At 47.6% G+C, this 142873-nt stretch overlaps 3 protein-coding genes, 1 long non-coding RNA gene and 1 other non-coding gene across 8 annotated transcripts in view; 2 read left to right on the top strand and 3 right to left on the bottom strand.

Moving 5' to 3' along the window:
• Nucleotides 1-1425: 1425 nt before the first annotated feature.
• Nucleotides 1426-31848, bottom strand: SLC26A9 (solute carrier family 26 member 9). 2 transcript variants are annotated; one of them, XM_063709047.1, is made up of 21 exons: nucleotides 31757-31848; nucleotides 24098-24240; nucleotides 21344-21483; nucleotides 21101-21211; nucleotides 20258-20433; nucleotides 18274-18438; nucleotides 17578-17730; nucleotides 17201-17283; nucleotides 16276-16423; nucleotides 15866-15979; nucleotides 15584-15661; nucleotides 14909-15004; nucleotides 12758-12864; nucleotides 11919-11988; nucleotides 11710-11802; nucleotides 11458-11571; nucleotides 9942-10223; nucleotides 8552-8606; nucleotides 7227-7372; nucleotides 5668-5739; nucleotides 1426-3780 (listed from the first exon to the last, which is right to left on the bottom strand). In XM_063709047.1, the coding sequence occupies exons 2-21, from the start codon at nucleotides 24220-24222 to the stop codon at nucleotides 3733-3735; spliced, it is 2376 nt and encodes a 791-aa protein (XP_063565117.1). In that variant the 5' UTR covers nucleotides 24223-24240; nucleotides 31757-31848; the 3' UTR covers nucleotides 1426-3732. The 2 variants fall into 2 exon arrangements, with proteins under 2 accessions (XP_063565117.1, XP_063565113.1); XM_063709043.1 differs by lacking the exon at nucleotides 31757-31848 and having other exon boundaries at nucleotides 1427-3559; nucleotides 3737-3780; nucleotides 24098-24222.
• A 7007-nt stretch (nucleotides 31849-38855) lies between these two features.
• Nucleotides 38856-64535, top strand: LOC129528584 (uncharacterized). The gene is made up of 3 exons (XR_008673868.2): nucleotides 38856-39095; nucleotides 59312-59409; nucleotides 63879-64535. It is a non-coding gene; the product is annotated as an uncharacterized lncRNA (long non-coding RNA).
• A 65-nt stretch (nucleotides 64536-64600) lies between these two features.
• On the bottom strand, nucleotides 64601-91429 carry RAB7B (RAB7B, member RAS oncogene family). Its single transcript, XM_031003856.3, has 6 exons — nucleotides 91202-91429; nucleotides 82017-82085; nucleotides 81354-81480; nucleotides 80415-80630; nucleotides 73557-73682; nucleotides 64601-66786 (listed from the first exon to the last, which is right to left on the bottom strand). The coding sequence occupies exons 2-6, from the start codon at nucleotides 82067-82069 to the stop codon at nucleotides 66709-66711; spliced, it is 600 nt and encodes a 199-aa protein (XP_030859716.1). The 5' UTR covers nucleotides 82070-82085; nucleotides 91202-91429; the 3' UTR covers nucleotides 64601-66708.
• A 6129-nt stretch (nucleotides 91430-97558) lies between these two features.
• CTSE (cathepsin E) lies at nucleotides 97559-112131 on the bottom strand. 2 transcript variants are annotated; one of them, XM_004028273.5, is made up of 9 exons: nucleotides 112009-112131; nucleotides 111175-111331; nucleotides 110424-110541; nucleotides 109323-109441; nucleotides 104224-104423; nucleotides 102068-102190; nucleotides 100805-100946; nucleotides 100605-100703; nucleotides 97559-98644 (listed from the first exon to the last, which is right to left on the bottom strand). In XM_004028273.5, exons 1-9 carry the CDS (start codon nucleotides 112074-112076, stop codon nucleotides 98480-98482), a joined length of 1191 nt encoding a protein of 396 aa, XP_004028322.3. In that variant the 5' UTR covers nucleotides 112077-112131; the 3' UTR covers nucleotides 97559-98479. The 2 variants fall into 2 exon arrangements, with proteins under 2 accessions (XP_004028322.3, XP_004028323.3); XM_004028274.5 differs by lacking the exon at nucleotides 100805-100946 and having other exon boundaries at nucleotides 97600-98644.
• A 28899-nt stretch (nucleotides 112132-141030) lies between these two features.
• The window catches only part of LOC101154259 (regulator of hemoglobinization and erythroid cell expansion), a 10462-nt gene continuing 8619 nt past the window's right edge, over nucleotides 141031-142873 (top strand). For both annotated transcript variants that reach the window (XR_010134916.1, XR_010134915.1), the window contains exon 1: nucleotides 141031-141687. This is a non-coding gene — a transcript (regulator of hemoglobinization and erythroid cell expansion). The remainder of the gene's footprint in view (nucleotides 141688-142873) is intronic.

Below are 142873 nucleotides of genomic sequence, written 5' to 3'. Positions count from 1 at the left end.
GGTGGTCTTATCTGCCAGCCCCTCCCAGGAGCCATGCCATACCTCTTCCTTCCTGCAGGTGCATCACTGATGCCCTGGCATGGGTCACCTTGGGAACTGCTCTGCACGCATATCCGTGCATCCTACATTTGTTGAAGAGTTAATACCCATAGGGCCATCCTTGATCAATGGACTATGGGTGTGATGGTTAAATGTTTCTCTAGGACAGTTTGCAGATGCTTCTCACAGGGCTCCTGGGAAGGACTGGCGGGGTAGAGCCCCACTTGCCTTTCACAGTGGCTCTTTCTTGTGTTGGCTTTCTCTGCCTCCCTGTTTTCACTCTTGCCCATCACTCCTCTCCCTGAAATCATTGCCTGAATAGCCCATGCAGACTTTTGTCTCAGGTTCTGCATCCAGGGGGAATCAGGCTAAGATAGCATCATTAGAAAAAAAGTCTAAAACTCCTATGAGAGGGATGCTAATTGCTCATTTACCCAAATCCCACAGCTCAGCTGAATAGCAGGTAAAGCAAGATTAGTTTATCTTAAATAAATATCATTTTGGGACTCATTGACTTCTCTGCCTCTGCAGCGTATCCTCTTCCTTCAACTGTTTCTCCTTCTTCTAGTTCTCCCCATTTTTTTTTTTTTAAGAGATGGGGTCGCACTATGGGTTGGCCAGACTGGTGTTGAACTCCTGGCTTCAAGCAATCCTTTAAATCTCCAGAGTTTTGGGATTACAGGTGTGAGCCACTGTGCCTGGCCCTGTGTATCTCCATACCATTGACCATTCATCTCCCTTCCCTCTTTGTTTTGTCTAATCTCTGGTCCTTCATCTCTTTCCACTTCATCCTCTTTCTGTCTCCTTTATGCCTTTGCTTTTTGTTTTTCATGATTCCTCTTATCTTCTTCCCTTTCTGATTGCTGGTAAACACAGTTGACAGTCAACCTAGCTTGTATGACACTTGAATCCCATGGCTTTGCTCTCCTTGCGTTGTCTCACAAACAGGGGAGCGAAAGGTGGGATTAGATTGTGTGCTGCCCCACACTAAGGATTATGAAGGGTTTGCTAAGTAACGATGGGATTGGCCCTTAATAGGCATCCCATGAATGTGAAAGAATTAGTGAGTGAAAGGTATGCAGAGGGATGATGGGGCTTTGACATCCCCTATAGCCACAAAAATCCAGAGTTGGCTCTGGATACTGGTCCTGGGTGTGTGGACCCCTCAGCCCAATCTTCTCTCCCCAGTTTCTGTTCTTTAGCTGGATCGTGGAAGTTTATGCATTCCCAGGATGGAAGATCGAACCTGGAGAGGAGCTGGGAGACCTACAGAGAAATCTGAGTCCTCGTTGCTTCCCCCGCCCGGGATAATGCAAAGCAAGGCCAGGTCTCTGTGGAGGTGACTTGTTTTGCTTTTCTATAAAACCACCCAAACGTGTGCATTTGTTCACAATTCAAATCCAGTTTATTACCAAAATGAACAAAAGGAGAATGAGGCTTAAATTAAATAAATTATGCAAATATCTCAAGAGATAAGGTTCCCAGTCCTCCCTGGGAATTATATTATCACAGGTCAGTATCACTAAGAACATTCAAAAGCATTGAAATTCTGCATTATTTCACTACTTTGCCTCCATCTTTCCTGCTTCAACCAGGTCCAGAAGAGTGTTCTTTTCCAAATATTCCAGCAGAGATGTTTTCTTCAATGTCTTCCCTCTGCCTCATGTGTTTCCAATCTTACCTCCACAGTGGGCTCTGCAACCCTCAGATATGTTGCAGATCTCTCCCTGAGCCTCAACTCCAGGTCACTGGGTCAACAATCTCCTTCAGTTCTGAGGCTGGTCTGGGGGTTAATGATTACTTGGGGGTTAAGGATCACTTCATCAAGTCCTCAGGGGATCTAGATACTTGGTTCAAAGGGGACTCTGACTTGGAATGTCCTGAGGCTCTGTGACCTTCTCCCACCTCCTGGGCCTGAGCTGGACTTGGAAGGAGGTGGAGTAGGGGAGAGTGAGTTGTCATTGGCTAAGGCTCTTGTCCTCCTGGAATTTGGCACTTCGGGTGCTGGGCACGGTGAATCCCAGATAACATTGTCCTTCGCCTTCCAAGTTTTGAGTTCCATTGGCAGCCAGATGGCATAATGAATTCACAGAAAAGCAATGCTCCTGGGCCAAGAATGTGTTGGCTCTTGGCCAGCACCCCCTCCTTTAACTCTAAGAAGACTTGTTAGCTGACCAGCTCACTCAACACACAGACACACAATGCAGGTCTGGCTGAAGTTAGAAATGGGGATGTTTTCCTAGGCTGGGCCAGCCCAACCTGTTAGGGAAGGGGTTGTTAAGCTGAAGAAGCTTGAGAAAAGCAGTGATGAGAGGCCAGAAGATTTTCTGTGCATTTCCACTGAAATTTTACAAAACACTTACACGTGGAACCTATTTATTTTCAAGTCAACAGTGGGGTTCCTCTCAATACCTCCTTGTACATATGGGGAACTTAACCCCTATTTTCATCTTCATAGGAGAAGATGGCCTCAGGTCCTAAGGGTGTTAAAGAATCTTCCTGTGGAGGAAGACCCAATCTGGATCAGCCCCTTTCCACATCTGCATGCAGTTAGGGGATGCAGCGGATCCCTGGAGGACTTCCGCCTTTGCCTGCAGAAGGACCCCACTGTGTCTCTGGGCCACAAGCTGATAAGGAAGAGTTAACATGATTGGCTCTTTGCCAAGTAAAGAAGGATAAGGCAGATTTACCAAAGGTAGGCATTTCCCTGATGGGCCCTGGGGTCAAGGGGGACTGTCTGGGCCCAGGTCCCTTCCGTTTTCCCTGTGTTGGTACTAGCACCCTCTTCCCCTCTGAGTCTCTGGGTGCAAAGAGGAATTCCCAAAAGTTTTGTGCAGAATAACTGGTATCTATTACTAGGATGCCAGATGATTCTGCCAGCTACCCATCCCCCTCTTTGGGGTTTCTAGCCAGCCTCCAGGGGAAGGGAGCAGCCTCTGAGGGCAGTGATGTTTCAGGAGGCTGAGGCAGAACCTTAGTGGGCTGTCCCCGGGGAGGTAGCTCTGGTGGTCTCGACGGTCCTGGCCACTGTCCAGGCTAGAGTCTGATGTGCTTGCTGACAGCAGTGGTGGTTTGGGCAGCCTTGGGGATGATGGGGGGGGGGGCGCATAGTTACCAAGGCCTAGACTCCTGGGTGTGGAGAGCACATGGTCCCTGGGTGCAGAGCTGCCAGAGACAGAGTTGAGGCAGCTGGGGAAGGCAAGCCAGAGTCCTAACCAAGTTTATCCCTGTGTCCCGTGACAGCCTGACACCATCTGACACCTAGCCGTGTGGGCTCTGGGACACTTTTTGAAGCTTGTACAGCAGGCCAGCACAGTTGTACTTGTCCTTCTGTTTTTGGCTCACTCGTAAAAGCTGGAAGTCAAGGTGTCCTTCAGCTGCCAAGGACAGGGCAGAGGTGGGTGGGGTGGAGTGAGCAGGAGGCTTGTCCATTGCGGCCAGGGCCTGACGGGTGACGAGTGGGCTCACCAGACTCTCACTCCTGTAAGGGTAGCACCCCCCTGCTGCTGAGAGGCTCTCTCTGGAGATGCGGGGAGGGAAGGAGGGGAGGAGAGAGGGGGAGAGGAGAGAGGAACCTAAGCTCTGGGGGATGCACTTTCCTCTGCCCGACACCCCCTGTGACCCCAGGCTCATCCTTTATGGAAGTCCCAAGTGCCAGGCACTCTGTAGGCAGCATGAGGACTGGCTGAGCCCTCACAGGGCGGTCAGGGTCTCTGCGTGAAACATGCTCCCGAACATCTCCTGCAGGAACCACAGGAAAGAAGTGCGAGGGGAAGAGAGAGGTTAGACCAGTTGGGGTCACAGTGGCTGCAACCAAGAGGTGACCCTAGGAACCCCTGGGCAGAATGAGGCACCATGTGTGCCTGTGTGTGTGTGTGTGCGTGTGTGCGAGAGTGTGTGTGAACAGGGGAGAGGCAGGGTCAGCCTAGAAGGTGAATCAGTCCAGGGTGGCAGGAGCAGGTGCTGAAATCTACATGTGAATCACCTCCTGTGTGCTGTGTGACCTTCCACGTGTCCCTCGCCCCCTAATAGCTTCACTTTCCTCATTGGGTAAAATGAGTGTTGGCAGTAGACAAGCTCTGAAGTCCTTTCTCACGTTGATAAGCTATTTTGGTCCTATCCAGGCTTTTTGGAATGTGCTGGAGATTCCAAGAGGGCACAGAAATCAGTCTGCCAAATCTTTGTGGCTCCAGCTCTATTTTCTAATCTGTCCCACCTGCCATCAGCACTGTGAGAGACGGATTCAGAGCACCATGGAGCTCAATGTCAAAAAGAATGGGAAGAGGCACAAAGAGAGACACTACTTCTCATAGACCCAAAGCCAGATTTCTCCAAACCTAGTCATCTGGTTTCTTTTAATTCAGGGCATTGGTGGGGTGGTGTTAATCCAGGGGCCCTATGGGGATGGTGATCCCTCATATCCACATACCTTTTAGGTTTTGTTTTGTTTGTTTGTTTTTGAGACGGTCTAGCTCTGTCACCCAAGCTGGAGTGCAGTGGCACGATCTCGGCTCACTGCAACCTCTGCCTCCCAGGTTCAAGTGACTCTCATGCCTCAGACTTCTGAGTAGCTGGGACTACAGGCATGCACCACTATGCCTGGCTAATTTTTGTGCTTTTAGTAGAGACGGGGTTTTGCCATGTTGGCCAGGCTGGTCTCAAACTCCTGACCTCAGGTGATCCGCCCACCTCAGCCTCCCAAAGTGCTGGGATTACAGGTGTGAACCATTGCACCCAGCCACATATCTTTTAGTTCTTAAGGCTTGTCCACATGCAATAATAATTCATTTGTAGACCCAGAATCCATCTATTCTACCATAACGTAAGTTTCTAAAAGGCAGAGGCCTTTGTTTTGCTCACTGCTATGTGCCCATCCTGAACTGCATCAGGCAAACAGTAGGTACGCCATAAATACCTGCTGAATTAATGAAAGAACAAGTGACTGCCCTGCCAATCTTGTGTGGTGGATGGCACAGGTATTATCTATGTTTCCTCTAATTTCACAGACGATAAAAACTAGGGCCCAGGGTGTATGTGGCTTGCTCAGGGTCACGTGGGTGATGTGTTGGAGAATAAGAATAGATACTAGTTCTCTAGGACTTGGTCCAGTGACTCACCCTCTCCCCACGATGCCTTTCAGGGAGTGAGAAGAATGAAAACAAAGGCCAGGCATCGTGGCTTATGCCTGTAATCCAGGCACTTAGGAGACCGAGGCAGGCAGATTGCTTGAGATCGGAAGTTAGAGATCAGCCCAGCCAACATGGTGAAAAGCTGTCTCTACTAAAAATACAAAAATTAGCTGGGCGCAGGCCTGAAGTCCCAGCTACTTGGGAGGCTGAGGCAGGAGAACCGCTGGAACCCGGGAGGCAGAGGTTGCAGTGAGCCGAGATCATGCCACTGCATTCCAGTCTGGGTGATAGAGTGAGACTTTGTCTTAAATAAAAAGAAAAAAAGAAAAGAAAAGAAAAAGAAAAAGAAACAAAGATGACCACAAATCTTTGTGGCCTTGAATGTGACTGCTCTGGGCTGGAGGTGAGACAGCTGAGTGAACGCCTTGTATTTGACAGCGACCCCATCCTTCCCCTCCTCGCCCTGCTCCCACCCTCACAGCCCGTTCCCTCAGCTCACCTGCTCTAAGTCCCAGTAGCTGCGGATGTCCTCCTCTGAGTCGTACAAGGAGAGCTCAGCATCCCCTGGAGCCTGGAAGGGAGGAAGCCAGTGCAGAATGAGCTTCAGTGACTGAACAGCAAAGTTGTTGCATGGTGGCAGGAAAAGGGACAGGTGGCCGGCTCTGGTTGGATGCTGCTTCCTGACACATGACTTATCCTCTTGCCCCTTCCCTTACCTGCCTCACAAAAACAGCACGGCTGTGGTCTTCCCCCTTATACCAGACAGGTGTGTATCGCGATCCTCCCTCCTTTGTGGGCCGTTAGAGGCAGGGAAGGTTTTACTCAGCTTAGAAAAACTATTGGCTAGCTGCCTGACCTTGGGGAATTCCTGTCCTCCTGGGAATCTATTTTCTAATCTGTTAAAGTCTGATAACCAGCCTCACTTTGCCTGCTTTGTCCCTCACAATGCTGTTGAAAAGGTGTGTGTTTATGTGTGTGATTTGTATCTGTGAATGTAGTCTATAATATGTAAGTATATATTATATAAAATATAAATTATTTATAAGTCTATGACTAATCAAGTGTACATACCAACTAGAGTAGCTGAACATGATTAGGGCACTAACAACTAATGCAGCTCCCTCCAGAATCTCCCTCTTTGCTCTGTGGACAAATTCACGAAGTAGGAAAGCCCGTTGTTTCCCCAGGGTTTCCCTCTAGGCATGGAAGGCAGGAGCCAGCGCCCTGTGTGTTCCTGGGCAGTCTTTCAGCACTTAGAACAGATGGTTTCACCTTCATCAGTCTCTTAAGGCAAAGAGCAAATCATTGCTCTAGGGCCAGAAAAGCCTTTCTTATGACCCACAGAGGGCAGGGGAGGTTTTTACCCAGGGCTGTGGCACAACCAGAGTCTTGGGAGGCCAAGGGCAGGAGCTGAGCTGGGAGGGGACCCTGAGGGCTAGAGATGACTGGGGATCTGGGCAGGGACCCCAAGGGGGTAGGCTTTTTCTGACTCCCCAGTCTTCTGGAGTTTTAGATAGTGTTATTTGTATCCCATTTGTATGTCACTTACTGAGCTAGTAAATTAAATGTCAAAAAGCTGAGACAAAACTCAGACCCAATCTCTTTATCCCTCACCAGCCTGAAATCTCTAAGCTCCCGTAAGTTAAAATGGGTAGGCTTACTCCCCTCCCCTCCCTTCCCGAAAGCCCCCTTTAGAAAGAGATGAGGAGGAGGCAGGGAACGATGCCAGCAGAGTGGGCCTGCTCTACTATGCTTTGGGTGTTTGTGCAACCAGAAAACTTACATTGATAAAAAATTTTTACAATACACAAAGTGCTTTCAAGTGACACAAAAGATGTAATTATCATTAACCCTAAAACAAAATAAAAGAAAAACGCAGAGAGGTAGGTAATGTTAGTTGATGGTGCTCATTCTATAGATAAGGAAACAGATTCAGAAAACTGAAATGGCAGACTTGATATTGGAACTTAAACCTTCTCCTGTGTTCTTTCTAATGCCTCTTGGTCCTGCTATTTCAGTGCCTTGGAGCCTAGGATTCCCCAGGTGCAAGGACCTTACCCCTTGGAAGTTGCGTCCTGGGGTCACGTCTCTAGCATTTGCCTGGGCAAAGAGGACTGCGTCATGTATGCTGGGAAAGACGTGCTTGCATTCTAGACTCCCATCCTCAAAGACGCCTCCATGGCTAATGTCATTGTACACCTGGGCTAGAAGAAGAAAAGATCACCTTCAGAAAGATAACAGCCATTGTGGATTGGAGCTGGGGGTGGGGAAGATGGTGAGACCAGAGCAGGGATGGGAGAGGCCTGAGGTCCCAGCTCTTGCTGTATCTGAGGGCCATGGCATTGGCAGTGCAATATCAGTTCTGGACGGCAGAGGGCAACATGAACTTGAGGATGCTGAAGTTTCAACCCAGGGCAGAAGGAAGCAGTTTGATTTAGGGAGTCAGTACTTTGCGGTGATTCGAGTGGAAAAGCCTAAGCCATCCTTGAAGAGGCCGCTGCCAGTTCTATCCCCCAAGGACCCATCCTTCCTCTTGTTTTCCCAGACCTTTCCAGCAACTTCCAATGTGTGGCAGAACTATTACTCTTAATCCTAGCGATGGTTTCCTGAGGGGGTGTCCAGTGAGGTTGGGGAGAATCCACTGCTTCTAACTCCAGAACATATCATAGCAGGTCATTGCCACTGCAGATTCTCTCCCCGAACGTGGCCATGCGGAGCTTGGGAACTGCAGCCCTGCTGGAGGGGGTCTGACCCAGTGCAGGGAGCTGGGTGTGTGTGTATGTGCCCCTTCACATTCTCCTGTGTGTCTGTGTGCACTTGCTCCCACATCTCTGCACTTTGCATACATGCTAGTGATGTAAATGTCTGCTGTCCTGTGGCCACGTCCTTGAGGCTGTGTATATGCACCCTTTGGAGGCTGTATGCCTACAAAACTGCATATTTATACGTTCCCTGGGGAATTAGGGTACTGTGTGCTCTATGCCTATATAGATTCACAGAGTTTCTGATTGGGAGAGGATCCCCAAATCCATCTAGTCAACCCTCTCGTTTTACATAGGTAGAAATAGATCCCTTGAGAGATAAAGTGACTCGGCCAAGGATACATGGCAAATTAGTTATGGGGTAGATTAGAATCCTAGCTGTCCTTGTGTAACTCCATGACCTCCTCACCCCCACTCTGTCACTAAGGCCCCTAGGATGTTTATGCAATCTGACCAGTCTCTTTGGACTTGTACCTGAAGCTTTTATGAGCAGGCAGCAGCTAGGGGGGGATAGCTGGGCGCTCTCATTTCCAACCTCCTCACTATTCAGACCCCACCAGCCTGTTCCTACCCCACACTCCTTGCCAGCCTTTCAGTCCCTAAATGTCCTCTTTCTCTTACCATGGATGTTCACCAAGAAGACCTTCACGCCGATCTTCCCATAGGTGGAGCTCAGCTAGAAGTGTTGTTGGGGTAGGGAGGTAAAAGGAAAGGAATGTTCTGAGTGGGTCTCAAAAGTGATTCACAAAACGTACTTCAGAGGGGAAGCCAAACAAATAAGCAACCCTGAGAGCCCAGCAGCCAAAGATAAAAATAGCAGCAAAGCACACCACTTCTCCCTGGAGTGTTGGCTGACGGCTTCTCTGGGAAGTGGGGCGGAAATGGACTTTTGCCAACGTGGCGGGCACTTAAAGTCACCATGGCCCCTTCTTGTGGGGCTAGATCTTTTCTTTTTTTTTCTTTTGAGATGGAGTTTCACTCTGTTGCCCAGGCTGGAGTGCAGTGGCGCGATCTCGGCTCACTGCAACCTCTGCCTCCTGGGTTCAAGCAATTCTCTGCCTCAGCCTACCGAGTAGCTGGGACTACAGGGGCCCGTCACCACACCTGGCTAGTTTTTGTATTTTTAGTAGAGGCGGGGTTTCACCATGTTGGCCAGGCTGGTCTTGAACTCCTGACCTTGTGATCCACCTGCCTTGGCCTCCCAAAGTGCTGGGATTACAGGAGTGAGCCACCATGACCGGCCGATCTTTTTTTTCAGTAGCTTAGATTCCCAGACTCCTTTGTGGCTTCAGACAGAAGCTGCAGGGGAGGATGGAGGCTCAGGGAGTCTAGAGCTTCAGCCAAGGCTGGCCTGGACTCCAGATCCTGGCTAAGGAAGTCAGCTGAGGCCCAAGGCTGGGTATGGGGCCTGCCCTGCGCCTGGTCGATGGTGAAGTCAGTCCGAACACTCTCTGTGCCCATTGTTCCCCTGGCTTGCCTCTATCTGAGCCAGCTCTGAGGTTTGCTGACTCCCGCCATTGGCGGTGGCTGCTGGAAAGTTATCAGATGGATACATTCATTCAAGGTGTCCCGTGGGCTCTCTGTTTGGCCTGATGGTGTGGGGCACTGGTGTTATTTCTTCTCCTGTCCTAGGGTGGCTGGTGAATGAGGGACAAGGGCAGCAGATCATGAACCAGGAGCCAAACTGGACCCTCCTCAGAGACCCTGGGTGGGTTCCTGGTGGCTGAGAGGGACTTGGGATGGCCACTGCTGGGGGTGTTGGGAGCACAGGGGCCTGAAACTCTGGTAGACTTCTCCCGCCACTCATTGTCACGGGCCGTCTGGGCCTGCTCTGTGCAGAATGTCTCAACCTGGTGGCGTCTGGGGAAAGGAGGGATTCCTAGGAGCCGTTAGCCTCCCTGGTGAGCTTCCTCCCTCAGCTTCCTGAAATGAGGGCTCCCAGGAAAGGGAATGTGGAGAGCAGAGCGGAGGGGGTGGAGTGGGTGGTGCTTGCTGTCCCCGAGGGCCTCACCTTGGCCAGGGCCTTGATGCCCATCAAGTCCACGAAGCTGACTCCACTCATGTCCAGGATGAGGGTGTGGAAGGTGACGAAGGGCGGGACGCTGGCCAGCGTGTCACTGGGCTTGTCGGGGGCCTCAGCAGAGGCCGGTGGCTCACTCTGGGCAGCTGAGGGGCTGTCAGGGCTGAAGGTGATATAGGACACGCTGGTGCCGTTAGCCGGGGTCTGGTTGTTGTTGGGGTCAGTGGGGGGCGCATTCTCAAAGTCCTGCTGCAGCTCCTGCAGGGAGACAGTCTGGAGGGGTGGGGACAGTGGGCAGAGTCAGGGACCACCAGACTGAGCCAGACCTTGCTGTGACTGAAGCAGGGGCATGGAGGGTGTAGGTGTAGGGGAATAATTCGCCTCGGTGATGGTGAACACAGACCCTGAAAGCTCCACCAGAGAGGCCTCTCCCAAAGCCCTTTCTTAGGCAGGGCCTGCAAACTTGGTCTCCTACAACCCAGACAAAGTCAGAGGACCCAGCCAAGAGAGGCACTGAAGCCTCAAGCCCACTCTGTCTGGGAAAAAGCCCCTCCGGGGACACTGAGCTCCTTTATTTCTTGAGACAGAGTCTCCCTCTGTTGCCTAGGCTGGAGTGCAGTGGCACTATCTCGGCTCACTGCAACCTCTGCCTCCCGGGTTCGAGTGATTCTCGTGCCTCAGCCTCCTGAGTAGCTGGGATTACAGGTGCCCACGACCACGCCTGGCTAATTTTTGTGTATTTTTAGTAGAGACAGGGTTTCGCCACGTTGGGCAGGCTGGTCTCGAACTCCTGAACTCATGAGAGTGATTCTCCCATCTCAGCCTCCCAAAGTGCTGGGATTACAAGGATTACTCCCGTGGCCATCCCAGCCTTGCTAGCCCTGGGCTGCCTGGGTTCCCCAGGAAATTCACTGCTGTTCCCCCTCTGGGTTGTTCAAAAGTCCATGGGCCATGTCCTATCTTAGCCAGAAAATGGAGAAGGGCCTTGGGGGTTCAGTGGCTTCCCTGGGAGATGGTAGCACCTCATCCAAGAAGAAAAATGCCCAGGCTGGGCGCAGTGGCTCAGGCTTGTAATCCCAGCACTTTGGGAGGCTAAGGTAGGTGGATTACCTGAGGTCAGGAGTTTGACACCAGCCTGGCCAACATGGTGAAACCCAATCTCTACTAAAAATACAAAAATTAGCTGGGCGTGGTGGCACCTGTAATCTCAGCTACTTGGGAGGCTAAGGCAGGAGAATCGCTTGAACCCCAGAGGTGGAGGTTGCAGTGAGCCAAGATCATGCCATTGCACTCAAGCCTGGGTGACAAGAGCAAAATTCCATCTCTAAAAAGAAAAAGAAAAAAAAGAAGAAAAATGCCCAGCGGCCACCAGGCAGTGTTCCCAGAGACTTTCTGTCTTTGCCTGTCAGGGTGGGAAGCAGGGCCCCCAGGGTACCATGAGTAACAGGGGGCAGTATCAGAATGGGCAGGAGAGCAGGGCACGGGGCTGCTTCTGGCCTCCATTCACCTTGGTTTTCATGAATAGAGACCTCCTCTGTTGTGTGGGCCTCATTCTCAGCTTCTCCTGCTTCTTGAGGTATTTTTGCTTGGCTAGTAATACTTTCTGGGGGTCCATGCCTGTCTGTAGGGAGAGAGCCAACAGCAATCTTGACCTCCACCCTCTATGGGAGTGGCCTATTCTCAGCTCCCACCGCCCTCTGCTTCCATCTTCTGGCCACTCTCTGTCCAGAGCCTTTGGTTGCCAGGGACTGAGCCTTACCTTGGCAATGACCTTTTGCCTGAAGATCTCTGAGTTGGCAAAGTAGAGAGGGGAGCAGTAAGTGATGATTTTAATCCCCTGGATATCCTGGGCCTGTGACAGGGAGACTGAGCTCAAGTTGCAGAAATGTCTTTATTGGCTTTAAAAAACAACCTCTTCTTGGGGTGGTGCAGAGCAAAAGAAGGAGGTCATAAGCTTGAATTACCTACCCTGTTATAGGTCTTGGGATTCACATAAATGTCAGTGTCCATGACCTGGGCCAGTGCATAGCCATTTCGACTGGATGAAGCAGGAAGAGAAAAACATAAGAGAATGCTAATGGCACATGGGCCTGGAAGGGTGCCCCTGCTGGGGCGGGGGCAGAGCCAAGGTAGGATGGGGTCCTGTCCTCACCCCCAGACTTGCTGTGTCTGTCTTTTTGCACTGGAGACACATGTCTGGTGGCCTGTGGCCTCCTATAACTATGAGGATGACAGGCAGGTCCTTGACATAGCTCCCAGACCACGGGGCAGGGGAGAGAAGTGGTGGGAGAAGTGGTGGGAGTCGCCCTGAAGTCGTCATTTCCTTGTTCTGAGTTCTCAAGAAGAGAAGATAGGATTCCCCCAACATTCAGCATACTCCCTGCCTTGGCCAAGACCCCTTCTCTGTGATACTCCCAGTGTGTAGAACACAGCTTCTGTTTTCCACCCTGGCACTCTCCTGGGGTGGGGTCCCATTTGGTTTGGGGTTCTGGCAATGTCTTTGGAAGGATGTTGAATCTCACCACCTCCCCTTGCCCTCCTTTCTCTGCCACTGCCCTCTCCCCAGCCGTCCCCAGCAAGACTATGCTGGCTTTCTCTGGGGTTTTCAAGATATGGAAAGTCAAACAGCCCAGACTGTGCCCACAGTCCTGGCTGGGTTGGGCTCTCTTTGGGCCTGGCAGCACCTCCAGTGCCAGGCCCAGAGGTGGAAGGTGCAGTGGACTAAGCCAGGCCGTGGCATGGAAGCCCTTTGCGGGCTGGCCCAGGGACCCGACTGTGGGCCTAGGAGGGTGGAAGCTATCACTTACAACTGAGTCTGGAAGACCACGACCAGGACGGAGAAGGCGACACCCACTGCCACACCATAGGGCAGGCTGAGGAAGAAGGAGGAGAGGAAGCTCACTACCCAGATGCACTGTGAAAAGAGAGATGTCAAAAGCAGACCTGGGGAAAAAACAACCTCTTTCAGGAAGTCTTCCTGGATTAGCCAAGGCCATTCTCTGTTAGTACAACCTCAGAGCCTCTCTTCTCTTTTTTTTTAAATAGCATTTTTGCAATATTTTATGTATTTGTGCTTTGGTTACACTTTCCTCTTTCCCTTAGATTGACTGTGGTTGCCTGATCTTGTCTGTGTTTTTAATAGAAGCCCCAGCACACAGGGAGGTGGCATCTATAAGAGCATGCATCTTGGGTCAGATCTGCTTGGGTTCAAAATGTGTTTGTTTGTTTGTTTTTGGAGTCACAGGGTCTTGCTGTGTTGCTCAGGCTGTAGTGCAGTGGCAAGATCAGCTCACTGGAGCCTCAAACTCTTGAACCCAAGTTGTGCTCCCGCCTTACCTTCCTGAATAGTTAGGACTATAGGCATGTGCCACCACACCCAGCTAACTTTTTATTTTTCTAGAGATGGCTCTCGCTAAGCTGCCCAAGCTGACCTTGAACTCCTGACCTCAAGCGATCCTCCTGCCTCAGCCCCCTAAAGTGCTAGATCACAGGTGTGAGTCACTGCACCCAGCCCAAAATTTTGTTCTTTAATGGCTATGTGAAACAAAAGGAGAATAATAATGCCTACCTTATGAAAGGATTCAAAAGTTAAGGAATGTGACGGTCCTAGCCTAGAGATGGATGCTCAGTAGGTGATCAATAAATGTGAGTTCCCTCTCTCTGTCTCACAGCGAGCTGCTTGGGCCCTGACAGGAGCTCAGCAGTGCTTTCTGATCGGCTGGGGGCCTGGTTTTGTGTGTGGGTAGGGGGCAACATTGGGTGAAGTTTTGATAGTTGCCCCCTATAGATTTTAAGACCTGGAAATTCCTCTAAAGGAAATAAATCTGCCTAGATTCCTGTAGAGAATTGCTGTGAAGATCAAATGGAAACAAAAGCCGCCATATGAACCTAAGGAAATACCACCATAGCGGGGGCTTGTTGGGTTATGGTCAAAGCAGATCCTTGGGCTGGGAACTGAGGTATAATTTTTCTCCCTGTCCTCATCACTGTCTCTCTGGGTGACCACAGATGAGCCACTCACTTCTCTGGCTTTAAGGATTTTCTTCCCTGCCCTAGGTGGGTGAGACTGCCTTCCCTATGAGACAGTACAGCCTAGAGGTCTGGAGTCCAGGACTTGGAGTTTTAATCCAGACTCTACCACTTCCTACCTCTGTGGCCTTTGACGATTTACTTAACCATTCTGAGCCTTGGTTTCATCACCGTTAAGAAAGTTTAGTAAATCCTCTCCCATAGGTTATGGTGGGGCTTAAATGGAGAGAAGGCAGTGTCGTCAAAACACACTGGCCTTCATTACTATGCCCAGCGGATAATGCGGTGGAGTGTGTGACTAATCAGAACAATAAGTCATGTTTGCAGAATGTTTGCGCTCATGCGGTGTTTTCCCACTGTGATCTCATTTAATCCTCGGAACCAGCGTTTGACGCAACCATGACTGCATGAGTCTCACCCCCATTTACAGATGAGGAAATAGAACCCCAGGGAAGTCTAGTAACTTGCTCAAGATTTTGGTCCTCTGGCTTTATGTTCTAGGTTTGTTTTTTTTTTAAATACAAACTATTTCCTTTTGTTTTTTAAAGCTATATGTCATAAAGTAGTCATAGCTAAGCTTTATTGAGTATAAAATACGATGTAGACAACATGTTTACTTGTATTACCTTGCTTCTTCTTCATAGAAAACCCTGGGAGGCAGAGAGTATAAAATAACCATTTCCCCAATTAAGACGCCAAGACTGGGAAAGGTTAAGGGGCTTGCTATTGGCCATGGAGCCAGCAGATGGCTGAGTTAGGGTTTGAACATAGGATGTTTCACTTCGAAACTTGGACTTTTAACCACTCATCTATGCTAATTAGGAAGCAGCAGACTAGAGGGTTCATTGTTAGGACAGGGCTGACAGGGCTGTGGGGTCGGAGGAGAGGGAAGGGGCATGGCCAGTAGCCAGAGGCTGCCCGATACTTACACAGTCCAGCTTGCTCTTCCTCCACAGGTAGTAGGGGTCGGTGAGTTGCTTGAGGGAGTTCTTGAGATTGACAGCGATCAGGGCTCCTAGCACAGACTAGAGAAATAGAACATTGCTCCAGGACCCCAGGGTCTCCCCTTCTTTTTGCCCTCCTGCGCATACCCGACCCCAAGGCCTGGCAGGACAGAGATGGAGTTCTGGAACACCTCCCCTGGCTGATCCCCCACATCTCTGCATTCGACCTTAGGTTTGGAAAGTGCTGGCGTTAGAGCCATGGGGTCCTTCCTGGCCCCATCTTTCCCTATCTCTCTTCCCTCATCTCTAAATGACACATGCCTGGAGCCCTCCTAGCTGGGCTATATAAGAGCCTGGTACTCATGGGTAGGTGCAAATGTTGCCTAGGGATTAGACTCTGAGGCCAGAAGGCTGGAGTTTGGGACCAGCCCTGCGCTGTAAGCTGCCTCACTATGGACAAGGTTACTTAGACTCTCAGACTCAGTTTCCTTCACCTGTAAAATGGGGAGGATAAAACCTGCATTGTCTACCTCACAGTTTGTGGTTGAGACTAAGTATGACAACAGTGGCACTTTGTAGTCCGTAAAGTGCCACACAACTCTCAGGGATTGTTCTTATTGGAGTCTTTCGTTGTCTACTGCTCGATGGCTGGGCTCTTACCTTAGGGAGAGGATACAGATAGATCCCCAGGACCAGCATGGTGATCATCACCACCAGAGACACACACAGGCTGGCCACCTATTCCGAGAAAGAGTTGGGGATAGAGGGAAGGTGTGAAATTTTTGCTCTTGATTTATTTCCAATACATGGCTTTGGTGGAGTGGAGACTAAGAAGGGAAGAAGGGGGTTGGAGAAGAGCTGGCCTGGCTTGCAGTGCCCAGGCTTTTCTGGGGCAACTGTTCTGTTACCACCTCCCCCCAACTCCCCTAGAACAAGGCTCACCTGGGATTTTCCTCCAGCTCCATCCACAGCCAGAGTGACGGAAAGCGCACAGCAAATGACATGAATTTTAAAGAAGGAGCCAAAGAAGTTGCTGCAGCCCAGAGCGATCATCTCCTGCAGGGAGGGGACAGGATTAGAAGCCAGTGTGGGGCTGGGGGGCACGGGGACCAAGTGCAGTCAGGCATGCAAGCTGGACTGTGGGCCTAAGACCTGAGAGTGACCCAGTGGCTATAAAGTCACACATTCCCAGTCAAGAGGAGGTCAGCCTCTTGGGGTCAGAGGACCCCCTATCCCCCACACTCGAGGCAGCCTGCCTCACCTCAGCCCAATGAGCTCCCCACCCAAGATATCTCATGCCAGGCCTGAGTTGACCCATCCTGCCCAGTCCTGCCGGGGGTGGCCAGAGCTACCTGGTTCGAATCCACATCGTAGCCGTGCTTGTTGGCCAGGGTCCGGCCCATAGCCAGGTTGATGACATAGCTCACGATGGCTAGGGAGAAGGCTGTGCCTATCATGTCCTTCCACTGTGAGACCACAGGCGACACCGGGGTGGGGAACCTGCCGAGGAGCCAGGAAGGAGGCAGAACCCAAGGGTGTGGGTGGGGAGGGCAGCCAAGTCCTTCACCAGCCCACAGGGACCAGCCAGGCCCCCATGGTGTGCCGGGATCTTTGCCTAAGTTATCCCATCCAGTCTGAATCCTCAGCACCACCCCATAGGGTAGGGACCATAACTCCTGTTTTACAAAGGAGGAAACTGAGGCTGAGAGAACCTAACTTGCCCAAGGTCCCCGGGCCAGTATGTGGTAGGGCCTCGTTTGTTAACTCCCAGATTCTGAACCCTGTATGCTCACGAGTCCACAGACCCCTAGACCTTTGGTGCTATGTGGTCTTCCCTCCCTTGCCTGTTCCAACCCTGCAGGACAAGTGTCACCCCTCTCCTCCCAGGGCCCAGCATGGTGCCTGGCACAGAGTGGATGCTTCAAGAATCTGGTTGAACCTAATAGTTCCCTTTCTACATGGACAAAGAACCAATGCATTAGAGCAAGGCAAAGAGCCAGCAAGGGGCTGTTCAGAGAGGCTTTGTTTAACAGCATCAGTTGAATGAGATTTATAAGGGGAGTGTGGCAGTTAAGACTCATTTTTCATAAAATAGCCTACATTGGCTGGTTGTGCGGCCCTTCTCAGGAAACGGTAATAGTAATAATTCATACATGGTCAGTGTCATACAGTTTCGACTGCGCTTTCATAGAGTTCATCTTGTCTCCCTTTCCGAGCTCAGGCCTTAGTGGGGCATGTGGTGCGGGTGGGCCAGGCTTCTGGGCCACCTGGACTCACCCGCGTTGGATTTCTCCCACGATCTGCATGTGATACTTTTTGGGCATCTTACAGCCCCCGGAGATAGCTGTTGCCACCACCACCTGCAAACCCCAGAGTGGAGAATGGGGATTGGCCCTAAGGTGGGGCCAGGGCAGGGGTCTCTCTCAAGTCTCCCTTTTCTCTGGGGACCCTGAATCCCACTCCCCTGCCTCCTTAGGGGGAATTATTAGAAAAGTAGAAAGAGAGGAAACGCCACATACGGGGGATGGGATGGATTCACAACTGACTTCCTGTCCCACTGGCTGCCAGTTGAGGGGATGAGGTGAGGAAAGGTAGGGGCTTCCTCGTCTCACAGCCTGGGCCCCCAACATCCCAGCTCTGAGCAAGGTCCTTACCACAATCATCTCTGTAGGGATGGGGAAGCGAATCTTGTGCATGTAGCGAGCATTGAGCTCCTTCACCAGCACCAGGAAGGCACCGCTGATGAGAGCGAAGATGAGCGAGGCGATGTTGGTGTGGGGGAGGTTTTTGCAAATGTCAATGAAGGTCTGGGGGAAAGAGCATCATGCTCACAGGCTCCCACCCCTTCTTCCCATACTACCCCACCTTTGGGTGTCTGACCCAGGGAAGGGATGCCATCAAAGCTAATGGAGGCACACCAAGACAGAATTAAAACCCTGATCAGGAACCCTGTCCCGTCGTCCACCGCCCTTTCCCAAAAGGCACATGGGGAACTTGTGCTAGAAAAGGAATGCTTTCTTTTTCTTTAGAAGAGTTTGGGCTGAAGGAGGAGGGATGGAGATTAGACATAAGGCAGGACTTTCCACGCAGGGAGGGGTTGAGGCATTAGAATGGGGAACTGGAGGAGAATGTACAGCTCTTTTCTGCAGGGATTAACTACCAAGAACCTCTGTGAGCCTCAAGGTCATGACTTTGACCCTCCCAAGACAGAAACCCCCTCAGAATCCTCTCTGAACAACAGCTAAGCCAGCCCTTGCAATGAGGAGCTCACAACATCTTAAAACAGTACATCCTCCTCATGCGTCTGCTGGAGCCTGGCTCCATTGGCAGGGGTGCATCCCCAGACTCACAAAGACGATGGACCCTGGGCCTGTGTAGGAGGGGATGGTCAGTCCAAAGATGTACTTGAGCACCGAAATCAGGATCTGCAGGCCGGCGGCCGTCATGAAGCCCCGGATGAAGGACTCGGAGAGGTAGATGGCCACAAAGCCAAACTGCATGAAGCCCAGACCCATCTGAGAGGAGGAAAACGGTGGTTGGTGGGGGAAGACCAATGTGGTTCAGCAGTTCCAACGACCCGCCCCACACACACGCAGGTCTGGAGCTCCGTGCAGTCCTAGCATAGCAGTAGCTTGAGGGAAATGGACGATCTGTGACCTTCACCTGCCCTTCACTGTGCTCTACATGGCTGCCATCAGACCTTCAGCTCCTTTAGAGCATGGGCCTTTGTGTCACATCACCTCTCTGGCTTTGGCTTATCTGTAAAATAAGTCTGGTCCTCCCCCATTGTTTTCTCTCTCAGTAAATGACACCATCATTAACCTGGTTGCCCAACCAAAAACTTGAGAGTCATCCTCCCTTACCTCCCACATCCAGTCTATCACCAAGCTCCTGGTAAAACGTTCTTTTCAAGTCCAGCCCCATCTCTTTCTCTACCTGGTCTTCGCCTGCATTATTCCTGCCTGGGCCTCTGCAGAGTCTCCCAGCAGGTCCCCTGCCTTGATTCTAATCCACCTCCTACTCATCATTCTCTGTGTAGCCCGAATGATCCTTATAAACTGCCATTCAGACCCAAAGTCCCTGTTTAGAGAACAGACCCCAGATCTCATTGTCTGGTTCCTCCCTACTTTTCCATCCGCTTCTGGGCCCTCTACCCTCCAGCCACACCAAGCCCCTTACTTTGCCTGCGCAGATCACACTCTCTCAGGCCTCAGTGTTTTTAGGCACTGTTCCTTCTGCCTGGACCATCCTCTGTATATCTTGTTCCTGGTTAAGTTCTCATCCTTTAAGAGAGGTGGAGTGTCACCTCCTCTTTGAGGTCCTCCGTGACTCTGCTCTGTGTCCCTACAGTCTTTGTACATGGCTCTACTTTGCTGCTTATCTCACTGCATACAAATTTATCTGTTGACACGGCTCCTTCCTCTGCTGGGCTGTGAGCAACTTGTGAATTGGACCTCTTTCTTACTTATCTTTGTATCCCAGCGTTTAGCCTAGTTCTTGGCACAAAACCGAATGAATGAGTTAATGAAAAGGCGCTCTCTGGGACTGCGTTTTGCTCTTGCATTCTGTCATGTTGTGCTTCCCTTCATAAAACCTAGCAGAATACTTTGCAACCATTTGCAGAAGCTCAATTTATGTTGTGCAACTGCTGCTGTGGCTTGGAGCAGAGGAGGCTGGAGCGGAGTGAGGGATGTTAGAGAAAATTAGCAGTCTGCAAGACTGTGCTGGCAGAGAGTTGGGTTTCTCCACGGAATAATGGAGACAGGCTGTGAGTCTTTTACAGTTTTAAAGCTCAGGACAGTTTTACCAGGTACAGCTGTTGTTTTTTTGTATGGTCCTGATACATGCAGATGAGGAGATACTGTTAATTTTCAAGGTTCACTTTAGCCCTGGGATGGGGAGGAGGGAGGAGGTAGAGCCCTAACTTGGGTTTTTTTTTGTTTTTTTGTTTTTTTGTTTTTTGAGACGGAGTCTCGCTCTGTCACCCAGGCTGAAGTGCAGTGGCGCGATCTCGGCTCACTGCAACCTCTGCCTCCCGGATTCAAGTGATTCTCCTGCCTCAGCCTCCTGAGTAGGTGGGACTACAGGCGCATGCCACCAAGCCTGGCTTATTTTTGTATTTTTGGTAGAGATGGGGTTTCATCATGTTGGTCAAGCTGGTCTCAAACTCCTGACCTCAAGTAATCCACCCTCCTCAGCCTCCCAAAGTGCTGGGATTACAGGCATGAGCCTCCACACCCAGCCCCCTAAATCAGATTTAGCATCAAAGCTAAGGCTTTGAGGGAGGGGCAGGGTGGTCTGATGCCCTTCTAGCAGGGTTGGGGGCTGCCTCACCTGGATGATGGCGGTGAGGCAGGCTAGTGTAGCTGACACGTGCAGCCTCTCAGCCTCCATGGCTGCTGTGTCCACATAGCTCTCATTGGTGGAATTGTTGAAGACCTGGAATTTCGACTCTGGGGCCAGCTGCAGACAGATGTTACCCACCAGGATGCTGATAACGGCAAAGGTACCTGTGGTGCCCCACCCAGCCAGCAAAAATCAGAGGTTTGGACCACACCGATGGAAACCAGAAAGGGGCCCAGGAATGCTTCCCGACCCCCAGGGGGATGGATCCCTGCACCTCCAAGGCTCTTCTCCATCACAATAATAACAACCACTCACTCTAACCATGATCTATGCTTTTCAAGGTGCTTTCACCTCAATGGTCAATATTGTCGTACCAGACACGTGAGGAAATGAACTCAGAAATAAGAAATATAAGCAGAGCCTGAACTAGAAACCAGCCTTTGTGACCAGGCTTTCCTCCATCTCACTTAGCACCAGAGAAGTCCAAATGTCCCTGTAGTGGCCGGCTGGGACCAGCCAGGGAGTTAGATGGTGATTTCTCACATCTGTTTAAGCATGTTATAGCATGTGGTATATCTTGTTCTGCCAAGTCTTCCTCTCATTCCTGGGAGGAAGATGGAACAGGTAATGCTAACTGAACTCAAAGAGGCTCAGTGGTTTCTCCAAGGTCACCGAGGACCTGGAAATGACATTCACAGTGACCATTCCACTAGGACTGACCAGGAACAACTCCAGGAGAATGCAGATGGAAAATCTCCCGAGGCCCCTTTGCCACACCTCCCATCCTTGTGGTCTGCGTCATCCTGCCTGCCCAGAGGGGAGAGGCCTTACCTGGCACCATCTGGTGAACACCCCCCAGGAAGAAGTAGGTCAGGAGGGGGAAGAAGGAGGAGTAGAGGCCATTGACTGCAGGAAGGTTGGCCAGCAGAGCAAAGGCCATGCCTGCAGAGGACAAAGAGATTGAAGCTCAGCAGCATGACTAGCTTATGGGGATCACAGAGGGATGGAGTGGGGATGAGGAGAGGAATGGTGGGGGGAGTGGCAATCCAGGCCTGGCTGAAGGAGCCCCTTCACCTTGTGGGACCTGGATGGATCCCCCGCTGAGTCCACCGAGCAGGTCAGGAATGATGTAGTCTTTAATCTTATACTTGGGGAGCCAGGAGAGCACAGGCAGCAGCCCAAACACCACAGCTTTGATCTTGGCTGAGGAACATCTGGAAGGGAAAGGGGAAAATTTCCAGTCGGCTCTGCATGGCTTGGACATTCCGTGTTGGAGAGGGATTATCATATCCTGCTCATTTCATTCATTGATTCACTCAAAATTCACTGAACTGTGTGCCAGGGATATTGAGAAGGAAAGGCAGGAACTTTTTCTTGAGAGCTCGTCAACTTGTCCTGGGCATTAGCTGGAGGTCTTCTGACTGCCAGCTGCTTACCTGGGGAGTTTACAAGACTTGGCTTAAAGGTATGGGTGTTATGGTGGCTCAGCCTTCGGAGGTATCAGATCCATCCCTTGGCTCAGATGACTTTTCTCTGGGAAAGGCTCCTCTGAGTCCTGTCTGTCTGATCCCAGGCCTGGGTAACTGCACCTTGGCTCCTGCTGCTGTGTGTGCATCCTGTGTGTGCATTCCTTGCTTTTTGTCTGTCTCTCCCACTAAACAGCAAACCCCACCACGCATGGCGAGAAGTCTAGCTCTCCTGTTCATCTTTGTACATCATGAGCCTTGCACGGGGCACTTAGTAAATATTTGTTGAATAAATGAATGAGTGAATACACCTGAGTGGGGCCTGCCTGCTGCCATTTTTCTTAAAACTTCCTTGAAAAGGAAGGCTCTATTGTTCCTGCAGGGTGCACTCTGCTGACTCACTATCCTTTATGTGTGGTAACTCCAATATCGGAGTTCTTTCTCCTGTTAATTCACTGGGCAGCAGAGGAGGGAAGAATTCGCTGGTCAACGCAGGGTGGGGAGAGTTGATCCCTTCCCTGTTTGTTGAAAACCTCAAGGTCCTTTCACAGAAACTCAGCAGCGGTAGGAACAAGGGCTTACAAACTCAAGGGTGACAGCCGGTGGATTGATGACTGGAAGTGGGTGAGGGGCATTTGCTTTCCTTCTCCCAGTTGAGGGAACTCAAATACTTAGGGCCCATCTGGTGACTCACTGGCCTGCTCTGATGAGGCTTCCTTTCCTGCCCAGCACCAATTCCTGCTCTTCGCTCTTGCTCAACAATAGTTTCCCTGACACTCGGTCCCCTGGATGTCACCCAAGACTGAAACCAACAAAGACAATGCTTTGTACCTTGGAAAGTCTGGGCAGATTTTCTCTTCCAACTAACACTCCAAGAAAAAGCATCATCATCAATATCTTACCCCCTGTCCCATCTGGGGCTCATGGGTGCCTCTGCCATCCCTGGGATGCTGGAAGGGGAGGTGGACGGGGGATAAATTGCTTAATGCAACTCTAAAGCCTTGCTTGAAGAGAGAACCAGCCCTGCAGGGGCTCCATCAGGTCTGTTTGTGGCAGAGAAAGCCGGACTTATGAATAGAGAGCTGGCTAGGGAAAGAAAAACAACTCATTTGAGGGCTAGTCCATGCCCAACCTTACTTGCAAGTCTGCTGTATGTTGGGCAAAGCAATCTGAAGCTTGAAAGAAGAACTCGAAACAGAGGCTGAGAGGGATTAGCTTTCTAGACATTCATTCATTCATTCATTCATTCATGAAACAAATATTTATTGGTGTACCTTCTCTATGCCAGGCACTGTTCAAGGCTCTCATGCCAGTATCATAGGAATTGTTAGTTTGCTATATCCCTTTACAGCTTTCATTATCCTAATCTTTTAGGACAATAGCAGATCTTCTCATCCTCAGACTTTGTGCCCTAAAGTCTTGGGCACAAAGACTGGCAGAGACCACCTGTCTGAGGAGCACAGCTGTGAGGGCAGACTGTAACTGGGCAGAAATGGAGCCTCCCAAGAGAAACAGGGCTGGACTGGGGCTTTTAGTACAAACTCAAGTGGGTGATTGCCCCGGCCTGAACCAGTTCCACCTGCGTCTCCACTTCAGCCATTGCCAGTGACCTCAATCCAGGTAACTGAATCAGCCGTTTCCCCAGGGGAGTGAGGGAGAGTGAGCCGGCCTATAGCTGGGCCAGAGGAGGTCTGCCAGGAGTCTGGGAATGGGGAGGGTGACACCCGCAGCCCCAGCCTCCTGGGGTGTGGGTATGGATCACCTTGTGTAGCGCCTCCTTAGGGACAAGGTTTCATACCCACCATCGCATTTCCAGGGAGATGAGAGTGGAAAGACCCTGGGCGCTGGTAGGACTACACCCTGGTAGGTCCCCTCGGGAAAGTTCAGAAATTTAGGGCCTCCTTTTGGCATTCTCTGGACCAAGTGGAGGAAGGAACATCCAGGAGGGAAAGGACAAAGAACCTGGGGTGATGGTAACTTCAGGTATTTTTTGTAAGGAGGGAACAGGGCATGGAGTAAGGGCTCTGATGCTCCCCACCCCTCCATAACGTAGATGCTCACCTACCACACCTTAACAAACCCAGAGAGACCCAGCTGAATTGAGAATATGGGAGATGCCATGCAGGGGTTTGGGAATGCCATATAACCCTTCTGGATGGTTCTTGCTCCTGCTCCCCATCCTCCCTGGGGGTCTCAGTACAGATGAGGTTGTAGGATCTTAAATTCAACATTCAGAACCTCGCTTCCCCAGGGCTTCCCTTAACTCCATCTTAGGGATACCAGTGCAGAAGCTGTGTCCTGGTGCAGAAAGGATTTTGGTAGGGAGCAGAGGAGGCAGAAGTCTGGGCTCTGGACCAGTTACCTGAAGGCATTGCGAAGTTTCTCTCCCACTGGGTATGTCCGGTCCTTCTTCTCAAACTCATCGTCGAAGAGGGTAAGGGAGTATGCGGCTCTGTCTACCACGTAGCGGGGCCTGGGCTGGCTCATATCTGGGGCATTTACAAGCTTTGGGAGAAGCAGAGGAGGGGAGGGTGAGGGAACATCCCTCCCTAGTGCCAGCCCAGGCCTTCTCTCTCTGGTCCTTGCAGTAGCAGAGTTTTATTCTGGCCTTCCCCGCCCCGATAAAGCAAGGTGCCTCCCTTCCCTCTGTCAAGTTTTTCCGTCAGACTGCCTGCTCGCAGTGGCCTTCCTTCCCAGGCACTGATGATGCATACACTCGCCCTGGCTGTTTTGCTTGGCGCTCAGCACGTGGCTGGCACTCCACACCTGTGGCGTCACCATCACCCCCACTGAGCACCAGGCAAAGGGGAATCACAAGGGCAGGAGGCCCCACTTGATTCAGCAGGTGGACCCTCCCCTCCCCTGACCCCTGGTGTCCCCACAAGCCATACTCTCTTCCCAGACCTCAGTTTCCCTGGCAGAAAGGCTCCTACCATTCAGCCAGTCAGCTTGGAAGAAACAGAAAACAGCTTGCCTAGAGGCAGGGGGATAGCTGAGATGACCTCAAGAGGACCCTTCTTGGATAAGACATCTAGAACTTCACCAACAGGTTTCCCAGGGGGACAATGGTGTGTGTGGGGAAACCAGGATGGTCCACCTGCCGGCTCTCTCTCCCACGGCTTCCTGTGCCTAATCTTTCCCCCACCCTTGTGTACTGCCGCTCCTCTCCTCCTCACTTTTTGCGCAACCTGGCTGACGTTCCAGGAGCTGAGATGGGCAGAGCTGAGTGCCAGGGCCCCTGAGGCCCGGAGGAGTTCCCTGTAGGAACCTTTCCCCCTCCCTCTTCCAATTACTGGGTCTCCCACCTCCCCTCTACCTCCCAGAGCTGGGAGAAGTTGCTCAGAGGACCACAGAGAAAGAAGGACAGAGAAGAGATGGGGCAGGCTTAGAGTGAGGATTTGTATCTGGGAGGTGGGGAGTGTGGGGTGGCTGTGGCCAGTTTGGCAAAAGATTTGAGATGGGGTTGAAAATGAGTAACTACATGGGGGCTAGAGATGTCCTCAACTTCCCAGAGGAGAGCCTGGGTGACAGGGGAGGTTGCCAGAGGGGAGCAGGTTGCTTAATGCCTTTTGTGGAAGGGTCCAGGAGCCTGGGTTAATCCTGCTTTTATTAATGAGGCAGAATGGTCAGCATTACTTTTCAAACCTCAGATTCTGTATCACTAAAGTGGGAGTAACAGACATATCTCACAAGGTTGTTGTGAAGATCAAATGAGTTAATGGATAAGAAGGGGTTGTGTAAAATGTAAAGTGTGATGCAAATGTGAGTTTCTATTATGAATAAGATTGTGCTCAAGTTGGTGAAGGCTGGGCTGGTGCATTCCATTCATTTGGTCTTGGGATCCCAAGGTCCACTTGAACTACAGGTGAGGGTGGGATGCCCGGCAAGACCCCACAGGTGATACCCAGCAGAAGCGAAGGTGGGAGAATGAACCTACCCCCAGCGCCTGTGCCCAGCCCCTCGCCTGGCCCTTAGTGTGTACTCAACACATACTTGTTGAGCGAATTGATAAATGGTGTTTTGGAGGAGACATGGGCAGAAATGAGTAAGGGCAATGGCATGTGAGACATTTCAGTGGGAGAAATGAGAGACGGGGTGGCTTAAGGAAAACAGCACAAGTTTGAGAGCCAGATGGCCTGGGTTCAAAGATTCAGTTTCTTCATCTGTAAATGGGGATAATAACAGTCGCAGGCAGATGCTATGAGGATTAAGTGAGATCATGTGTATGAAGAGGCTGGCCGTTTATAGGCACCCAGTAAATGGTAGTGGCGATGATTACTATGATTAAGATGGGAGGGTGCTTTCTACCTCCTAGCAGAGACTATTCAGAGGCTGCCGGCCCTTCACCGCCTGTGAGGCGGGGTGGTCTCACCCTTCCTCTCCACCTGCTCCAGAGTCTGCATGGGTCTGGCTGTCCAGGTGGTTTGCCTGGGGGGGCTCAATGAGTGGAGAGCATGACCTCCCCACATAGGAACCCAGAGCTGCAGACCTTGCTTCAGAAAAAGACTCACGGTTTGGGGAGTCTAGCCCAGGCCACTAAACAGACCACTTGCAAAAAAAAAAAAAATAGCCAAAAATTTCAAGGGAGGCTGAATCAGAAAAGAAGAGCCCTTTGGAAGAGGAGGTGATGGGTGATCTTGCTTCCACACGAACCAGCAGGCAGCGATCCCTGAAGTATGTTCCTAGGCTGCTTTCAAAGAGTCTAAGTTCCGGTAGTGTGTTTGCGGGGAAGGGAGTTATTAGCATCTGATTCCGCTGAACCCTACTATCCCAGCCCCCGTCCCCACGATTTCCCCACTTCCTCAGTGGTACCTTTCTTCCTGCCACCCAGCCCACCCCCATCCTTGTTCCTGTCCTCTCCCTACCCCTCAGCCTCCATATTCAGTTGTTCATCAAATCCTATTGCTATTTCCTTCCTTCCTCCCTCGCTTCCTTCCTTCCTTCCTTCATGTCCTTCTGTCCTGTCCATTGCCTCCATACCTCCACTCACCCTCTCCCATTGCCTCCCTCTTCAAGTCTTATCTCATGTTTGGACTATTGCAAAAATTGATTTGCTGGTCTCCAGCCATGCCCCTCCAACCCAGCCTAAACTCCCTGCTCCGAAACCTCTATCTCCCTCATTTCCAGGAGGATGAGGCCCAAACTCCTTATTTTGGCATTTTTGTTTTTTTATCCTCTGGCCTTGTATTGGTGGATTCAGGAAATCTGTTGGCTGGGTCCCTCCACACCATCTGGGCTGGTCTGTTCTGCACCCACCAAACAAGCCTGAGTCTCTGTTCCCACTTTCCTCCTTACCTGAGGTGCCCTGACTCATTTCTGCCTTTCTAGACCTGCCCATCCTTAAGACCTGTTGAAGTTCCTCCTCCAACCCTCTCCTTCCTCTCCCACTCTTTTCCCTTCTCCTTCTTGCCTGTGAAGCCTTTCCTGACCACCCTGAAACCCTGAAGGATTTCTCTTTCTCCCAGGATCTCCATGTGCACCCCTCCAGCCTGTACACTAGTGTTGGCTTTGGCCATTTTTCTTTGGGAGGAAAGCGGCAGGGGTGGTGGAAGTCCTTCAGAGAGCAACAGGTAGGTGACTCAGGACCAGTTCTGCCCCTCTGGGCAGACTCACCGACAGATAGAGCACCAGATACTAGGGAGTCCCCTCTGACACAGGCTAACAGAGGAAAAGCCTCCCTTGCTTTACTGGAATACCAAATCTGTCTCTTTCCCATGCCCTCTGCCCATCCCAGAAATAGGATGCTGAAGGGGAGAAGGCTCTGGGAGCTTTCACAATCCTGAGTTTGCATAAAGAGGAGAACCCAGCAGCCAGTCAGAGTCAGAAAGTTTTGTGTAGAAGAGAACTTGAGGACCACATTTGTCCAATTGTCTCATTTTGCAGATAAAGAAACTGCACTTGATTTAACTCCAGTGTTCCTATTCAAAGGGGCTTCAGACCTTCCTGGGACAAAGCTGATCTCAGGACAATGTTTTCCCCTGAGTGGCACTCAGAATGCCCCTTTCTGACCACCCTGGTGACCTTGCCACCCCAGCTGATGGGACAGGACCTCTGGGTTCTGTTACTCCTCTTGAGGGCTCTGGTTCCCTCCTGGCCTTGGTTTCCCAAGAATATGATGGCCAGAGTTGCAAATCTGCAGCCACAGGAACTGCCCCAGCTCCTGGTGAGAAGGCGCCCTCAACATACTTCCTAATTCCAAGAATAGGGGTTGAGGTGGGGTGGGACGTAGAAGACAAGGGTACTTCATCCCCAGCCAGCCCTTCAGGTGAGGACAAGAGGTGGAGGGAAGGGGGATGGGAGTGGCGGAAAAGGGTGGGTGGCATGGTGGGGAGGAGGAGTCTCAGAGAACTAGCAGGGACGGGAGTCCCAGGGAATCCTCAGAGAGGGTGTCTCACGATGCTAGATGCTACATTAGGGGCAGGAAAGTGGAAGAGGGAGCAAGAAAGAGCCAGATATAGGGAACATAACAATCTGATCCCCAGTTAAACAAACAAACAGCCATGATAAGTGATGTCAGCATCGCTGGAAAAAAGTCAAGTGCCCTATTGCCAGAGGTGTGTATCTACAAGCCCTGCCCCCACCACCCCTCCACTGCCTTCCATCCCCCTACTGGGCCAGGGATAAATAGCAGGTGCCATGTGATAATACTGAGCAACAAAAGGGTGACCCTGCCCCTCCTCCACTGTGCAGGGAAGCGGGGCAGGTCCTAAAGAGCTGGAGGGACTTAGAGGGGGTCTGCAGGGTTTAAGGGGAGTAGGGGGTGAGCCAGGAGAGCAGAGGGCAGGAGATGTGGGTGCATGGGCCATTCCCTTGCCCTGGCAGGAGAGTGGGTCAAATCCGGAGCAGAGGGGATGCAGGGGTCCTGCGAGCTGGAGGAGCTGGGAGAGGGGAAGCAAAGAGAAAATAGACCCTGCAGGGAGGGCACAGGCTGGAGCAGATCCCCTCTTGAGATTCTCCAGGATTTCTCCTCCAATGAGCTCATGCCAAAGCACGCCCCTGGTACCTTCTCCCAGTCACATTTCTAACCAGGTCTCTGTCAACACCATCCAAATATTGTAGGCAGAGATGGGCTTGGGCAGAGATGGGCTCAGGCAGAGACAGTGCCCGAGTGGATGCACTGAAAGGCTCGGAACGGCACCTGGCCATGGGAAGCGTGCAATAAACTCCAACTATCATCATGACTGCTATGACTCCAGAGGAGCCTCTTTCTTGCTCTGCCATCTCTAGTGGGCACTCTGCCTTTTTTTGGCTTTCCTTTTTCCATCTGCCCCTATACCTGCTGCCCCATGCCTTAACCCCTCCAAATTTTCCCAGGACTTGTTGAGAGGAACAGCAGAAAATCTTGTCAGAAGAGGGTAGAACAGCTGCAGAGCAGGACGGTGAGGGGCCCATTTGTGGGTTTTGGTCAGATCTGGAGGTGATCCTGTCACTGTGGCCCAGGCTGACTTCCTCCCTCAGTCCTGTCGGGGGTGTGCATGTGGGGGAGGGGGTTTTTGACGCATGTGTGCCAGGTACGGGAACAGCCCCGGCTTGGCCAACCCACCCTGGCATCCTTATCACTGGTTCCTAGCCAGCTGGTTGCTGTGTTCTGGGAAGAGGAAAGGTCACCTTGAGGTTTCCCCTTTGCTCTAGCTGCTGGTTGCCTCCCTGCCTCATCCAGGGTGGGGGCCACAGGGTAAGAGCAGCCTCTGAGTGACCCAGGAGTGAATGTGAGCTGGGACAGACAAGCTGGCTGGGGTCTCAGTGGGAGACCACATCCATGGCAGGAGAAGGAAGGATGTAGAGGCCTCTGCACCCCTAAGGCTTTTTTGTTTGTTTGTTTTGTTTTTTTGTTTTTGTTTTTTGAGATGGAGTCTCCCTCTGTCACCCAGGCTGGAGTGCAGTGGCACGATCTCGGCTCACCACAATCTGCACTTCCTGGGTTCAAGCAATTCTCCCGCCTCAGCCTCCCTAGGAGCTGGGATTACAGGTGCGCGCCATGACACCCAGCTAATATTTTTTGTATTTTTAGTAGAGACGGGGTTTCGCCATGTTGGCCAGCCTGGTCTCGAGCTCCTGACCTCAAGTGATCCGCCCTCCTTGGCCTCCCAAAGTGCTGAGATTACAGGCTGAGCCACTGTGCCCAGCCCCCCAAGGCATTTTTAAACACTTCTTTTCCTTCTACTGTCCCTGTGTTTCCAGGGAAAATCTCTCCCTACTCCTCACCCCAGCCTAATTTCCTCCTCAGTGTAGGGGAGGATGAGATGTCCCTAAGGTGTCTTAGAGACTGCATCCCGTGTAGGGGAGAGATTCACTGATACCACCCCCCAAATCCCCACTCCTTATCTCCAGGCGGACTCTCCCTCCTTCTGCACTTTCCCTGCTGGGAATGGGTGCTGGGCTGAGGAAATAGGCTCCAGAAAGAGGGACCGAGGCTAGACTTTGAGAATCACTTCCTAACAGCAAGACTGACAAGGTCATGGGCTCCCTGGAATGGGCACTTGAGGTTAAATTCCTAGAAGTCTTTAAGGAGACTGGGGTTGCTTTCACTTGGAAGCAGGGCCTGGGCAAGGAGACCAGTGAAGGGCCCAGCTGCTCTGGTCCCAGAAATCCAGGCGAAAGCCCAGAGAGGCATCCAGTGAAGATCAACTCCCCTTGAAGGGGTGGCTCTTCCCCTTCCATCTTCCAAGTAGTGACCCCACAGCCCCCAAAGCTTGGTCAGTGTTGAGCTGGTCCTCGATTTCCCCAGCAAGTTCACGGGGGTCAGTCTGGCTGTTTAGTACGGTTTAAGAGGCACTCTTGAATACTGGGTATATGCCAATCTCCGGAAGACTCTGGGCATTAAAAGATAAAGAGGAGTCCGTCTCTGCCCCAGGGTTTATACAAATGAGACTCAGAGAGCAGGTGGCTAGCTCTGGGGAGTGCCTGGGAAGGCCAGCCTGGCAGTGGAGGTGCTCTTGGCCATGCTGGTCTCCATGCTGCCCAAGCAGGGTCTTGCCAGGTTCTGGATGCCAGGGCCAGGATGAGGGAGGTGGGGGAGGACTGTGGGGTTCTGAGAAAGGGTCATCTGCATGAGTGAAGCCACTCAGGGGGAAAGCCCTCTCTCAGTCTGCCCACTTGGGGGGCTGCGTCACTCCAAGGTCTTCTGGTGCTCAGACCCGTGGGGCCAAGTGTAAGGGGGCAGTTGATGCTGGAATAATAGAAGCTTTGTTAGGTCTCAGCTGGGGACCCTCTGGGCTGGTTTTGAGGAATGGGGGCACTGCCTGAGAGTGGCTTGGAACCCCTTGGAGCTGCAGGATGAGGGGTTTGGAGGCTGAGAGCCTGGAGAGCTGGCTGCCCATCCAGTCCTGTCCCAAGCCCTTCTGTGTTGAAGCATTCACCATTGAGTCGGGCGTCCCAGGTCCAGCTACCACCCACCCGCCTGCCTGATGGAGCTGGTCCCTTGCTCACCCTCTCCCACTCCTCAGTTTCCTCCCCCTCCACCTCTTCCAACTTGTCAGGACTAATGGGGACACCTGTGATTCTGTGTAGTCCATGCTAAGTTCCCCGAGCTGGTGGAGAAGTAAATGAGTGAAGGAGGATGTCTGGGCGGTAGAAGGAGGGGGAGACAGCCATGCAGAGTAGGCTGGTGAGTCAAGCACTAAGAGCTTTTCCCTCCAAGACTTGAAAAGAAAGGGAGAGGAGCAGCCCACAGCTTCAAAGGCTGGCGCGGAGGAAGGTCTAACATTTTCCTTTCCCTCGGAGGCCTTTGCCTCGCTCTGTTTCAGGGTCTGGCGACCACCACACCCTCACCCTACTTGCTCCCTCAGTCAAGCCCAGCCTTGCAGCCCAGGTCCTTACATAGACGTGAAGACCCAAAGGGCTCCTCAGAGGGGAAGGGCTGGGAGGCTGCTCTCAGACTCCAGGGGCCAGAGTGTCCTTCCTACTTGTGCTCAGCTTGGCAGTTGGTTCCTGTCATCCCTCCTCTCGGTGCCCCTGGTGACTGCCCTCTTGCAGGGATGACCCCAGCCCGGTGGGGTGGGCTGGGCTGGGTGGGGCTTACCAGTGGGTGAGCAAAGCCGGCTGGGCAGGGCTGCAGGTGTGTCTGGGGAGCGGGCAGCCGAAAGGTGTTCCTGAGGTGTGTGAAAGGGCTCTGCTCAAATAATCCAGGGAGGCGTTTATAAATAACTTTTCCTCAGGGCCACGGGGTGAGCCCCGGCTTCTGATTGGCTCAGAGGGGAAGTGGTTTTGAACACTACACCATAGCTAAGCCTGAGGAGATAGGAAAAGGAGATAAGGGGGAAAAGGTCCCAAATGAACAGCCCTTTTTTTGTTTTACCTGGGGAGCAGGGCTGTTTGATGGGAGCTTGGCACTTCCTAAATCCACCCCGAAGACAATAGGTCACATTCAGCGGGGCTCCTGCCCCACAGGCTCCCCCAAGGCGGCCCTGGAGGAGGGGGACAAGGCAGGACAAGCTCCTCTGAGCTTGCTGTCCTGCTGCTTATGGGGCTGGGGGTCAGGCCAAAGAGCCTCTTGGACAATGGGAGCTATTGAGGCCACCTGAGGGGTGTGCTCTTGGGGCTGCTTGCTTTGAAGATTGGAGATCTAGGGGGTGGGAAGACAGTAGTCCTCTGAACACCCCTGAGGAAGGGGAAGAACCGTGTCTGGGAGGCCCTGGGAGCCTTTAGGCGGTTTTGGTTTGTGGTGGAGGCCTGGTTCCCAGTTCTGTCCCCAATGTTAAGTCGCTTGTGAGCTCTGTGCCTCGGTCTATCCATCAGTGCAATGGGGGAAATTATTCCTGGCCCTCCAGGTAGTGTACAAAGAGAACACAGGGGTTTAGAATCTGATAAAAGAGCTCAAGAAACTGGACTTAGAACAATTATATGAGAGGCGACCTGAAGGCTAGCAAATCTCCAGTCACAGCCCTCTGCCGCTTCTAGGAATTAATGTCTCCCTGGGTCATGGCACTGCTCCGGCTGCTGCCAGCAGAGCTGCCCATCCCAGGCCCACTGAGTGCTATGGAAGGACCTCAGAAAGCAATTGTGGACAGGGGCTGGGAGGGTGGGTGGGGGAGTTTCTTAATTTACTTCCTGGGAGGGAGAGTCCCTACCTGACACCAGGTGCCCATTCTTTGAGACATCAAGTGCTGTACTGTCCTCTTCCTCAACTGTCCTCCCATCTCTCCAAAAGAAACCAGAGGCTCTGAAGTGGGCTGGAATCAGTGCAGGGGGCTTCAGTAAGGCACCTCTGGAAGTTGGGGCGAAAGTTCCCCATGGTGAAATGAGCTAGCTTCAGTACATAATAGGGACTCAATAAATATTTGTTAAATGAATGAAAGAGTGAATTGTCTGCAAGCCCAACCCAAGGGATAGTTTGTAGATGCATTGCTTGTGGGGACTAGGGAAACACCCGAGGTCACTCAGAGTTGTCAGGGTGTAGCCAGACAACTGGCTGAAGAGAGCCAGAATTCAAGTGACCCAAGTGTGCCCTGACACCTGACTGAGGGAAGGATGTGTGCATGGACACTGCCTCGGGGAGCCCTTCCCCAGACCCTTATGTGGACTTAGCTGACATGTTGCACATTCGTTCCTCTGGCTTCCTCTGCTTCACTCTCATAACACTGACCACAATTAATGGTAATTATGTATGGAATTGTCAGTCTTTCTGCAAACACCGTGTACTCCCTGAGGAGGGCAAGGGGGCAGTGCCTCTTTTGTATCCCTACCCACCTAGCCCAGTGCCTGGCACTTAGGAGGAGCTCAATATAGATTTGAGGAATGAATGAACAATTGTATGATAGAGTCTTTAAACAAAGCAAAGCCAGAGGGCGAGAATTTGTCCATGCATCTTCAGTATTGTCCAGTGTCATGGGTAGCCTGACCTGTTCTAAACTTTGCGCAGGAAATTCCTAGAAAGCAGATGAGTCATTATGTTCTTCCGATAGCCAGGTGACAGTGGCTATCAAGATCAAACAACTAAGTCCCCTTGCTGAGACACCATGTCCACCAGGGAATCTTCTGGTTGTATGTCCTTTAGGCACTGCCCAGCTGGCTGGAGCGACTAGGGCTGCTTTTGCAGGCATGCTTCTCTTTTAAATGACCCATGGACATTCTGGGCTACCCACTGGTCCAGTGTGAGTCTTATTAATGTGAGTTAGTATCTCCTGAGTCTGACCTAGTTTCCACAGTAACACTTGGTTTTCCCACAGGTGATTTGGTTTAATTCTTATACCAAACATATAGGCATGTTACTGTCATTTTTTTGATGAGTAAACTGAGTTGACTGAAGTGAAATCACTTGTCCAAGATCACAAAGATCTGGATGGAAGAGGCAGGAATCTAACTTGGCTAAAATGGCTTCAAATCCTCTGCTTAGTCTACGATATCATCTTAACCTTTGAGCCTGCGAAGCTAAGGATGAGATCCTATAAAAGACCATATCTTTTAGATACCATTAGGCTCCCTTGCTGGTATAACTCCTAATGTAACCTGGATGAAGATGTCTGGGGCCTCCAGGATACATGCTGGAATTGGAAACTTGTTGTTTGTCCTCCTCAAAACTTTTCTACTGTCTCAGCAAAATTCTGGGCAGGTAGCCCTTGCATTATAGGGGCAGTAGGGATAGACGAACCCAGAGATTCCTCTGAAGTCACCAAGGAAGATGGACAGGGGCCTCAGAATCTGGGGCTGGTCATTGGTGGGAGGCCCAGGAAGGAGGAAACCAGATCAGAGGCTAGGGAAGCAGAAGACAGAAGGGAGAGTGCCCCAATGGCTGAAAAGGCATCTTAGGGGTATCTTGGGTAGAATTAAAGTGTGGACAAATTTAGGGTTGGTGGAGGGAACACAAAGATATGGAGAGATAGGTGACAGAAATAGAAACACAGAGAAAAATGATGGAGACAAAGACTCAGAAACAGAGAAAGGAGCCAAGGACACATTAATAGCCATAGCAGCTCAGCCTTGAGTTTTGCTAAATCGTTTGTGTTTCATGGTGAAAGCGATGAACAGCAACCCTATGCCTCTCTCTGGAGCAGGAGAGAGAATCCTTCAGAAGCAACCTACTTCACCCCCAGCCCTAGGGTGGGATGCTGCATTCATTCATTCATTTATTCATTCACTGGAAACCCCTTATCAAGTGCCAGGATCCTGTCCTGGGGAAAATGAAATAAATCAGACACAATCTCTGTCATGAAAAGATCTCACAATCTGGTGAGGAAGACAGGAAGGCGAAGAAACCATTGTAGCATGGAACATAGGGTGCTATGGGAGTACAGGGGAGAGGTGCCCAGATCAGCCCTCCAGCGGACAGAGAAGGAGCCGGGAAGTCTTCCAACAAGAGGAGGGCAGGAAGCTCAGTCACAGCTGCAGCCTGGACACCTGAGCTATAGACCCCAGGTGGGGAAGGACTCCCAGGAAGAAGTAGGATGGCGGCTGCCCCTGAAAGCACTGTTTCTAGAAGGGATTTCCAGCTTGTTCCCAAGTCCTCTTTGACTTCTGAACGCACCCGAGATTCTCTGCCTTAAAGCCCATCCCTGTGTTCCCCTGTGATCCAAAGCTTGCGACCACACACACACACAGTCACACTGAACAGTCACACATAACACTGAGTTATGCAGATAAACCCAAAGTATTCCTAAGGTTCCCTCCTGACACGTCTCACCTCTGAGCTGATCCTGCTAAGAAACAGCTATTTTTCAGATGAGCAAACTCAGGCTAGACCTGCAAAAAGGAGACAAATTCTGCCACCTCTGTCCATCCTTGAGCCTCTGGTCTTATTTGCACCTGCTGGCTTCTTGCACGTGTGCCCTGTGTGGGTTCCAAGGGTGTGGGCAGGAACATGTTTTGGGCAGAGCAGCCCAATGACTTAAGCAAATACCTTAAGGCTAAAGACAGCAAAGTCTCCACCACCCTGCCCTGCAGTGGCAGGATCTGGCCTGGCCCCGCGCGGCTGCCAGTTTCATGAGTGCTTGAGGACTGGTGGGACTGCAGAGGTACCTAAGAAGAGGCGAATCCTCACTTCTCTCCCCTGGGAAGCCCAGGGGCTCAAGTACCCCAGCTGTGAGTATCTTAGGCTGGTCAGGAGACATGGAAGGCAAGGCGAGTAGGGTGATGCCAACCAGTGCTTGGTCTTTCAACACAGGGAACTCCTAGCATGTGCCCAGCACTGTGCTAGGCACTGGGCATGCAAGACACAGTGAGAACCAGTCCTTGGGAGATCAAGACCCTGGCAGGAGCAGGCAGAGGAGGCTTCTAGAATACACACAACAACAGAGCTGGGGGACAATATGTTAGGAGGAAGCTTAGGGTGGACTCTGAGGTGGCGAGGGTCTGGACAGTTCTTGTCTGGAGACAGTCAGGTCAGCATTGACCATGATCCATGCACATCTGAGGTTGGAGGAAAGGACGTGGCACAAACCATAGAACGGGAGACAAGGAAGGGGCCTTAGGGTCCACCTGGTTCACCTCCCTCATTTTACATATGAGATACCCGAGGCCCCAGAGAGGGCCAGGGACCTGCCCAAAGTCACCGAGAGAGATAATGGCAGAGCTGAGGAGATGGCTGAGGTCAGTGCCTGCTTCAGGACCCCATTCTATCCCTCCACCCTGGCCCTGGAGCACAAACCAAGCCCTCTCTCCACAAAGAGGGCAAGAAGTCATGTGGGGACCTCCTCCCACTCCCCATTAGGTCATTACCCAGACACACCCTGGGCTCCAAGGTGGGCATATGCCAGCTGCCGCTGCAGAGGGACTGTTCTGCCCGTCTGAACTCGGCACTCCTTTAGGAGTGGTTTAGGGTTGGGGTTGGGGGTGTGGGGGAAGCAGGTCTGCAGCGTCAGGGCTTGGGAGCCCAGGAGGATACAACTCCTAGGTGGGCGGGTCCTGCAGCTTCTAGAAAGAGGAAATGATTCTGCTCAGAACCAGAAATTGGCCTGGGTGAGGGTGTTCAGGGCAGTTCACACTGCCCTGGGAATGCTGAGACTGGGGCTGGAGCTAAGGAGGAGGTGAGTTCCAGGTGGTTAATGTTGACTGATGGGCCTCCTGGCTGCAATCCTGACACTGGGGCCTTAAGCCAAGCACATATTAACCTGGGTGTAGGGGCTGCTTCTAAGCGGGGGATGTAGACCCCCAATTCAGGGAGAACTGAGAGAGCTGGAGAAGCATGGAATTGAGAATCTTGGGCACCAGGCCTCACCCTATCTCTAGGATCTGGCTTAGGCAGCGAGGGTATTATGGCAGAGGTGGTTTTTCTGACTGCAGTAAAGTCATAGGAAAATGATGCCTTCCCATCTCCCTCTTCCTATTCCACATTCTCCAGGAAAGAGTCTGAGACTGGAAGGTGCCTAATACCCACCACCTGATCCAGCCCACCAGACTCTTCCTCCCTGGTGACTCCTGACCACACAGACCTCTGTTTTCTGAGTGCCAACAGCTGTGCAGTCTGAACCACACTGCCGGCGGAAAGTGAGGTATTCTAGGTCTTCTAGGTTAGTTTTGTCTCCCAGTGGTTCCTTGAGGCCGGGAATGTATCACAAGCACTTGTGAGACATCAGAATGTACTGGAAGAAAGAAAACTTTAGGCTCAGATCTTAGCTCTGGGGTTTGCTAGTCATGAGACCTGGGGAAAAGTATTAAACTCCCAGGCTCAATTTATTCATCTGTGAAGGGGGCCGAGTGGCAAAAAAGGAGGTGCGGTTGTAAGGTGAATTCCTTTCCTTCCGGCACAAAGACAGGGCCCAGGAATGACCACTAGTGGCATGGCCATCTGCTTATCTCCATCATCTCTCTGACAGTGCAGTGTAATCAGCCCTTCAGCCATACCCCAGCTAGGCGAGGCCCTTCTCAACTGCACAATGAATGGCCCTTGCTCCCTTGTCCCAGGGAGCCAGGAGTGCAGAGCTCCTGTTTGCAGGTCTTGCCTCACAATCTCCCAGAGATGCAGCCAAGTGGCAGAATGGGTTCCAGAAGGCTCCCCACCCAAGCTTCTCCAGCAGAGCAAAACCATGGTGGCAGTACCTGCACCTGAGCCGTGGAGCCCCAGCCCCCTCTGCCTTTTCTCCTTTTGGAAGGTGCCAAGTGGAAAGGGTGTGAGTGAATGTGTGTATGTGTGTCTGCAGTGTGAATTTTGAACAAGAGTGAAAATGCTTTTCTAAAAGAGAGGGGGACTTGTGCATGTAGTACACCTTTCCTCTTCCTCCCTCCTCACCTCCACATGCTCCCTGGTGACCAGTGGACCTTTGCCTAGCCGTGGATGCAGCTGAGCCCTTTCACCTTCTAGATACCCGGAGCTTTCCTGCTTAAGGAATAAACCAGACTCTCTAGAGCCAGACCCACAGGTGTAGGCAGCTTTTGCAAGAACAGAGTCTTGTAGCAGGGGCTGCTCCAGTTCACATTGGAGGGAAGGGAGTGTGGAGGGGCATGTGTCTACCATGAGTGTTTGGGGGACAAGTCCAGAAATTTATCAGCACCCCTCTGCAAAGTAAACCTCCTATTGCTGTGGGGTTTTTTTACCTGCCAAGGTCAGGGTACTTAGTTCCCTGATTCTACCCTCCCCCTTTCCAGCAACCTCGCCAGAACTGATCACTGAGGGCTAAGGTGGAGCTGGTAGCAGGGTCAAGGATAGGCTCGCAGCCCTAGAGAAAGGGCATGTCCACCCTAGGAAGGAGACTGGAACCAAGCCAGGGCTTTAGTCTGGGACACACTCGGGTGCCCTGACCAGCCTAAACTCCACTCTCCATCTGGGATTGGGGTCAAGTGTGAACTGTGCATGGGATTCCCTGAGCAAAGTGGGCCCAGTGTGAGGGTAGAGGAGGAAAACAGGGACTGGCCTGCTGGGACCTCAGCTGGGGCCATTTCTCTGGGTCTCCCAGCACAGCAGGCAGGCCCTAGGTAGGTGTGACAAAGGCTGGCTGAGTGGCGCTGGGGTCCAACCCTCAAGAAGTACCTTCATCCCCAGAGTACAGGAAACAGGTCACCGAGTGAGTGGGTTCTTGGTCAGCTGGGGCTAATTCCTGTCAGCCCTCCAGGACTGTGCTCTGGCCTGGCCAGCTCACAGGGCCGCATTGTTCCCTGGGAGCCTCTTGAGCATTTAGCTTGTCTCGTCCTGCTGGTACATTCGTTGGCTGTGATTCCTGCTGAAGACATCTTCAGGGGGCAGGCAGGACGCCAAGCTTGCGGGCAGGACTTGAGCTGTTCCACCGAGCAGGGAGCTCAGAGGCAGCAGGGGCTCACCAGCCTGGGATGTGACCACCTGGGGCTGTTTGCCAAGGGCAGGAGCAAGTTTGCCTGAGAAGTTCTGACACCCCCACTGGCCCTGGCAAGGAGACTGAGTGCAGGCTCTGTGTGCAACCGGAGTGTCCTGAGATTGGCTCTGTCCCCCGCAGAAACAAGCTGTGTGATTATGGGTGAGTTAATAAACTTCCCTGAGCTCTTGGCCTCCTCATCTGCAAGATGTGGGTACCAGCAGCACCTACCTCAGAGTGACTTTGGGATTATTAAACAAAGTAATGCATGAAAAGCACTTAGCTCAAGGTCTAACACTTCTCAGCCCCAGAGGGCCCAGCCCACTAACACTGCCCTTTCTCTATGCCCTCTCCCCATCCAGCTTGGATGGAATGCTCTCCCTTCTTGCCTCGGCTTCAGCACTTCAGCTAAAGCCACATCTCCCTGATGACTGCCGTGTGCTCTGGTTGTACCCACACTCCCACAGCACTCTCAGGTGGTAACTGCAGTTAGATACTTGACCACATGTTGTCAGGGATTTGGCTCTAATGGGAGGCTTCATTCCTGGAGCATAAGATTTGGGATGTTTGCTTGTTTTGTCTCCTTTGCGGACCAAAACATACTAAGCATTTTAACAAGAGTGCTTACCTGTTGACTGAACGTCCCATCCTGAGTCCTGCCCCTGGGCAATTAGAATAACCATAATTTATTGTGGTTGTAGTTATGCTCTTTGGAGATCCAAGGGTTCCAAAGATGTGCTTCAGTTGCAGACACACCCCACCAGCTGGTGAGCTCATGTGATTGCGACTTACCCACATTTTGCTGGCTTGTGTCCCCTCCCTCTGACTCAGAGCTCGTGTCCTTCCTCAGCTATAGTTTGCCGTGGTTATGCTTGGTAGTCTCTGGGGTGTCTCTGTGTAGACTCTTCTGCTCCAGACTTGTTCTTACTGTCTCTTGCCCATGAGTCATGAAGACAGGGTCCCTCCTGAGAATTCTGCTCTCCTGCTCTGGTGCCATGTCCCAGAGCTCCAACCCTTGAGGGCCCAGCATCTCAGGGCACACTATGACCAGCTGCCACATCATGTACCATGCAGAAATGTGGTCGTGGCATCTCTCCAATCTGTGTCACACTGTGTTGTCCCAACCCTGATGGTGCTATGGTGCAGACTGCTAGCTATCCACCATCAGAGACTGCATTGTGGTAGGACACATGGTGGCCAAGTGGGACTCTACTTTCCAGCCTTCCTTGTAATGAGGTGTGGCCATGTGGCTGAGTCTTCACTGGACTGTGGAATGGAGAATGAGGCCGGCCACTTACAGGTCTGGGTCTTGAGTTGTTGGGCATGCTTCCTGCATGCCCTCTCCTCTTCCTGCCAGCTGGAGCCTAGATGTGGTGGGTACCCAGCTTTCACTATTCATGATGACAATGGCCTGGCAAGTGGGAAAGCAACAGGGGGAAGGAACCTGGGCCTGTGAATGACCTCAGGAAGCTGAGAATGCCAGAAGCCAAGACTGCTCACTTTGAGACTCACTAGTGTCCCAAGAAGAGAAAAACTCCTATATTCTGTAATCTACTGTATTGAGGTTCTCTTTATAACGGGACATTAGTCTTTAACACACACATGCGTCCTGAGTCTCATTAAATCCCTGGTGAGAACAGCTCTTTCTGCTTCTGCTGTAGTCCTGCACCGTCCCTCCAACCCCCTCTCTAAGGGCTGGATGGAACCCAAGGGCCTAGCTGGGGAAAGAGGTCATAGAAGCCCATTTCCTGAGTTCTTCTCTGCACCAAGGGATTTGATCACAGGGACTCTTCCTTTCCTGTAAATAGAGGTCTGGAGGACCTTTGATTCACTAGCTCATCAGACCTACCCAGACTCTGGATTCTAGTATAGGGTCTTCCAGGTCACCTAGCCCTGTGCATCTTTAACAATGGAAGCTTGGTAATTAATGCCCCAGCATAAGTTAAGCCTCATTGGATGAGGGCATAGTCTTCCTGCTTGGCTCACCTCTGTCTCCTGCTTAGAGTGAGAAGAGAAAGCAAGCATTGGAGGTCTTTTGGATCAGGAAAGAACCCTGTGGGTTAGTAACTTCCAGGCCCCCCTTATTGTCTCTTATAGTAAGCAGGTGAAAGATGAAGTTGTGCTACTAATCGAGGTTAAGAAAAAATAGTGCTTTAATAATTCCTTGCATTTGTAGAGCACTTAGAGTTTATAGAGTGCTTTAGTATGCATTATCTGAAGCTATTTATCCCCATTTTGCATATGCGGAGACTGAGGATCCGTTACCCCCACCTAGGATATGCCCAAGCTTGGGTTAGCTCTCAGGGTTCCTGACTTCTATCCTTGTGCTCTTATTTCTATACACTGCCAGGCTGAAAAATGATGGTTTGTGACTTACACTCAGGAAGTTGTGAACATTGAGGATGGCTTCGAGAAGAGGGAATTGTGTTGACTTTGGGGGAGACATTTCACCAACTGAGGTCTCAGTTTCTTCTTCTGTAAATGTGAAAGACATGCCGGCCTCTCCCAGACCAAGTAGAGAGTTTGTTGTTGTCACATACATGGTTCCTATTCCAGTTCCTGCCCTTACTCTAAGACTGTAAGGTAAATTGTTCTGTGGGCTTAGATTTGTCTGAGGAAGTTGGGGTTTGGGGAGGAAGAGGTGTCCTGGGGCTGCTGCTTCCAGATGGATTAACCCAAGGTGAACCACACTAGGCTGTCCTCTGGGTGGGGAAGTGTCATCTGAGACAAGTCCTTAGCCCAGGGAGACTGGGGTGGGGGTGGGGTGGGGACTTGCTCTTTCACCTCAAGTAGCCCAGCCACACCAGGTGCCCGGGTGGAGTGTAGGATAAAGGGCCAGTAGGGAAGAAAGGTTGGTTTGACCCTAGTGCACCTGATTTTGCTGCCCCACCAATTACACAAACACAGCCCTGCACACCTGACATGAGCACACCCAGATCAAGAACCACAGACCCCAAGCCCCAGGCCCCTCAGCTTCTATAGAAAAGCAGCATGCAGGATTCAGGTTAGACACAAAGGAAAACTTCTCAGGGTATGGGTATTAGATCAGAGACTGGATGGTATGGAATTTTCTGAAGGGTGTATGATAGTTTCTATAAACATGAAAAAAAAATGCTTATCATCTGGTGAAGGGGGTGGGGGTGGGGCTGGTAGAGACAGTTCAGGTGGACTTGCCTAGAAGTAGCTGGATGAATAATGTGTAAAACCTTACTGGTGAAAGCCTTCAAGCCCAGGCAGAAAGAAAAGCAATGAAAGAATGAAGCAAGAGGCACATAGGAAATATACCCCTTGCTTATGTCTATGCCTGGGAGTGGGAGAGAAAGAACATTCTTGGCTTTGAATACAGAGAAGGGGGGCTACTTGCCTGCTGGGCAAGTGGTTACCTGGGAAGCAGGACCCTTTGGCTCTCAGAACAGGGAAGTGGTGGGGGGTCTGTGAGATGCAGATTTCCATGTGTCTGGCGGTCCAATGACATCTACAGCAGTTATTGGGACTGCCCAAGCAAATGAACACAGGGGATAGTGTGAGAAGGAAGCCAGGGAGGAGAGCTACAGAACAGCTGCTGGCCTCTGCTCCACCAAAGCAAACAAACCAAGGCCTTGGGAGAGGAGCTGAGAGGGTCCTACGGAGGTAGGATGATTCTCTGCCCCTAATTCTTCCTATCTCCACATTTTATCATGAAAAATTTTTCTCCAACATATAGAAAAGTCGAAAGACTTCTATGATGAACATCGTATACCCGCCACTTAGAGTCTTCCCTTAACATTTTGTTCTGTGTTGCAGAACACATATCTACCCAACTACCCATTCCTCTATCCATCCATCGATCCCTTGTATTTTTGGAAGCATTTCAAAGCACGGTGCAGACATCAGTAGCCATTTAGGCCAATACTTCAGCATCATATCATTAACAAAGTTCAATATTTGTCACAGTTATTTTTTTCTATGGAGATAAGTTTTACATACAAGGAAATGCACAATTCTCCAATGTGCCATACATGAGTTCTGACAAACGCCTACACCTGTGCATCTCAAATCCTTATCAAGGTGCAGAACCTGAGGATGACTCCAGAAAGCTCCCCCATGCCCAATAAATCCCTGCCCCATCCCCAAGCGACAACTGTTCTGATTGTTTTTTTTTCTACCAGATTTAGTTTTGCCTGTTCTATGACTTCATCCATATACATGAAATCATACAATATGTACTTGGGTGAAGGTTTCTTCCCTCAGCATAATGACTCCTGCAGTCTTTGGCAAACAGTCTGCTTTATAAAAAGCCAGACTTTTCTTTTTTTTTTTAACCACCAAAAATCATGTCCCCAAATCTAATCTTCATTAAGTCCAGGGAAGCTGTGTTTACAAGGGCATGGTCAACACCCCAGAGCACTCATACTGTTTGTCCTTGATCACCTGAAGGTAAACAGGGCTGAGCCAAGAGACATCTGTGAGCTGGGCTGTTTTTCAGTTCCCAGCCTCCTGTTTCTGCTACTAACTGCTCTTTGGGGCACCACCTGCCCCCAGCCCCATGGACTATTCCCACTCCAGGCAATAGGGCTCTGCCTTCTTCATGCCCTCCTCCACCTCCCTAACAAAACCAGAAGGATCTGCTCCCAGCCATTTACACTAGATGACTGATAGTCCCGGTTACACTGTAACTGCACCGCCTTCCACTGAGGTGTTGCCTCTACAGGGTATTGACTTGGGTTTGTCTCCAAATGGGACTCGATAGGCTTGGCAGCCCTGCGCCTCTTGGACTTCCCCCGAGGCTCCCCTAAGAACAGGGAGCCGTGGCTGTGTCTCCACAGGAACGCGAAGGTGCAATTCAGCGGCACTCAGTGGGCGCAGCTTCATTCTTAGACACAACCCATAGACAAAGTGCAGAAGACTTAAAACTGTGATGATATAAAAGTAATGCTGTGGCTCACAGAAACCTGGAGGAGGGGCAGAGGATATAGGTTCCCACATCCCTCCCAGAGGCGGGGTGATAGGCACTATCTAGAGCTGATGCATTAATAATAAGAAATAAGGAAAGGAAGGAAGGAAGAAAAGAAGCAAGGAAGGAAGGAAGAAAGGAAGGAAGGAAGGAAGGAAGAAAGGAAGGAAGGAAGGAAGAAAGGAAGGAAGGAAGGAAAGGAGGGAAGGAAAATAGATAGATAGATAGATAGATTTAAAGATATTGAAAGTCCCAAAGGCAGCAACCAGAAGACCCAAAACAACAAAAATTAGGAAAAGGGAGAGGAGAGGTTGGAACAGTTTCAGGAGATGTGTCATTGAAGAATTATATATTACCTCAAAAGTGCATGTAAGCTGGGTACAGTGGCTCATGCCTGTAATCCCAGCTACACAGGAGGCAGAGGTGAGAGGATCACTTGAGGCTGGGAGTTTGAGACCAGCCTGGGCAACGTAGCAAGACTGCCTTTCTTTCTCTCTTTCTCTTTCTTTCTCCCTTCCTTTTCTTTCCTTCCTTCCTTCCTTCCTTCCTTCCTTCCTTCCTTCCTTCCTTCCTTCCTTCCTTCCTTTCTTTCTTCCTTTCTTTCTTTCCTTCTTTCTTGTCTTTCTTTATACAGGGTCTCACTAAATTGTCTGGGCTGATCTCGAACTCCTGGGCTCAAGAGATCTGCTCCCCTCGGCCTCTCAAAGTGAGCCACTGTGCCCAATGATCCTGTCTTTAATTAAACAAAGTGCATGTGGATGAGGCATCCACTCCCCACTATGCCCAAGTTTATCTGTGATATGAAAGCAGTTCTCCCCTCCCCACCTTGCCACATCGAGTAAAACCGAGGCCCTAGGTTCTGTGTCACAGTTTTCCCTTCACTTGGAGTTCCCTGACCCACCATGGCGTGGCTTAGCGGGAGAGGCACAGCTTTTGGCAAAGGCATTTTAGGCATTGATGGGAAATGACAAGTGGTATGTGGGGCCTGAGGGACCCAGAAAATTGCTCTTAGTCCATCCTGCTGGTCCCGAAGGGAAACCCTAGTTGTTCCTTTTATCAGGGCTTTGGTTGGAAGAGGGGGTGTTCCTCCTCCCCAAATGGCCTCTGCCCCTGGGGAGGCTGACTGAGCCACAGGAAGCTTGCTTCTGAAGCAACTCAGAGTGAAGGGGTTCTGGTTCTTTCTTCACTGGCTCTCTTGGCGTCAGGAGGCCACCAGAAATGGGCACAGAGCTACCTGCCGCCAGCCTGTTCCCTCCAGTCCTTCCCTTCCAGACCTAGGCTCCCTTCTCCCTCCTGCCCTAACCCTGTGGTTGTTCCTCCAGCCCCCATCTTCATCTTAACCACAGCTAGGTTTATCTGACTTGGCTGTATTTCAGAACCTTCTGGAGGAGTTTTTAAAAATACAGATTCTTAGGCCTTATCCCAAGAAATTCAGGTTGACTGTGCCTCGGTGGGACCTGGTTGTGAGCATTGTGTAAAAGCTCCTCAGCCGATTCAAGCACACAGCTAGGTCAGCGGAGCCCTGCCTTACCCCCAACCCTGCCTTCTTTCCCCACTTGCCTCCCAAATATGTGTTCTATGTTTTCTGGCACACATGACATGACTGTGATTGGTAATTGATGATTTTCCACATCATCACTTTTAAAATCAGATACTCTCTGAAACGTCCCTCTGTCTGCCTACTGTTTCTACCTCGTCCATGAGGCCCATCATCTTTATCAGCAGTGTCACTGTAGAAGACTCATCCCTGTCTCCCAGAGCTGCTCCTAACCTCTTGAGGCTCTAGAAGGCAGCCCTGAGCTGGCAGAGAGTGCAGCTCTACATTTTTCTAGCCAATAGCAAAATGGTCACACTGGGGCCTGGCTCCATGTGCGTCTCAGTCTCAGCCCCAAGTCAAGCCCCTCTTCCTCTGAACAACTGGATTCTTCCAATCTTTTTTTGGGGAGACTCTCCACAGTCCCCAAGGTGAGAAGAAAGTATTGGTTATGTACATCAGCCAGAACCCCTAGCTTGTCCTCAGGCACTGTATTTCCTTACTGAGCTCATATTAAGCAGTGGAACTGATAATACCATCTCGGCCTGTGACTTCCACGCAGGAAAATATGCACCAACAAACCTGCATTAAATGTTTGGGAAATCACCCCTCCTAACCATTCCACGGCATCCACTGTAGGAAAAAAAAAAAAAAAAGAAAAAAAAAAGAAAAGCGGGAGACTGAACAAACAAGCTTTAGGATGAAGATGATAACCCCAAAACAAAATTCCAAGCACCAGTGAAGAAGAGGTTATTCTGAATTGGGGACAGTGTTGTCACTCCTTAAATTGCAGCCATTTCCTATGGAACACACTGAATGGAGAAGAAACTAAATGTGTGTGTGTGTTTGAATGACACACCTGAGTTACAGTTTGCTAGTTATTTCTGCCTCCTCTGGCAAAGGACAAATAGAGGATTTTCTAGAGAAAAATGATGGAAGTCTGTAAAAACTCATTTGAAAGGTCAAGATTTTTTTTTTTTTTTTTTTTGCAAATGACCTTGTTCAAAGAACTTCAGGCATTTTGTCCTTTAGCAGTCCAGCCCAGGTCGAGGCTGGACAGTGAGATGGTGAAAAAAGTCAGAGGTCAAGAAAGACACCCCAGTTAGAATCCCCTGATGCTGCTGGTGGGAACCACCTCTCAGCCTCACTCTAGCATGACTCCTGCCCAAAGGAAGATGAGAGTTTTAGCTTGGGATGGGAGGGGGCAACCAGAACCCCAAAGATCTGCTTACTCCCTGGAGCTTTAGCTAGAAGACATCAGTTTGAACTGACTGACATCTCACCCCAGCCCCCTGGGTCTGCCCTGCAGCTTCCCAGGAAAGGAATCACCCAATTAATGAACACCCCAGGCCACTGCCTGGAGGCTGGTGTCAACCTGCTGCTTCCCTGGGTCCAGGGACTTGTGACAGCTCTCTGGCTTTTCCCCTCCACTCCCAGCAGTACCGCCTCCAATTTTCTGTTCCCAAACATCACGCTTCTCAAAGTTCCATCATACAGAGAATGCTCTTTATTAGTTATATATTTTTCTGCTTATGAAAGTAATTTTTTGCCCACTATGTAAAAATTCAAACAAGATAGTAGTGTGCAAATAAAAAAGCAAGTCTAAATAATCTCATTTTCCTCAGATAACCCGCCTTAGCAGTTGGGTGTACACCCTTTCAGATCTTTCTCTTAAGTGTGTACAAACAGCTTAATGTGCCAAGCTGTTTGTTTCCCCACACCTTTGCCCATACTGTCTGCCCTGCTTCCTGGAATGCCCTTTCTTCTCTTTTGCCAGGCTGACTTCTGCACAGCCTTCTGAACTTAGCAAACTTTCTCTTTCTGTCGTCCCCCAGCCTGGAACAGGTACCTTCCCCTTGCACAATGACCCCTTGCACAGCACTGTCATAGCACCCAGCACAATGAGTGATCAACTCCTCTCTGTTTACACATCTGTCTCCCCGACTAGAATATAGTATAGGTTAGTGGCCAAGAGGTGAGGGCCAAGGTGGACCCCAGTTCCCTCCCTAGGTGCCCCAGCCCCTCTGGCTCTGTCTGACTGTCCCATTCACTTTAGCATCCTCGGTGTCTAGCACACTGCCTAGCACATGGTTGGTGCTCAACAGGTATTTGTTGAATGAGTGAGTGAGTGAGTGAGTAAGTTCTGGGTCACCACAGGTGTCCCCACCATGGGGCTCTTATATACAGGTAGAGAGCTGCAGAGAGGGGCAACCACCCAAAAGCAGAAGAGCTCCATGTTGCTGAGCCCCAAAAGTTGCCAGTAACTTACACTAGCTGTGTAACCTTGAGGGAAGTCCTCTCAGGATGCAATGAGAATAACAATTTATAAAGTGAGGCTCCCTCCTACCTCCCACCGTGGCTACACTCCCACTCCCACTTAGGAGGCAAAGAGGCCCTTTCCTCAAGCCCAGTGAAATACTAAGAGCTCAGGTCTCTAATAAAGCTTGGCATGCTTGGCTCCCAGAGGCAGAGCTCCAGATGTACCAGCTGTGTGACCTTAGGCAGGTGTCATAACCAGTCTGAGCCTCCTCCTGCAACAGGAAAATTAGAATGCACTCAGTAATACCTATGTCACAGGTTAGGGAGGAAGACTAAATTAAGTGTGAACGTTGGAGGCTCTGTCAATTCCATAGCTGTTTGTTCTACCTCCCCCCAACCCCAGGTGGTTCAAAGTAAGATCAGGGTTCTAGAAACCTGGACTTTAGCTCTGCCCCTCAGCCCAGGCGACTATGGGTGCATCTCTGCTGTTTCCTCATCTGTAACATGGAGCCAGGAGTGTTGGACAAGATGGTTTCGAAGGCCCCTTCCAGCCTCTCACATTCGAAGTGCTCTGAAAAGTAAAATGTTCTGCAAAGTGCCCCAAGTCCTTGGGCTATCATTTGGTTGTGAGAAAACAGGCTCTGCCAGTGGCCAGCTCTCTCACACCATAGCCCCTGCCAGTCAGAACTGGGAACACGGAGACTGGCAGGCCACCAGCTGGAACACCCCTGACCCTGGATTTCTGTGCTGGGGACTGTGACGCTACCTGATGCTGTTCCTTCCCAGTCCCCAGCAAGGGACAGATGTGAGGACAGTTTGTGTTGTGCGTCTTTTGACTTTTTTGGAATGTGATTTTGCTTTTGGGGAGTGTGGGGTCTAGTTGGGGAGGGAACACTGACGGGTGACCCTGATGTGGGGAGTACTCATTGAGCACTGCAGTCTGCAGGGGCTCTTGAGGGCTGGGGTTGAGCTGGGCTTTGAAAGGTGCTTATGATTTGGGTATGTTAGAGGGAGGGTGTGTTGTGGGGGTTGAGAGTTGGGTGTCTGAGGGCCACTGGCAAGGCCAGGCTAGCTGAGGCTGAGTAGGCAGTGTCTATTCAATAGAGCAGGCATTGGATCAATCAAGCACTCTTCTTCTGGAGACTACCGGATACCACACAGAGTGGGGACAATGGTTGAAGACACCTTTATCTGGTGTCTCGAAGCTAAGCTTATGGCAGAAACATAGTGATTATTCAAAGTGAGGGTTTTACACTAGGGGCCTCCACATGGCTTGTCTCATTCATCCTCATAGGGAGGCAGGGATTATGAGCCCCACTTTATAAATGAAAATCCTGGGGCTCAGGAATGCCAGTCACCTGCCCCAGATCACAGGCCTAGTTAGCAGCAGAGCCAGAATCCCCAGCCCAGGACTCTGCACTTGAAGTTCTGAATACGAGGGTGTCTGGAACTCCCAGGAGCTTCTCTGGGGTGAGGGTGGGTAGGGAGCAAGCTTGCACAGAGACTGATTGAATCTAGAGGTTAGGGCTACAGGACTGGGGTGGAGTCTCCCCTGGATGGGGTGAAGAAGCAGTGGGGGAGTGTTTGCTGCTCTTCTTCGGGCTGGGGGAGGCTCAGGAGCCTTGAGCTGGGCTATCAGGTTCAGGGCTGGAGTGACTCCTGAGAAAGGGAGGCAGAAATGAGAGGGATGACTGGATAGGCTTACAGATCCTCACTCAGGCTGGAGGTCAGTCACCACCTGCCCTTCTCCCGCCTTGATCCAGCAGCTAGACTTCTTCATCAACAAGGAAGACAGTCTTTGCTGGTTTGGGGCCTGGGACCACGTGAAACCTCGTGTCACTGAAGAAGCTGGGGCCAGGCCAGGCTGTGTCATTTCTTTTCTTCTCTGGGACTTTCCTACCCCTCCCTCCTCTGGCTTCCTGCTGTTCTGGGCCCAGAGCTGGGGGATGGTGGGAGAGAGTTTCACTCTCTTTGGTGGCCAGATCCAAGGTCCTGACCCTGCCTCTCCATCTGCCTCCTGTCTGATGTAGGCAGGATCCATCCTCCTTGCAGGATCCATCTACCAAAAGACCAAATACCTTTGGAAGGTTGTCCGGGAGCAGTGTTCCTGGACCCTCAGCATCCTCTGGGGAGCTTGTGAAGAATGAGCTGGCTGGACCTCATTCCAGGTTGAATGCTGGGGAATGGAACACAGGAATCCACATTCTAACAAGCTCCCCCAGGAGTTCTTAGGAACAGTAAAGCCTAGATCCACCACATGAGATCGTCTCTCCATCCCCTGGCTGGGGAGAGACTGCTCTCCCAGGATGCCAGGAGGGAGTGTGGGTTGGTGGCAGTAAGATAAGACCGGTTGAATGAGCAGAGTTTCAGAAACAGGCGGGAAGGCATTCCCCTGGCTGGATGCCCCTGAAGCAGAAAATTGCTTTCTTACCTCCCGGTCAGCCACTCCCATGCCACCCCCACCTCAGACTTCTTCACATGAGAGCCCTCTCCCTCCGGCAGAGCCAGCCAGGAACGCGCAGGTTCAGGTTCAAAGAGGAAATCCGAGGAAGGACTTGGAGATGGGCCAAGGCGAGAGCGAAGGAAGTGATGAAAGATATTTTTAGGATTACTTCTTCCAAAAAAGGCTGAGGAGGCACCTTATCACCATCCAAGAACTGGGAGAGGCTTATTTATTAGACTCTTGACCAAGCAACTGGAGATTAAATGACAGCTGAAAGGACTCAGGTGAGAGGAGAGGAAGGGACCTGTGAGATACTGATATGGGTCCAGGAGGGAGCTGTGGACGCTCCCAGCCCAGTGTTTTTGGAGGACAGTTCGTTAGTTCATTCAGTTGCTCCTCAAAGGTGTTTTATCGTCTACTATGTGCCTGGCACTTGCTCGGTACAGGGAACAGAGCCATGAACAAGGGACACCTGATTCCTCCTTCATGAGCTGAAGGTCAGGGAGAGTGTCCTGTCTGTCTGGAAAGCCTTATCCTTGTCCCTGTCCACAGGCAGATACCTGGGTGGCATACACAGGTGTGGTTCTTGCTCAAACAGCCTGGCATGGCTTGGATCCCCAAGGGGAATTGGGAGGTGGGATAAGGCTCTGCCAGGGATCCTGGGTGGGAGTGGGAAGTTGTGCCTGGCAGGCTGGATGCCCTTCTGTGGAGTCACTCTCCTTCCTGTGGGTGCCCCCTCCCCTGCCAACTGCCTCTCACTTTGTGCAGGGACATATCTAGAAGGCCAGCTGCAGCCAGCTCTCAAGGATGTCACCTCCCTTCCACAGCAGCCTCCTATGTGACTAAAAGGCTGTGAGACAGCCACGCTGAGCAGCCCAGGCTGCAACCCAAGCTCTGACGTCCTGCTGGGGAAAGCTCCATTTCAGAGCGGGTGCCCCAGCCTGGCTTGCCAGGCCTGCAAGGACCCCTCCTCAACCCCGTGGCTGCTGGAGCTGCCTCGGCCCTGCTTTTCCCCCGCTGGACATCTGGTTTTCAGATGCCTCTTTTCATCATTGGGGTCCTCAGCTCACTTCAGGTGCCTCTCGGAGAGCCTGGTGGGGGTCAGGGAATTGTTTCTGCTTTGCCGTCTGTCTCTCAATATATCAGCCATCCCACTATTTATTTTTTGAGGATTTCTATAGCCCAGCATTTCCAAGGGGGTAAAAGGAGCGCAGGAGAAGCCTCTGCTGCAGCCTCTCAGGGTGACCTGGATTTGTACATATGGCGCAATGATTCAAGCCCCAAATGATTCATTCATTCATGCCCCAAACCACAGGGAAATGCGAGTAGAACCCCGGGCACCCCAGGTCTGTGTCTAACTCCCATTCCTGAGTCACTGGTGACCTCTGGTAAGTTCCAGAACCTCTCCGGATTCTCCCTCTGTAAAATGGGAGGGTGATTTCTGTGATCCCCAGAACAAAGACAGGATGAGTAAAGGGGCGGGTGGGAATGATGGACTGGTTCACTGAGCACCTGTTATGTGCTGGGAGCGGTGCTGAGTACTTTATACAGTTGATCTCATTTAATCTTCTTAGCAGTCCTATGCAGTAGCACTGTTATTATTTCTACTTTATAGAAGAGGAAACTGAGGGGAGGGGAAATGAGTAACTTGCCCAGCAGTGAGTTGGAGTCGGCTCCTGGCCTGTTGGACCAGGCTCCTTACTGGCAGTGACCAGGAGAAAGGAAGGGCAGGCAGGGGATTGTGGCCAGCGGCTCCCAGGCCCCAGGGTTGCTGCTGGAAGTTCCTGGGCCCAGAGATGCCACCTCTTCCCTCAGGCCTGGAAACAGGACCCCCATGTCCTCTCCCGCCCAGCGCTTGCTACAGAGTGGCCAACGGTTGCCTGCCGGAGCAACACACCTGCCGGAAAACACCTCTGTTTCTTCTCTCGCCCCAAACCGAGGTCCGTAACATCCCCTCCACATAACCATACTCACACACCTCAGCTCCACACAACCCCTTTGCTGTTTTCAGAGCATTCTCCTGCTCCATCTTTCAATGCTGTTCTTCCCATTTGCCAGATGAGGGGACTGAGGCCTGGGTTGGTTCAGAGACTCACCCGAGGCCACATGGTTGGTGGACTTTCATCCCAGCCTGCCCTTCACCAAACTGAGGTGTCCATATGGAAGGCCATGAAAGATTCTTGGCCCTTCTCCCAGGGCCTTTCATGATCTAACACCCCTTGAGTCAGAATTCTGAGGACTCCAGGATGAGGCACAGCCCATACTTGCTAAATTCATTCAGTCGTTCATTTATTCAGTCATATTTATCTGCCATGTTTAGGAGTTGTGTCAGAGGTTTTCGGCACGAAAATGCCTAGAGCTCAGAGGCCAGGATGAGGAAAGCAGAAAGTGAGTAGGCTGTTAAAATACCAGATGTGAGTGCTGAGGAGGAACACCTCAATTTGGGAGGCAAGGATGGCTTCCTGGAGGAGGTGATGAGGTGAAGTCTAGGCTGAGACCTGAAAGATGAATAAAACTGGTCCCTGAAAATTAGGCAGGGAGTGGGAAGGAGGGATGTTTGGGGCACAGCAAACAGCATTCGTGAAGCCCTGATTGCAGGGGAGCTCAGCACACCTGCTGCTGCTTACTCAGCTCCAGTCCAGGCTTCCTCACCATTGATCTTTGCATCTCCCAACTACTTGTGACCCCCGCCCACCCAATGGGCAATGGGCACATCCCCTCCAATGGGCAAACCCTGGTGTGGGCATCATGGCATCTGCTCTGTCCACTGCCTTGGCACAGAGGTGCCTCATCTGAATGTGGATCATCTCCTTCCGGGGGTAACTGGAGAAGAAGCGGCAGGTGAGGCGGCAGGTACAGTAGCGAGGAACATCCTGCTATTGGCTCTGTCCTGGAGACCGGCGGAAAGCCTTTGTCCCAGCGGCCTATAATGGGTTTCAGGAGAGAGCTTCAATATTTGCTGCAAACAGAAGCACAAAGGATGTGGAGAGCTATTGTGGGTTCTCCAAAGAGGAGCTAATCCTCCGGCAAGCAGCCCAGCCAGAAGGGGTTCAAGTGCTGGGTAGGCCAGCCACTGGGGGTGTTGTCATTTACGAGCAACTGCAGGAGATAATAGCGCCCAGGGAGACAATCTCTACACAGGTGGAGGGAGGTGGTGAGAGACACTCCCCACAGGAGGGCGGGTGAAGGGGGACAGCACCTGTCCTGAAAGCTCGGGAGCACAGGTGATGTTACCCATACCCCCACGCACCCCAAGCCCCATGCCTGGGCCACAGCTCTCTCGAGGCCTGGACTGTCTTGGCAGCTGTTCCTTCACTGGGGGTCACTTGTGTCTGGGGGTGGGAATGGGGGTAGGGGTCAGCCAGGGCTCTCAGGCCTCTCTCCCCTCTCCCTCCCTCTGGCTTTCTCTCCTGGCCTCTTTTTGGTCCACTGCACACAGACAAGTCATTTCTTGGCTCCAGGGGGCCAAGGAGAGGGAAACGTTATATTTGCATATCATTAGCATAAAGAGATTGTATTTGCATGAAGTCTATTTTCAGCTCCTCCCTCCTCCAAATCTGCCCCATCATCTCTAAATATGCTACATAAATGTCCTGTCCAGTCACCAGCACAAGGGAGTTGTGAGGGGTGGAGGGCTGTTGGGAAAGGGGTTTTCTTGTGGTCAGAGTGGAGTGAAGCAGAGCCCACGGGAGAAATTGCAATCCCAGGAGTGGGAGAGATTGGAAAACTCAACTCTTCAAGCTTTGTGTTAGCACAAGGAGCTCGGTCAGGATCCCTCACTTCCAGACACCTCCAGGGTGCAAAATGATGGGTTTGGAAAGAAGAGGGAGAAATGTGATTATTTACATAAATTTACATAATTTAATGTAATTCGCATGGGCAGAATTACTCAGTTTTTCAGACAGCTTTTAATTCAATCTTTTTGTTGCCTAAAGGCTTCTTCTTTCTTTGAGTTTTCTTTCCTTTGCTTCTGGTCAGCTTCCTAAGACCAGATCTGCCTCCTCTCCAGGAGGAGAAGCGGACTGGGTAGCAGCATGGTGCAGGGGGTGGGGAGGTGAAAATGGGCAGTGTAGACATCTGAGTGTAGACAGCTGAGGTCTCTGCCAGGTCCCGGCAATGCCACCTCCCTCCTCCACCATTCCACCCAGGATGCCCCGAAGATCCTCCGGTCTGGCATGTTCTCCTTAAGCCCACTCTGTGGGCTCTAATTTCCACTCACAGATGTGTGGGAGTGGAGCAGGGATGAGGGTGGTTTATCTGTTCGTTTCTCATAGGGCAGCCAAAGCCACCCAGAAAGCCTGACTCCCAGGCCACATTTTGGCAGAGACCAACCTGCATCTAGAAATCAAAAGCCTTGCCCCTGAGGACAAGACACTGTCTTAAGAAGCATCCTCCGAGCCTCTCAACAGACACCCTGCCCCAAGCAGTTGCGAAGGGCCCCTCTTCTTCTAGGTTATGGGCCTTCTCTTTCCTTGGGTGGGAAGAGAAGGGGGAAGAAAACTGATCCTTCTCATAAGAGAAGCCTGGAAGTCTACTTAGTGATTTCCATTGACAGCCAATTATGATTGTGTATAAGATAAAGGAGGCTGGATTCAGCTGAAGCTAAGCTGAAGGGAAACACCTGCAAGAGTCATTTGCTGGCTGAATACCTTTTTCTGCTCCCAGCCTACTTCTACCTTCTCTGGCCCCTTCTTTTTCACTCTTCTCTCTTGTCTCCTAAACAAGTTTTTTGGAAAACATTGTTATAATAATTATTAGCAGGCTCTAATGTTATTTCAACGATTCATAATTGTTCCAAAACAGACCTCAGATCACATCGCTCTACTACCTGGAAAGCTTCAGTGGCTGCTTCCATGCCTGTCCCGGTCTGTCGGGGCCTGTATAGTGTGGACGCACCTTCCTCTCACTGCACCTCTTACCTCTGTCTCCCTTTCTTGGGACTCTCCAGGCGCACAGGCCGCCTTCTGCTTAGAGAACTTTCCCAACTCGTTCACACCTCAGCCCTTCCTCCCAGGTGTCTCGAAGGTCTGCCAGCTCCTTGTCACTGCTCAGGGCTCAGCTCTGATGTCCCTTCCTCAGACAGGCCTTCCTCTACCTCCCAGCCTAGGTAGGCCCTTCCTGTGGATCAGACCTGTGCCCACCTTATTTACGTGATAACTTGTTTGTCCTATTTTTCACATGGACAGAGACCTCACCTGCTATCTCCATCTCTGTGTCTCCAGTACCTGGCAAAGCACCAAGAGCATAGTAGGTGCTCAAGCCAGATTTGCTGACTGGACAAGTGTGGATGAGTAGGGGGTTCGTGACAGATGGTGGATTTTGGAGCCTGTTCTGATTGTGTTTTTTTCGCTCACTGGTGAATGGCCATGGGCAGATTTCTCAGCTCTCTGGGCCTCCATTTCTCCCTTGGGACCTGGATAATAATAGCTTCTACACTGAAGGTTAATTTCAGCATTGTACATAAGTGTCTGGTGGTAATTGGCACTATTAGGGACTCATTAAATCGTGATTATTAATACTAATAATGATACCTTTGTTTCACACTTACTCTGTACCAGGATCTGGTCCTGCCCTCAAATATTTAGTTTATTGGATGACACAGAGACCTGCCTGGCCTATTACGAAACAAGGGTGACTGTAGCTTAGAGGTATGAACAAAGCACCGTAGGAACAAAGAGGCAAGAGCAGTGAATGTACAACCTCTTCACGAGAATAGAGTTTTACGGTTTATATCCTATATGCACCTCTATAGTTCATTTGATTGCCCCCTAAACCTTTAAAGGAGGCAGGGCAGGCCTCAGTATCTACATTGTGTAATAGGAGAGCAGAGGTTCGAAGAGAAGACACCATGGGCTCAAGGTCTCACTGTAGCCCCTCGCTCTGCTTTATTCATCTTCCACAGCATTGAATCCTCTGGACACCTTGTGTAATTGCTGGAATGCAAGCTCTGTGACAGCCTGTTTTGTTCATTGCTCCATGCCCAGCCCCTAGAACAGTACTGGCACATAGTAAGCACTCAGTAAGTGTATGTGGAATGAATGAATGAAGGACAGAATTAGTGAGTGGCAGAGCTAGGCTCAAACTTCTCAAGCAGGAGGGAGAAAAGCTAGTTAAGGGGACCAGTTTCTGGAGTCTGGCTGTTTGGGTTTGGATCTCAGCTTTGCCGCATAATAGCTGTGCAACTTGGACAAGTTACTTATAACTTCTCTGTGCCCCCACTTTCCTCACCTGCTTAATGGGAATGATAATATAACACCTAGTTCATAAGAATATTGTGACAACTACCATGAGTTAACGTTCATAAAGTGCTCAGAACATGTCTGGTACATAATATGCCTCAACACTTAAAGAGAAAATACTAGGTATCTTGACTCTAAATCCAGTATTCTTTCTCTGTACCAGGTTATAAAGAACTTTATAGTTTCAAAATCACCAATATATTCAAGGCTTTATTTTATCTTTTCAGCATCCTTGTGAAGTAAGCAATAAATCATTACTATTGCTATTTTACAGAGGAGAAAGTGGAATGAAGCTGGAAATGATAGGTCTGGCTTAAGGTCAAACAGAGGCTTTATTGTCTGACTTCAAATATACTTCTCTATCCATGATTCTGCAGGTAATCTCCTTCCCCAGATCTAGCCTGAAAGAAAACAAACAAACAAGCCAAAGGGGGAAAGAAATCAGAGCCTAGCAGAGATTCTCAGACGGCCTAAAAGAAGGCCTATTTTCAGGGTTTGGAAATCCATTTAATTTCCTCTAAACATAGGCTGTCCTAAATAAGACCAAAGTTGCTGAGGGACTTTAAGGTCAAGGGAAACTCCTATAGATTCAAGAGGGACCAACCCAAGCCTGCAAACGTCTGGGGAGATACCTGCCAACTGGTGGCCTTTCCTTCCAACGAGCAGCTGCCTTCATGAGGAGCAGCTGGTAGGCCCAGAACGTGCCAGGTGCTGTGGGGGCAGGGAAGACACGGCGAGTTCGTCCCGAAGGGATCTTTTGTCCAGTTTGGAGGGTGGAGGCAGAATCTTCATGGGGCTAAGCTCATCCACTACCTGCTTCCAGAGACTTCAAGTAGGTGTAAGAATTGGATTTTAAATTTTATTTTAAGTGACCCCAGTGCTAACCAGATGATTTAAGTTCCAGAGGGCATTCAAAGGAGGAGATGTAGAGGTAGTAAAAGAATTTTTGAATTCTTTTGTTTGCTCACTCATTTATTCGTTCAGCTCTCATTTATCGTGTCCTTAGCCTACAATGGGGAATCCCAGAGTCCAAATGCCCGAATTCACAAACAGATTGTAAAAAATGCATTGAGTATCTACCATGTGCCGGGCACGTTTCATACATAAGTAGGGTGCTTCGAGGGAAATATCATCATCCTGGTGAGATAAGGGAGACTCAGAGGCTAAATGACATGCCCAAGGTCACTCGACTATGGAAAAGTCAGTATTCATACCCGGGCCTGCCTGACTCCAAGCTCAGGCTATGGTTTAGATCTTTACGCTGGAATATTTGAGTCATAAAAAAGAATATGTGTTGGCCGGGCACGGTGGCTCACGCCTGTAATCCCAGCACTTTGGAGGCCAAGGCAGGTGGAACACCTGAGGTCAGGAGTTTGAGACCAGCCTGGCCAACGTAGTGAAACCCCATCTCTACTAAAAATACAAAAAATTTAGCCAGGTATGGTGGCGCATGCCTATAATCCCAGCTACTCGGGAGGCTGAGGCAGGAGAATCCCTTGAACCCAGGAGGTGGAGGTTGCAGTGAGCCGAGATCGCACCACTGCACTCCAGCCTGGGCGACAGAGCAAGACTCTGTCTCCGGGGAAAAAAAAAAAGAAAAAGAATATGTGTTAACACACAATTAAGATAGAAAGTATGATAATGAAATGACTGACAGTGATCAAGGAATAAACTGTTTCCAACAAGGCCTGTCACGGTGTGTGCCTCACCCCTACTGCACTCCCCCGTTTCTCCCACCACCCCCACTCCAAGGTGACCGCTATCTAAATCCCAGTTTCATCATTCCCTTGCTATGTTTTTGGTTGTTTTAACCATGTGTTTCTGATAAACATGTGTGAAGACAACCCTTCAGTTTTGTTTTGTTTTGAACTTTATGTCAGTGTTTTGTGATGTCTTCTGCAGCTTGCTTTGCATCTTCCACAGGCTTCTGAGATTCACCCAGCTGATATATGTGGCTTCAGTTTATTCATTTCCACTGCTGTGAAATTCCATTGTTTGAACACACTGTGCCATATTTTGTGTATCCAATTTCCTGTAGAAGGACATCTAGGTCATTTTCAGTTGTGGTTTTTTGTTTTGTTTTGTTTTGCTATTACAAACAATGCTACAAAGAAAATTCTTCATCTTGTCTTCTGATGCACCTGACAGGGTTATGTGGGTTCAGGGGTGGGCTTGCAGGGTTGCAGGGCTTGTTTGTGCTATATTTTTACTCAAGACAGCTCCAAAGTAGTTGTACCATTTTCCTTGCAGCTTATAAGCTGGAGGAGAGTCTTCTGAGGGGCCACTGTTGAGCTTAGGAAGGGGGGCTCCAAAGTGTTGACTACCTAGCAAACCTTGAGATTAACCTTGAGAACCATCTGCCCTAAGAATGGTAATTTAATACGGTAATCCATGGAGCAGTGCACAGACTTGATAGTTTATCTCCAGAGCTAAGCCTCTGAGGTTGGAAACACTTGCAGTTATTGACCAACGTCCCAGGAGAAAACTGGCCTCCTAACTGACACAGGAGAACCAAGAACAATCGTGGCCATCTCACCTGACCTGCGAGACTTGGCATCTTTGCCGGAGCATGTGAGCTTGTGGGATTTTTAATGCATGTCCTTCTCTTGCAGCGGAATCTAAATTTGTCAGCCTTGGATTCAAGGGCATGTGATGTGACTGACTGGAGGCACCTAGATCCTGGCTGGGATTCCACCCCTCTCCCTGCTTGTTCTTCCTCCTTCTCACTCCCTTGCCTTCTACTAATATTTATGTCCTTCTTTTACATTTTTGATTGGGTAATGCATTCAAAGAGCTGGAAGTTCAAAGTATAAAACTATATGAGGGAAAGTCTTGTTCCCACTACTCACTCCCACTTGCCTGCTCCCTTTTATTGAAGGTCATCACTTTTGTTGTATATCCTTCTAGAACAGGGTTTTGTTTTGTTTTTGGTGTGTGTTATTTCTGACAGCGTCTCACTCTGTTGCCCAGGCTGGAGTGCAGTGGTGCAGTCACGGATCACTGCAGCTTGGAACTCCTGGGCTCAAGCCATCCTCCGGCCTCAACCTCCTGAGTAGCTGGGACTACAGGTGAGCACCACCAGGCTTGGCTACTTTTTTATATTTTTTGTTTTGCTTTGCTTTTTGTAGACATGGAGTTTTGTCATATTGCCCAGGCTGGTCTCAAACTCTTGGGCTCAACTGATCCACTGGCCTTGGCCTGCCAAAATGCTGGGATTACAGGCATGAGCCACTGTGCCTGGCCAAGTTTTTAAAATTATGAGCAAATATGAATATACAGTCTTATTAAAGCCTCCTTTTACAGGAAAGATAGCATACTATACATATGATTCTACCATTGCCTTTTCCCATAAAGAGGTATCTTAGATGTCTAGTCCATATCATCATAATAAACATTTCATTATTCTTTTTAAATAGCTGCGTTAATATTCTATTCTATTCCACTAATATTTCTCACTTACTGTGCACCAATCTCTTTGCTGGGTGCTGGGGTCAAAATGATGAATCAAAAGAGGTCCTGCCTTCAAGGAGACTACAGCCTAAGGGCAAATAGACAAACAATTATGATGAACTATTGCAGGAGCTATTCATTCCAAAAATATGAAGTACCAACTGCTTGTCAAGCATTGCTCTTGGCAGAGGGGAGATGACGGAAAACAAAACCCATGAAAATCCCTGCCCCGTGGCACTTCTGTCCTAGCAGAGCTCATGCTCTAGCACTGTGATAAGGGAGAGTAGGGGGTGGGCACATGGTGGGGCCCCTAACCCGGTCTGGGGGTCAGGGAAGGCTACCTGGAGGAAATAGGTGGACCGAGAGATAATGAGGGTGGTGTTGGCAGGACTTGGTTGGATTTGACCGGGAGGGAGAGGAAACCTGAGTCCTCTCAACTAAAATGAGGCAAATGACCCCGTCCCTGGGCTGCTCTGAGACTCTCTGATACAAGTAAGGCTCAGGGCAGTGGTGCTGTCCAGACCCATCCCTTCATCTGCTCCGGTGCTGCCCCCACCTTACCCCTCAGCCATGGTGTCCATACTCCAGCAGGCACTCTGCCTTCCTGCCTTCTCAGCCCACTCCCCACCCCATCACACACACACACAACACACACCACACACACACCACATGCACACACCGCATACCACACCGCACACCACACACATCACACCATGCATACACACACACCCATCACACCGCACACCACATACACACACACACTACACTACACCCCACACATACACCCCCACACACATACACACACCATATACCACACCGCACATCACACACACACATCACAACATGCATACACACACCCATCACACCACACACCACATACACACACACTACACCACACATGCACACACCACATTCCACACCGCACACCACACACACACACCATATGCACACCCCACATACCACACTGCACACCACACACACAGCACACCATGCACACACACACACTTCACACCGCACACCACACACACACACCACACATGCACACACTACATACCACACTGCACACCACACACACATCACACCATGCACACACACACACCCTTCACACTGCACACCACACACATCACACCATGCACACACACACACCCTTCACACTGCACACCACACACACACTACTCCACACAAACACCACAAATGCACACATTTCACACTGCACACCACACACACAAAACACACACACCACACATGCACACACCACATTCCACACCACACACCACACATACACAACACACATAACACACATGCACACACCACATACCACACCACACACACACATCACACCATGCATACACACACCCCTCACACTGCACACCACAAACACACACACTACACCACACACACCACACATGCACACGCCACATCACACACCACACACACATACACACACACTCCTCACTGCACACCACACACATACACACACCTGCACACACCACATACTGCACCACACACCACACACACACATCATACCACACATACACACAAACCCCTCACACTGCACACTACATACACACTACACCACACACACACTACATACCACACCACACACCACATTCACACCATGCATACACCCTTCACACCACATACACACACACTACATCACACACACACCACACATGCACACACCACATACCACACCGCACACCACACACACACATTACACCACTCATACACACACACCCTTCACACTGCACACCACACAACATACCACACGTGCACACACAACATACCACACCCTACACCACACACACACATTACAACACAAATACCACACACACCCCACACACCACACTACACACCACACACGTGCACACATATACGCACAAACACACAGCACACACACATATTACACCATACACACTACACATGCACACACCATATACCGCACACATATGTGCACACACACACCCCACACCACACACCACATACACACACATTACACCACACATGCCACACGCACATTACACCACACACCCACACACCCTCCATACATATCCCCCCACACCACACACACATTACACCACACATACCACACACACATTACACCACACATACCACACACACATTACACCACACATACCACACACACATCACACACACCACATACTACACACAGGCACACACCACACCACATACATCACATACATACACACATTACACTACACCACACATGCAAACGTACATACACCACGCCACATATGCACATGCACACCATATACATATGCACATCACACCACACATGCATGTATCCACACACCACATACACACCCCTCCACACACACACCACACACCACACATGCAAACACAGCACACCCACCCACACTCACCCACACTCACACAGACCCCACCCACACCACACCACAAACACCACACACCACAAACACACAACATACCATTCACACACAACACAGACATCATGCACACCACACATCATACATACACCACACACACCACACATACACACACATCATATGCACACACCACATACCACACACATGCACACACACGCACATACACAGACACTCCACACCTCATACATACACACACCACACCACACACAATACACTCCACATGCACACACCACATACACACACACTACACCACACATACCACACACAGACCCCACCCACCCCCTACACAACACACCACACATGGACATACCACATACCACACTGCACACCACATACACACACATTACACCACACATACTGTACACACACAACACACTACACATACACACACCACATACCACACACGTGCACACACACGTACATACATACACCTCACACCACACACCACATACACACACATTACACCACACATACTACCCCTACACCCCTCACACACAACAGAAACATGTACACACATTACATCACACATACCACACACAGCACTCACACCACAAACATACCACACACACCACACATGCACACACCACATACTACACACATGCACACACACACCACACCTTACACACCACTTACATACACATCACACTACATACAGCATGCATGCACACATACATACACGCCACACATCATACACATGCATACCACATACATATGCACATCACACCACACACACCACACATGCACATACCTACACACCACATACACACCACACACATCACACCACACACACCACACATGCACATACCCACATACACCACATACACACCACACACATCACACCACACACATCACACATGCCACCTACACCCACCCACCCACACCCTCATTCACAGACCCCACCAATACACACCACATACAAACACACATCATACACACACACCACACACACCGCAAACACACAGCATACTGTACACACAGAACATATACATGACACATACCACACACCATACACATACCACACACACACACAGACACATCAAAGACACACACATACCACATACCACCCACCCTCCACACACAACACACACCACCCTCAGACACGTACACAATCTTGGTACAGGCCATTGACCCTCTGCAGGAGTTCAACTTCCTGCCTAGCCTGGCCCACCCCCATCGCACCTAGGGAGCCTCCCAGAGTGCGCACAGCCCACTGTCACGGCTAGGCTGCCACACACCTCTCAGCCAGTCCGGTGTCACTGCCGGCGTGACTGTTTTGTGGACCCCATTGGACTGTGCGGTCCCAGGACTCCCACGCCATGGGTGCTGCCTGGTGCCTGAACTTGCAGGGACCTGCTTGAGGCATTGCCTGTGGCTGGTGGACAGGACAGGCCACCAAACACTCAATGAGGGTTGGGGACTTCTGCTGAGTGGGAGCAAATGGCAGGAACAGTCAGCATTTCCCAAAATCCCCATGGGCGGTTTGGCACCCACCCAGGCCCAGCCCAGGTTTATTTGGTGATAAGATTTGGTTTTGTTTTTTCCCAAGCCCCAAGGGCGTGTGCCACCCAGAGCCCTGGCCTGGATTATCTGTTGCTCAGTGGCAGCCTGGAGCTGTGCCTCACAGTGGGGCTGTGTGGGGCATGGGGTGCTCTTATTCATCCTGGCCCTCTTCTTTACAGGGATGGTGATGAAGGACCCCAGAAGCGCTGCCTGTACACCCCCAACCAGGCTCCAGTGGGTGCCACTTGTCCCGGCCTGAAGTCACAGCCTCCAGATGCTGCCTCCCTCTGCCAATTCCTATACCTGCTGGGGTGGACACTGAGGGCCAGTCCCAGACTTGGGAGCAGGGTGGGAGTGGGATGGGGGGTGGTGCGTAGGGAGGACCTCTATGTGGCCCTGATTGTTGGCTCAGTTTCCTCTGCCTGGAGGATGGGTCGAGGTGTCCCCTGGTTGTGACAGAACGGAGGCTGTGGGTTCTCAGCCCCTGCAATCCCCACCCTGCATTTGGAATATTCTGTCCTGGCTCCTGAGTCTGAAGAAGGTGCAAAATATGTGGTTTGGAACTCGTATTGAATCTGAGCGTGGCTCTGGCTCTTGCAGACTCAGAATCTTTTCCGTTCTAGCTTCAGTGTGTCTGAGACTCATTGTTTGCTAAGGATTGATTCCATGAATGAGTGACCTGCCCTCAGTGGGGCCCATCCTTGATCGAAGGCTCTGTTGTTGCTGTCTTGAAACTCAATAATGTCTGAACAAGAGACCCGGCATCTCCATTTTGCACCGGGTTCTGTAAATTATGTAGCCAGTCTCAGTTCACTTTTAGTTGTCTGCCCTTTAGTATCTTTTTCATGTCGAACCACGTAGATGTATTTTTAAAAATATAAAATCTAAGTCGCACAAAAGATAAAAACAAAGAAGGACACATTTATTATTTGTTGTGCACCTTTAGAAACGGTCCACAGGTCCACTGCAGTGCACAAGCTGCTGCATGCACACTGCACGTGACAATCCAGTCTGCCTGACTCCCAGGACAGCCTGTGTGATATGCAAAATGCCATTCCCATGAGGGCGCATCATTTTTCCCAGGAGCTCTGAAGGACACAGATAGAGCTTGTGCTCTAGGCTGCCCCCCTGTTCCCGTGCTGGCTCCATGCTGGTGTCCAGAATGAGCCAGGTCACACTCCAGAGCCACGTGGGGGGAGAAGTGGCTCCCAAACTCCCCTGCTGACCTCCCCCCGACCCCTAGGTGTACCTTCCAAGTCAGATGACAGTCATAGGCTAACATCCCCAGCTCTGCCTGGAACTCAGGAAAGGATACTTATGGGTAGACAGAAAGATTCTGCAGTGGGCATGGACTTGGCCATTGAAGACCCTGAGAGGACATCTTGTCCACCCTCTCCAGGCTAGGCCCTGTCTGTGCTGCCTGGAGCCAGAAGAAAAAGATTCCAGCCTTGGAATCTGCAGGGATGGAGACTCCTTGCAGTGAGCTTTCTTGCATCTCATTCTAGTATTTGCCACAGATGCTGATTTCTTGCCTGAGTCATATATATTGAAGTTTTTGCTCATTTCTTACTAGGCTTAAGAAATTGGAATTCTCTGCCTTACAAATCCCAAAGGGCTGAACATGCCCCCAAGCCCATGAACAAGCTTTGAGCATCTGAAGGACAAAACCCCAGCTCCTAAAACGTTCATGAGCATCCACTTTCTGCTCAGCCTGGAAGAGAAGGAGCACTGCTGCCCTCTGGTGGTCAGGCAGCAGAGCATCTAGGAGCCACCCAAGGGAGCTGGGTCCCCTTTGCTTTGTCTTTGGGACAGCAGCTTTGAGTATTAGGTCAATGGATGTCCTTTCACTGTTCCTGGAAAATGGCAAGCTTGTTTTTGCCTCAGGGCTTTGGGTCTTGATGTTCCCTCTCCCTGGAATGTTCTTTCTCCAGCTCTCAGGTGACAGCTGCTTTCTCATTCTCTAGCCCTCAGACCAAATGCCACCTCCTCAGGGAAGCCCTCCTGGACCACTTTATCTAAAATAGCAACTCATCCCAGCCCCTGTCACTCTATCCCATTACCCTGTTTCCCTTTGTTTATAGCACTTACCTGCTATTTGGAAATATCTGTCTAGATTCTACGTCTCTCCCTCACCAGATGTTGGCTCCAGGAGGGCAGAGTCCCTGTGTTTTGTTTGTCACTGGACTTCAATGCATCGTACATAGTAGATACGCAAAAATAAACTTGTCAAAGAAGTAAATAAATGCATATTGACAACAGCTACTGGATTTAAGCACAGCTTCTGGTCCTCAAAACCACACTGTGACACAGGCAAGGCACATCTCACCCCCACAGGACAGATAAACAAATTCAGACTCAGAGATTTATGTGAGTTGCCTGAGCACCCAGCAAGGAGGAATGAGCCATGGTCCCTTGTGGCTTCTCCTGTGCTCCCTCAGTCTTCTACCCTGGAGGGAGCAGAGGGGGTCTCAGGCACGACAGCTTCTGCCAGGAGCTGAGGCGGGCCCAGCACGTGGGGTCCAGACCTTTACTCCTTAGTCTGCTCGTTGAAGGAGGCTGAGCTGTGCCATTGTCCAAAGCTTTGCTTGTGGCTGAGGGGTGTGAGGTGGGAGCGGGTGAGGAAGGTCTGTCCACAGGAGGATGTAACCAGACTCCAGTCAGTGGCCGGTCTGCGGAGATGTGTGTTCTGGAGCGGGAGTGTTTGAGGGGTGGATGGGTGGGGAAAGCTGGAGCCACTGCGGAAACTGTGACTTCTGCAGGACCAGGGTTTGGCTCTGACATTCCGGGCTTCATCCAGACGCTCTCACTATACTCATCCTGAGCCAGGGGCTGCCCTCTGACTCTGGGCCCAGCACCGGGGTCAAGGGCTCTGCCGCAGAGCTTAGGCCCCCTGCGCTGTGCTTGGGCAGGCAGTGGGGCTGGAGGGGGATGGTCACCTGTTCTGAAGCCTGGGGTGACCAGGCTCGGGGCAGGCTCTGTTTCTGGGCTTCCAGAGCAGGCGTCTGGAGGTCAGCAGCATCTGCTCCTTGACTGGTCTGGCGAGAGCTTGATGGATTCTGTGAGGTGATTTTCTAAGATGCTCTGGTACTGGGGAAGGAAAGAGAGGCCAGCATTCATGTCCTGAGATACAGAGTGCACCGCCCGCCCTTCATTTCTTAGTGGGCCTCAGAGCCTGGGCTCTTGTTTCCTCCCCATTATACTTCTGGGAAACTGAGGCCCAGACAGGGAAGCCACTGGTGTTCCCCACCCTCCTTCTTCCCTGTGTCTCCCCTCCAGCCTCTTCCCAGGAGCCCAGAGCAGGTCAGTGTCTGAATTAGCGGCCCGTGTCTCCTGACCTCCAGCCATGTCCTATAACTTTCCATTCTCCAGAGGGGACAGCTGAAGTGTCATTTGGGCTTAGGCAGAGAGGTGACGGCCACTCCTCATTTCTCCTGGAGACCTCTTCCTGCAAATATCCCAATACCCCCAACCTCCTTTTCATCCTGTCCACCTCTCAGCCTCCCCTACTCATGCCTAGAAAAGCCCAGTCGGTCCTGTGTCCTGGCCACGTCCAGGCAGCCCTCCCTAAAATGGACTCAATGTTTCTCCCGGGCCCTTTTGCTTCTCCAGTCTCTCTTGTCCCAACAAGGGTCCAGAGGAAGCCCCTTCTCAGTCTGCCAAGCTTCTGCCTTTCCAGCTGGCTCCACTTCTCACCAAGAGCCTGCCCCCCTTCCCCAGTTCAGGGGTTGGGGTGGTATGGAGGAGGGGGCCCTTCTTTAAGCAGATGGGTTCCTCAGGCTGAAGACTTTCTTCTTCAAGGGATCCCATCTCTTCACGCTGCTATGGCCTCTGCTAGTCACAGAGCTCAATCGCGTTCATGTTCCTCCCACAGCCAGTACTGTGGGCCTTGGGGTGAGTGATGAGCATTCACTCTATGTGGAAGGGGTTTGTGCTACATTGGCATGGACCTGAGCAGGGGCAGAGCATCCTGTGTATCATGCAAAATTGTCCCTGGTAGTCCATCTCAAGTGTCCTTCTCAGGGGGCAACTTCCAGGGACAGGGGTGCTGCTTCCTTGTCTCTGATTTTATCTCCCTGGCAGTTCCCAGGCTCAGGCCAGACACCCAGCTGGTGAATATCCACCAAATCCTTAATGCTCATGACCCTAGACCTCAGGAGGTGGTGTCCAGCCTTGCCTCCTGCACCTTGATGATGGTGGTCCCCCCAAACACATAAGAAGATCCTCTGACACCCCATCACTCACTGCCACCCCCAGACTGAGCAGTAATGTACCCCGATGGCACAGAGCTCGTGGTGCTGAACCTGGGTCCAGCCCTTTGTCACGGAGTTGGTTTCTTGGGGATCCCCCATCTCTCACCCCCACCCTGGTAGGATCTTGGGACTAGCAGAGTGAGCACCGTCTGGGGTAGGTGTGAGAAATGTCCTCATTTGTTGCATGGGCAAAGCCTGAGGTTTTCATGCCAGTGTTGCCCTAATGACATCTGCACCCTCCCCGGGTGCAAGTCACCGCTGAGCTCTTTCCGTTAATGACATCATTTTCACTTGACAATGGCAGCATCTTGTTCCTCAGATTTCCTGCAAAACCTCCAGGCCATAATCAGGTTTCTATGTCATTCTGTTCTCCAGGCCCCAGGCCTCTTGACAACTTGTGAATCTAACTGTACAAGTAATACAACGCTATTCCAATGCTTGCAGCATTTCAGTGGGGGTGTGACTGTGGGAGTCTGTCTCTGTTCCCCCAGTCTGGCCACCTCGGTGGACTTGCCTTAAGTCCTGCATCCTGAGGACCATGTAAAGCTGCTGTGATTCACTGAGCAGCTGCCAGCCAGCCCACTTCCCTCCACTGGATGCGGTGATTCTGTCTTTTTCCAATTAACCCCAAAAGAACTGGGCCTCTAGGCAATATCTCGTGCTACTGGAGCTGGGCCTGAAAAGCCCCAGCAGGGATGGTATTGCTAATTTTTCCTCCCCCTCCCCCTCCCTCCCCTTCCCTCCCCCTTCCTCCCCTTCTCCTCCCCCTTCCTCCCCTTCCCCTCCCCCTTCCCCTCCCCCTTCCTCCCCTTCCCCTCCCCCTTCCCCTCCCCCTTCCTCCCCTTCCCTCCCCCTTCCCCTTCCTCTTCCCCTTCCTCTTCACCTCCTCCGCTTCCCCTTCCCCTTTCTTCCTTTCTTTGACAGGGTCTCACTCCTGTGGCCCAGGCTGGAGTGCAGTGGCACAATCATGGCTCACCATGGCCTGACTTCCTGGGCTCAGGTGATCCTCTCACCTTAGCCTCCCAAGTAGCTGGGACTACAGGCATGTGCCACCATGCCCACCTAGTTTTTTATATTTTTAGTAGAGATGGGGTTTCACCCAGGCTGGTCTTGAACTCATGGGCTCAAACAATCCATCTGCCTTGCCGGATGTAATCCCAAAATGCTGGGATTACAGGTGTGAGCCACCATGCCCAGCCAGCATTCCTAACTTTCTGGAGCAAAACCTCACCACCCCATATCTTCCAAAGCTGGTGGATATCTCTTCTTTAATTATTAGGGCATCCTTCTTCATATTTTGGAACAACTAAATACCTAATCCTTGAATGTGGCTAAATTGGTTACTAAAGTAATCTACCTTTCCTTTCAGAATATTAACTGAACACCTACTCTGTTCTCTTTCAGAATGTTAACTGAACACCTACTCTGGTCTCTTTCAGATAATTAACTGAACACCTACTGTGATTTCTTTCACAATGTTAACTGAACACCTACTGTGATTTCTTTCACAATGTTAACTGAACACCTACTGTGATTTCTTTCACAATGTTAACTGAACACCTACTGTGATTTCTTTCACAATGTTAACTGAACACCTACTGTGATTTCTTTCACAATGTTAACTGAACACCTACTGTGATTTCTTTCACAATGTTAACTGAACACCTACTGTGATTTCTTTCACAATGTTAACTGAAAACCTACTGTGATGTCCTTCACAATGTTAACTGAACACCTACTCTGGTTTCTTTCAGAATGTTAGCTGACCACCTACTCTGGTTTCTTTCACAATGTTAACTGAACACCTACTGTGGTCTCTTTCAGAATGTTAACTGAACACCTACTCTGATTTCTTTCACAATGTTAACTGAAAACCTACTGTGATTCCCTTCACAATGTTAACTGAACACCTACTCTGGTCTCTTTCAGAATGTTAACTGAACACCTACTCTGATTTCTTTCACAATGTTAACTGAAAACCTACTGTGATTCCCTTCACAATGTTAACTGAACACCTACTCTGGTTTCTTTCAGAATGTTAGCTGAACACCTACTCTGGTTTCTTTCACAATGTTAACACCTACTCCGGTCTCTTTCAGTATGTTAACTGAACACCTACTCTGCTCTCAGCAGGTGCCTCACATATTGCTCTCTTTACTACAAGGCTCACGTGCAGAACTCAGATGTTTCCACCTGGTGTCTCGAGGAACCTTGAATGCAATGTGCTCACATGGACGTCACTATCCCTTTCTCTCATGAAGCTCCTGCTTTCTCCTTTGTTCCCTGTCTTGCTTGGCTCATGGAATCACTAATCCATTGTCCCTTCATTTGCCAAGCTAGAAACCTGGTCATCAGCCTAAACTGCTCCTGTTCCTTTCTCCCTGCATTTGATCATCATCAGCTCCTGATGTTTCTACCTCCAAAGTCTCTTTAATTCACCCTCACCTTGCCAGCTCTATCCTCTCACACCTGGACTATTGCAGCAGCCTCTTCATCATCACCCATGGCGCTCATCCTCTCGGCAGCACAAAGCTCCCTTGCTGAAAACCCTATGATGCAGCTCCATTTTGAAACAGCATGTAATGCCCTCTCTACACTACAATAGCATTTTATTTAACCCTCACAATAACCTCATGGGGAAGATATTATTATCTGTACTTTAAAGTTACGGAAGTGGTGGCTTAGAGAGGCTTCATGACTTGCTCAGGGACACACAATGAGAGGTAGAGCCGAGTATAAAGCCAGATCGTTCCGACTTCAGAGGCCCAGCTCTTTCCACGCCAGCTGGGGGCTCACTCCTTATTATAGAAGCGCCTCCCACATTCTCCTCTCAAAACACCCTGGGCTGGAGCAAATGAGCCCACAATCTCCCTGGGAAGGAAGGCAAGTTCCTTATAGGAAATGCCTCTGAAAACTTTTCTTTGACCTCAAAATCTGTATTTGTAAACTTCTGTTTCATCTTAAGAATTGATGTGAATTTTACATTCTATGCCCTAGTTAAGTGTGTTTGTTTTTACGTGAACATGTTTCTCCTGCAAATTTCTAAGTAACAAAGACACTGCAGAAAGTTGTGCCCTGTTGGGTTTCAAGGTCCTGGGTGAGCTCCTGAGTACCTCGGGCAGCCTAGCAGCGCCATCTGGAAGGCGTGGGCCTGTGGTATGGCATCTGCACTCCTAGTCGGGGTTCACGAGGCCTTGGTGGCCTTGCTGGCTTCATCACTAACTATGTCCCCGTGCTCTGTCATTCCTCCACGCCAGGTTTCTTCTTGCCAACATCACCTACAGTAGGTGTCTCCTATAAGCCCCAGGAACTCATGCCTGGGTCTCTGGCCTTGGCCTTCTGTCTGCCCTTCTTCCCCTCCGGCTTACACCTACCATGGCCTACCATCTCCACCTGCAAACTGTGAATTGCCTTCCAAACCTTCTGACATGTCACTTCTCCCAGCAGGCATCCTCACTCATCCTCACTACCAGCTGTCTGGGAGTCACCTTGTCACCTTAATCACACCCCCCACAGCACTCATGTCACTCCAGGACAGTCACTTATGGATGTCTCACTCTACTGACCTCAAGTGCTCTGAGGGCTGTATCTCCAGCTCTAGCCTGACAACTCAATGGATATTTATGGACTCAAATTATTTTCATTTTATAGAGAGGAAATGGAAGCTCAGAATAGTCATATGTCTTGCCAAGGGGTCCACTTGAGAGAACCAGGGCAGGATTCAAATCCAGGCCAGTCTGACCGCAGGTACCACACCTGTGACTTCCAGACTTCTGATCAGCGCACATGCCCCATAAACATGGGGGACCGACATGGATTGCTACCCATTTATTCTTTTGCCAAGAAAGGGTGTTATAAAAAAAATGCAAGCAGACAAGCCACTGTCTACTAACAGCACCACGTGGTAACAGCGACACAGTCAGAAGGACCTGATTTAACCACAACATAGTAGGAAGGACACCATTTGAAGAATAAAGGATACTCCTTCCCCAGATAGGACGGGTGCTAAGCACGCACAGACACAGGCTGTGGGCTGATGGACACTTCCTGGTGACTAAGCATTTGGCAGTTGCTGCACTGTGCTTGTGGAGGATTATTGATCAATGTCACCACCAAGGTCAAACAGCATTCGTCAGCACTCCAGGAGGACAGCAAGAGCAGGCACGCCTGTGCTTCAGGAGCCAACTACACTGCCCATGTAATAAAGCCACACTTCTTGACCAAGCACTAAGAGATGGATACCTCTCTGCTTTCCCTTTCCCGAGACAGTGAGGGCTGGAGGAGAAGCAGAAGAGCCAGTGAGGGTCGGGGGAACCCTAAGATCAGGGCTGTGAGGCCTGAGGATGCCTAGCTGGGCTCTTCTCCCTGAGCAACCGCTAGAGGTAGCTGCTGCCTCTTTCTCTCTGGGACAACCCCTCGCTGGGGCCTGGAGCACCTCTTTCCAGAGCAGCTGCAGAGGGCATCCCATGAGGGCGGCGGATGCTTCCACATAAGGGAAGCTTCCAGTCCCCCACCCTCATTTGCCCATTTCCTCAACTCAGAACCATTGCTGCGATGATCCTTTCCCCTCTCCTAAAAGGCCCATGTTGATGAGATGTGGCAGAATGATGACACAAGCTGAGCCCCTCCCCATGCCAATCCCAGGGCTTCCAAACTCCACATCAGACTGACGTTAAAACCACGCCACTGCTTCCAGGCAGCCTTCCATGGTCTTCCCCACCTCCTTGCAGAATTCAGACTTTTCTACCTGGTGTCTCAAGGAACCTTGAACGCAATGTGCTTACATGAATATCATTGCCCCTTTCTGTCATGAAGCCCCTGCTTTCTCCTTTTTTCCCTGTCTTGCTTGGCTCATGGAATCACTAATCCATTGTCCCTTCATTTGCAAAGCTGGAAACCTGGCCATCAACCTAAACTGCTCCCTTCTCCCACTCCCTTCTTCCCTCTCCCTCCTCCCTGCCTCCTCCCCATCCCCTCTCCTTCCCTGCAGCATGGGCTGTCTGTGAGCCCCTCCTCTAGGCCCTACCCCTAAGTCCTGCCCCACCAGACCACACTGTATTGCAATCACTTGGGGGCCTATCTGCCTGCCTCTTGAGACAGAGGGTCCCGAGGCCTGTACAGTGCCTGCCACACACTCAACACATTCTTGCCGAACCTTCGTACCTAGGGGTCTACGTCTATTCATCTTTTTGTTTGGGAGATGTCAGCAACTCGTGCAGGTTTGATATTTCACTTGGGTGAATGCCTGTCACCTCCCACCAATGAAGATTGGACTAGACCATCACTTCTCAAACCCTTCCTCGTTAGGATCTCCAGAGCTCAGGTACAGGACTGGAGTTTTTAGATACTCCACAAGGGATTTGGTTAGTTAGCTGGATTGACAGACCACTGACTGCATGCTCTAAGGTAGCTTTCTACCTCTGGCATTCTGTGGTTCCAGAGCTGGAGTGCTGTTGAACCCATTCCATAACTAATTAACTGAGACGATGAGCAATCCTGTCCCACCCACATCCCTGCCCATACCCAAGATGTTCTTCTCTGGAAGCTCCCGAGACCCTCCCCAATCCAGGGGCAGTCTTAGCAGGTCCTGCCACCACAGCCACTCACCCTCGACAGAGCCCGACTGGCTAGCATCTCAAACGCTTGCACCACATTGATGTCATTCTTGGCACTGACTTCAAAGTAAGGAATATCTTTCTCTCTACACCAGCCTTGAGCTACTTCCTGGGGTACCTGAATGAGGGAAAGAAATAGGCGTGGTGTCTGTATTATCATCATCGCCATCACCACCATTGCCACCATCACATCCCCACCATCCCCACCAGGCCCACCATCACTCCCATTTATTGAGAACCTCCCGAGTGTCTATAACTTTACATATAAATGTAGGAGGTGGGAACTGTTAGCTCCATTTCACAGATGAAAAAACGGAGGCCTGGAAAAAAAAACTTGCCCAGAGTATGTGAGGCTGAGCAGGATTTGAACACAGGCCTGGCGGAATTACAGCCCACTGCACTTTGTTACCTTCCTAAGGCCTAAACTAAGAGCTTCTTCCAACATTGCCTCTTTTGTCAGTCCCTTCAAAGAGAGCTGCACATGAGAGACACCAGCCAGGAATGGCAGGAAGGGAGGACTTTCTTCCCCAGCCCAGCTAAGCAGGCTCACACTCAGGAGGCCTGTTGCTGGGCAGAGACTCGGGTCTCAGCTGACCTTGCTTCCCCAGGGCAGGGTCCTAGGAACAATTAATAAGCTCCTACTATGGGCCAGTCACTGTGTTAGTCACTTTATCATATATGAACTCATCTCATCCTCTCCATAACCCTGTGAGATGGGCATTATCAGTTCCACTTTATAGACAAAAACACTGAGGTTCAGAGAGGTTCAGCAACTTGCCCCAGATTACATAGCTGAGAGAAGGCAGAGCTTGGATGTAGCCCCAGCTCAGTGCTCCCCCTGGCATCTGAGCTGCCCTCTACAGGGCACTGCATAAGAACCATGCCTCTCCTTTTCTGTCTCCTTCCAGGAGCTCAGGGTCAGGAGCTCAGCTCCTGGTCTGGCACACATGAGCCACTAGGCACAGGCTGAATGACTACATCTCCACCCAAGTGCAAACGGCGTTCAATTTGTGATGTTGGCTTGGAAATGCTCTGGAAGCCCTCTGGGTTACTTCCAAAGACAATTGGTACCCCTGAGTTTGATGTCTAATTATTTGGGGAAGGGGAAATGACCACATATTGAGCATTTGCTGAGCCTGGTACTTTATAATCATTATTTCAATTTATTTAGGGGAGCCAAGGTCTTTCTCATGGAGAAAGGACCATTCCACCCCTCTCCCAGAACACAGTGCAGGCCGAGGCAGATCAAACACTGCCCCTGTTTAATTGTCTCTGTGGCTCCTGCAGGTCCTGGGAATGTCTGTCTTACTGGGATAAAAAGTCCCAGCTGATCTCAGCTGACCCTTTCCTCTTACCATGACCAGATCTACCCAAGTGCCCGGTTATGACAGACTTTTTAATCTCATTTTTCCCTGCTCTCTGTTTGGTTTGGAATGATTGCATACAGACTCCGAAATAGCATTGTGATTATGTTGCAAATTAACATTCTTTTTATATCTCCCCCTCCTCCCCACCCCAACCTCAGAAAGCTGGCCTGGGAAGAAAGCTACCCAGACAGTATTTTTCACTTTTCTCTTCCAATCCCAGAGACAGTTTCATGATTTTTAAAATTGTCTCATCTTTTATTTATAAAATGAAAATTATTTATAACTTAGGCTCTGACTCTGAAAATAAGCTCAGGGTGTGATAGTTGGGGACATGGGAAGTATGATAATTCTGAAAGTGTTACTTGCATTAATGTTGCTTTTGGTCAACAATATACTACTGACATTTCACTTTTCTGGTTACAATTTTGCTTGTTCATTGGAGGCCAAACATTTGACAAAATTAGTCCAGTTGGCATCATTTTATTTATGATGCTTTTCCATCTCATGTGCTTTTAAAATAATCAATTATACAAGTGCTAAAATTAGTATTACTAATGTTAATTACTAAACCATTAAACCATCACTAAGAATAACAAAGGATATTTTTAGAAAACATGATCTTAAGTCTACGGAATCACTGGCAAATCAGAAATTACCCACCTGAGCAAATAATTCATGCCCCAGTGAATAAATCCCTTGTAGCATAGATGCCAGCAAAGCTATTCTTTCTAATAAACTATTTTTTTCAATATTACCTTCTGTAGAAGGAGCAGAGATTTTTTTTAAACTAAATCAGTAATTTCTTTAAAATTATTCTGGCTATATATGCCTGTTTTTACTGTGGTAAATATACCTAATAAAATTTACCTTTTTTAAATTAAACATTTTTTTAAAAAATTTTTGTTTTGTTTTGTTTTTGGAGAGATGGGGTCTCACTATGCTGCCCAGGTTGGTCTTGAACTCCTGACCTCAAGTGATTCTCCCACCTCAGCCTCCCATAGTGCTGGGATTACAGATAAAATGTACCTGGCTTATTGTAACCATTTTTAAGCATACAGTTCATGGGCATTCGGTACATTCATATTGTATTCACATTGCACATTCCTTGCTATTCATCTTCAGAATTTTCCCACCTTCCTAAACTAGCAATATATATTATAAATATGTGTGTATATATATGTATGTATATGTGTGCATATATGATGTATGTATGTGTGTGGGTTTTTTTTTTTTTTTCAGTGTCTTGCTCTGTCGCCCAGGCTGGAGCACAGTGGTGTGATCTTGGCTCACTGCAGCCTCTCCCTCCCATGTTCAAGCGATCCTCCCAGCTCAGCCTTCCGAGTAGTTCAGACTACAGGTGTGCCACCACACCTGGCTAATTAAAAAAATTTTTTTTTTTTTTTTGTAGAGATGGGGTCTTGACATGTTGCCCAGGATGGTCTCGAACTCCTGGGCTCAAGCTATCCCCCGACTTTGGTCTCCCAAGGTGTTGGGATTACAGGCGTGAGCCACTGGGCCAAGCTGCAGTACATTTTTAAATACTCATTTTCTTCTTATTAGGTAGGAGAAGCTGCTGTATTTTCCCAGCTGTCCCTTGGAGATAATAATAAGGAGGATCATTTCCTTGTTCCATTATTTCCATTATGGAAATCACATCCTTCCTATTATTACTCAGTCTCAGGAAGTCTGTGTTCTGGTCTCCGCCCCGCAGAGGAGGGAACCGGTCCAGGCCGCGGAGGCACATGGACCAGGTGGGCGGCTGTGAGTCCACATCTGCGGGACGGGCTCCGAGGAGAAGGCGCCTCACAAGAACGTACCTCTTGGCTCCCCTTCTCCATGTCCACACCCGGGCAGGGGCAGGCAGAGCCCTTGCTAGGTCTGTGCAGAGTAAGGACATTTGAGGGCCGGCACTTCCCAGCCTCCCCTCTTGGGGCTTTATAATCCCAGGTCTCAGAATTAAAGCCCTTCTGCTCTCTCCCACCCACCTCATCCTCTCCACATCCTGTCCTGATTTCACTGTCGCTCAGTGCCTCCTCCCCTCCCCTATCCTATTCCACCTCCCTACAAACCCCTTCCCTGGGCCTACCTTGTTGAGAGACAGGCTCCCCTCTCCTCCATCCTCTCCTCAATCCTCTCCTCACCCCTCCTCCATCCTCTCCAGGGACCTCCCTGTCTGGCTGAACCCTGGCTTTTCCTAGAGTCATGCTTCCCCAGCACCCCCTCTTGCCTTCCCCACTGGGGCTATTTGCAGACTTTACTCACCACAGATCCCAGAGAGGGGGCTGGCTTGCCTGGTGCCTCATTGCCTCTTTCAAACCTTTGTTCTTCCTCTCTCTGGACACCAAAGATCACCCACCCTGGGGCTTGGATTGGACCGCCTCTACTCCCGCGAGTCACCACCCGTCCTCCTCACTTTGCCAGGTGCCCCTCATTCACTAAACACTTGCCATCTGGTGAGGCCTCCTAACCCCTCAATACGCAGCCGCCACCTCTCATGGTAGCCTCAGAAATCCTTTGCTGCCCTCAATCTCTCCATGTCAGCCTCTTCCTCTCAGGGCCTCTGTAAAATAAGAAACCTGGTCTCCTGTGCCCCAATCTCCTTTCCCTCAACCCCCTCAGGCCCTTCCTCCTGCTGCCCTGCTCCCCAGCCTCCGCCACCCCAGCCCTGGCCCTTCTGCCTTCCCTGGTCCCTCTTCTTTCCTTCATGGTTTCTCGGTGCCCTCACAGCTCTGTCCTTCATCTTCTCTTGGTTGGAAAAGCCCTAGTCCAAGTTCCTTGCTCCTGGCTGGTACCCTACAGAGACCCCACCTCAAACTCACAGTCTCCTCCTTCAGTGGAGTCCTTGGTGTCACCCATCAGAACTTGTCCTTGTCCCCAAGTAGCTCCTCCTCCCACTTCTCCCAAGAGTAACTGACAAAGCTTCCTCATGGTTCTTAAGCCTCGTATTGGTTTCTTCCCTCTCAACAGAAGATGGCACCACTTATTTCACTGACTCTTGGTCTTGAACTCCCCCAGCTTCCCTCCCCACACCCTACAGACATGAAACAAGACGGAAGTTAAAATGAAAGTTTTGGTAGAGGCACAACAACTGGACAGATGTCAGATATAAAGCAGGTGGAGACAGTCCACCCTGGATACATATTCCCAAAGGCTCATGATCAAGAATCTCTTGGATGACTCTAAATCCCACAGCATGGATATAAAGGGCTTGAAAATGAGGATTAGGAGGGATTTCCTTGCAGAGAGTTGTGTTGTGGGTACAACTACCCTTGCCTCTCCCAAGAGGAGGAACAGTTAAGGACTCATCTCTAGCTAAAAGATGGTATTGAGGAGAGTCGTTAATGTACAACCCCTGGAGTTTGGTGGACATGGTGGACTGGTGTCTGACACACACCTGAGGTATCTGAGGCAACAGTCAACAGGGCAGAGAGAGAAGAGGCTGCACTGGGCACCAGCTACCCTTGTCCCCCAGTGGAGCCAGAATGCATGAGTGTGCCTTGTGAAGGACATGTGGATTCAACAGAGAGAGAGAGAGAGAGAGAGAGAGAGAGAGAGAGCAACAGGCTGGGGCTGACTAAATCCCACTTAAAGACTACTTGGAGGAAAAGGTGACCCCCATGGGGTGGGGATGCTGAAAGCCAGGGGTTGAGGAGGAGAATGCAAGACCCTCGTCATGGGAGGTACAGCGAAATGTTCCCAGTGGAGGCTTCCGAAGGACCCACAGGAGTGACCCACAGAAGAAAGAGCTTGCAACACCCATCAGGCCAGAGAGTGCAAGACTGTCTTTTTCTTTCTTTTTTTTTTTTTTTGAGATGAAGTCTCGCATTGTTGCCCAGGCTGGAGTGCAGTGGTGCGATCGCGGCTCACTGCAACTTCCGCCTCCCAGGTTCAAGCGATTCTCCTGCCTCATCCTCCTGAGTAGCTGGGATTACAGATGCCCACCATCATGTATTTTTAGTAGAGATGGGGTTTCACCATGTTGGCCAGTCTGGTCTCGAACTCCAGACCTCAGGATTCGCCCGCCTCTGCCTCCCAAAGTGCTGGGATTACAGGCGTGAGCCACTGTGCCCGGCCAAGACTGTCTTATGATAGTACAAGCCAAATTAGAATTGCTCTGCTCTCCTGACCTCTTCTCCCTCTTCCTGCTTCACTCCTGACAGGGTCTGAAACCAGAATTACTATCCCAGATAAGAGGAGGAAGTGTGGACCTCAAGGTTGGCAGTGAGATTCTAAGGACCTATTCCCTCTCTTAGACCACAAGGTTCTCACCCACAGCTGGTCCCAGTGGGGGAAAAAATGGAGACACCTTGCCTTTGAATGAACTTAGGACTTTGCTTATTATCTGAGGCTGGATATTTGTAATTAGAGAATTGACATGGAGTTTACAACCTGAAGTGACCACAGAACCGATGACTCCTAGATCTCTATTTCCAGCACAGACTTCTCCTTTGAAATTTCATTCTTACGCATTCCAAAGCCTGCTGGCCATTTCCAACTAGCTGTACAAGCTCCTCGAACTCTCCATGTCCAAACCAAAAATGTTTCTTTATGAACCAGAGGCTCTCTTCTGTAGATGGTAGCTCAGTTGAAAGCACCATCCCTCTCTCCCTTTCTCCTTCCATAAACACACTTTATCATGCCAAATGATGCCTCATTTCCATTGCTTTTCTCTATTTGAACCATTGTGAAAATGCAATTCAGACATGATGATCCAGTTCCCCATCACACTAAAAAGAGAAACTTGGTTTAAACAGCTCTTTTTGGTGGCATCTGGACTTTTGGCCCAAGAGCACCTTTTACAAATTCAGTCTACCATATTCTTTCCTCATTAGTAGGCAAGGTTTAAAAGTGCTGTCTTCTCAATGCCCTGTAATGGTAAACACCTACACAAGTGGGGTCACTGTAGTCATGGAGCAGACCAGCTGTCAGGTGGTTAACCCAATGGTCCGGAATATGCTTAAGCTAATAAAAAAATTATTACTTCCCCAGAAAACTTGTATATCCAAGAATTTATAGCTGCAGACCTCCAACTTGACCCCAGGCAGAAATGCTGTGCCACAGATTAATTCAAATTCCACTGTGACCTCCCTCCTGCCTACATCTGATGCCTTAACTCCTCCTTTCCCTGTCTCTGGACAAAATTACCTTTAGTTCTCAGCTTATATCATGCTGTTTATTCAGCCCAGAACCCAGCTCTTCCAGCAAACCTGTCCTATATTCTAGGCTTGGGTAGATGCCTCTCTATTGTGGTTCCTTAATGCCCAAGGTATATCTCTATTATTTCATTTACCATATTGTATCATAATTATCATTTTATTTTATAATTATCTTTTAAAATGTCTGTATCTACTACTAGACTGTGAAATTCCTGAAGTAAGGACTATGCCTGATTCAGCTCTGTAAGTGTGGGACCTAACACTGTGCCTGGCACATAGTGGGTGCTCATATAATGTTTGTTGAATGAATAAATGAACGAACAGTACCTTCCGGTCTGCCAGATCGATCTTGTTCCCCAACAACACCATGGGGTAGGACTGCTCCATGGGGACAATCTTGGCCAGGACATCACCCCGCCAGATATCCAGGGCTTCGAAAGACTCCAGGTCGGTGACATCAAAAGCTAGGATGCAGCCATCGGAGCCCTTGTAGAATGTGGACACCATGGAGCGGAACCGCTCCTGACCGCCCGTGTCCCAGATCTGGAGGGGAAAGCAGTTGCCCCATGGGGCTGTGATGAATGGCTGGAAGGAGGCCCAGCTGGATTACATCATGTCAAAGCTTCTTTTGCTGGGTAGGGAGCAGCAGGCCCTGGTACAGGTGCATATGGTTCTTTCACACTGCGGCACGTTGACCCTCCCACCCACATACTCTCCAGCACCTTTGTGGTAACATTTAACATCCTGAGAGTAATTTCACATCTGAGCTCTCATTTTTCCTCTGGGTCATCAAGGTGGCAATTGTTATTCCCATCTGACAGATATGGAAACTTGGACCTTGGGAATGTCTTGCCTAAGATCACCTGCCAGGTTTTCCAGAGAACCTGAGACTAGGCATGGGGTCTCTCAACTCCTGGATTAATGTCCTTCCTTCTAGATCAGGCATCAGCATTTTTTTTTTATAAATAACAGATAGTAAATATTTTAGGCTTTGCAGGTCATTCTGTCTCTATATGCCAATTATTACTCAACTCTGCCATTGTAGTGCATAACTTGATAAGCTAACCAATGGTTATGGCTGTGCCCCAGTGAAGTCTTATTTACAAAAATAGGAGGTGGACCAGATTTGGCCCATGAGCTGAAGTTTGCCCATCTCTGCTCTAGACCATTCTAGCTCTGGTGCACATTGCTACATGAGTGGCTGTCCGGGCATGGGGGCGATTTTCAGTGTATGTATGTTGAAGAGGGAAAAGTAGGGCTGCTCACCTGTAGCTTTAAAGTTGTGTCACCCAATATGATAATCTTGGAGAGGATGCTGGCCCCCAGTGTGGTCTGGTATTCCTCGTAAAACGTCTTGTGCACATATTGGTGAAGCAGGGAGGTCTTTCCCACACTGAGGAAAATTCCAGACACATGTGAACACACACATGCAAACACACATGCACATGCTTCCCCACCATTCTCAGAATCTTCCCAGGCCCCTCTTGCCACTGTCTCTCCCTGAGATTCTGAATTTCAAATTTCTGTGGTCCATGGACCACACTTTGAATAGCAAGGGAGTAGGAAATGGTTTCTAGAAGTAGAAGCCAATCAAAGTGAGCAGAGTAGTCTGGAGACGGTGGAATATCTCACAGTGGTGGTCAGGTTTTTTCTGTGTGTGTAGGACATGGGAGGACAGATAGATGCTAAATGGCTTGCCTAATTCACACAGCTGGTTACTGCAGAGTCACTGCAGATCTAGGACTAGAAACCATCTGTTTACATGCAGCTTCTTTCTCCCAACTAAGCTTCTTTTTTGGGGATGGGATACACTTGCTGGTGTCATCCTGAATCAGAAAGGGACCTACGGGAGATGGGAACACATCAGGAGGTCTCACTGTCCTTGGGTGAGGGGCTGCTTCCCAACTCCCAGAGCTGAGCTTGGCTTACCCAATGGCTCCGACGATAATGAGTTTCAGGTCCACCTTCTTCCGGGGATTCATGGAGGGGCTTCAGAGCCTGTAAGGAAACAGAGGTCATCCACATGCTGGCCAGTGTTCCTTGTGGCCATTGTCACTGAGTGTGGCCTCTGCTTTCCCCTTTCCAATGGGCAAGTTACTGCCCTGGGCCCGGGACTGGGTGGGGTTCTCCGAAAGAGGCACGTAATTCAGCAATCTTCATATATCTTCTCCCTCACTTTCCCTGGGGGCCTCCCCAAAGCTGGAAGGGTGGTGACTCTCCAGGACGGGCAAATCTCTCATCCCTCAGCTCTACCAACCCTGCTCTTGGAGGCAGCCTGGAGTGCCAAGAAGGCAGGACAGGATTAAACAGAGGCCTCGCAGACAGCCCAGCCTGGAGCCAGGGATGGAGGGGCGTGCAGGAAGAAGAGATGGGGGTGGGCAGGACAAGGGATCCATTGTCATGACAGCCCAGAGGCTTTGGATGGAAGAGTGCCCCTCCCCCAGCCCGAGGTCTTGCTGCAACTGCAGAATCAAAAGGCTCCTCTCTAATGCAGCTGGCGGGGGTGTAATTCATACATGTTTCTGGAAAGCTATTGGCAGCAAGTGTTGAGAGCCTTAAAAATGTTCCTGCCCTCCACTTCTAGGAATTTGTCCTAAAGAAATTATCCGAAATGTGGGTAAAGACTCTCGTCCAAGAATGTTCTTCACTGTACTGTTTATAAACATCCAACACTAAAGCAGTGGTTAAATCATAGCACACAATGAATTATTAAGCAGTCATTAAATGGAGTTTTTGAGAATATTACAATAATATGGGAAAATGCTCATGCCCTAGGATCTAAATAGGATCCTAGGATCCCTTAGGATCTAAATAGAAAACAGAAGATGGTACATTCTCAGCAAACTATTGCAAGGACAAAAAACCAAACACCGCATGTTCTCACTCATAGGTCGTAATTGAACAGTGAGAACACTTGGACACAGGAAGGGGAACATCACACACCGGGGCCTGTCACGGGGTGGGGGCAGGGGGGAGGGATAGCATTAGGAGATATACCTAATGTAAATGATGAGTTAATGGGTGCAGCACACCAACATGGTGCATGTGTACATATGTAATAAACCTGCATGTTGTGCACATGTACCCTAGAACTTAAAGTATAATAATAATTAAAAAAAAGACAACAGAAGATGGTAAACTGTACACACAATACCACCCAACACTTAAATGAGTTCCCACTTGTATAGAAAAACGCCTGGAAGGAAATATATTAAAAATTCCAGCAATTCCACTACAGGATATATAGACAAAGGAAATGAAATCAGTATGTTGAAGAGATGTCTACACTCCCATGTTCACTGTAGCTTTGTTCACAGTAGCCAAGATATGGAATCAACCTAAGTGTCTATCAGTGGATGAATGGGTAAAGAAAATGCGGTACATGTACACGACGGATACTGTTCAGCTTTAAAAAAAAACTTACAATTTATGACAACATGGGTAAACCTGGAGGACCTTATGTTAAGTGAAATAACCCAGGCAAAGAGACAAATACCATATGATCTCACTTATATGTGGAATCTAAAAAAGTTGAACTCGTAGAAGTAGAGAGTAGAATGGTGGTTACCAGGGGCTGGGTTGGGTGGGCAGTTGGGGAGATGTTAGTCAGAGGATAAAAAATTTCAGTTAGCTAGGAGTAAATTCAAGAGATATATTATACAGCATGGTGACTATAGTTAACAACAATGTATTGTATTCTTGAAAATTCCTAATAGAGTTTATATTAAGTGTTCTCACTACTAAAAAATAAGCATGTGAGGTAATGGAGATGTTAATTACCTCAATTTAGCCATTCCACAATGTATGCATATTTCAAAACAACATGTTGTACATGGTGAGTGTGTACAATTTTTATCTGTCAATTAAAAAATGTAAGTTATTAATTCTGGTTGGTAGGAAATTACATTATTTTAATTTTTTTCTCTATGCTTTTTAATACATTCTTTTTTTTTTACAATACATATGTCTTGTTCCTATAAGAGAAATGTAAATGTATAGTGGGTGTGTGTGTGTGTGTGTTTGTTTAACAAGGTAAAGCAAAACTGTTGTAGGATACATGCTTAACTGGCCCTTTGTTTCACCTATATATGCACATATGCATATGCACTATCCCCAATTCCTGGTTCTTTTGTCTTTGGATGCACTAAGCATGCTGAGTAAACCTTGACTTGACTCTGCTCAGATGAGGTGTCAAAAGTTGGTCAGCTGGTATTTCCCCCGCTACTTGGAAAAAGCTGTAAATAGGACATCCTGAGGCCTTGGTTCTGGTTCTCACTTTGTGACCTTGGGCCAGTTACTTCCCCTCTCTGAGTCTTGGCTTTCCAACTGGAGAATGAGCCCGCTGAGCCCCAAAGACTCAAGATGCCTTCTTGGTGAAAAATGCTTTATCTGCTGGAGCTGGACCTCATTGGCCATGAGAGCTGTGCTTGGGACACAAAGTTAAAATGGGAAGCCCCCAGAGATTTAGGATTGTTAGTGTCCCCTTCATGAACCGTGTCATGGACTGTATTCATCTGTTCTCATGCTGTAAAGAACTGCCTGAGACTGGGTAATTTATGAAGGAAAGAGGTTTAACTGGTTCCGCATGGCTGGGGAGGCCTCAGGAAACTTACAGTCATGGGTGGATGGGGAAGTAAACACATCCTTCTTTACATGGCAGCAGGAGAGAGAAGTGTAGAGCAAAGTGAGGAAAAGCCCCTTATAAAACCATCAGATCTTCTGAGAACTCACTCACTATTATAAGAACAGCATGGGGGAACCACTCCCATGATCTAATCACCTCCCACAAGATCTCTTCCCCAACACATGGGAATTACAATTCAGATTACAATTCAAGATGAGATTTTGGGTGGGGACACAGACAAACCATATCATAGACCAAAGGTGATTTGAAGCTCTGCTCAGAGCTGTTTGTCCTAGGACCTGGAGTTGGTGGCACTGAAACTTCTGCTCTAACCCAGGAGTGCTGGGTTGGCATGGTGAGCAATGGGTCTTCTTGATGGTTCACACGTTCATGCAGCAAATGCCTACATGCCTACCACATGCAAAGCCTTGCACTAGACACTGGGAACAGCACAGAGATGGAGCAAATAGGAACCCACCACACGGAGTCACCAAGGAAGAAAGGACAGGGGCTGAATGATGACACCAGAGAGAAAGTACACAGCACCGCAGGAGAGGCACAGGGAAAGTGCTTGAGAATTCAGCAGAACTAGGTCCTGAAGAAATGAAGCATGTGGTTGGGGAGGGAATGAAATAACCAAAGCCTTGGGAAGAGATGAATGGGGAAAGTGGGCTATTTGCTTCAGGGAAGGGTGAGGTGAAAGGTGTAAAGGGAGGAAAGGCTGGAAAAGAAGCAAGATTAAGATGGGCTGTAAATATCTGACCAAAGATCCTGGCACTGACTCATTCATTCATTCATTCATTCACTCAGCAAACATTTCCTATATTCCAACATGTAGAAGAAGGCAATTCAAGGCTTGAACCTGGACTGGCATTTTGTAATGGATGCTGCTGTCCACGAGGGAAACCAGCCAAGGGAGAAATGGTTCAGAAACCCCTGAAAAAGCATGGCTCTTGAAGTATTTGTTATCACTTTGGAAGGGGCCTAGGAGCAAAGGGAAGCTGTTTCCTAAAGGCATTGATACAACGTGCTAACTTAGCTTTAAAAAGCAACACAATGCCTTAGAAAGAGAGTCAGAACCAAAGGCAGGCAGGAAGAAGCGGGAGAAGAGGCAGCACTGGCTGAGCCCCTGCAGTGGGCTGTGCTAAGTATTCTACCGAGGGCAGGCCATCTTCACTATTACCCTCTGAGACAAGTACAACCAAGCTCCAAGAAGCTGAGTAATCACAACTCACCCAAGCCTGCACAGGGAGTAAATGGAAGAGCTAGTGTTTGAATCAAAGGCTGAGAAGGCAGGCTGGGTGCCGTGGCTCAAGCCTGTAATCCCAGCACTTTGGGAGGCCAAGGTGGGCAGATCATGAGGTCAGGAGTTCGAGACCAGCCTGGTCAACATGGTGAAACCCCATCTCTATTAAAAATACAAAAAAATGAGCCAGGCTTGTTGGCGCACACCTGTAATCCCAGCTACTTAGGAGGCTGAGGCAGGAGAATCACTTGAACCCGGGAGGCAGAGGTTGCAGTGAGCTGAGATCATGCCACTGCCCTCCAGCTTGGGTGACAGAGCAAGACTCGGTCTCAAACAAACAAATAAACAAACAAAAAATGCTGAGAAGACTTTTCTGTGTCATGCCTCCTAATCACCAGAGTTTGAACCCGTGGAATCTGTGTGCACAGGAATCTAGGGCATTGGGCTCAGATTTGGTGAATTTCAACAAAACCCTAGGAGAGTTGGAGGAGGCAGAGAAAGGCTGCCAAAGTGGCAGAGAGATACAGTGGGGGTGGAGAGAACTGGAGCTGCCCAACAGGAGCTATGTGTGAGGACTGGCCACAGGGTCAGAGACGCGGCATGCTAGGCAAAGGGCTATGCTTTCACACGCTGTCACACGACCATGCAGCAGGGCTGGAGTACGTCTCACATTACAAGCTAACATTTGTTTGGTGGGCACTGTGCTGAGGGCTTTGTGAATACACAAATACACAATAGCATTGTCAGGGGTAAACAAATTATACGTTATTATAATACATTGAACACATAGAATACAATATTCATAGCATATTGTGATACATTTACTGGCACAAATTAAGGACTCAAGAAATGCTAGCTATTTTATTGCACACAAAGATAGCCTGTGAGATTGATACTATTATTATCTGTTTTACCATTGAAGAAACGGATGTTTAGAGCAGTTAAGCAGTTCAGCCTTAAAGACAGAAAGCCTGCACGTGTTAGAGCAGGGTTTGAAGCTGGGATTGGAGTCCAGGCCTAACCCCAGAGCCAGCTCTCTTAACTACTGGGTTCTACTGTCTGTAAAACTAGAATGAGACTCACACGCCTTGCTCCATAGTGCCCCTGTTAGAGAGCTCAGGGGCTGGATGGGTGAGGGTTTGATGCAGGGAGGCCAGCGGTGTGCTTAGGAAGGGAAAGCTGGGGCAGGACGAGGAAGATAGAAGGTATCTGTGAGACATATAACAGTAGGTCACTATGCACAATGTGTAAGGCACTCATACAGATAATAAAAGGCAACACACTTATCAAAAATGGGCAAAGAACGTGAACAAGCTACCAGTTGAAATCTTATAAAGAATTAGTAAGCTTTGAAAAGATACTCAACCTTACTAACTATCAAGGAAATTAACATTTCAAAATACCATTTATTTTCACCCAGTAGAGTGGCAAAATTTTAAAAAGATTGACAACAATATTTAGGGTTGGCAAGTGTGTTAGGGAAACACTCTTGTATATTGTTGATAGACTATGAATTAGCACAGTCTTTTTGGAAGGTAATTGGACAATATCAAAACGTAATATGCACACAGCCTAGATTCTCATTCTAGGAATCTGTCCTACAGAAATACTCATGCATATGCTCAAACACATATTTGTACAGATGATTGCTAAAGCATTGGGGTAATCTAACTGTCCATCAATATGAGACTCTCTACATCAATTCTGATCCATTAATACTCTGGAACAATTAGCTGTTTTATTATTTATTTATTTATCTGTTTATTTAGAGACAGGGCCTCATTCTTTTGCCCAGGCTGGAGTGCAGTGGCATGATCATAGCTCCCTGCCACCTCAAATTCCTGGGCTAAAGTGATCCTCCCCCCTCAACCTCCCAAGTAGCTGGGACTACAGGTGTATGCCACCATGCCTGGCAGGTTTTTTATTTTTCATTTTTTGTAGAGACGGGATCATGCTTTGTAGCCCCAGTTGGTATCAAACTCCTGGCTTCAAGTGATCCTCCCACCTAGGCCTCTCAAAATGTTGGCATTACAGGTGTGAGCCACCATGCCTGGCCAAGGGCAGTTTTAAAAAGATGAAATAATGAAGTGGGAAGCTACACATGATGGCTTTAAGTAAGAAAAAAGAAAATCACGGAACATTTTATATAGTGTGATACAGAAAGCTAAGGGGAGATATACACTAAATGATTCATAAGAGAGATGGGAAAGGTAGATTAGAGGCTAAGAGCTATCATTTTATGTTATATATGTTTTGTTTTAAAATTTGTTACACAGGCCTAAGTTGTTTTGTAATTTAAGAATATCAAATAATCACTTAACATTTCTTTAAAAAGATGTGTGGATGGCAGCCCAAAGCAATTTGAGCGTGATTTTCAGATAGGACAAATTACTTCTGTGAGCAAGAGAGTGAGGATGTCTGGTGCCATGGAGTGATCATGAGTTTGGGACTCAGAATTCTCATCCTGGCTCCACACATTTGTGGCCTTGGATGGGTTACTGAACCTTGGGGCGTCTGTTCCCTCATGGGTAAAATGGACATGACTCGTGGCTGTGGCTTCCTCTGCAGGTGACATGTGTCATGATCTTATAACACAGCATGGTCCCCAAGTTGGGAAGGATCCAGATAATTGTTTACCAGCTGGGAGAGGGGGTGAGTCTAGAGGCCGGGGCCCTGGTTGGTCATGCTTGCCACTTCCTATGGTGTAAACACTTCCACCATGGCTGACTTCAAGCTACCAGCGTGGATCCTGCTCCAGCACACTCCTGCAAGGACTTCAAAGGTCATTTATGCCAAGCACCACCCTGTGCTTGAGTCATCTCTTCCACATCCATGAAAGGTAGAGCCAGACCTGCCCCATGGAGCTGCCTCCCGCTCCTAGGAGTATTTCTCCTGAGGGCCACACAAAAAGTGCTCAAGATCCTTGTAAGTTACCTCGGCCTTAACTTTGGGCTCCCACATTCCGCCCCCTCCCTGGTTCCTTCCCCCTGGATGCTCACTCAGGGTGTGCTGCTACTGCAGGTTCCCCTACCCTATCCTAGAAGGGCAGGAGTTTGCTGAGGCTGCTATTTTATAAGAGCCCAGTCCTTGGGCCCAGCGTCACTAGGAGCAACAAGAGAGTGACTGGGACCAGGTCCGTGGGAAGTGGGGGCGGTTTGTGGGGTGATGCAGCCTGGCTCACCTAGGAGGCACATGCAGATCTCATACAGTGGTTGGAGTCCCTTTCCATGTCATCTCTGCTGGGCTTTGGCAGTAGCCGTCTTTTTTTTTTTTTTTTAGAATTGAAGTTTTTTTATTAGAAACTTTTTAACTATGAATTCAATTTTTAAAGAAGTGTAGGACTATACAGCTTATCTATTTCTTTTTGAGATAACTTTGGTAATGTGTATCATTAAGGAATTTTTCTATTTCATCTCAACTGTGAAATGTATAGGAATAAGTTGTTCATAATATTTCCATTTTATCTTTTATCTGTAGAAAGTGTAGTGTTGTCACTAAGCCTCATTCCACCCACTCAGCTGACTCAGATGCTTCAAACCAAGGAATCCTCCTAGAGGCTAGGCTGAGTCATCCTCTACTGTTAAGTAACAGTGAAAAGCAGGATTGAAATGCAGGACTCTGCCTTCAGCCAGCCCCGGTCCACACAGAGCAGAACTTGCGGTGACTCACTCCCCACTGGAGGTCCCCAACTCTTTCCCCTTCTTGTCTGGCAGCACTTCTAAGCCTGGAGTCCTGGTCCTGCCCATTTGCCAAAGCTACAGTGTAGCTCAGCCCCTGTGGAGTAAGAAGGGCTGAGTTGTTGCCAAGCCCCAGTGCCTGGGACCAGCCCTCCAAGAACGCTGGAACCCCCTTCCCTCTCACTTCTCACTTCCTTTCTCTCCTTACCCCGCTGGCTCCAACCTGAAACCAGGTACATTCTTCTGTCGCATCTGTATTGGGTGGGGTATCACTTCTGCTGACAGGAGACGAGTGAGCAGGGGCAGGTGAGGATTCTGAAGCAGACAGAGTCTCCCGCCCCCATCATACTATCTTACCAGGCTCCTGTCCACTTTCAGCAAGCATCTCCCCTCCCGATCCCATACCTTGGAAAAGGACAAATATATCCACCCTAAAAAATAATGGGACCTACAATCTTGGAAGCAAAATCTGTCTGTGAAAAGAGGCTATGTAGAGAGCACAAGGCTTTGTTGCCTCCCAGTAATGTTCACAATTCCGCCTTACCCACCTCAACCCTAGCAGGTCTAGACCTGCTCCCTCTGGGAAGTGTACCTACAGCCCTGGTTTCAGGAGGCTTGGCGCTCTTGTTCTTTAGGTTATTTGAGGGTCTTGTCTCCTCGAGTAGACTGTCCATGCCTGGAGGGCAGGGCTGTGCCTCACACCTCTCTGTATCCCACTAAAGAGCCTGACCAATGCTGGGATTCTAGAGGTTTCCATGAACAGCCATCCATCCACTCATCCATCCATCTGTTCATCTGTCTGGCACAGGCAGTGCATGCTTACTAAGCCCCAGCACTGTGTATGTCTAAAGATACAGACAAGTTACTATCTCTGTGGGACCTTTGTGGTGGGAGATTGATCTGTAAACCCAAAGAAATTATTTGTATTAATACATAATACCTAGCAATTACAGAGCACTTGCAGTTTACAAAATGCCACTGAAGCCCAATGGATACCTGGGTCAAGAACTGGGTATAGAACCCAGATCCGTCCGACTCTATTCATTGGCTCCCCTGGCATTGCAGCACTGGGCAAGGAGAAATATTTATGATTTAGAACAGGAGTGATAATTTCCTACCCCAGGGGCCAAGCTTCCCCTGATGAGACCCTTGGGCCAACACAATTCCATCCCAGAAGGCACTCTGTCAATGTCACAAGGGGACTCTGGGTGCCAGCAGGGTTTTGCCCTCATGGAGGGCTCTAGTTTCTGGCAGGTCCTGCAGGTTTGAGGCAGCAGCGCCATCCTCTCCTGACTGGGCCAGCAGCTGCGTCCTGGGACTGATGGCCTTTGTGGGTCTCCGAGCTGGGCCTCAGCTCTTCGCACAGGCAGGGAAGTCTTTTCTTGCTGCCACACCCTGGGAGCTTCTCCAGGGTGGGGTCTTAGGGCTGGATTTAAACTCTGCAGCTGCCAGATTGGAAATCTCATCCTTGCATTCCCTGCCTCCACTCCTCCACCCAAATACCCAAATAACTCCCAGGGCTGCGGGGGCAGACAGAAGCACTGAGACAAGCTCCCGGGGCACTTACAGCTGTGGCTGTGCAGCACTCGGCCTCCGCCCTGAGGGCAGCTGGGAGTCCTCTCTCAGTCTGGTGGTCTCTTCTTAGAGCAATGGTCTCAGCAGGGCCAGGGAAAAGGCTCTGGGACAAAGACAGGCAAAAGAAAGTCTGTTGAAGCCACGCCACTTCCCTCTGAGTTTTCCTCCTCTCCCTCTCGTGCACAGACTTGGGAAAGTTGCAAAAGAGGCTGGGCCGGGTGACCTCAGCTGTGTGGGTGGAGGGGGTGGAGTGGAATGGAAAAGCTAGGCTCCAGAGCTGACTGGATTTGGGCCCTTCAAGAATTTCATTTATAGGAACCGTGGCCCATGGTGATGAGGATGGGAGCTATGGGTCAGGGGGCCTGCAGGGTAACATGCCCCATTTGTGAGCACCATAAAGAGCCTCTGGTTGGCTTTAGAAACTTCTGCTTCTGCTGCTGGAAGCCACCCAGTAAAGGGGCCCTTTTGTTTTCGTTGAGGTTTTAGATACACATGGGTAGAAGATTCAGTCCTACCACCAGCCTGGTAGGAAGAGGTTCTGGTCCATATGCTTTGCCCTTATCCCAGTACCTGTATACACACACACACACACACACACACACACACACACACACACTCCTCCCCTACTCCAATACACACAGCACACACACAGATAACACACATACATGCCACACACCACACACACTACCCACACACACCCCACACATGCACACCACACATGCAAGCAACACCCAAACATACACACAATATACACACCACACACACACACCACATACTCAAACTCCACACATACATACCGCACACAACACACACAAATAACACATGCACCACACATCACACACATCACACAAACACACCATACACACACCACACACACACACCCCACACATACACACCACACACAAACACCACACATACATACCACACACCACACACACATCACACACACACCCCACACATACACACCACACACAAACATCACAGATACATATCACACACAACACACACAGCAAACACACCACACAAACACCACACATACATACCACACACCACACGCACTACATAAACACACCACACATACACACCACACACAAATGCCATGCATACATACCACAACACACACAAAACACAAACACACCACACACACAGCACACATACATGCCACATACAAGATACACACCACATGTACACTCCACGCACAAACACCATACATATATACCACACACAACACACACTACACACATACACACCACACATACATAGCACACACAATACACACATACTACACAAACACACCACATACACACCGTATACACCACAGACACACCACCACACACACACATACACACCACATACACACCACATACACACACATACATACACACCACACACACAAACAACATACATACACTTACACACAGAAACAACACATATGCATACCACACACAATATGCACATCATGCACACAAACTACATACACACCACACACACCACACACACATCGCACACACACACACCACACACACAAACAACATATATACATACCACAGACAACACACATCACACAAACACATCACACACACCCATGCCACGCACACATGCGTGCACACACACACACGCGTGCACACACACACACACACACACACACAACAAATACATACATTAAACTCCACACCAGGCTTGTGAAATAGGAAGCAAGTCCTGACGTCTCCTCTCAAGTGAGGACTGTGACCCAACCTGAAGTACCCAGGAGACTACAGCAATTTAAAACGCCGCTAGCATGCGGCTAATTTGGTATCTCTTTGAGCTGCCTGGAACCATGCCTGGAATTGCTATGACTGGCGGATGAAAGCAGAATGAAGTGAGTTTAGACAGGCCTTGCTCAGGGGATACAAGGCCTCGCCAGAGCCCCCTCAAGTCGTGTAATGCATTGGATGTCCCCTTCTGCCCCCACATCTCTGGGGGCAGATTGTGCCTCCTTGGGCCCATTCTTCGTCTAATGGGCCACACACCACACACACATCACACACACACCCCACACATACACACCACACACAAACATCACAGATACATATCACACACAACACACACAGCAAACACACCACACAAACACCACACATACATACCACACACAACACGCACTACATAAACACACCACACATACACACCACACACAAATGCCATGCATACATACCACAACACACACAAAACACAAACACACCACACACACAGCACACATACATGCCACATACAAGATACACACCACATGTACACTCCACGCACAAACACCATACATATATACCACACACAACACACACTACACACATACACACCACACACCACACATACATACTCCCTGGGTCAGGGAGTTCTTCCTCGTATCCAACAGGAGTCTCTGACTCTGCTCTGTGGCTGCTGTCTACGTCTCATCTGGCCGATTAGACTACACATTTCTTGGAGGGGAGGTGCAGAGCGAGTGTCCTTGAATCCCACACTGGGCTGCTCACGGTGCCAGGTACAGGCCTGGCCTGGGTATGTTGTGTGTGGTTTCTTCAGTGGAAAAAAAGGTGAAGCTGATTTCCTTGCTTCAATTAGCAAACATGCCTGGAGGGAGGAGGCAAAGGTTTCCATGGAGAGCAGCACTGGGTGGCACACACTGAAGCTGGAAAACCTCCACCCTAGAGCACATTCACCCCAAATATTCCACCTGGGTGACTTGGGAAAGCGGGCATCAGGCCACCCTCAGGCCAACCACTAATTTTTGATGACTGACTTGTTCTTAAATTGTTGCCCTTTAGAATTTCCCCCCATAGTCTTCTACTTTTTTCTGAGGCCAAGTTTTAAGTGAACACTTGTGTGTGTGTGTGTGTGCGCACGCGTGTGAGAGAGAGAGAGAGAAGGGATTAGACAGCAAGCCCCCACAGGGGTGTAGAGGCACATTTGATCCTCTTTTAGAGAAGATGTGAGCGTTCTTGTGGGGCCCGCTGCTGCCGAGGGTGCTTTGGGAATGGGAAGTGAACTGTCCGTGCTGGTCCTTACAGCCTTTGCACATGGGACTGAAACTGGTACTTTCAGGGTCTATTTGCAGAACTATCCCAACACCTTTGGAAGCCAAGTCGTCAGCCACCCTCAGACTCTAGTCCCCACTTCCTCCAGCCACGTGGATGAAAAGTCAGCAATTTCCCTTCTGTTCCTGTGACACATGCTCCAGAGGAGAATGACGCCAGCTTCGACCCTGCAGAGGAGGCCCTGACGCTGTATTCATCCTCACTGCTTCCTTCCTTTCCTCCTGTAGGTGTTCATTCAATGATCTGAGCCTTTCAGATCCTTTCAGGGGTGCAGAAATGGAGAATTGCATTTTTTCAGTGGAAATAAAACATGGAGCAAATAATGGCATAAGAAACACAGCTTAAGGGTTGTGGGGATTTAGAGGAAGGAGAGATTAGTTCTAGTTAGGAGAAGTCGAAGAGGGCTTTATGGAAAGGAGGCACTTGAATTGGAGCTTGAAGGATGCTGAGGATAGGATTGTGCAGATGTGTGGTGAATGGAGCAGGAAGTCAGGCTCAATATGCAGAGAAACGATGTGGGGCTAGGGAGAGGAGATGCTGAACCTCTGGCTGGCAGAAGACAGAATGTACGGGAAGGGCTCCAAGTCATAGCTGAGCACCTTCACAGTGCATCCCATGGGCTGAGATTTCGGTCTAGTGTCTCACAGCACTGTGTCTGACAGCTTTTCACTGTCATCTTAACACTCATTGAAAGGGAGTCATTTTGGGGAAACAGCATGTTCCTCTGATGAACAGAGGAGACGGAATCCTCAGACTAAGTGTACAAGTAAGAAAATCGGGATGATTCCGTTTGGTGCAGGGTAGACTAGATGTCCAGGGAGAACAAGTGGTCAAACTGAGGCAAAGCCCTGGGAACCCTGGAAGTTGCATCAGCTTGGATTGCATCTGGCGTGCAGCGGGGCACCATTGCGAAGTGTACATCAGGGGAAGGATGTGATTAGAGCTGGGCTTCAGAAATATTTACCAATCAGGCACTGGTTTGTCGGAGGGCAAGAGAGAGAATCACTGTCAGGATGTTCCTGGAATATTTCTGGTGAAAGGTAATGGCTGGAGGGTGGGGACAAGGAAAAAGATCACAGAAGGATTTCTGTGGCAGAACCAGCAGGGTCGTTGTGAAGACTGAATGATGTTGTGTGGCTTAGGCATCACTTTCACACTGCAGCCTCCACTACTCAGACTCCTGGCCAGCACCAGACTAGCACATTCAACAGCCAGGGCAGCCCTTGCACAGAAATGGCCCTTCCGAAAACCCTCAGGGGTGCTGTCTGACAATGGGCTCCCACATGGCTCTTGGGGTGCTTTGTCTTAGATGAAAAATCATAAAGCCATTTATTCTAGGGCTTTCTGCCTTTTATGAGACTCGCCTATGCAGAGTGAAGGTCTGTGGCCTGATGAGCACAGGCATGTAAGCTAGGTAAAATGTTTACGTATGTGCAACGTCATTGCATCCTCACAATAACCCCATGCAGCACAGTCGTCCCTTGGTATATGTGGGGAACTGCTTTCAGGACCCCCAGGTATACTAAAATTTGAGCACACCCAAGTCCTGCGGTTGGCCCCGAAGAACCCACATATAGGTTTTGCACCCCGAGAATACTGTATTTTTTTTTTTTTGAGATGGAGTCTCTCTCTGTCGCTGAGGCTGGAGTGCAGTGGCACGATCTTGGCTCACTGTAACCTCCACCCCCTGGGTTCAAGCAATTCTCCTGCCTCATCCTCCCGAGTAGCTGGGATTACAGGCGCCTGCCACTATGCCCAGGTAATTTTTGTATTTTTGGTAGAGATGGGGTTTCACCATGTTGACCGGGCTGGTCTCGAACTCGTGACCTCAAGTGATCCACCCACCTCAGCCTCCCAAAGTGCTAGGATTACAGGTGTGAGCCACAGCACTGGCTGAATGCTATATTTTTGATCTGCCTTTGGTTGAAAAAATAAAATCTGTGAATAAGTGAAATCATGCAAGTCCAAACCTGTGTTGTTCAGGGGTCAACTGTAGTTCCTATTATGATGCCCATTTGACAGATGAACAAACTGAGGTGCGGAAGTCCCACAACTGATGCTAGGAATGAAATCCAAGCCTGCCTGACTCCGGAGCCAGTGTTGTTAACTGTTCTACTACACTGCTTTCATAGCTTGTTTGTATCAGGCTGTTCTAAATTGACTTTAAAAGCAATAATTTCCTTAAAAAGGAAAATAAAAGTAAAAACCAAACAAAAAATGTATGTGTACAGATGTGTAGTTGTGATCTACTCTGAGGATGACACCCAAATCAGAAGGGAAGTTACCACTCTTAGCCAGGTGCTTCCACCCAGGTAAGATCATTGATTCTTCCCAACAGCTCTGAGAGGTGAGTGTCTTAGGGACATGATGTCATTACCCGAGGCCACTGAGGAACCAGGACTCTGTGGAACAATGGCTGATGCCACATATGGGACTGGAAGTGTGCAAGATGGGCTGGAAAAGTTCACAGGAACTAATTTGAAGATCACCCACTGGCTAAAGATAGGGTGATTTGGCATTAAAGAAAAAACTGGTGAGTTGAAACACATCAAATATGTCTAAAATTCTTTGGTGTTTAATATAGCACCAACTCATTCTGAAAACTGGTAAACAAAGGAAACAAAACCCCAAGTAATTGTCTTCTTTCCTGGGCAAATGGTTGATGAGGGAAAGATTTTATCTTGTTTTATCTTGTTTTCAAGACAAGGTCTTGCTCTATCACCCAGATTGGAGTACAGTAGCAAGGTCATAGATCACTGCAGCTTTGACACCCTGGGCTCAAGCAATCCTCCTTCCTCGGCTTCCCAGAGTGCTGGGACAGACGTGAGCCATCGTGCCCAGCCAAAGATTATTATTATTTTTTTATTTTGAGAAGGAGTCTCGCTCTGTTGCCAGGCTGGAGTGCAGTGGCGTGATCTTGGCTCACTGCAGCCTCTGTCTCCTGGGTTCAAGCGATTCTCCTGCCTCAGCTTCCTGAGTAGCTGGGACTACAGGCACGTGCCACCATGCCTGGCTAATTTTTGTATTTTTAGTAGAGAAGGGGTTTAACCATGTTGGCCAGGATAGTCTCCATCTCTTGACCTCATGATCTGCCTGCCTTGGCCTCCGAAAGTGCTAGGATTACAGGCGTGAGCCACTGCACTCGGCCTATGTTTTTTACAGAAGAATTCCAACTAACAAATGCCAAAGGGATAGCAGAATTAGAAAAACGCCTGTTCTGCCTCCCCTAATTGTAGTGTGGATCTCAGCAATGATCATCAATGACCACTGAAACGATCAGGTAAAATGCTGAACTTTGTAATGAATGATTAAAGCCAAGAACTCCAAACCCACCCAGCAGTCTTAACATTACCAATAGAGAGGCACCAGCATTATCTGCCTCCTGACAGGATGCAACAAGAAGTACCCAGCACCACCTAGGAAGTATTTTTGCCACAAAATCAGACCTCCAGATCTAACTACCATTTTATAGGAAAGATAAGTTCAGAGAACCATGTCGAATGACACCTCGGGATTTCAACCAGCAACGTTCAAATGTGCTAAACTCTGTAGATGGAAAGAGACTTACAGACATTTCAAATAAATGCAATATATGGGCCTTGCTTGAATCCTAATACAAACAATCCAACTATAAAAACAGCCAAACATTTGTGGGACAATGGGAGATGCTTGAATTCCGATTGTATATTTAAGGATGTTAGAAATATTTATGGACAAAATGATGTAATGCTCGGAATTTGCTTCAGAATGATCCAGGTACAGCATGTGGAGCTGGAGAGAGGAGTGGGCAGCAGTGTAGATAAACAGGCCTGGCCATGTGTGGATGGGTTGTCAGGGCTGAGTGGAGTTGCAAAGGGATTTATTATACCATGATCTCTGCTTGTGCGTATGTTTGGAGATTTTCATAATCAAATGTGAAAATTTTTGATTTTCATAATCAAAAATCAATACAAAATATGAATGTATAACTTAATTCCTCCATCATGACGGTGGTGGGAGTGGTGTGTATGTGTGAAGTGTGTGTGTGTGTATATGTGTGTGTGTGTGTGTGTATTCTCATGTTCTGTTTGGTCTTAATTCAAGTTGCAACCCTGGAAACAGCTACATTCTCTGGAAAATAACTTTTTGTAGGTGTAAAGAATGCCCCAACCTAACATATTCAAGGCCTGTCAGACAGGCAGGCACAGACACAAGGCCCCTCCCTAGGGGACTGCTGGGGCCAGTCCCACACGGTTATTCCCACGGTCAAAGACTGAGTAAAACTGTCGAATGAAGACATCCCCCAGGATCCAGAGGGGCCCAGCTGGAGGGTGGATGTCAAGTCCTTGAAAGCCGCTGCTGCAGAACTGCATTCCATCCACGAAGTCCTGTGGGTTGGAAAGAAGGATGCAAATGACATACGGGGGAAGAAGGTAGTAGTACTGCCTGGAGGCTGCCTGTGTGGTGGTGGTGGCTGGCACTGGGTGGCCTTGGACAGCTGGTGGGTTCCACCATTTTGGTCGGTGGGTTCTTCCTCCTGCTTCATATGTCCCTACCCTAGGTTGCTTAATAAAGTGTTTGTCTGCACAAGTCCATTCTTATGGGCCTGGGGTCTATGTTCTACAATTTTGAGAACTGTTCATCTGTTATATACTCCCACCTACCCCCGTCACCATCATTTTACAACTGGGAAACCCTTGCTGCATGGCTAGAAGAGCAAAAGGGTTGGCACTGGAAGACCTTGGTTTAAATTCTGGTTTCTTTAGTTTCTGGTGAAGCTCAGCTTAGTTTTTCTTAAGGGAGAGAAAGAACTCTGTTAGCGGCTATCCACTGCTATTTTCTTGTTGATGTTCTGGAAACAAACATTTGAGTGACCCTCTTTAGATGAGGCAAGTAGGCATCCCTTGTTCAAGAGAAGAGTGTCACCTTCTCCAATCTAATTTTTAGTTTGGCAAAGACGTGCTCTACCAGGCAAGTGTGGTCTTTCCAACAATGATTTGAAATTTGAAGTTGCTGATGAGGGTGTGGGAAAATTTGCAGAGGGCTCAGGGAGACTTCTTGAGAGGAAGGACGTGAAAAGTCAAAATTTTTACAGCAGTTTTGATGGATCAAGGTGGCTCTGATTGAAATCTGCTGGTGGGAAAGAACCACGCACTGTACTGCGAAAGAACCAGCACAAGACCTTGTGATCCACCCGCCTCGGCCTCCCAAAGTCCTGGGATTACAGGTGTGAGTCACCATGCAAGGTCAGGTCATGATCTTCTAAAATGATCTTCTAAAAGAACCACTCACCATACCAGGAAAGAACCACACACCTCCCCTCCCCTGGCTTCTAGGAAACTCCCACTCTTTTTTGGGCTCTCCAGCACCTGGAGCACATCAATGATTTCCACCTGGGCAGGGACTCAACTCACACGGGGGAAGGTGAGAGTGTGGGTGTGCTGGGGTGTTGATGGGCATGTGGACTGATGAACAGGGCTCAGTCTAAATGTCTCACTGGTCCTCAGTGTGGTGTTCAGTGTGGCAGCTCCATAATCCCTATGTGGCAGGAGCTTAGGGGACTTACCATGAAGCTGTGTTTTAAAGCAAACAGTTGTTTTTATTTGGATTGTCTGTTGGTGGCTTTGGGAAGGAGTTAATAGAGGCTTAGGGGTAGGGCTGAAGCCCTCAGTCTATACCTTAGCACCCCTCTTCTGATGCAGTCACCCTGATGCTGTGAGTGACTCTTGGAAAAATTAGTGTGTTGAAGTGTGGTGCCGAATACCTACAATGCTGAAAATTCAGACCAGCTGTGGTGTGAGGTGCTCATAGGTGTCCAAAAGGTCTAGGAGTTCCCTTTCTACTTCACCCTACAAACTTGAGAATTTACTGCAACAAAAGACATTTTCTTGCTAGAGGAGGAATGTTAATTTGAAGTTAGAACAAATATAATCTTATTGTCCACTCCTCCCTGCAAACAGCTCATATCTTGAACCATTTATTTGACTCTCTGAGTCTTGATATTCTCACCTATAAAATGAGATAGTAATAGCTCCAGTCTGACCTGGTGGTTGAGGAGATTAAACTTTGTCAGTGGAAAAGCCCTACATGGCAATATCAGAAGACTTCCTTAAATGGCTTGCCTGAAGTTCACTACTGCTTCATGGCAGAACTGGAAATTAGAACAAGCCCCGTGGTCTTTCCACCACAGGCAGCTGCGTCCCTCCCAGAGGGAATGCCACATCAGAGCAGAACAACGTGGGGCGGGGCTTAGGGTAAAGGCGGGCAAAGTGCAGGCGATTGAAAAGGGGAAGTGGCAGGCATGTGGGGAGGGCCCTGTGGCCTGCAGAATAAGGAAACAGTTCTTACCAGTAGGGTGTAGGCAGTTGGGCTGAGGGTATAGGGGACTCCGTTGATGGTGAAGGTGACATCCGGCATGACGTTAAGGTTGGCACACTCCACAGCATACTAAAACCCAATACGGAGGATCCGTTTAGAGCCTTCCCACCTCCCAAGAGAAGGCCTGGCTCTCCTGTCCCCACCACTCCCTTGCCCAGGCAGGCACTCACTTCTCCATCCACGGGGGCTGACCCAATGGCGTTTTGCAGCTGCTTGATCTTGTCGGAAGGGCCAGTGATGAGGGAAGTCCCTGTGTCCACAATGGCCTGGCAGCCCTCGGAGCAGAACATCACAGTGCCTCCCACCTGGATGCTGAGGGGACAGGGTTGTGGTCGGCCCACCTTCCCTCCCCTGGCTCCTAGGAAACTCCCACTCTTTTTTGGGCTCTCCAATGCCTGGAACACATCAATGATTTCCACCCACCATATGAGTGTTCCTCAATTGTTTTCTACTGAGATCCATAGGAAGAAATCTGTTTACTTCTTGACCCAGTGCACACACACACCCATTCATGCAATTGAAGTGCACTCTGGTATTTTCTACTGTATTCCAATTCATCAAAAAATGTAGGCGTCTCAATCTCTTGACCTTGTGATCCACCTGCCTCGGCTTCCCAAAGTCCTGGGATTACAGGTGTGAGCCACCACGCCTGGTCAGGTCAGGATCTTCTAAAATGATGTCATGACCCATAAATAGGTGAATTCCTACAGTTTGAAAAACCCTCAATAGACAGTGAGCACTGAGGCCTTTTATTTTTTGCATTCCTAATGCCTGGTACCTTGCAGGAACTCAATCCTAGCTGAATTGAAACTTGAACTACACTTTTCCAATTCCTGCATTGTCTAGCACGGCGCTAGGTGTGAGGCAGGCATGTAGTCCCACTTCCCCAATTGCTTCGTGCCCAGATATTGTATATATTTCCTAGCTCAGTTTCAATGTAACCCCCTCCATGATGCACTGGAGCATTCAGATAGAAGCGGTCATGCCTGTCTGCTGGACCACATTGGTGGCACCTCTCTTGGAGCACTGACCACCTTCAATTTTACAGGATAGTGGTTTGGGTGCATCTCATCTTCTGTACAAGTTTTTTGAGGGCAAGATCTGAGTCCAATTCACCTGTGCAACCCCCCATGTTACTCATCCCTTGCCTTGTGTGTTAATGTTAAAAGAACAAAGGGGAGCAGGCTGTGTACTGGTATTGACTGTCTGTTGAGTTAAAATCACACCACGTGTACAAGGAAGGAAGCTGTGTCTGCTGCCCTGGTTACAGAGGTCCCTTCCTGCACACTTGCTCAGCACCTCCATACTTCTAACCACAGTAAGCTTCTGGCATCCTCTGCTAGTGACCAGTGGTTTTTCAGTTAATTCGGTTTGAGTTGTGCCTCTTTTGAGTTTACCCCTAGTACTGTCACTACTTCATGGGGAATACTCACTTATCCAGTGCAATCTGCCAGTAAGCTTGCTTGGTGACTGGGACCCAATTCAGGCTCCCAGAGAAATGGGAGTGGTCGTAGCCTCCGAAAATCAGCTCGCTCCCCGCACCACCTTCTGGGTTACTATATGGAGAGAAAGACAAACTGTCCAGGAAGGGCCGCTGCAAAACTCTAGGGGTGAGCCTCAGCTAGGACCCTTTGCTTCTTGGTCTCATGCCAAGCACGCAGGTAGGCAGAAACATCAGTCTGGGCTTTGAGACCGGGACTCTGACTACTGCAAGTGAATTGGTCTGGGCCTTTTTGACACAAGGTTAGAAACAACTCCCCTTGACCATTTGTGAATGTGCTTCTGCTTCTTGGATAAAAAGGTTAAGGAGGTGGGAAATGGGGCCAGCAGGTCTGTCATTCAGAACCAAGGCCAGGACAATCCTGGGTGGGTATACAGTGTGTGACTTGAAGCAACCCCCAAAGACACCTTTTCCCAAAGTATCTTCCCCACTATGGTTGTGACAGTGCCTGGCGTTTTTGTGTTATTCACTCCTTATGTTAAGGCAAAGAGGCTAATATGAATGTATCATGACTTACTAGAGCCTGAAAACTTATTTTCATTGGTATTGATTTCTCAGATTATGTTCTGGAACCTAGCAGGATTCTGGAGAAATAGGACCTAAGACAGATTCATTTTGAGGAGGAAAAGGATCAGAAAGATACAAAACTGAAATCAGGGTGGTAAAGAGGGAGAGAAGTGAATACCTGTAGGAATTTTAGGACAGTGGTTTTACAGAGGGAGTGGGGAAAGGAACTCACATTTGTTGATTACCTTGGTACAAGGCTGTGTAGTGGGGATTTTATCTATCTAAACTTATTTAACTCACATCAACCTAGTGGTCCGTGGAAGAAACTGAGCCTCAGTAAGATGAAGCAATGTAAGTGGCAGGATTCAAATCCAGGCCAGTCTGACTGCCAAGCCTTGATATTCCCCATTACAGCCCACTTTTCCCAGGTGACGGGAGAAGGAAGTTCTGCAAGGGGAAGGAGAGGTGTCTAGACAACCTGCCTCTCTTACTCACAGCTCTGCCTAGGCCTGGTCCTGAGTGCCGTCATGCTGGAGAGGAAACATAGCTTGATAGGGAAAATCCAGGACCCTCCATGTGGGAGAGGGGAATGAGAGGAATGGGCTTATGCTGAGACAGTGTGAACACAGGCCAGGTCTGAGCTGGAAAAAGTCAGCAAGGTCAGAAATCACCTTCCTGTGTAAGGAGGAAGCGGAGATGACCCTCCAAGGATGCCGGGCAAGAGTGCCTAGAAACAGGTGAGCCTCATGACCTTTTCCAAAAACAATGCGCAATTTTCAAAAATTGTTGTAAAAATATGTAACATAAAATGTACTATCTTACCCATTTTTGAGTCTACAATTCAGTAGTGTTAAGTATGTTCACACTGTTGTAAAATCCAGACCTTTCATTTTACAGAACTGGAACTTTATACCCATTAGGCCATCAACAAGGGTTTAAGAATTCCTCACTTCCCCTCCCCAGGCTCTGGCAACTGGCAGTCTACTTTCTGCCTATGAATTTGACTAGTCTAGGTACCTCACCTAAGTGGAATCATACAGTATTTGTCTTTTTGTGACTAGCTTATTTCACTTAGCATTATGTCCTCAAGTTTCTTCTATGTTGTAGCATGTCTCAGAATTTTCTTCCTTTTTAAGGCTGAATAATATTTGATTATTTGGATATGCCACATTTTGTTTATTCATCCATCAGCATGCAATTATTTTATTGTCAGCTTTTCATTTTTTTCTGCCTCCTCCTCCTGCAGGTACTGTCTTTCGTGTTTCACTGGGTCCCCAATGTGAGCATCATAATCAGCATATAATAGGAGCTTGATATTTAGTGACAGCATCAATGAAGAACTAATCCCAGAGATTCCTTAAATTTAAGCCAGTGTAGCAGAGTTTACAAAGTGTTTTTACAGCTACTTGATGAAGCAAATCCCATTTTCTCAATATTCAGGTTAAATGTTTTGACTAAGATCACACAGCTGATAATGGACCAAGCTACCTAAACCAGGTCTTTTGACTGCTAAGTCAAGTGTACGTGTTGTCTCCCTGTAGTTATAACTGACCTTAACTTCACAGACTTGATGGGCCTTACCTGCTCATGTAGACAGAAAACATCGGCAAGTCCACCAGGTTCTGAGCCATCATGTTGTCAAACACTGGAGTCACTCCTCCCACAGCCAAGGAAGGGTATCCCAGGCCCAGAATTCCATCAAACTCTGCATCCACAAAGGTCTGGCCTGGCTCTGTGACACTTTCTCCAAACTGCTGGCCAACCACGGTTAGTCCTTCCACCTGGTAGGAGAAAGCCCACAGGAGAATGGCACAGGGGATTGCTGGCAAAGGGTTTGACTCCTGGATTTTCCTCTGTCTTGAAGCTAATGCTTCTCCTTCCCAACTTTCCTTGACTAAATGAGCACAAAGATGCTTGCTATATTCCCAAAAAACAGGACATTCCAAACCTCAGAAGCCCTCATGCACCTGCCAATCATTGCGCCCCTCCTCAAGAAGAGCCAGTCTCCTGACTTCTAATAACATGTTGGTTTTGCCTATTTTTTGGATTTTATATAAATGGAATCATCCCATATGAACTCCTTGGTATCTGGCTTCTGTCACTCATCATTGTGCTTATTGTACACTGTTTTTTTGTAACTTGTTTCAGAAAATTTTGCCTACCTTAAGGTCATGAAAACATTTTCTGATGTTTTCTTCTAAAAGCTTTATTGTTTAGTTTTCACGTTGAGATCTGGAACCTATATGAAATGTGATAATGTGTAAGGTAGGAGTTAAGATTTATTTTTTTCTATCTGGATATTCATATGACCTGGCACTATTTAATAAATATACCATCATTTCCTCCACATACTGCAGTATCATGTTCAACGCAAGTCAGATGACTGTGTTGATAGTTTTGTATTTTCTGTTCTGTTACATTTGTTTATTTTTTAAATTCTGTGCCAACACCACACGTCTACATTACTGTAATTTTATAATAAATCTTAATATTTACCAGTGTTTTTCTTCAGCAAGATTGTATTGGTGTATTACATACCATATAAATGTTAGAATCAGTTTGCTAATTTCTAAGAAAAAATGCTGTTGTTTTGATTGGAATAAAATTGGTTCTATAGACCAATTTGAAAAAATTTGACTTTTTAATGAAACAGAGTCATTCAATCTATGAGCATGGTTTAGTTTTCAATACAGGTCTTCTTTTAATTTTATTCATTAATGTTTGTGATTTTTATGCAAGTCTTTTACTTTTATTTAGTAATGTTTGCTATTATCAGAGTAGAGTTCTCGCACATTTTTTGTTAAATTTACATCAAAGTAGCTGATGGTTTTGATAGTGTTATAAATAGTGTCATTAAAAATCTATTTGCCATTTGTTTTACTTGCTACAGGTTGAGCATCACAAATCTGAAAATCTGAAACTGAAATGCTTCAAAATCCAAAACTTTTTGAGTGCCAACATGAGGCTCAAAGAAAATGCTCATTGGAGCATTACAGATTATGGATTTTCAGATTTGGGATACTAAACTGGTAAGTATAATGCAAATATTTCAAAATCTGAAAAAATTTGAAATCTAAAAGGCTTCTGGTCCCAAGCATTTGGGTTAAGGATCCACAACCTGTATATATAAATCCAAATGATTTTTTTTGAGATGGAGTCTCACTCTGTCACCCAGGCTGGAGTGCCATGGCATGATCTTGGCTCACTGCAACCTCCACCTCCTGGGTTCAAGCAATTCTTCTGCCTCAGCCTCCTGAGTAGCTGGGACTACAGGCATGTGCCACCACGCCTGGCTAATTTTTGTATTTTTAGTAGAGATAGGTTTTCACCATGTTGGTCAGGCTGGTCTCAAACTCCTGACCTCGTGATCCACCTGCCTCAGCCTCCCAAAGTGCTGGGATTACAGGCGTGAGCCACCATGCCTGGCCCCAGATGATTTTTTTATGTTGACCTCATATCCAGCAACTTCGCTAAGTTCACATATTAATCCCAATATCCTTTCTGTAGATATTTTTGGATTTTCTACTTATAGAATCTTGTCATACATTAATATTGACAGAGTTATTTCTTCCTTTTCCATCTTAATGTTCTTTATTTCTTTTTTCTTGCCTTGTTGCACTGGCTAGGATTTTCAGTACAATGTTGAATAGAAGTGGTGAGATTGAGTGCCCTTGTCTCATTCTTGATCTTATGGAGAAGTCTCTCAACAATTCACCATTAAGTATAAAGTTTGCTGTGGGCTTCTTTTAGATGAAGCCCTTCATTTTTATCAGATTAAGGGAGTTACTTTCTACTCCTAGTTTGCTAAGAGTTTTTCTGGAAGTCATGAATAGATATTGAATGTTATTAACCTACTAATGTAATCATATTGGTCATATGATTTTTCTCCTTTTATTCTGTTAAATGATAAATTCCTGGAAAGATGACCCTTGGTATGATCTTTTTATATACCAAAAGATTTTATTTGCTAGTATTTCATTTAGAACTTTCGCATCTATATTCATGAGAGAAAGATTGGTCTGTAATTTTATATTTTCTTTTGTTATAATGTCCTTTTCAAGTTTCATTATTAAAGTTATGCTGGTTTCATAAAATGAGTTATAAAGTGTTTTTACTTTGTCAAATATCTGGAAGAGTTTGTGAAAGACTGATTTTTTTTTAGTGTTGAGAGAATTTATCAGTGAGGCTTTTCTTCGTGGAGTTTTCTTTGTGGAAAGATTTTTTAATAACAGAGTATATCTTTAAAAGATTCACATTTTCTATTTTTTGTTTTTGCATCAGTTTTGGAATGCTGTATTTCTCAAGGCATTTGCTGATTTTTTGAAAACTGTAAAATTTATCAATATAAAATTATTCTTGATAACTTTACTAATGTTCTCTTTCTCATTTCTAACATTGTTAAGTTGTATTTTCTTTCTTTTCTCTTATTTAGTCATGTGAGAGGCTAACCAATTTTATTACTCTTTGCAAAGAGTTCATTCTTGGCTTTGTTAATTTTCTGTACTGTGTGATTTCTCTATTTCATTAGTGTCCCATTCTACTCTTTATTATTTCCTTCCTTTTGATTTCTTTGGGTTTGATTTGCTATTGTTTGTTTACGGTTTGCTCATTTTCTTGTTACTCATTTCTTGAAATAGGAGCTTAGATAATTGATCATTAGCATTTCTATTAACAACACATGCATTTTAGGCTAAATGATCCCTTTAAGGGCTGCATCAGCTTCATCTACAAATTTTCACATGTCATATCTTTATTATGTCAGTCAGGGTTTGATAAGAGAAGCAGAACCATTAAGAGGTACTATAGATTATAGATATAGCTATAATGATGTGGATATAGATATTGATTATATGCAACTGTGGGTGCTAGTTAAACAGTGTACTTTAGGATATTGTTTCTGTCCTAATGCTGCAGCAGCAGTCTACAGTTTGCACAGCAGAAAGGGAAGATAGATGTCAAGTGGCAGAAAAATGGCCAGTTGGAACCCATGAGGGTGAGGGTGGACTGGAACCCACATTGTTCTCTCACTGTCCCCAAGTCTCCAACCTCAGTGATGGGGATGTTATGCAGCAAAAGCTGATGATTTGTTACAGAGGTAAGTGCACACCTGGCCCTGGAGCCAGAAAAACTGAGGGAAGGAGCAATGCAGCTGACATTGCTGTGGGCTTGGCTGCTGCCCTACACCAGCCAGGTGAGCAAACAGATAAGTGACAAGCTATAGGCTCGAATTCCCCTTTCTATGCTAATTTCAGTCCCTTCCCTGCATCTCAGAGGTTATTGTGATGATCAGTTAGGGATGTAGCCTTCTAAATAGTCATTTTTACTTTTATATATATATTATATGTAATTAGATATATAATATATATGTATATGTCATAATATATATAGAATCTTATATATAACATAATATATACACATTACATATATTATGTTAATCTATTATATAATAAATTAATATATTATGTAATATATTATGTTAATATATTATGTAATAGGTTAATCTATTATATAATAGATTAATATATTATGTAATATATTATTACATACAACATATTAACATATTATATAACACATACTATATTATTAATATAATACATTATATTAATTATATTCTATAATATATTATATAACATATATTAATGTAATGTATTACATATTATATCAATTATATAATATATAACATATATTATATAATATAATTATGCAATTATTATATACTATAATATGTTACATATTGTATCTATATAATATATACAGATGGGTATATATTATATATACAAATATACTGTATATTACATATATTCATATATGGATATTATATATTATACATGTAATGTGTGTATACACACGCATACATAGTTCCAATAGAAAATACAGTACATTGTTTTATCTGTATGATATTTTTACATAGATGGTGTTTTTCTGCTTCTGGCGTTCTTTCAGTTGATAATATGTCCTACTCCACCCACCCTAAGGGATGTTGATGAAGGCTGTGCCCTGCTGGCCTCGGGAATACCCCTCGGACCAACGCTCACCAGGAGTAGGTCAACCTCTCTTTCTCCCAAGGCCCAGGCATATATTGCTGTCTATAAGCCTGAAAAAGTACCTGGCTCTCTGTCCCCACATTTGTCTGATTCCCATAGTTCTAGGACCCATAGGACTTCAGAGGGAGTCAGAGGGTCAGAGGTCAGAGGGAGTTTGAGGAACAGCTCATGAGTTCAGCACTGAGTTCAGTTTGGACCTTGGCCTTTGGACAACTGGGCTTCTGCCTTGCCTCTGTGATTGGACTCCCATTTCAGACCTTGCCCCCTTATGTTACTGAGTCCAAATCTCTCCCCCTGGTGTGGACTTCTTTATCCTTCAAGACGGAGACCTGGTTTTATCTCCTCAATGCCCTAGAGACTGGAGATCCAGCTGTGCACCCTGCCACCAGGCTTTGTGCACTGGGCACTGCTTCCTGCCAGAGTCCCCCTGCGCTGCTCTCCCCCAGGGCCCAGCATGCTGTGCAGACTGACCCACTGCCACCATCTCAGGTGGGGAGCGTTGCTCACCCTTTCTCCTAGAAGTTAGTGCTCACCCCTGTTTCCACCCATTCCTGAGGCAGATTTGAAATGTAAGACCTCTGAATAAGTCTCCCAAGTTTCTGTCCAAGAGAGAAAAAATGAAGGACTTGCACTCACAGAGACTTGGTCGGCTCCAATGATCCCGGACAAGCTCCCGGTTCCATACTGAATGGAGAAAGATTGACCCGGCTGGCTGTATGTGCTGGACTGGGAAGGCTGGAACCTGCTGTGCGTCTCTGGAAAGAAATGCCCTGCTCTTGTCTATGCCATCGGCTCACTGGCTGCATCCCTGCCCTAATGCCACCCAGCCCCAGAGCGGCAGGGTCTCTTCCCTCAGCTCTCAACACTGAGTGGGGGCCCCTAGAAGCCTGGCGATGCCCCTCCCTAATGAGCAACTACGTTTCCCTCTAGCTACAGATGTGGCCTAACTGGGGACCAAATAGCTATCCCTGAGCAAACCTGATTGTCCACAATGACCTCATGAGGCACACCAAGATAAGTGCCATTTATCAGGCGCCAGCCACAGTCCCTGCCACCCATTGTGGGTCAGAGGTTGGCTTCAAAAGAAACTCAGGGATAAACAATTGCCCCAGGAAATTACTCCCAACTTTTCTCCCAACCGATGGACATCTCTAGCCTTGGGATTTCCAGAGACATTCTGTCTCTGGGACTTGTCCTGTATCGAACAAGACATCTTTCTGTAGCTCTTCTTTTCCAATCCTCACTGAAACTTCTGAGTTACCTCTGGACAAATGGACCCACCCATGCCATTGTGCCCCACCAGCCCCACCTCTGTGCACCAGGAGATAAGGCTACCAAGCCTCCTTGAAACAAGCAGACTATCTACACTAGAACCCGACTCACCTCCCTGCTCAGAAATAACCAATTAAATTAAACTTCCCCTACATTCCTTTGGGTGTTCCAAAGGAAGTGAGTCATTATGTCAAAGATTTCTCTTTTCAATGGCTTTCTTTCTATTAATTCTGATCAGTATGAAAGTTGCTATCTTGGACAGCAGCCACATTTTAGTTTTTCCTTGGCTTTGCTCTATCTCTGCTATAAGCAGTTCCACGGCCGACTCAAAGATGGAGAGTGGAAGCTGGTGTGGCAGGGATGGCCACTTTCTGGAACCTAAGCCCCCCTTCCCCAGAGTACCAGGCTTGGCCTCCCAGAACTAGCCCCCAGACATTTTCTGCTGGTGCTCCTGGCCCCACTTACTGCAGGCTGGGCTAGTGCAGTACACAGAGGGGACCCAGAGGTTGGAGGAGCCAGTGTCAAAGATGACAGTGAAGTTCTGTGGTGGGGAGCCAATGGAGATAGTGCCGAAGTATTCCATCTGCAAGGAAGAGTGAGAAGGAAAGAGGGTGTGGGTGGTGGGGAGGAACAAGGGAGCTCACCAGGAAGCCAAGGGAAAGCTCCCAGGGGCCAGAGCCTGGGGTATTACAGACTGGAGTTTACAGAGCCTAGGAAGTGGCAACGCTGGAAAATAAAAGGTAAAAGGAGCAGAGAAATGGCCATGAGGGAGGAAATCAAACCAAGCCTCTGGCTACTTCATTTGATTTTACTTGCACTAACCTGATTCTTATAAATACATTGTAGGAGAGGCAGTGGAGGAAGAACCATCTGTTTTACAGACCAGGGAACTGGGGCTGGGAGAGGTTAAGTAGCTTGCCTAAGGGTACACAGCCAGTAAGCTGCCCGGCTGAGAGCAGAAGCAGGGGCCTTCAGTGTGGGATGATGCTTTCACTCCCAGCCCTTTCCTTCTGCAGAGAACTCTGACATTTGGGTACATGGGGGCCTGCTTAGCCAACTCCATGGGGACCCAGGGAATCAGTCCCCATGGATCATCATCCAAGTGAAGAAATCCACAATGGCCTTCAGTGCTACTGATGTGGCACTGGCCATGCCCTAATGCTGGGCCTTCCTCCTGCTCCCACCTCTCCCCAGCCCTGACCCCAGGAGGCCTCACATCCAAGTAGTTGATGAGGGGTTCCTTGGCACTCTGGTCCATTGAGCAGGACTCGGTGAACTGGATCATGTCCAAATTATGGGATTTCCAGAACTCAGAGAGCTGGCTCCGTGCCCGCAGCTTCTTCTTGAGGGACGGATGCCTCCTGAGGGGCACCCTGGAGACAAACCCCCATGTGAGCAGGAGATGTACTTCTGCCTCCCTCTTCCCCCCATTCTCGTCCCATTTTCTCAGGGGCCAACTAGAGAAGATGTGGTGGGAGGGGGGGATCTGCAAGACAGCACGCAGGATACAGGTTGGATCAGCGTCCTCTCTGCCACTCAGCCTGCCTGGCCTCATCTCTGCCCTATAGAGTCTTAGAATCTTAGAGTGGAAAAGGCTCCCCTCCTGGAGCTGAGCTCTTTGAGATCTAGGAAAATGGGAGATGTGGGGCGGTCTACAGTTTTACATGAACATCACGAAGGGCTGATTTAAAGGGACAGAAAAACTCTTGGGGACAGCGACGGTCAGTCCCCTGGGGAAGTCCTGGGGCGCTTTGAGCTACAAACCACAACTGCAGGTTCCTGCTCTTGTGCAACACAAGAAGATCCCCTGGGACTTGGGAAGGCACCTCCGTGGAGGTGGAGGCAGGAGGTGGAGGCAGGATGACTTGTTGAGGACTGGAGATTAAGGCCATACACAGGCGGCCACTGGGTAAGCCTCTTCCATGCATTGACGCAAGCCCTCAGCTTCTCCTCCTCTCCACCTCCCCATCAGCTTTCCTACCCCAGAGCAGCCCTGAGTTGCAGGGCAGGGGACTACTCAGCTGAACACAGTGCGGGGACGTCTCCTCACCTGTGAAGGGATCCTTGGGCCTCTCCCAGCTCCAGGAGCACCAGCAGCAAAAGAAGGAGCGTTTTCATTGTGGGTCCGACCAGCAGCTTCTCCCTTGCCCCGTCCTTTCTTCTCTCCCCGAGGGCAGTGGGAATGGACTTTCCCTAACTCTCAGACCTGCCCAGCCCAGTCTGAGGGCCGAATGATAAGGCCCTGGAGTCATTAGCCATGCCCAGAGTAAATACAGCGTGTTGAACAGGGCGTTCCCCCTCCACCTCCCCGTCCCTTTCCCACCTACAAGAGGAATATGAGTCTGCGGGGAGAACTTGGGGGTCCTCTGGGGCTTGGCTTCTCTCAGGGCCTTGGCACCTCCTCTGACCCCAAGAAACCCTGTTAATGAACCCGGAGGGCAGCACATGCCTGGCTGCCTGGAAAGGCCCACTGAACTCTTACTGCGAGTGCTCTAGCTGGAGACTCTGGAGGGGTGGGAGCTGACTTGTCATGGGTGGCAGGATTCTAACTCAAAATATTCGTCAGTCTGTTTTCTGGGTGATTCCTGTTCTCTCCTCAATCTCTCAAATGCTGCAAAGGCAGTTTATCCTTCCCTGGCCCACTTTGAAGCACAAACCAGCACTCCTCAAAGGCCCTGAAATGGGAAAATGTAGCTGCGGATTTATGGAGCCCACTCTCCTGACTCTAAGGACTTGATGAATCTGGGGCTGGGGCTCAGGGGTGTGTGGAGGAGAATGCAGGGGCAGCGAGGGAGGGTCAAGGGGGTCAGCGTCTACAGCAAGTGCCCGCACGAGTCTACTAAAGCAGCCATGACAAAGTACAGGGGGCTTAAACAACAGAAATTTATTTTCTCACTATTCTGGAGGCTGGAAGTCCAAGATCAAGGTGTTGGCAGACTTGGTTGCTTCGGAGGCCTGTCTCCTTGGCTTGCAGATGGCTGCCGTCTCTCTGTGTCTTCACGTGGGTCTTCCCTCAGCGTGTGGCTGTGTCCACATCCACGTTTCCTCTTCTTATAAGGACGCTAGTCATATTGGAGTAGGGCCCACCCTAATGACTGCGTTTACCCTTAATACCTCTTTAAAGACCCTATCTCCAAATACAGTCACGTTCTGAGGTACTGGTGTTAGGACATCAACATGGATTTTGGAGGACAAAGTTCAGCCCTTAACAGTGCTCAGGGACAATAGGATCTTCTGTCAAGTGGGACTAAGCACAGGGGTGGAGAGTGGGTGGGGCTCAGGCCTTAGTTACCGCAGTGTGTGAAACCCCCTCACCATCAGCCTATCTCTGTGGCCACCCGCCTCATAAACAGATGGTGGGGCTTCACTGCCTGGGGTGGGGATGAAGGGGTTACAGGTAGGAAGACCCTGACCCTGACTCAAGTTAGCCAGGGCAGCAGAGGCCATCACCATATGCCAATGCTTCCAGAGGGCTCTAGCTCAGCAGTAGGAAGTAGATGGCCTGCATTTAGCTTTAGCTCTGCCCTGACCAGCTAGTGTTCTGGAAAATCTCTTAAGTGCTATGGGATCTGCCTTTCATCTCTGAAGTTCAAATGGCAAGCAAACGTGGAGTACGGAGCTAGGCCAAACCCGCCCTTGGGTCCAAAAATGTTAAAAAAGACATCAAAAAGACTTAAGGAACAGCCTAGACCTTTGACCCCTGAACCCAAGGCAACAAAGCCTCTTTGGCATTTCCCAGGAGCCCGTCTTGTTGACCTTTCACTGGGGAGAGTGGTGTAAACCTAGAAGGGCAGCTTGAGTCAGAAGTGGCTAGAAGTGGAGATCATTCGTTTTGGCAGTAACCTCTGCCATGTTTTGCCCGTAACTGCTTATTCACCACATACCTTAGTTTTGTCATCTGCCAAATACCTTACCTACATCAATGGGTTTTTAAGGAGGATTAAACAAACAAAATAAGGTACAGATATACTTGTTGTACTGCACTCTGCTTTACTGCACTTTGCAGATACTGCTTTTTTTTTTAATTGAAGGTTTGTGGCAAACCTGTGTCAAGCAAGTCTATCAGCACCATTTTTCCAATACTGTGTGTTCATTTTGTGTCTCTGTGCCACATTTTGGTAATTCTTGCAATATTTCAAAGTTTTTCATGATTATTTTATCTGTTTTGGTGATCTGTACTCAGTGATCTTTGATGTTACTGTTGTAATTGTTTTGGGGTACCACAAACTGCACCCGTGTAAGACAGAGAATTTAATAAGTGTAATTGTGTGTTCTGATTGCTCCATTGCTGTACTAACTGGCCATTCCCCCATCTCTCTCTCTCTCCCTCTCTTTCTCTCACCCTCGGGCCTTCCTGTTGCCTGAGACACAACAATATTGAAATTAGGCCAATTAATAATTCTACAGTGACCTCTAAGTGTTTAAGTGAAAGGAAGATTTGCATGTTCCTCACTTTAAATTCAAAGCTAGAAATTATTAAGCCTAGTGAGGAAGCCATGTTGAAAGCCAAGAAGGGCTGAAAGCTAGACCTCTTATACCAAACAGTTGCCCAAGTCATGAATGCAAAGAAAAAGTTCTTAAGGGAAATTGAAGGTGATATTACAGGGAACACACAAATGATAAGAAAGCAAAATAGTTTTCTTGCTGATATGGAGAAAGTGTTATTGGTCTGGATAGAAGATCAAAGCAGTGACAACACTCCCTTAAGTCAAAGCCAAATCCAGAGCAAGGCCCTAACACTCTTCAGTTCTATGAAGGCAGAGAGAGGTGAGGAAGCTGCAGAAGAAAAGGTGAAGCCTATGGAGATTTCTGCAAGGTGAAGCAGAAAGTCCCAAAGCAGAAGCTGCAGCAAGTTATCCAGAAGATCTAGCTAAGATCATTGATGAAGGTGGCTACAATAAACAACAGATTTTTAATATAGACAAAATAGCCTCATACTGGAAGAAGATACCATCTAGGACTTTCATACTAGAGAGAAGTCAATGCCTGGATTCAAATCTTCAAAGAACAGGCTGAATCTTTTGTTAGGGGATAATGCAGCTGGTGACTTTAAGTTGAAGCCAATGCTCATTTGCCCATTCTGAAAATCCTAGGGCCCTAAAAAACTATGCTAAATAGAGTTTGTTTGTGCTGTATCAGTGGAACAACATAGCCCTGGATGACAGCACATTGGTTTACAGCATGGTTTACTGGATATTTTAAGCTTGCTGTTGAGACCTACTGCTCAGAAAAAAAAAAATTCTTTTCAAAATTTTACTGCTCATTGACAATGCAACTCATTGCCAAAGAGCTCTGATGGAGATTTATAAGGAGATAAATGTTTTTATGCCTGCTAACCCAATATTCATTCTGCAGCCCCTGGATCAAGGAATAATTTTGACTTTCAAGTCTCATTATTTAAGAAATGCATTTTGTAAAGCTATAGCCACCAAAGATAGTGATTCTGATGGATCTGGGCAAAGTAAATGGAAATCTTCCGGAAAGGATTTACCATTCTAGATGCCATTATGATTATTCATGATTCATGGGAGATCAAACTATAAAATTAAAAGGAGTTTGGAAGAAGTTGATTCCAATCCTCATGGATAACTTTAAGGGGTTCAAGACTCCAGTGGAGAAAGTAACTGTAGATGTGGTGGGAATAGCAAGAGAACTAGAAGTGGAGCCTGAAGGAGTGACTGAATTGCTGCAACCTCATGATCAAACTTGGATGGATGAGAAGTTGCTTCTTATGGATGAGTAAAGGATGTGGTTTCTTGAGATGGAATCTACTCCTGGTGAAGATGCTGTGAACACTGTTGAAATGACAACAAAAGATTATGAATATTGCATTAACTTGGTTGATAGCAGTAGTAGGGTTTGAGAAGATTACTCCAGTTTTGAAAGAAGTTCTACTGTGAGTAAAATGCTATCAAACAGCATCATATGCTACAGGGAAATCTTCATGAAAGGAAGAGTCAATCAAGGTGGCAAACTTCATTGTTTTCTTAGTTTAAGAACTGGGCGCTGTGGCTCGCACCTGTAATCCCAGTATTTTGGGAGGCCGAGTCGGGCAGATCACCTGAGGTTGGGAGTTTGAGACCAGCCTGACCAACATGGAGAAACCCCATCTCTACTAAAAATACAAAACACCTGGGCGTGGTGGCGCATGCCTGTAATCCCAGCTACTTAGGAGGCTGAGGCAGGAGAATTGATTGAACCTGGGAGGCGGAGGTTGCAGTGAGCCGAGATCCTGCCACTGTACTCCAGCCTGGGCAACAAGAGTGAAACTCCATCTCAAAAAAAAAAGAAAGAAAGAAAGAAAGAAAGAAATTGTCATGGCCACCCCAAACCTGGAGCAACTACCACCTTGATCAGTCAGCAGCCATTAGTGTCCAGGCAAGACCTCCGCCAGCAAAAAGTTATGACTCCCTGAAGGCTCAGATGATTGTTAACATTTTTAGCAATAAAGCATGTTTTAATTAAGATGTTTTTAGACATAATGCTATTGCACACTTAATAGACTACAGTACAGGGTAAACATAACTTTTGTATGCATTTTGAAACCAAAAAACTTGTGTGACTGACTTTATTGCAATTTTCACTTTATTGCAGTAGTCTGGAACCAAACCCACAGTAGCTCCAAATGATGCTTGCCTGTGGAAGTTCTTGAAAAACTGTAACATGTCATGTGAACTAAAGATTGTCACTAAAAACTTCAGTGTTTCAGAAGTGCTGGAAGGGTTCTTACAGACTCTCAAGACAAACCCACTTGTATAGCAGAATGAGAAAACTGAGGCAGAGAGGCAAAGTGATCAGCCCAAGAGCACATGGTTCATTTAGTGGCTGATCTAGGATTAGGACTCAGCCCTCCTAACTTCTAAGTGGGCAATCTTTCTGCTACAGAATTATAGCATCATTATCACTGAACTGTTGAAAGGGGGCTAACCATAACCCCTCCCTCCTTTTCCATCTTTTAGACCTCTCCCTGCATCCCTCTTGCCCCTGTTTACTAAATGTAGAGAGTTTGCCTGGCCCAGGCTTGAGAAAAAGCTGAGTGGTCCTTGCAGCTGTGGGCCACCTGACTACTGAGTGGAGCAGACACAGCCTGGACTGCCTGCAAGGAGCCCCTAGGTCTAGCTCGATTTTGGAAAATTTGACAAACGTTAGGAGCAGGAACACTGGGGATGTCTGTCAGAGTGAATGGGATCTGTCCTCTCCAGAGACACCAGGAACTGAACCTACCCTGGCTGTAGATTACTGGCCTTTTCCAGCAAGAACCAAATATTGCTGTGGACAATTTGAACACTTTCCAAAGAACAAAAGACCTTAGGCATATGTGTGGTTGTCTGTGTGTGTCCTTTGAGCAGAGGGAGAGAGAAGAGCATTTGAGGTGAAATAGTATGATGTGGGGGAAAGTGACACATAGTATAGTCAATGATCCGGTCTCTCTGCATTAGGAGAGGGTCTTTGGGGAGAGAGAGAGAGAGGGGTGGAAGGAGAGAAAGAGACTCTCAAGAATGTGGATTGGAGGCTGGCTGTATGTAGAGACTTTGTTCCCAGAACATTTGAAATCTGGTGGTGGTGTCACTATCTAGTGAACTTCTTTCTGGAGCTTCAGCTTCCAGAAAGTAAATTAATAATAAGAGGACATTTGGGAGGCTGAGGTGGGCTGATCACTTGAGGTCAGGAGTTCAAGACCAGCCTGGCCAACGTGGTGAAACCTTGTCTCTACTAAAAATACAAATATTAGCCAGGCATGGTGGCACGTGCCTGTAATCCCAGCTACTCGGGAGGCTGAAGCGGGAGAATCTCTTGAACCTGGGAGGCAGAGGTTGCAGTGAGCCCAGATTGCTCCACTACCCTCCAGCCTGAGAGGGCAACAGATGTCTCAAAATAAAATAATAACAATATAAGAGGACAGTTGCTCAGTGCTCTGTGGATAAGTTTTATCAGGGCTCGATAGCTCCTAGAACAGAGTCTGTTACTGTCAGACACGAGCTGGCTCCTGCTCACAGGGGAGCCGGCACTGCAGGATGCACTCCAGGATGCCTGACTCTCGCAACATTGCTGGTTCAGCACAAACCTGGCCAACTGGGAAATGGCCCAACCTCTTTTGCTTAAAGTTAGGAAATGAGGGAAAATCCACAATGCTGTGTGTGGTACAGTAGAAAGATGTCTGTACCAGGTGAGATGAGATGAGATGAGATGAGATGAGATGAGATGAGATGCCTGGCTCCAGTCCTGGCTCTGCCATTAACTGGCCATATGACCGCAGATAAATCCCTTCTCTCTGAATCTAGTTTTCTTGCCTATAAAATGAAGAGGCTTGATTGGGTGACAATATCAAGGAATACTTTGGAAGCATTAGCTCTGTGCTAGGCTCTGAGCTAAGGGACTTACAAGCATTAGTTCATTCAAATCTCTCACCAATCCTATCAGCTAGGTATTGTTTTTAAGCCCATTTTACAGATGAGGTAATTGAGGCACAGAGGGTTTAAGTAACTTGCATAAGGTGCTGATACCAGGATTAAAACCCAGGTTTGCCTTTGAAGTCAGTGTTCTTAACTGTGGCATTGTATTGGATCATCTTTGAGGTCTGACATTCTAAAATTTCTTTCTGGAAGAGAAAGGCACCGAGGAATGGGAGAGAGGGAAAGAAGAGAGGGACAGAGAATAATTTCTTGCATGGTAAAAATTGGAGGCCTTCTTTTATTGTAAGAACAAATGGGTGCGTGCATGGTGGGGTGTGGCGGTGAGGAGCTGCATGATGAGATATCTTCTCACTGCATATTTTTCAAACATTTTCTATTTTGCCATCAAGGAGTCTCTCAGCAAGGGAGACTGTTGTATTGCCGACAGGAGCAAAAACTTCCACATGTACCTTTCTCCAACTCCCCACCCACGACACATTCTGAAAAAATAAAATTTAAGGTGCTCAAACCATTTTTTTTATTGCCAAAAGAGAGCACCTGGCACTAAAAGCTTACTTTTTCCATGTGTCTTAATCTGCTTTGGGTTGTCAAAGCCTCTTGTTTTCATGCAACTGGAAATAAGAAAGATTCAATGTCTTCAGTATCTCCCAATGTCAAGGATTCAATTTGTTGGAGTCATTTCCAAAACCACCAGCAATTCTACTCCAGGAAAGTGCCTTTCAGACCAGACATTGCTACAGCACAGTCAGCAGAGGGCGCAGGCATTGGGGAAGTTTCTCACTTGAATACTGCCTGTGTGTCTTTGTGGCAGGAGAGTTCGTGTGTCTGTACCTGTAAGCAGGAAGAGCAGCTTATGCCTCGGGCTTGCGCAAAAGCAGGACTGCACACTAACACCACCATCTGCTTTGCTTGTTACTGAGCCCAGGCTTTGGAAGCAGACAAAGCAAGGTCTGAATTCCCAACTCTGCAACTTAACAGATGATTGCATGACATTGGGGATGTGCCACAGCTTCAGATTCCTTCACTACAGAAAAGAAAGAATGATTTCCTTGCAGAATGATCTGAAGATTCCACGAGACCATCTTCAGGATGAGTGCTTTCTATATATTACACAGCCCAGTGCTTGACATCAAGTAAGCCCTCATTACGGGTAGCCTGGCTAAATCCCACTTTATGCCATGCACTGCTCTAAGTGCTTTAAATGTAATAGGAAATAGGCCCAGACAGGGAAAGGAATTTGTCCAAGGCCACACAGCAGGTAATCATGGAACTAAGCATGCTGAAGCTCAGGAAGTCTCTCTACAAAATCTGTAATCTTGGCTGGGCACCGTGGCTCACGCCTGCAATCCCAGCACTTTGGGAGGCTGAGGCGGGTGGATTGCTTGAGTTCAGGAGTTCGAAACCAGCCTGGCCAATATGGCAAAACTCCATCTATTAAAAATACAAAAATTAACCAGGCATGGTGGCTTGCACCTGTAGCCCCAGCTACTCAGGAAGCCGAGGCATGAGAGTCACTTGAACCTGGGAGGCGGAGGTTGCAGTGAGCTGAGATTGTGCCACTGTACTCCAGCCTGGGCGACAGAGCAAGACTCTGTCTCAAAAGAATCTGTGATCTTAAACACAATTCTCAGCTGCCGTGTATAGTTTACATATATATTATTGTGTATATTAACAGACTGAAATACATTCTGAAGGTCATTCACACTGATGTGTATTTTAATTGTTCAGGACTGTTGCTGAAGCTTCCACCTGTCCTCACTTCTTACTCTGTGATTAGGGGCTCAACTACTGAAAGGCTACAAAATAAATATACTCTTTGATACATAGTTTCCTTATCTGCAAAATGAAGTTATTAGTTATTAGAAAATTAAATAAAAGCATATGTGAAAATGCATGACACACAGTAAAAGCTTAATAATTAATTAACATTTTATTATAAGAAGAGAGAGTATACCATAGCAAATATGTCATAAATCTGATTCCTTCCCTCCGTTAGTCTCCATGAGTTTTCTTTTTTAGATTTATAGTCACAGGGGCCTCCCTCTGCAGTGCTCCTTTCTTTAATGTTTTATTTCCTGTACTAGGACTGCCAGACTTTCTGAATCAGTTTCCATCCTGGAACTTCCTCAAGAGCCATCAGGGAAGGATTTAGGCTGTGGCTTAGTAGAATAAAGGCAGACCTTTAATCTCAGGTTCTTGTTTAAGGTGAATTTGTCTCCATTCCTAAAGACTCTTGTCTTGTTCCCAGCCCATTAAGTGCCCTGGAAACCCACAGAAGAAAAACACATATTAAAGATGCAATTAAATTTACGTCTGTTCCAAGACACAGAGACACTCGTCTGATCTTCCTTTCAGGTTTAACAAGCTTCTTTTTTAGGAGAGCCTCCAAATGAAACCCCATTACTGAAGTCTTGGGAAACACCACTCATTCATTCACAGAAAAATCTAGATGCTTAGTTTCATTGATCCTATTTCAGGAACAAAAAGTCTGAGGCCTCAAGAGGGCTCTTCCTCAAAAGGGCAAGACACAAGTATAGGAATCTCAGAGTCTTCCTGACCGCAGACGTGTGCACTGCAATGGCTCAGGCAAGAGACAGTGGTGGCTTAGAATAGAGTGGGGATGGTGGACAAGGAAAGAAGTGGTGGGCTGAAGTTTGTTTTGGAGATAGAACCATCAGAACAGGCTAGCAGATTAGATGGGAATGAAGGAAAGGAAGAATCAGGGATGACTCCTGGATTTGTCTCAGTCTGAGACAAATCTGTCTCTGTCTGAGTCCTGTGTGAAATGCTGCAAGTTCAAGGTTATTTCTGCGTAGGGCATTGTTTGTGATAAAAAGCTTGGAAATAGCCAACAATAAGAGATGGCTAAATAATTATGTCTATGCAATGGAATGTGATGGTGCCAGGTTAAAACAATAAAAAAGCTCCAAAGAAAAACATGTAGACCGTATTGCTGACTCGAAAAATGCGGAACAGTATGTATAGTATGCTATCATTTGTATAACATACAAGGTGAAAGTATACATAGCCCCATTTGCTTATATATGAATAGGATGTCTCTGGAAGGATATACCAAGAAGTTGGTGGCATTAGGTACTTTTGGGGAAAAGTTGGTGGGTGAGGACAGGGTGAGAAAGAAGCTTGTTGTCTACTATTTTGTACTCTCTGAATTTTGAGTCATGTGGCTGTGTTGCTTTATTAGTTTTCTGTTACTGCTATAACAAATGATCACAAATGTAGTGGCTTAAAACAGTGCAAATTTATTATCTGACAGTTCTGTAGGGTAGAAGTTTGACACAGGCCTCACTGGGCTAAAAGAAAGGGATTGGTGAACTGCATTCCTTTCTGGAGGCTGGAGGGGAGACTGTTTCTTGGTCTTTTCTAGCTTCTAGAGTCTCCCTGCAGGCCTTGGCTCATGGCCCCTTCCTCTGTCTTCACAGTCAGCAGAGTGTCTCTGACTCTTACCCCAAATTCATGTCTCCCTCTGACCACAGAGGGGAAAGGTTACCCACTTTTAAAGACTCCTGTGACTAGATTCAACCCATCCAGATAATCCAAGATAACTCACCTCCAGGTTGTTAACTTAATTACATTTACAGAGTCCTATTTGCCATGTAAAGTCACATATTAACAGATTCCAGGGATTAGATATGAGCATGTTTTGGGGCCATTATTCTGCCCATCACAATTACTTATTCAAAAACAATTTAAAATGCAATGAAAAAATAGTGACTCCTCAGCTTTTTGATTTGAGCCATCAGGTAGATAATTTACGGAGTACAGGGATTGAGGCAGCAGGAACAGGTTGGAGGGAGCAGAGAGTCGAGAGGCCTGTTTGAGCATATTAAGTTGAGATGCCAGTAGACTTTTCAGGGGTGACATCAGCTTGACCCTTGAATGTGTGGGTCTGGTGGTCATAGGCTTGTTAGGGCTGGAGATATTAATTTGGGAGATTATCAGTGAATAGAAAGTGGTTAGAGTCATGAAACTGGCCAAGAGCACCCAGAGAGAGTTTGTAGAAGAAGGAGAAGCCCTAGGACTGTGCTCTGAAGACTGCAGGTAGGTGAAGGAAGAAGAGGAAGCCAAGGAGGCCAAGAAGGAGCACCAGTGGGGATGCAGAAAAACCCCATTACCTCCTCCAGGAGGCTTCCCCATGCAGCCTGGATCTAAAGAGCCTCCATCCTACTCCCTAGTTGCCTCTATCACACGCCCTCGTTCATTTGGTTTATAGGATGATCACAGTCCGTAATTCTCTTGTTTTGTTTCTTTGCTTATTGCCTGTCTTTCCCCACCGTATTGTAAGTTTCATGACAGCAGAGCTTCACCCATCTTGATCATTGCTGTACCCCCAGCACCTAGTCCAATGCCTGGCTCAGAGTAGGCACTCAATAAATGTTTGTCGAATGAATGAGCAAGTGAATGGATGGACGAAAACAAATTTAATTCCTCTACCCTCAATCCATAAACAAAGAAAATGGTGCTAAAATGTAAAAGTTGAGGGGGAAAAAAAGCGCAGCTCTTTTATATCCTCCACAGACTGTTCCTCATGTTAGGGTCACATAGGAGTTGTCTACTGAAAGCACCAGGAAGATACCTCTGTTCCACCTGCGCCACCTTGCTTGAAATCCTACCATTGTCCGGTCATTCCCTGGAGTAGGCATCACCCTCTTAGCACAGTGCCCACTAGCTAGTAAGCACTCAATCCATTTGAGTTCTTCTTTTTTAAAATTATTATTCAGTCTTTAAAAAATGCAAATATCCCTGCGAAAGATGGCCCACAAAGTATTAACTCCTTACTGTGAATTCGTGTCTCAGCAGAAATAGCTGAGGAAGAACCTGGTTTTTCCTTAAACTGGTTGTTTCCCCGACCAGCAGCACATAGCTTGGTTTTTGCATTATCTGAGATGAGTCTACAGGGATGGGGTTGCAGAAAGGCGGAAAGGGCTTTCCAGAAAATGCTAGGGAATCTAAAGCAAACTTCAATATCTGGTTTTGCCGAGGCTCATGCCTGCACAGCATGAAAATTGCTCTACAAGCCACATCAGCCACTGGCTTTTCATTTTGGGGCGGTGTGAGTCTCCCTGTGAGCTGAGCCAGGCAGTGGAGGAAATGAAGAGGCTCTCAAGGGAGGGGCAAGGGAAAGAGACTGGGCAGGGTGGGTGCAGCTGGCAGTGAGAGACTCTGCCTTTTCAACATGGATGGCTCCTCCCGCTGCCGCTGCTGCTCCAGGAGACAGGTAAACATTCTGTGCAGGGTTGAGACTTCTCTTTCAGTTTCTTTCCCACTTGTCTGGAATTTGGGCTCACATAATATAAAGTGGGCACTCTGTAGTCTAAAGGGATTAGAAAGCAAGGCATCCCCCTCTTCCCTTGAACGGTTTTCTAGGGTGCTATATGTCCCAAACCCCCAAATCGATTACATCGCCTGACAACTGCTTGTGTGGACAATGGGAAGGAATATTGTGCTTGGGGTATGTCTAAGGCTTATAGGAAAAGGCTTGAGCTGCAGGTTAAGTATCTTATGATAAGCAGTGTGGGAACCCACACGCAAATGTGTATTGCTGGGTGAATGTTCTCCATCTGTTCTAGATCCCTAACTAGATACTGAGTCCCTTGAGGGTAAACCCATGCTCTAATCTAGACTTTTTGGTCCCCCAACACCAAGCACAGTGGATGGACATGGGGATTTACCTACACTTCTACACCTGTGCTGTCCAGGATGGTGAGAACTTGAATTGAAGTGTACTCCAAGTGTAAAATATACCCTGATTTTGAAGACTCAGTAGGAAAAAAGAACAAAAACTACTAATAATTTTTAAATGAGAACAAGTTCATATAATAGCATTTTGATATATTGCGTTAAATTAAATGTACTATTAAGATTAATGTTACATGCTTGTTTTTACTTCTTAAGTGTGGCTACTAAAACATTTTAAATTACACATGTGGCTTGTGTTGTTTCTACTGAACATCTCTGGTTTATATTGCGCTGGCCTCCCCTCTCCCATCCTTTCTTGCTCTCTTTAAACTCTAATCAGACTAGAGATGCCCTTCTCACTGGGCGTCTAAAGCCCTCGGAATCTTTTATTGGTCAGAGCAGGATCTCCTGGGTATTTTGTATTTGTCCAATCACTGATATTCCTTAGCAAATGTGTTGATCATGTCATTTAAGCCTTCCCTATAATTGCATCCTTTGTTCTAAGGTAAAGAAATTCAGGCTGGGTGCAGTGGCTCATGCTTGTAATCCCAGCACTTTGGGAGGCCGAGACAGGTGGATCACCTGAGGTCAGGAGTTCAAGACCAGCTTGGCCAACATGATGAAACCTCGTCTCTACTAAAAATACAAAAATTAGCCAGGTGTGGTTGTGCACGCCTGTAGTCCCAGCTACTCAGGAGGCTGAGGCAGGAGAATCGCTGGAACCTGGGAGGTGGAGGTTGTGTGAGCCAAAATCAAGCCACTGCACTCCATCCTGGCTGACTAAGACTTCATCTCAAAAAAAAAAAAGAAAAAGAAAAAGAAAAAAAAAGGAAATTCAGGCAGCAGCAATTAGGAGAGGGATTGACTTTAACTGAGCATCTAAGTTACCAGCTTTACAAATGTTATCTTCTTTAAATCTATTTTCATTTGGTTAGATAGGCATTGTTTTCTCTGCTTTTTTCAGATAAAGAGACTAAGACTCAAGAGCTCTGATAACCTGCCCCACCCCAAATCATCCACCTAGTCAGAGGTGCAGGGTCAGGGCTTGAACCCTGGTGCACCTGACTCAAAGAGCAAGTTTTTCCCCCACCAGTAGCACATGGCAGGCAGGTTTTTCCCCCACCAGTAGCATGTGACTTCATATTTTGCATAATTTGAGATGAATCTACAGGGGTCCCCCCACTCATTTGTGTGTTCTATTGTACCTGCCTATGGAAGGGGCTCATTAAGGACACCTTGTCTTATTTATTCTTTATCACAGATTTCTAGATTGTGCAAGGAATAAGTCCATCCAGGTCTTGGAGCACCTAGGTACATTCTAGTGCTGGCATGGTCCCTAATTTACTAAGTGCCTAGGACAAGTAGCTTCTCATCTCTATAAAACAAAGAGAACTTTTACAGTTTGTGATCCTAAGCCTGTTAGGTGGGGAAAGTGGAAATTGAATTAGGCTGCCTTTGTCGTTTTTTGATTGTTTTAGAGACAAGTTCTCACTGTTGCCCAGGCTGAAGTGTCGTGCTATTTATAGGCATGATCATAGCTCACTGCAGCCTCCAACTCCTGGGTTCAAGCAAGCTTCCTGCTTCAGCCTCTCAAGTAGCTGGGACTACAGGTGTTCACCACTGCACTTGGCTGGCCTTATAGCTTAATTCCTAATGGGTTACACCTGGAATTAGAGGATTTTTTTTTTCTAAATAAGAATCTTTTTTTTAAAAAAATCTGAGAGCCTATTATTTCTTCATGTCAACATTTCTGTTGAATGCGCTGAACATTAAATTCCAGACAAGTGAGTCCACGTGGTGTGGGTGGGCAGAAAACCTGAAGTTCATTTTCAAGGATTAGAGGGCTTTTGAAGGCTGCCCACTCAGCAGGCGGTTTCCAGAGCGGCTTCACGCTGGTGCATGTCTTAGAAGTTGCGATCTGGTATCATTGCTCTAATAGCTAGAAATCCTCATTACCTGTTTAGCGGATCGGAGAGGAGAGCCAGATCCTTTCATAAGCCTGCTTATTAATCCTCCCTGAAAAGCCATGTTATTAGAGCAGCATCAAAGCTGGGACGCCCTTAGGAGCTCCCCCTTTAAGACTCTGACAGCCTCTTCCTTTTTCAAAACTGGATGTAAAGCATGAATAGAGTCCAGCCTGGGGCTCTTCCCAGCTGTGCTCATTAATCCAAAGGCAGTTAAGCCCCCATATCCACCGCTCCCCCTAACTCAGGCTTTACCCAAATTTCTTTATTCAATGCCTGCTGATTGCTGCTAAGAAGGCCTATGAAGATTAATTTTCCAAATGAGTTGCCATTTCTTGTTCCAAATCCTTGGAGGGTAAATTTAAGTGTCCCGTAGTTAGATCTTGCAAATGGATTTCGGGCTGAATAGTGATTTTTATCTGTTCAGCTAGGCTGAGCCATACATTAATTCACTTCAAGTCTTTGAGACTTGATGTGTAAAAAAAAAAAAACCAAAAAAACATGGGTGAGGGAATACATCCTTTATCTACTTCCCTTTGAAATTTGGTTCTGGGATTTGAAGGTGGCATTAGGGAAAAGGGACAGAAAGAATTGTTAGTAAGGCCTTGAGAACCTATTTCTTAGGCATGTCTATTACCAGCAAGGGCCTGCCTGTTTCTCCATGCATCCCCCGACTACTCCTAACACCGTGTAGCTGTAAATAAAAGGAGGAAAAACATTTCATATGAACAAGGGTCCGATTGAGTTACTTCTGGAAAACAGACAAACTCTCCCAGATCTTTCTTCTTTTTTGTGTGTGTGGCGGAGGGGGAGACAGAGTCTCACTCTGTTGCCCAGGCTGGAGTACAGTGGCGTGATCTTGGCTCACTGCAACCTCCGCCTTCCGGGTTCAAGAGATTCTCCAGCCTCAGCCTCCTGAGTAGCTGGGATTACAGGCTCCCGCCACCACAGCCAGCTAATTTTTGTATTTTTAGTAGAGATAGGGTTTCACCATATTGGCCAGGCTGGTCTTGAACTCCTGACTTCAAGATCCACCTGCTTGGCCTCCCAAAGTGTTGGGATTACAGGCGTGAGCCACCGCACCTGACCTCTCCAAGATCTTTCAACATGTCAACAATGGAGATTGTCAAGGCATATGTGTTACCTTTAAATACATTTTTTTCCTGTAAAAATCCATAAGAAAAGACCAATGGAGGGTAACCTACCCTTGAGCAGCTTTAATGGGAAGAATAAGCTAGAGATGTTTTTCTGTAACTGCTAAAGCTTGTTATTTATTCCTCCTCCAATCCCCAAATCCACGACCTTTGAAAACAGGAGGTGTGTCTGAAAAAACAAGGCAAAAATGACCTTAATCCTGACAAGGTTGTAAGGACATATTATCACCCTAGGGAACAGTGTGGCACTTTTAGAAACTGCTGAGGGAGATTTACGTAAACTTGTAATTAGGCTGAGAGCCTTTCAAAGCAGGGAGTACATAGTAGGCACTCAATTAATGCAGAATAAACAGGAAGTGGTGAGGAGCCAACTCTTTGCTGACTTGCTATTCTTGCTGGGCCCTGTCACTTGCTCCTGAAGTGGCTGCAAGGGTTCTGCCTCCACTGAAGCACACAAGCACCCATTCTGTGGAGGGAAAGCCAAAAGCCCTTTCCTTTGGCTTTGCCCATGTGGCTTCAGGGCTTGAAATCCTAAGGGATCCAGAGTGGCAGTGCAGTCCAGGGTGTGCTGGGTCTACAGTGAAGATGAGGAAGGGGATGGAGAAGGGGGATGGAGAGAGGATAGTTCCTGGTAGGGCACACACTTTCACTGCCCCCCAAAAGGCACTGCAAGCCCTGGGTGGGAGGCTTCTGGGGGAAACGGCTGGATGGTGGACAGCCCTCCTCCCTCTGGGTGGTCCAGTGAGTTCTTCCTCAAAGTGGCACAAAAAAAAAAAAAGAAAAAGAAAAGAAAAACAAGCTGGAATGTCTGTCGAGTGATGGGAGTGATGGAAAGTAGGTCAGAGAAGGGAATGAGGGGTGAGAGGATCTGCTTTCACTTGCTCTCTTTCCTTTACAACCCTCCCTTTTACTTTACAATTTACACGTGTTTAACATCTACTCTGCACAAGGCTTTGATTTTCAAAATAAGCTACATATAAAGTGACTCCAGCAAGATTCAGGCGCTGAGTGCAACAGATTAAGGGGACATTTACTGAGATGGGTTTTAAAATAGAATCCACTAGGAGATTCTATTTTAAATGTAGAGATAATCTAACCCTTGCTCATCATGTATCAAAATAGAGCCACTGCAGAAAAAAAAACAAAAAACAAAAAACAAACAACAAAAAAAAACAGGCTCATTGCAAAGCCTCTTCACTGACCTACATTAAAAGTAGCAGGCATTACTAGAAAGAGATCGGAGTGGCAAGATAAATTATGAGCTCTGTTAGGTGCAAGAAGAAGAGATGCTCTGTAAATAGAAAAAAAGAAAGAAGAAGAAGAAAAGAAAAAAGAAAAGGAAAGAAAAGAAAAAAAATCTCCAAGGGTTGTAAAAAGAAGTTTAACTGTCAGGAAAATTTTTTTTCCCCAGGTGCTGCATTCACAGGCAACTTCCATTATTCCCAGGCTGCCTTTGGCAATTCCTTTCACCTCTCAACACTTGTTTTGAAAAAGTATCTTCACTTTTGAAAACTTGTTTTCTCAGTACCGGAGAGCTTAGCGTTTTCAACTCAGTCTTCCCCCTCTCGATCTCCTAATTCCCATTCTCTCCTTTCTTCCTGGACATGTCCTCTCTGATTTTCAGCCTCTGGGAGGCAGACACCCCTAGGGGAGGTCAGTTCTCTCTGCAGCCTGCTCGTTTTAAAATTTTTTCTCTCCTCTCCTCTCATCCTTCTCTGTTTTAGCACAATATATAGTCACTGTAGAAAAATTAGAAAACAGGCCAGGTGCAGTGGCTCACACCTGTAATCCCAACACTTTGGGAGGTGGGAGGATTGTTTGAGCCAAGGAGTTTGAGGCCAGCCTGGGCAACATAGGAAGCCCTCATCTCTATTTTTTTTTTTTTGAGACGGAGTCTCGCCCTGTTGCCCAGGCTGGAGTGCAGTGGCGCGATCTGGGCTCACTGCAACCTCAAGGTATCCTGAGGTATCAAGACTGTTTCTGGGTATCAAGGTTGTTTCTCAATTGCTGCTGGTGTAAATGACACAGTAGTTCCCTACTTTACCCCTGGATCTTTGCACACATTTTCTTAATTATGTCATTGGGATTAATTCCTCCAAGTGGGGTTGCTGAGTGTAAGGAGTATGGACATTTTCATTGCTTTTTTTTTTTTTTTTTGAAATGGAGTTTTGCTCTGTTGTTGCCCAGGCTGGAGTATAATGGCGTGATCTGGGCTCACTTCAACCTTCACCTCCCGGGTTCAAGCAATTCTCCTGCCTCAGCCTCCTGAGTAGCTGGGATTACAGGTGTGCACCACCACACTCAGCTAATTTTTGAATTTGTAGTAGAGACGGGGTTTCACCATGTTGGCCAGGCTGGTCTCAAACTCCTGACCTCATGATCTGCCTGCCTCAGCCTCCCAAAGTGCTGGGATTACAGGCGTGAGCCACTGTGCCTGGCCTTCATTGCTTTTTGATACCCACCACCAAATTGCCCTTCAGTGAGATGGTAACAATTTGCCTTCTTGCTAGAAAGTGTCTGTCTGCAGAACACTTCGCTGGGCTGAGCATTTTAATTATTTTTTAAAAATAGTTTCAAATTGTTTTAACTTAATTTATTTGGTTTTTAGAGTTGGAACTTCTTTAAAGACATAGATAAATTTGGCCATCTTCATGTGTCTTTCTCCCAATAACAGCATTACAGAGCATCAGTTAGGTGCAGAGACTGGGCAGTGCACCCGTGTGCAAAGACAGGAGACACGAATCTTCCCTGAAGGAGTGACAGTCTAGGGAGGAAGGAAGACTGCAGGTGAGGTAACAGGTAACAGCTCTGTGTGAGGAATGCTATGATTGCAGGCACTGTGTGGGAGCCTCTTGCAGCCCTCCCGTGAGGGAGGGGGAGGCAGGGGTGGGGCGGAGTGTGCACAGGCAAGAACAAGCCTGGGGCACCGAGAAACTGCAAGAAGCCCAGGCTGGCTGCAGCATAAAGTGTAAGAGAGCACGGCTGGGAGGTGGGCAGGACTCAGATCATGGCAGGCCTTTCATGCCTGAGTAGGCAACCACTGTCAGGCAGGTTCACACACAGTAATCACATGCACGAGGTAACACGCGTGGAAGAGAACAGATGCTTTGCTAGCTGTCCTCTTGCCACAGTCACTTTTTAACTAATCACTAAAAGGTGCTGGGTTACTATTGACCCCTACAGCACCTGTGTGGGATAAGGAAGGGGTGCCCCAATGAAACAAACACAAGTTGGTTCTATATGAATTATATATATAAAATTATTAAATCCAAGATAATAGAAAATTAGTGTTTTCAGTCACAATACTCAGGATTTGAAAGTCTCTGGGATGTAACAATTCATCATAAGATAGTTTTAGTCATAAAATAATTTTCATGGGGACAACATTTTCTATGGCAATTTTAATGCCTGCTTCAGTTTTTTTTTTTTTTTTTTTTTGAAACGGAGTCTCACTCTGTCGCCCAGGCTGGAGTGCAGTGGCGCAATCTCGGCTCACTGCAACCTCCGTCTCTCGGGTTCAAGTGATTCTCCTGCCTCAGCCTCCTGAGTAGCTGGGATTACAGGTGTGCACCACCATGCCCCACTAATTTTTGTATTTTTAGTAGAGATGGTGTTTTACCATGTTGGCCAGGCTGGTCTCGAACTCCTGACCTCAGGTGATCTGCGCACCCTCGGCTTCCCAAAGTGCTGGGATTATAGGCATGAGCCACTGCACCCGGCTCAGTATCTTATTTTCTATAAAAATGGTCACTAGAATTGATAGTCTTTCTTGTGACATTCTTGATAAGTAGCTTTTTATAATTGTTTTAAAAGTATCTACATTTTCCACTGCTGGCTGATACTACCAAAGTTAATGTATCCTAAGAGCTAGGATGGTTTTAGGAAAATGTGTCTGGTATATTATTACTGAAAATATATGGAGGCACTTCATGGGAGGCAATTAGATTTTATTAATCTACTTATTTATTTATTTTTTGAGACAGGGTCTTGCTCTGTCACCCAGGCTTGAGTGCAATGGCACGATCATGGCTCACTGCAGCCTCAACCTCCTGGGCTCAAGCAATCCTCTGCTCTCAGCCTCCCAAGTAGCTGGGACTACAGGCATGTACCAACATGCTGGCTAATTTTTGTATAGATACAGTGTTTCACCATGTTACCTAGGCTGGTTTTGAACTTCTGAGCTCAAGTGATCCTCCTGCCTCCCAAAGTGTTGGGATTACAGGTGTGAGCCCAGCCATATCAACTAGATTTTAGAAAGCGACTTCAGGATTTTAGTTCCTCTTACACTAATGCTTCATCAGTATCACTCTTCCTCCTATGTTTCTCAATTTCAATTGTATATTTTTAATGGTTGCAGAAGCTCATATTTGTCATAATTTTTCAATTTATGCATGTCATCTAGAATACTGAAAAGACCTTGAGATATTCTTTATTATAAGCCTCTCTTTTAAAGAGATATTATTGCTTCCAATATAGAAAAAACTAATTTTGCTATTGACCTTCAGACTATGGAGGATTACGGGTGTGAGCCACCTCACCTGGACAGGACTTTTTAATATTTTATTCACTATTGGCTTTAAAGAATAGGCAACCTGGCCGGCCGTGGTGGCTCACGCCTGTAATCCTGGCACTTTGGGAGGCTGAGGTGGGTGGATTACCTGAGGTCAGGAGTTCGAGACCAGCCTGCCCAACATGGTGAACCGCCATTCTCTACTAAAAATACAGAAGATTAGCCAGGTGCAGTGGCGTGTGCCTGTAATCCCAGCTACTTGGGAGGCTGAGGCAAGAGAATCACTTGAACCTGGGAGGCAGAGGTTGCGGTGAGCCGAGATCAGGCCACTGCACTCCAGCCTGGGTGACAAAGCAAGGCAGCCTTAGAATCTTTTGGGGACCTATGCTGAAATCCATTAAGTTTGTCATAAATTTTTTTCATCTTTGTTGTATCCCTGCTCCCTCAAATCATTATAGCCTATATTCAGTGCTTCTGTTGGTGATGGTTGTGGTCAACCAAAAACCTAAATAATCCTTCTCCAGCTGTATCATTTACTGTAGGGAAAAAAATTAATATTTACATATAGATATATTTGCATTTTGAAAATGTACAAATCTAAAAATAATTGTCAACTGTTCCACGTGGCTTACATCAGGAAATGTACCTCAAGTTATTTAACTGTGTGATATTTAGCACTTCTTACAAGATTCAAAATAACTTCAGTCAACAAATCTGCTATATTTTAATCATTTGGTTTTGCTTTTCATCTGCTAAATAATGTGTAAATGTTATTTGGTGTTTATATATAGTATATAATATTTATATATAGTATATAATATTTGGTATATATTTGGTGTTTATATATAGTATATAATATTTATATTTGGTATATATTTGGTGTTTATATATAGTATATAATATTTATATATAGTATATAATATTTGGTATATATTTGGTGTTTATATATAGTACATAATATTTGTATAATAATATACAAGTATATGTTTATATAAACAAATATATAGTATATATACAAATTATTGCATATTTGAAATATACAATATATATTTGTATACTGCTGTAAATTCTATTAAGCTTCTATGCTTTTCATAAATGAAGAAAATTCCTGTTATTATACTGCTTATACATTTTTGTAGATGATCCTCTGAATGCTAGATATTGTCTTGCCAAAACAGAATTGAGTTTATTTGTTCAATGTAATATTTTCCTCATCATATAGAATCTGTTTTGCAGCATTAATAATTATATATTTCTAGTCAGATTTGAAATTTGAATACTCAGCATTCCTATTGATGTTTATTTCAGATTCTTCATGTTTACAAAAAAAATATGCCAAGTGCTGTACAACCTTTTCATTCTTTCCCATTTTCCAGCTGATTTTTTGTTCTCAAAGAGCTGGCAAAATACAGAGTCCTTTGAAGTATAATAAAATAATCAGAATCTAGTCATTATTATTTCTCCTCACCATTTGGAAAAAATTTGTGTCCATTATATTTCCAAAAACTTCCAACCTGTATTATCTTTTGTAAAGATAAAAAATTTCTTACTTGAGGTGAATAATTTTCAGCAAGAGTACATCTTTGTTTCCTATTCAAACTACTTGGCCATGTGTTTGAATTCTTTGCATTTTTAAAGCTACTTTTTTTTAGATTCATCGATTATTGCTGACAATGGAACTAAAAGGTAAATTCACATCTCACATTTCTGTGACACATTAACTGAAACAAACAACCCTAAACTCTCTATTTCTCCCTAAATTTATTCAATAATCCAAATAGTTTTACTTTACTTTCTATCTAGACAGCTTTTCATCTTCTGGTTTTAGTTTGTTTTTTTTTCTTATCAGTATCCTGGGAGAAATAATATTATATTAGCTTATTAAATGTTAAAGAAATATTATTAAGGCTGGGCATGATGACTCATGCCTGTAATCCCAGCACTTTGGGAGGCTGAGGCGGGTGGATCACGAGGCCAGGAGTTCAAGACCAGCCTGACCAACATGGTGAAACCCCATCTCTATTAAAAATACAAAAATTAGCCAGGCATGGTGGCACATGCCTGTAATCCCAGCTACTCAGGAGGCTGAGGCAGGAGAATAGCTGGAACCCGGGAGGCGGAGGCTGCAGTGAGCTGAGACCGTGCCACTGTACTCCAGCCTGGGCATCAGAGCGAGACTCTGTCTCAAAAAAAAAAAAAAAAAAAAAAAAAAAAAAAAATATATATATATATATATGTATATATCCATATACATAATTAAAACATAATAGTAGTTTATCCTAGAACTTAAAACTTTAAAAAACATATATAATAAGCCATGAAACTTTACCAGCAGTTAGCTTTTCTCCTGAAGAAATTTTCTTTAACAACCCATAAACAATAGCTATGATACAATTCACAATTCATGATATAATAGTCTCTAATTTATGAATATAAAATAATTATTTTATGAATATATAATGGCCTGTGATCATTAATTACCACAAAAGTGAGTTATGTAATAATAAAAATCCATAGATCTAAATTAGGAATTCAGAGCTACCATTCAGGCAGACAATATGAACTGTAATGCAAAACTTCAAATTTAGCCAATACACAAATACTAATACAGGATTTAAAAAAAAAATTAGATAAAAATCAAAACAAGAGTTGGAAAACAACTCCTTGTTTGGAAGCACTAGTTATTGTGGCACTCGTTACCTAAACCAATAAGGTCTTTGTCAAACACTCTCTGCTTCAGCTTATGAAGTAAATGAAGTCAACCCTGTTAGAAAATCTATTTCCATCTGAAAGAAAATTGTCATAAAAAAGGATTTTTGTTAGACAAGACATTTTATTGTTATTTGTCAGAAAACTATTTTAATAAGAATATGTCACCTACCTTTAGAGTTAGCAGTTAAATAAAAAAGTGAAAAAAATTCAACATAATGATGTCTGTGATGTGCGTAGTTTCTGTCTTTCTTTTTTTTTTGAGACAGAGTTTCACTCTTGTTGCCCAGGCTGGAGTCCAATGGTGCGATCTTGGCTCGCTGCAACCTTCACCTCCCGGGTTCAAGCGATTCTCCTGCCTCAGCCTCCTGAGTAGCTGGGATTACAGGCATGCCCCACCATGCCCGGCTAAGTTTTTGTATTTTTAGTAGAGACAGGGTTTCTCCATGTTGGTCAGGCTAGTCTTGAATTCCCAACCTCAGGTTATCTGCCCACCTTGGCCTCCCAAAGTGCTGGGATTACAGGTTGGATAGTTTCTTTAGATGTCATGCCCTTGAGCAATAAACCACCTGAACAACTGTCCTTAGCTACTCCAAAATTTATGTGGTTATTACAGCTAATAAAGATGATATAGAAACAATCTGTGTAGTAAATGAAAGGTAGTTTAAGGGATTATGAGACCTCTGTTTGGATGCTGGTTTTGTTGTTTGCTAACTGTGACCTGGAGCAATTCACTTATCACTCAGTTACCTCAGCTACAAATGGGGATAAGTATGCCTCATCCTTTAAACTGCTGACCGGAGGTCACACGAGATACCCCCAGTTCTGAGTCGTCAATGAAATCGTAAGATATGCATAAGGTTTCCATTTTGCACTTGTTAAAAATGTGCTTGCGGCTGGGCGCGGTGGCTCATGCTTGTAATCCCAGCACTTTGAGAGGCCGAAAAAGATGGGTGGATCACTTGAGGTCAGGAATTTGAGACCAGCCTGGCCAACATGGTAAAATCCCGTCTCTACTAAAAATACAAAAATTAACTGGACATTGTGGTGGGTGCCTGTAATCCCAGCTACTCGAGAGGCTGAGGCAGGAGAATCACTTGAACCCGAGAGGCAGAAGTTGCAGTGAGCCGAGATCACGCCACTGCACTCCAGCCTGGGTGACAGAGTGAGACTCTTGTCTAAATAAACAAATAAGTACGTAAAATGTGCTTGCTTAAAAAAAATTTTTATTATGTTTTTAAATTGAATGAAGGATATGTGCAGAGCCAGTAAAGGATGGTAATATGGGATCAGTTCCTGTTAAGTCACCTGTGGACAGTTCTGGCTTCACATGTTCACTGGTGTTCTTTTGTAGGAGCCCAAGAGGCTGACAGTTTAATTTTCTTAGGATGCCAAATGTTAAGACACCTGTTTGACGTTTGCAGATAAGCTGCTGTGCAAAATGAAAACCTGATGGTGATCTTTAAAGCAACCCCAACCAATAAATGTCTCTGTAATAAACCTCAAGAGGACACAGGGTTTCTATTTTGAGAAATGAAATTCTGCGAAAGCAACCAGAAAAACATTTAAAGTCCTAGAAGTGGTGAGAGTATATGGCTCCACTCGATTACGGCAGCACATCTGTGGCCAGCCTGAAAAAGAGCAAAGGGAGTGTGTCCAACTTCTCATTCATTCAATGAGCATTTATTGAGGGCTGCTGTGTTCCAGGCACTGGCCTGGAAGCCGGGGAGATAAGTGAAATCAGACATGATCTCAGTCCACTGGGCTCTTGAAGTTCATGAACTGTCTTTCTTGCCCTCTGTCTTCCCAGGTTCTGTTCCTCCCTCCTTCTGCATCCTAGGTGACAGCCTTCCTTTCACACTCAGGTGTACAATGCTCCCTCTCTTAGCAATGATTTCAGATGTTCATGGAAGGAAAAATGGCTGGATATTCCAACTGCCATGCCTTCACTACAAGCACCCTCCCATCTGGTATATCCACAGCCTCAGCACTGCCATAGGAATCCTTCCTACACATCCGTGACCACAACGAATGCCACCTCCTCCATGTAGTCTTCCCTTGTCACTCAAGTTAGAAACAACCTGCTCCTCCTTTCTGATCCAATAGCCCTTTCTTTGTACATCTTTTTAGCTTTGATTATACACCCACCTTTTGTTACAGCTGCTATGGTTGCCGCGGATATTTTCCTCTCTAAATTGGGGTGGGGGGTGAGCGTGGGGTAGCACTCTCTGAACCCAGGGCCCGTGTCTCATTCTTCTCTCTCCTTGCAACCTGTCTCACGCTGCTAAGGACATACCATATGCTAAAGAGAAGTTTGACTGGATTGGATTTTTTTTTTCTTTGATTTTAGCTACCCAGAATCAGATTGACCAATCCCCCTAGTGGCATTCTTACATCATGGGTCCACGAACTGTTCTTACGTTCTATTTATTTCATATTTTTGAGTCTTCTTTGTTCTCCATTTCCCATCCGCTCCACCCATCCCACCCCACTCCTGTTATAGACACACTCTCTTGTTTTATTAAAGTGTGACCTTCGAATCTATCTTCCATAATGTTATTTGCACACTTGTGTAAGCTTGAGTGATACTTGAGATTGTTGGGATTGAATTTGCCTTTGGCTGAGGGAATGAAACACCTCCACTGGAATTTCAGTCACCAGCACCTGCAAGGAAGTTTTTTGAGGCAATTGCTCTTGGAATCACAGCAGGAGGTAGTCAGCAGCTTAGTCCAGGGGCGGCGGACTTATCCAGCTTCCTCTTCCGCTTCTTCTGCAGGCTCCCCCAACCTCAGAGCCTCCTTGTTGCCTCATGCCTGGACTTTGCCCCTCTGGTAGAGCCTTTCTACACAGCCGCTGCACTGCCAGCCAGGAGGCTCCGGGGGGAATTCTTGTGTCCAAGCAATTGCTGTCCTCTTGACACATCGCTATTTGAGAACACCCAATCTGTTCCTCCTGAATCTTTTGGCTTGCACCCCTGAATGTAGCATAGCACACTCTTGGCAGATAAGGCAAAATGCTCCTCTCTTGCCCTATGGTGAAGAAATGCCATGGGTCCTTAGATCAGCAATTCTCAAACTCTTTGGCCTCCAGACCCCTGTACACTCTCAAAAAGTACTAAGGAACCCAAAATGCTATTGTTTATGTAGTTTATATCTATTCATATTGACCATATCAGAAATTAAAACTAAGAAAATTTAAAAATATTTATCTAATCCCCTTAGAAAATAGTACTAAAGCCATTACATCTTAAACATAATACTTTTTATGAAATATAACTATTTCCCAAAGCATGAAGAATTTAATGAAAAGAGAAGCACTGTTTTATGCATGTGCAAATCTCATTATTCATACCTAGCTCAATAAAAGACAGCTGAGTTCTCAGGTCTGCCTTTGCACTCAGTCTCATGCCATATCACATGTCACATAGACTTTGGGAAACTCCACCGTATGCTTGAGAGAAACTGAGAGTGAAAAAGGCAACTAGTATCTTAGTATTATTAAGAGAGTGGTTTTGACCTCATGAACCCTCTGAAAAGATCTCTGGAACCCCCAGGGGGTCCCTGGACTACACTTTGAGAACTGCTCCCTAGATCATTGGTTTCTTGACGACAAGGCCATTTTCTATTCATCCTTACAGACTGGGTTATTTATTTATTTATTTATTTATTTATTTATTTAAACTGAAAGACCAGCATAATAGGACAGACTGGGCTTTAAACAGACTATGTAGTTGGCACTCAGTAAACTTTGCTTGAATTGTTTGGAAATGTCTGTGTCATGAGGGTTTATTGCTCCATCGTCAGCATCCAGGGACATGCTATACTCACTCTAGTGATGCTGCTATGGCTGAAGGTGTTTGGATTCTCCTTGGAGGTCGGCCTTTAGAGAAATTGGTAGTTCTGTGGAATATCCTCAGTGATGTCATATCTTTGTTCTCTGAGGAGTGCTTTGATTTTTGGAAACAGCCAGAGTGAAATCTGGTTTATAATATGAGTAGTCAAATTGGGTAACACTGTATTTTGGATTTGTAAAAAGGAATACTGACTTCCTAAAACTGGGATGGCAGATCTATTTTAATGGCCATTTCTCTAATTTTACACACATATTTACACCTGTGCAAATGATATTTCTTGCAGTTTAATAATTACATCATCATTTCAAGTGTAAAAAGTGGAAACAATCTAAATTTACTACTAGGAGACCAGTTAAATAAACTGTGAGCAACCATAGAACGGAACACTCTGAAGAGGAAGAAAGGAATGAGAAAGTTCTGTATGTATTAATAATAAATTAACACCTAGATATATTAAGTGAAAAAGCAAAAGGCAAAACAAAGTATGTAGTACACTGTCATGTGTAAAGAAGACGCCTGTATGGTGAGTGTGTTTCTGTCTGTGTGTTTGCTCATGTTCACATAAGGTACACAATAAACTGGGCATGCTGGTTTCCTGCAGGGAGGAGAACTAGATGCCTGGGGTCAAGAGCAGATGAGCAGCTTTTCCAGGGCTATCCTTTTGTACCTTTTGAATTCTAAAACCGTCTGAATGTGACCTAATGAAACAAACACTTCAAAAGTCCCAAACTGAAAAGGTGATGATGTCCTCCCCTTACAAAATTAAAAATAGAAACAATTTTAACACTTAGAAAACCTATTCTCTAAAAGAATTCTCTGTATTTCCTGGCCAATAACACAATTGTTAGAAGAAATGTACAATGTACCAGGTGACATGTGGAAGGGGACAACAGAAGGGGGCAATGACAGGCACTTGTGAAAACATTCACCTTTTTCTTGATCACGTCTTGTTCCTCTTCTCATCCTTGCTTCATCTCACAAATAGGGGAACTGAGTCCAAGTAGGTGAAGTGACTCATCCGTGCCACCTGGGCTCTTGGTTCCAATGCTTGCCTTGTTAGGGGATTTCCTGACTGCTCCTGCAGCTCTCTTTGCTAGAATGTGGTAACAGTTGGGGGAGGAGAGGGTGGCAGATCCTCTTTCATTTGGCCTTAAGCACACCTCCCTCTTCGCCTCTCACCCTGAGCAGGGCTGGCGCCTGAGGCAGGTGAACACCTGTGGTGGTGGCTGTGGGACAGCATCTTCCCCTGCTCTTTCTCTTCCTTCTTCCCCTTGGCCACCCATACCCAGGCAGGTGTCCTCCCCAACCCCAGGACACTGCTCTTGGTGTTTCACAGGCACGTGTCCTCTTTTTCTGAAATTGACATTACCCAGTTCAACATCACCTACTTTACCGGAGTACTTTGGGCTCTTTCAAATCAATTTCCGCTTCGAAGGCTAAAGATTTGTCATCAGCTAAGAGGTTCAAAAGTCTGTGGTGTAGGCTCTCCAAAATTCTGGCAGAGGTCAGTTGACCCTGGCTTTTATAAAGGAGTCTTTGGCATTCATTCATTCATTCATTTATTGAAGAAATATGTATTGGACCTATTCATTGCATGAGGCACTTTCTAGACACTGGGGGTGAAATGTTGGCCAAAACAGATAAGGTCTCTGTTCTTATGAAGCTCACATTCATGTGATGAGAGGCTGACAATAATCAAGTAAACAAATAAATGATCAAGGTAACTTCAGATACTAATAGATGAGAGGGCGATGTGACAGATAGGGGCTGGGGAGCCACCTTTGAATTTGTGCTGAATTCTATCTGAAGATGCCTTCACTAAGAGAGAGGTGCTATCTCCATGGCCTTTGAGGCCCTCCCCTCCAGTGGTGAGATTTTAACAATCTCTCCATCTGACAGGTTCCCATGCAGGAATGAAAGACATGGAAGGGAAGAGGGGGGGCCAGCTCCCTGAGTCCTGTGTCCACCAGCTGCTGCTAAATACCTCTGAGAAACTCTGCTTCTATCTAAGGGGACCTACTTCTCTCGGGAATCTCAATACTTGAAAGAAGAACCTCCTGGATGGACCCTTTGGCAAAATGAATTGGACCAACTGTAAGTTCCAGGACTGGAGAGCCAGCAATGCCTCCGTGGACAATCTCACCCAATTACTCTGCTCAGGTAAGACCAACTGAAAACCAGAACAATACAAATGGTGGTTATTCCTGTCTTCTGTTTCTTTGTTTGTTTTTGTGACAGGGTCTTGCTCTGTCACCCAGGCTGGAGTACAGTGGTGTGATCATGGCTCACTGCAGCCTCGACTTCCCTAGCTTAAGTGATTCTCCTATTTCAGCCTCTCAAGGAGCTGGGACTACAGGCATGCAGTAGCACACCCAGCTAATTTTTGGATTTTTTTTTTTTTTTTAAAGTAGAGACAAGGTCTAGCTATATTGCCCAGGCTGGTCTCAAACTCTTGAGCTCAGGCGGTCCTCCTGCCTCGACTTCCCAAAGGGCTGAGATTATAGGCGTGAGCCACTGGGCCTGGCTCGTTATTACTGTTGAATAATAGTCTGATCACTGAGTTCTTAAACAACTCCATGAGGTAGGCATTCATATTCTGTCTGTTTCACAGATGAGGCTCAGAAAAGCTAAGTGTTTGTCCTAAGATCACAGTTAGGAAGTGTCTGAGACCCAGGTCACTGTGAGGGAAGAGAGAGACCCTCTCATATTGTTTTATATTGTTTTATACTCAGTACCTGTTTTAAGGAAAAACAACAAGGAAGTAAAACCAAAGACAGGCAGTCCGGCGCCAGGCCCGAAACCAGGCCTGGGCCTGCCTGGCCTAAACCCAGTAGTTAAAAATCAACTCATAACTTAGAAACTGGTGTTATTCATAGATTCCAGACATTGTATAGAAAAACATTGTGAAACTCCCTGCTCTGTTCTGTTTCTCTCTGACCACCGGTGCATGCAGCCCCTGTCACGTACCGCCTGCTTGCTCAAATCAATCATGACCCTTTCATGTGAAATCTTTAGTATTGTGAGCCCTTAAAAGGGACAGAAATTGTGCATTCGGGGAGCTCGGATTTTAAGGCAGTAGCTTGCTGATGCTCCCAGCTGAATAAAGCCCTTCCTTCTACAATTCGGTGTCTGAGAGGTTTTGTCTGCGGCTCGTCCTGCTACATTTCTTGGTTCCCTGACCAGGAAACGAGGTAACTGATGGACAGCCGAGGCAGCCCCTTAGGCGGCTTAGGCCTCCCCTGTGGAGCATCCCTGCGGGGGACTCCGGCCAGCCTGAGTGACACGATCCAAAGAGCACTCCCGGGTGGGAAATTGCCCCGGTGGAACGCCTCACCAGAGCAGCGTGTAGCAGGCCCCTGCGGAGGATTAACACAGTGGCTGAACACCGGGAAGGAACTGGCACTTGGAGTCCGGACATCTGAAACTTGGTAAGACTAGTCTTTGGAACTTGCCCCACTCCATCTGGGTGGAAGTGTGGCCTGATCACCCACAACATGCCTGCATCGGCACTTCTGTTCTGGTTTTGACTTGACTTAGATTGTGTGATACTTTGGTTTTGGTTTTGACCTGGCTTGGATTTCTGGATACTCTGATTTTGGTTTTGATTTTGGTTTGGTGTAAACTGCAAAAGTGTGTGTGTGCCCTTTTTACGTGTTTTTTTGTTTGTGGCATGTGTGTGGTGTGGGTGTGGTGTTTTGTCTCGAAGAAGCATGGGTCAGGTACAAATAAGCCCACCCCACTAGGAACTATGTTAAAAAAAAAATTCAAGAAAGAATTTAAGGGAGATTACAGTGCTACTGTGACACCAGGAAAACTTAGAACTTTGTGTGAAATAGGCTGGCCAGCATTAGAGGTGGGTTGGCCATCAGAAGGAAGCCTGGACAGGTCCCTTGTTTCAAAGGTATGACACAAAGTAACCTGTAAGCCAAGGCACCCAGACCAGTTTCCGTACATAGACAGTTACAGCTGGTTTTATACCCCCTTGCCCCCTCAACGTAGTTAAGAGAACAGCAGCATAAGCGGCTGGCAGAGGCAAAGAAAGACCCGTAGAGAGAAAAAAAGGCCATCTATACCAACTCTAAGTTAATTTAGACTAAACAAGGTCTTATTAATAGCAAAGGATAATTGAAATCCCAAACTTACAAGGTTTTCAACAAAAGTGAAGTTTGCTTAAAGTTAACAGTGTAACATGTATTATCGTAACTTCTAATCTTGTGGCCTTAGACAGTCTAGTCCAAAGGCATAAAGAAAGTTTGCTTTAAAAAAAAAAAAAAAGGAATGGTTATCTTCCAAAAAAAAAAGGGTGGGGGGGAGAAAGAATTTATGTAAAAAGAGTGTTATATGGTAAATTCTTGTCCTGAAATAAATTAACTGTTGTTTAAAGAAAAAAAAAATGTTTGTAATAAGTCAGAAAGTTGAGACACGTTGAAGAATTGTCGGCAAAAGTCGTGAAAGAAAAAATGTTATAAAAAAATTTATGCAAAAAATGTTGTATAATTTAAAAGTAGTAAGGCCTCCTGAGTACTATTAAAAAAACAGTTTATGTGCAAGGTGTATAAGAAAAGTAAAACATACCTTTGGTAAAAAGATTATAAAGGGGCATAAGAATGTGGA

This window comes from Gorilla gorilla, chromosome 1 (genome assembly GCF_029281585.2).
Source record: "Gorilla gorilla gorilla isolate KB3781 chromosome 1, NHGRI_mGorGor1-v2.1_pri, whole genome shotgun sequence".
NCBI classification, from domain to species: Eukaryota; Metazoa; Chordata; class Mammalia; order Primates; family Hominidae; genus Gorilla; species Gorilla gorilla.
The sequence above is the reverse complement of the archived record's forward strand: the minus strand, read 5'-3'. Positions and strand labels throughout refer to the sequence as shown.

Bases quoted from the DNA above. Each gene is read 5' to 3' on its own strand.
- SLC26A9 (XM_063709043.1), bottom strand. From the start codon at position 24,222: ATGAGCCAGCCCAGGCCCCGCTACGTGGTAGACAGAGCCGCATACTCC. The intron at 21,484-24,097 runs GTAACTGGTCCA...TTTCCCTTCCAG, and splicing joins AAACTTCGCAATGCCTTCAG to ATGTTCCTCAGCCAAGATCA. The intron at 5,740-7,226 runs GTAAGGTCCTTG...CCTCCCTTCCAG, and splicing joins CAGGACGCAACTTCCAAGGG to GCTCCAGGGGATGCTGAGCT.
- RAB7B (XM_031003856.3), bottom strand. From the start codon at position 82,069: ATGAATCCCCGGAAGAAGGTGGACCTGAAACTCATTATCGTCGGAGCC. The intron at 80,631-81,353 runs GTGAGCAGCCCT...TTTCCCCTCCAG, and splicing joins ACACAACTTTAAAGCTACAG to ATCTGGGACACGGGCGGTCA. The intron at 73,683-80,414 runs GTACTGTTCGTT...TCCCTCATTCAG, and splicing joins TCGATCTGGCAGACCGGAAG to GTACCCCAGGAAGTAGCTCA.
- CTSE (XM_004028273.5), bottom strand. From the start codon at position 112,076: ATGAAAACGCTCCTTCTTTTGCTGCTGGTGCTCCTGGAGCTGGGAGAG. The intron at 100,947-102,067 runs GTGAGTATTCCC...CTGTCCCCTCAG, and splicing joins TGGCAGATTGCACTGGATAA to CATCCAGGTGGGAGGCACTG. The intron at 100,704-100,804 runs GTGAGTGCCTGC...ATTGGGTTTTAG, and splicing joins CAGCCCCCGTGGATGGAGAA to TATGCTGTGGAGTGTGCCAA.